This window comes from Ammospiza nelsoni, chromosome 4 (genome assembly GCF_027579445.1).
Source record: "Ammospiza nelsoni isolate bAmmNel1 chromosome 4, bAmmNel1.pri, whole genome shotgun sequence".
NCBI classification, from domain to species: domain Eukaryota; kingdom Metazoa; phylum Chordata; class Aves; order Passeriformes; family Passerellidae; genus Ammospiza; species Ammospiza nelsoni.
Window position 1 is genome coordinate 48,592,294 of NC_080636.1, and position 144,179 is coordinate 48,736,472.

At 40.5% G+C, this 144,179-nt stretch overlaps 2 protein-coding genes, 1 long non-coding RNA gene and 1 other non-coding gene across 4 annotated transcripts; 1 reads left to right on the forward strand and 3 right to left on the reverse strand.

Annotated features, from left to right (window-relative positions):
- Positions 1-7,558: 7,558 nt before the first annotated feature.
- PRSS12 (serine protease 12) lies at positions 7,559-40,759 on the forward strand. Its single transcript, XM_059471231.1, has 13 exons — positions 7,559-7,877; positions 15,564-15,702; positions 17,607-17,785; positions 19,275-19,425; positions 22,099-22,277; positions 22,477-22,618; positions 23,556-23,761; positions 26,703-26,844; positions 30,441-30,646; positions 31,328-31,406; positions 33,306-33,428; positions 36,295-36,575; positions 38,194-40,759. The coding sequence occupies exons 1-13, from the start codon at positions 7,559-7,561 to the stop codon at positions 38,499-38,501; spliced, it is 2,454 nt and encodes an 817-aa protein (XP_059327214.1). The 3' UTR covers positions 38,502-40,759.
- Positions 40,760-41,957: 1,198 nt separating this feature from the next.
- Positions 41,958-43,692, reverse strand: LOC132072739 (uncharacterized). The gene is made up of 2 exons (XR_009418373.1): positions 43,592-43,692; positions 41,958-43,163 (listed from the first exon to the last, which is right to left on the reverse strand). It is a non-coding gene; the product is annotated as an uncharacterized LOC132072739 (long non-coding RNA).
- On the reverse strand, positions 43,309-43,439 carry LOC132072911 (small nucleolar RNA SNORA24). Its single transcript, XR_009418432.1, has one exon. It is a non-coding gene; the product is annotated as a small nucleolar RNA SNORA24 (small nucleolar RNA).
- A 1,914-nt stretch (positions 43,693-45,606) lies between the features above and the next one.
- On the reverse strand, positions 45,607-96,250 carry LOC132072360 (bifunctional heparan sulfate N-deacetylase/N-sulfotransferase 3). The gene is made up of 14 exons (XM_059470622.1): positions 96,115-96,250; positions 88,661-89,778; positions 73,529-73,616; positions 72,797-72,951; positions 69,829-70,014; positions 67,258-67,386; positions 58,169-58,351; positions 56,553-56,649; positions 55,590-55,713; positions 52,552-52,726; positions 52,019-52,189; positions 50,848-50,957; positions 50,290-50,392; positions 45,607-49,133 (listed from the first exon to the last, which is right to left on the reverse strand). Exons 2-14 carry the CDS (start codon positions 89,630-89,632, stop codon positions 49,014-49,016), a joined length of 2,613 nt encoding a protein of 870 aa, XP_059326605.1. The 5' UTR covers positions 89,633-89,778; positions 96,115-96,250; the 3' UTR covers positions 45,607-49,013.
- Between the last annotated feature and the right edge of the window lie 47,929 nt (positions 96,251-144,179).

Sequence of the window (144,179 nt, forward strand, 5' to 3'; positions counted from 1 at the left end):
TTGCTTTGTGCCCTTGTCATCTGTCACCCTTCCCAGCTGCATTCCGTGGGAATGAAGGCAATCTAAGTGCCAGTGTCTGTCACAGGTCTGCACAATGCCAGCGCTCTTCTAACTACAGGAGACATAATTCAATAGGGCAAAGATAACTCCGATCCCACCTGGTACAGAAACTCCTCAAAACTGTACACAGGATCACCACCTTATTTATTTTAAAGTATATGTGTCTGCATTGTAAAATTTCAACTACATTGTTGAAAGGAGGCACAAATATCAAGTATATCTTTGTGCATCACTTTAAAGCAATCAATGTGAAATAATTGCTGCAGCTCTGCATATATTTGTGAAAGGAAGCTAGGAACTACCGGGATCTGTATTTTTTAAAATGGTACCAATATGGGCAACCAAACTAAGACATGTATTCATAATGCACAATATCTTCTCACTAACATGAGAAGATTCACTGGTTTCAATGAAATTATTAACCTATACAGCCAAGAGACCATGATTATGAACACTCATCAATATATTCCCCTCCTTGACAGTTACACTTCTCAAATCATTCAAGTAAAACAAAAGGCAATTTGAAATTAGTCCTCATGCTTTCAATACAAACCAATAAATCTCAGTCTCCCTGAGTCAAGTAAGTATAAACTATTTTTTTGGCCTTCCTTTTAGTAAGTATGAGAATATGTGTTCCTTTGAAAAAATAATAATAATATTCTTATCCAAAACTATTATGAGAGAAGAGAATGAAGAGAGAATGAAGCCTCCGTCTTTCTCAGAAAACAAATTTATATAAAACAGATAGGATTAAATCTGGCTAATGTTGACTAATGGTCATTGCATATATGTAGCTGAGCACTAATAAATTCCTGCATTCCTCTGAAATTCTGCAGAAAAAAATCTTTACAGACTCTGTGTGTTGCTGTTGGAGGTAGTGTAGCAAATAGCAGAAATGACTCATTGCACTACTGTTAATGGGAAGGTGGGACTTGGGTGAGGTGAAAGACAAAAACACAAAACAACCCTGCCTGCCTCACTCACTTTCTGTGGTTTGGGATTTTCACTGCACTTACACTTCACAACAATGAAATGCAGAATTCTGAAACAGGTATTATTAAGAAATGTTTTGAGAAATTTATCTCTGAGCAAAGAGAAGACAGATGCTACCATTCGAGACATAAATCATTGGAGGGAACTACCTGGATTGTTTGTGAGAGAGGAACTAATTTAAACAAGTCCATTTCCAAAGCATTGTTTACCTCAGGGAACCTTCTACACATGAATGTCAGAGGAAATTGTAGAAGGTCATATATCTCAGCTCTGTGAGCCAGTTGTCCTCAATGACAGGGGATGTTTTGTATAAATAAGGCTTAATCTCGCTCTGTGGCAGGCTTACCTAATGTTTGCAAGGCCACCTTCTATATGAAAAAGAGTCCAAAATGTATGCTTTATGAGGAATTTATCAAATTTCTTTTCACATTTTGTGTCCCTTAAAGGACTGACTCACTTACCAGATCCCACACAGACTGAGGGTAGTCAGGTTTGGAACTGAAGTTCCATTTCTTAGCAAAACTCCACTAAGCTTGTTTTTTAGCAAATGTGATTTTCTATACCATTTCTTTAAAACATCCTCCTTAGCATATTCTTGCCTCTTTAAGTATACTTATTTATAGGCTGGCTACACAGCCTCCCCTTTCACCCAGTTAATGGACTGCAACATATGGGATGCTGCCTTTACTTCCCATAGTGAGCTTTAGGAGCTAAAGCAGCACCTTTGTTGTATTTCTGCAGACAGGCTGGGGCTCTCCTGCTCTTACTCCCCACTCCAGTCTCATTCCCCACTCTACCACATGGCACCGCACACTTGGGATCTGCTGAACGCTCCTGCTGTGACAGGAGCATAAGGAGTGCTTGGAGGTTGCTCAGGGAAGCAATATCAAACCAGGCTCAAACTCCACAGAACAGGGAGTGCATGAACAGGCCCATATGCTGTGCCAGTTGCCCGTTCCTGGGTGTTGCTGAAACAGTAGAAACACCACGGACACATCCTGTCTGCAGTGCTCCAAAGTGTTCCACCTGCTTTACACATGCAACAGGAACTGGTCCTCATTTTTAAGCCTTTCTGTTTTAACTGCAATTACTTCATCGTGTCTGTGGAACCCAGTGTTGAGCACATATACACCTATGTATTGAAGTCCTCCAGGAAATCAAGTTTCTTATTGCCTTGTTCCAGGAAAACAAGGTTCCTTATTTCCTTATAATACAAACTTGGCCCCTTGTACAAGAAAGTACTTAACACTTTAAAAAAGCTTTTCCTGTGATCTCATTACTGTGCCCACTGTGTTATGTGTTAATGGAAACCTCATCAATTACCGGCTGTTCAGCTACATCCTGTGCAATGCAGGGTCACCCTATGGAGCTTATATGGAATTATGGACAAAAGGCCTATTCTCTTCCACATAAGCACAAACCCAAATTAATTTTGAGTCAGACTTGGCAGCATTTCAAATTTCTGCTGCCCATGTAGTTAAAAAGAATGACACGAATGAATAAAATTATTTTATAAGAGCGCTGACTTACATACTAAAAATGTTGACTCATTTGGGTGCCCGTTCCATGGCTCATTTTGCACATGGAAGTCTCCTTTGTGAGAAGCCTTGCTTCTTCTCCTAGTCCTGACTTCAGCCTGGTATTTGATCTCACCCAGTGCCCGCTAGGTCATGTGTACAAGTTTTTCCATTTATTCCAGCACTTGATCTATTTGCCCCAGCCTAGTTAATTATATGGAAAAAAAAAAAAACCACAGAATTATTAGCTGGACAGTAAGGAAATAATTTCATTGTTGTGCCTGGCTGTTTGACTACATTTTCTCTGCTTTGTACTTCTTTCCTGGGGGAATTTTTCAAATAGCTCATTGCCTGAAGTCAGCCCTTGGTCTGAGCTGTCCCATCTGTGCTGCTGCTTGATGCTAACATGGGCAGGAGGGAATGCAGGAGAGAATACTTTGGATAGGGCTATCAGTGGCAGTGAGACAGGACTGAGTCAGGCCTTTACTTGTCACCAGTATTTTAACTGAATTCCATCAACAGCTGGAAGTGCTCAGCTTTTATAAAATCTCTGCTGACAGCACACTGCATGAGTGACTCAAAAATAAAGGTAAGCAGCTTTACTGAACACAGGAAGAGGCTAATCAGTGAATTTTCCTATTGATTCAAATGGCAGCAGAATTAGACTGATTCTCCAGCAGAATTTTAAATGCCGGGTATTAAATGTTTTGAAATGCAGGACTACTATTTTTGCACAGTTAACACACACATCAGATATTTTCACCTATTCACATGAACCACTCATTGAAAATTAGTCCTCTAATAACCTGTATCCTCACACGACGCAAAATCAGAGCCAGCCACAGGGAAGAACTATCAAGTGCTTTTAGAAAGCTATTAGGATGAAAGAAGCTCTTGAGTAAGTTTCCTTTAAAGCCTTGCATATTATGAATAACCCACACTGCTCTGGATTATGTGAGTATTTCCATTATTTCCATTTCTTGGGTAACCTAAGGAATCTATGCACAGAAATATGAGGGGAGCAGGGGGTGTTGAAGTGGTCAGATCCATTCATAACTATGAATTATTTATTATTATTTGTTTTATCAACAGTTTGGTGTTGGGGCTATCTAAAATCAGCAGAGAAAAAAGCAGCCAACCCTGTGGAATTGTACAGAAACTAAAACCTATTCTGGCAGATGATTTCCAACTACTGTCTTGGAAGTTGCCAGTGCACAGCACAGATTCCCCAGCTTTGGTCACGAGTGTTGGTCTACAGGACTGCTGTCAAAACAAGCTAAATACCGAGACTGAGTATTGTGTAGTAGATAGGGTCAGGCACTCGGAAAATCTCACGATGTCACGGAAAGCAGCAGGATTCCTCTCCCCGTAACCCCCAGTGATAAGGGATCACCCAAGAATGTAGTCCCCCCTAACACTAGTAACCCTCTACTCCTTACTAACCAATTACAGTAAGGTAAGACCCCCTGACGTAGAGAAAAACCTTCCCGAGAATAAAACCTGACGAGACGGGACAATAAAAGTCTTGAACTGTCCACCATACTAGTGCTAGTGTGTGTTCTTGGCACGAGTGACTCTACAGAGTTTGAGTCGCCTTGCCTTGCATCAGAAAGCAACAGTATTGGAACCATTTTGCAAAATCAGGAATGGGCTTCACCTGGAGCCAGTTCACCCTCTGTAATGTCATCTTAATGCATTATTTTCCCTACCAATCCCAAAAGACCATAACAAGCCTTTGCTTTCCTATATAAATACAGGCTTTGTTAAACACAGATTACTGAGTTGAAATCCCCCAGTGCTGCAGCAGGAGTTTAACTTGCAGTTTCCACAGATTTGTGATTTTTCAGCATTTTTTGCCTTTTTTTCCTAAAAAGCTGGATGCTGTAATTTCAGAATCCAGGCTATATGTAACACCCAGATTGATTTTGAGGTTTCCAAAGTACTACTTGCTTATTTTCCTAACTAAGAAAACATATTTTTGATTTCCTTTTCATTTGCAATTCCTTATTCATTTGCATTTCCTTTTTCAAAAGCAGTTCAATTTGTGAATGAGTTTTCAATAGTTTTGTACAGTAGAGAGAACAATTTTTAAGGTGGCTAAATGCACTAAGAGTATTTAATATCTGGAATCTTTCTAAAGCTATATCAGAGTAATAATCCTCTGTTTCTTGTTTCTAAATATGTGAAGGTAAAGTCCACCTTTAAAGCTTAGTGCAGTTTTTTACCGTTCTTTTAAGTGTGAGAGTCCATTTTAAATCCAAAAGAATCAAGCTTCTCCAGACCACAGTCTATAAATATAACTCTTGCTTTGTCTTTGCTCTTTCCAATAACTTTTGAGTGATTGTGACTGCATGTGACAGAGGTAGAAGTCACAGAGATGAGCTTCCTCTGAGTGTGATAAAAGCAGTCAAGCAGATCAGAGTGATTCTCTGCGTGGCACCTGTAAGTGCCAGAGGCACAGGACAAACTGTGCATGTGCTCAGACTGTTCAGACACCAGAGAAACCATATGGGGGAGACACTCACAAATGCTCAAGCCAAGACAGACGCTGCAAGCAAAGTGCAAAGCATACAGCCTGCAAAAAACCGTCCATCAGCTCCAGGATTCCTTACAAGAGTGCCCCCTCCTCTTTACAGTAAGTTTACTATCAATCTCTTGAATGGACACCAGTCTGAGTCCCTAATTTGTAACAAAAGCTTTATTTTCTGTAGCATTAACAGACCTCATATCATAGGGAAAGCTCATTTATAGTTTCTAAAACAAATGAAGGCTCCTTCTCCTTCTAAGGCCACATCAAAAAGAAGAATCATTATAAAAATTAAAATCTTCAAGAGTCAGTCTGTACATGTGGATCCTTCCATTAAACATGAACCCTGTCTTGGGAGTGAATCATTATGACACTGTTTTTTTGTTCCTTGATGCTTTTTTGGAATTGTAGTTACTTCCAAACCTTTTTCCCTGAGGACCCTACCCTCTTTTCCCCCACCTCCTGCTGAGTACCATTTTGCAAGCTCAAGCATAAATAACTCTACCCAAACAGGTAAAGAAGGTTCACTGCACAGCCCACACACCTTGGGAAGGCGAATGCAATCAGAATACACGAGTTAAGTGCCAGGCTCAGAGCTTTGCCTGAAGCACTTTGCAAGACTCACCATAACCATAGTCATTTGTTTTCTTTCCCCTGTGCTGATCAGGAGAACCCTTTTTCTTCCAGGCTACAGAGGGGTTGGAAAAAGAGCTTAGGTCGGGGAAAATGAGACATTGTTACTTGATGCCAAAGAGTGTTTACTAGGCAATGAAGGAAACCTTAACAAGCTAGGCTGAGCATGCTTTTAACTGGTCCTTCACAAAGGATAAAAGTAAGCAACTTGTCATGACAGAAACAGAATTTGAGACAATTTAAAAATGGTCATAATGAGTTGCTTTCAGGCTAATATCTTGTATATAGTCAAATACTTTGAAAACAAATTAAATTCTTGCCAGTCCTGATGTTTTTTTAACTAATGCATTTCCATATCCCCAGAAGAAATCTCAGCAAGAAAGAACAATCTGTGCATTTCTGTCCACAAAGAAGTGCAACAGACACTGTGATAGCATAGCTTTCACGTTGCTGTAGAAACTCCAGCAGAGTATGCTTTAACTTTGTGAGTGATTAAAATACAAACTGTAACGCTGCCATAAAGAATTAACCACAGATAAGCAGAACTAAGATGAACACGGGCAATCCCAAACACTACGTTACCTGCTTTCCTTAGCATTGGAGCTCTTTTGTTCTTATAAACCAAAGTTTAAACTGATAAAGTTGCATTTTGCACCTTTTGAACAGTTTGGAGGTTGCTAAAGGAAGGGCACAGTTCACTGGATACATGTGGCATTCTGCATGGAAAGCAAAATCACTCTCTTTCTTTTAGACTTTTGTCTCAACAAAAGATAGTGGAAATACTCATGTGCTCACTCAAGAACCAAATTAACACTTTCCAGACAAAAAAATTAGAGACGAAAAAGGACCTTATGGAGAGGTGAATCAACAGACTCACATTACAAATTGCCAAATAAAGCGTACATGCTCCATGAGGTGGAATTGGACCTCAAGAATGAAGGGCATAGATTAAAACCAGCAGTAAAGTAAAACACAGTGACTAACCCAAACTAACAACCAAATGATGTGAGACAAAGAAGCCATCTGACTGACAGCCATCCCAATCGGACAAGGAAATCAGAGATGATCAGGTCATGCAGACCTCTGCAGCGCTCAGAAATAAGCAGATTACTATTCAGAGCACATGAGACTGGGATAATGCTAAACCCTCGAAGACATTTCACGGCATTTGTTTCCAGCCCCTTTGTTCCCCGCTAACACGTCTGGGGATCTCTCCATCCCCTGTGCCCCCAGACGGGCCTGGGGGCCTCTCGCCCCGAAGCTGCGCGCCCCAGGCCAGGCTCCGTCCCGGCTCCTTCTGTTCTTTGTGAGGCTATCGGAGGTCCGGGGAGAGACAGGCACGGGACAGGGCAGAGAAGGTGGCTGCTAGGGGAGCCTCAAAGCGAGGGGTGGGGTGAGCCTGCGGTGAGACCGCGGGCAGAGCAGAACTCGAAGGGACGCCGGCGAGGGTGAGGGATGGTACAGGCGTGGTAGCCCCGAGGCTGGCGGGGGAGCGGGACGGAGTCCCGGGGCCGGGCTCGGGCGACGCACTCCCTGTAAACCCCGCCGGGGCTGCCCGAGGGGCCGTGCCCGTGGCCGGGCCGGCGCTCCGCTCCGCTCCCCGGCGCGCTGGGCAGGCTGCGGCAGGTAGGGAGCCGGCTGCGCCTCCCCGCGCCCGGCTCGCCCTGCCCCCGCGGGCCGAGCAGCCGGGGGGGGGGGGGGGGGGGGGGGGGGGCGGCAGGGGTGTGCGGCGAGGGGGATTAGCGGGACGCTGCGGCCCCGCCTTCCCTCCTCGCATCCTGGGCGCGATGAGAGGGGGAGATGGACCCAAGCCGGCGGGACTGGCACCATGACATTCGCCGCCTTCGTGGTGGCGCTGGTGATAGGGGCGATCCCCGGAGCCCGCGGGCCGGGGCAGGTCTCCGGCAGCCTCCCGGCCGCCCGCGCCCCGCAGCCCCCCGCCGGCTGCCCCGCCGGGGGCTTCCCCGCGGCCCAGCGCCCCTGGGCACCGGCGGCGCCCCCTCTGCCGCGCCGGGGGGCGGCGGGCCGGGCGCCGCGGGGCCGCCGCAGCTCCTGCGCCCTACCCGGCGGCGGCGAGGGGCGACCCGGCTGCGCCGCCGGAGCCGGCCGGGGCGCGGCGGAGCGCGGCCGCGCTGACTGCGAGCGAGGTAAGCGGGGAGGGGGCGAGCCCCAGGCAGGGGTGGTGGCGGAGCGGGAGAGTGCGAGGGGCTGAGGGACGCGGGGGGAGACGGACACTGAGAGAGCCTTGGCCGGGCGGCGGCGTTCTCCCATCCCGGACCGGTTCCCTGCCGCTGGAGGAAACGGGGAACGTGGGGACGGACACCGTCTGCCAGTGACAGCCAAAGCTGTTCGCAGAGGAGAGTTAAACTCGTGCATCAGAGGATGCAGCGGAAAGACGAAGGTCCCGCCTGGGTTTGTTTCTCCGCTATTCTAATACTGGGTAGGTGAACAGCGTTTCAAAGCTGCGCCATAAGCGTTCAGTAGGCTCAGTTTGCCAGGGCTGGCTGGCATTCCTTTTTTGTTACTGGGTTCACTTACTGGGAAAACACTTTGCCTACAGAAGTGAAGTGGCAGAAAGAGAAATAGAAGGATGCCTGGCTCCAAAGATGAGATGTTTACACAGTATGACTTTCTTTGCCCCCTCCCCCCAATCTTAGCATAATGGAGTTCACAAGTTAGTGCTGGTGCTCAACAACATCGTGATCTGAGACAAGAGACTTGTGCTCTCCTCACACACTCCCAGATGAACTCCCACTGACTTCAGTGGAAGTTTTCAATGTGTAAGGACTGAACAGCAATTTCTGCATCCAGCACTTAATCAGCTTTACATTTCATCAGTGTTGGCATTAAATAAATTGATGTACAGTTGGTTTTGAGTGACTTCACATTTTCTCCCACATTACTCTGGTATTATCTTCTACCTAAATAAGAATTGTGTCCTATCTATAGCTATACTAAACATGACCAAGCATAATTGTTGAAATGAAAATTAAAATTCCCTGCTTCATTGTCCTTCCTTTTACATCTTTTGTAATAGCACAAAGTCAGCAAGGAGGTTGATCGTTAATATTACTTTTTTGTTAATTGAGAAAGCTGACTTTGTGTTGTGAGGGTTTTTTAACATTAATTTACTTTCAGATGACTGAAAAGGATTCTTATCCTTCTCTTCCAACACTACCCATAGAAGGGGTGTGAAAAAAGGTAGTTTGAACAATTATATGTATTGGTACAAAAATACCCCATGAAGAGGATATGGAGACACCAAGGTCCCTATTGATCATTTGCACATCAAAAAATGCAGCTTCCTAAGTTGTGTTCCAAGTCAAATCTACTTCTTCAAGAAGACAGAATGATGTTATGCAGTACAGATGTTTCTCTGGGAAGAATACCAGGCAGCTGTTGGCATGGAGAAAACAGATACCTTTTTTTCACAGATGAAAAAAAACCCAGAAGGCTTCATGCCCTTTAACTGATCTCGCTTTCAGAAAGGGTACCACAGTTGCTTCTCTAATTTAGCCCAGCATATTAATAGTTTTCTTAGAATTCTTCAGTCTGGTTCCCAAAATACTTTATGAGGACTTAATATAATATAATAGTGAAGAACACAGTAGTTGATTGCTAAGAACCCAATCTTGCACTTAGTAAGTTTCAGAATCCCCTCCAAGTTCAGCATGAAGGGGATTTAAGCAAAAAAAAACCCACTAAAATACTACCTGATTTGGGTTTAGCTGTGTTTCTCCAGTCTTTTCAGAATGGTGCTTTGTTCCCCCAGAAAAAGGAAATCCAGGTTGGCCCCTGCTAAGAGGGAAGACACAGCTACTGAACAATAGCCAATACTTTGTAATGGACAGATCATCTGTTCCTGTTGGACATGCCACTGGTGGTAAACTCCAGTGGCATCACCAGGGCCAATGTCTGCCCAAAAGCCTCTGTGGGGCAAGATGAAAGAATTAGAGTGTTTGTTAGATGGCTAAAGGTGGAACATGGACACAAATCAAGCCATTTGTCCAGAAATAAAAGACTACTGTAACATTCCCCCTGAAGTATGTTCCTTTCTTATAAGAGGCAAAAAGATGCCAGTGAGGCAATGTCATGATGTGGTTACAGCAAGAGAGAGAGAGACAGACTGCTCAGAGAGAAACTCACTAGACCTCTTGCTTTAGTACCTGGGCTAAGGAAGCCCATACTCAGTGTTAGGCACCTGCCATAACTAAATACAATACCATATTCAAAGGCTTACCTGTAAATCTCTGGGTTTGTCTAGCTTAAATATTATAACTTATCTGCAAAGTTAATTGGCTAAACTTTGTCCTTATGCATATGTTAAATTGTTTTATATTTAAACAGTGACAATGAAATATTTTTAAAGCACCTTTGCAATTATACTGTACAGTACTAGACTAAAATCAGTTTTACTGTTTAAACTAATAGGTTTTGGTCTTTCATTTCCTTCCTTCTAAAAATATCTGGGTAACATTACTTATTCATGCCTTGAAAGCAAGTAAACGAAATACAAATACATATAACTTATCATGATTAACCAAGGATACCAGAGAGGACAATAAATGAATATGAGCATACTCTCTACACAGAGCCCGTATACGTCCACCACAATTTACTATTTTAGTTGCTACTAATAACAACTTACCTGTGGTGTACTCAGGTTCCAAGAACGAGGCCTAGCTCAGTACCTGGGAGCAGGTGCTGCCACACAGTGTTCGTGTGGCAGATGGTTACAGTTTTGTGCATATGTTGTTCATGCTATGTTGTTCCACATCTAATTTAAAGCACTTTGAATCAAGTAGGTTAATTATTTGCTTTTCTATTACGAAGAGGGACCAATACAAAACAGGCTAAGTGCCTTTGTCAGAGGTCAGTGGCAGAACTGGAAATAAAGTACACATCTCCAGGAAGGCCTCACTTTAGACCCTTTCCATTAAAATTGCTTTTACCAAAAGGTGATTCCACTAATGTCGATCACATAAAGGTTCACTAAACTTTTGTGAGAGAAGACTCAAGCCTCAGACTCATAATCTAAACACTAGATTATTCTCCCTACCTGTTATACTATAGTCCAAGCAGTTGATGGAATGACCTTTGGGACTTTGGTTTTTTCCAATAGCTTATGATTAGAAGTGGAACATGAATGCCCATATTTTCGTTCTAAGACGCAGCTCCTCTGGAACCATTCTTACCTGAGCTGCACAGAGTGAGACCCCTCATTTTCTCCAGCTCTGCCCACATAAGACAACTGCAGTCCTTCAGAGCCTGTTACATTGCTCAGTTCCAGTTTAGATTCTCAGAGCTTTAAACCACTGATTGCTGACATGATGGATCTCAGTGCTGCAGAGGAACCAACGCAGCACATTACACACTCAGTGTATACAATATTTATGAAAGTTCTAATATAAGAATCCTTGAGTATGCAATACTGCTACTGATCCTCAAGACAGTTCTTAAAAAGTAGTTCTGCTGGAGGCACCCTTTGTCAAGGTTAAAATGCCTGGAGAAAATAACTGTAATTTTAGTCTAGGAGCAGTGCTCAGGAAAGTGATAGACAATAGCATTCATTGATCACAGTGAGCACCATGCATAATTTTGCTGAAGGTAACAGGATTAATTTATTTGAGTTTAGTCAGGCCTGATCCTGGAAGGGAAGTTTCCATTGATTTGAACCAATGTTAGGTTTTACCTGTGCTACATGCAGTTTTTTACAAGTACCTCATACAAACCAGTGAATTAGTTTTATTCTGAAACTGGGATAGACCCTTTTATATGTATTATGGATCCTCCCCATGTACTTTAAATACTGCAAGTAACAGTGTGATCCCATGGGATACAGAGCATGTATCAGTGGGAAACCCTCACACTTGATGTCAATTTGGACTGACCTAATTGAGTCCAAGACAACTGAGATGAATTGTCAGTGCAGGGCCTTTCTGAAGCACTGTTCCACATTGGAACACCTTGAATATTAGTGCAGAAATAAAAATATTTGTTGTTTTTACAGATTTCCAAAATTGAAATTACTACTTTTGCTTTGGTTTAAATCTGCCATTTCAGAGCATGCTGCACCAGGGTGAAAGGCACAGGCAATTTTTACTTCTGATTCCTATTTTCGCAGCCTACATTTACAGCCAAATTGCAAACCTTTGGACAATGTATACCAAGAAACTATGGCACACCTTTAGCCAACATCATAAACACTACTGCTGCAGCACTAACACATACAGCAGAAGTGGAAGTGATTCCCATCCTATTTGCAATTCAGCCACACAGTAACAATGCTCATTCCCAGTGAAACATAAAAAATAAATCAGAGTTTGAAGTTACCCAGCAACTCTGCACATGAGAATGTATAGGAAAAGAGGCCAAGCGCAACAGTGCAGTTCCTTTGAAGCTCTTCTGTTTTTCTGAGTTAATTAAAAGTTGGCTGGGTGGTTTTCCTCTCCCTGTTTTCCTGAGTGTCTCATCTTCAGCCTATATGGCAGGTGTTCTGCAGCAAGTCTCAGCAGCACCCACTGGATACCCTTACTTCCTTTCAATTGCAAGTATAACTTAATCTCCTTTCAAGTGATAGCAGATAGGAAAGACTCTGACTTGGGCAGATACCAGGACAACTAAAATTACTAGACTGTATGTAAACAACAGGAATTGACCGTCAGTAACCTCAGCTAAAACAAAATTGCAGTAAATCCATACATACTTTCTGAGTATTTATACTCATTTTTATAAATGAAGGCATTTCTGTCAAGACAGCAGATTGTATTTTTTGATAAAGGGCTGAATGAAGTCTGTCCTAAGAGCACAGTATATGTCTAGAGCTGTCTCATAGGCCTGCTTTATGTCCTGTGCCCCTGTTTCTAACTACTGTGGGGTCACGTCACCTCTCCTCATCCTCCCTCTTCCTAACCAGAGCTGAGGAGGGCAGAGCCATGGGCAGGATCCTGGTGCTGCTGTTCCCTGTTGTTCAGCTTTGTGTTGAGGCAGGGTAGGTTTGATAAGCACTTTAAGCAGAGGTCTGACACTATATTGAACTGGTGGAGAGCAGAAAGAGTAGATACTATTGCATTAGTTCTACTCCCAACGGTTTAGAGTTTTGTTCAGCAAGTAAAAGAGCTGAAAAATTATGCTCAAAAATCTGAGATGCTACTGTACCTCTGACTCCAGAAACCTAGAGCCTCCAGTGCATACACTTAAGGCAGACATGCTTTGTAAGAGGGAATGCAGACACTCCTCTGCAGAGTTGTTGTGCTCCAGGGGCAGCACAAAGGAAGCCCCTGAGACACGTGTTTGGATGCTTGAGGTGTTACATTGGAACAGCAGTAGACTTAACCAGTGAAAATAAGAATTAACCTGTATCCTTTCAATCATGCTAAATATTAGCTTTCTTGCTTCCTATGAAGTGAAAAAGTGTTTCCTGGCAATTTTACACTGCAAACACTATCTTGCAGTTAAAATATTAGCACATAAAGAGATAGCTGGTAGTACAGCATAAACACACACCATGGCAGATCATGCTGTTATCCTGCAATTCCCTAGGATCAACTGACACAGGAAACACAGAGCTGTGTTTCATCATGAAGAAAGAGTTTTACATACTGGAAAGAAAAACAAAGCTACTGTAATGAAAGTCTTGATGTTGAGGTTCTGTTTTATGAGGTATCACTACTGTAACTAATGTCTCTCTTGATCTGGTAATATAACTACCAGGTGTCTGAACACCACAACATTTTGAGTAAACAACAGAGAAATAATTTTCTCATTAGTACCTTTGATATGCTTGCTATATAATTATGACTTGGTCATATGACAGAGGTTGATACATACTTCAAAGTACATGTACATTATATTTGGTTGCCTCTATTAAATGGCAGGTTTAATATTACCTACATGTAAAAATAGGCTTTCTTTTTATTTCTTTCTATATTAGTTTATCAGGTGAAAAATCAAGAATATTTAAAATTGGTTACAAAATTACCTTTAGCAATCCTCTTGTGTGTTTTGCTGTGTTTACGTGTTTACTAAGTTCTTCCATCACTGTCATTGGGAAATCTGTAAATACAGAAAGAGGAGTGAGCCAAATTCTGCCATGGAGACTTTAGAAGAAAATTTTATTCTTCAAGTACTCCCTCATTCAAATATTTGAATAGAAACATTGTGTAATGTGTACTCAGGAAGCACTGTATTGATTTCAGTAGGTGTCATGCAACACTGTAAGCAATCATGCACTAAAATATACTTATTTTTGGAGATGACATCTTCAAACTCGCTTTCTGGTATGTCAGGAATCACTTTGCTATGAGTGCAGTTGATGTTTCAAGTGAAAATAATAGTCTATAAAAAAGTCTGGTGAAGAGCAGAAATAAACAGAATTCCAAACTCTGTCTGTCTGTGACATACAGAAAAAACACAAAGATAAAAAAACTAAAGACAGATAAATGATGTGCAAATGTCTACAGTATAGTTATATTTGACTCAAATACTCCTCTTTCAAAATGATAGCTCACTCTGTAACATGAGTCAGATAAATGTTGTTTGTAGTTTACTGCACAGTAAGTTACTGCTGAGAAAGTAAATAGGAGGCAAAAAGGAACACGCCAAGCCAAACATGAGGTTAATTAATTCCTTGAGTTATTTGGCAATTGTTTGGCTTTGTGGTTTTATAAAATACACTGAACTAAACCCAGGACAGAGGCTGAGAAGAAAAAGTGGATCTACCTATTATTATTATTTACACAAAGATGAACACAGACACAATGAAATGAGAGGCACAAACACTGACTGTCTCCATCCCATTGCTAAACACCTGCAGACTGGATGATGGTGTAGCTTCTAAGTAGATCACAGAACAGAAGCAGATGGATTAACTGGAATTTCAGACAATATGAATTGTCTGAATATAGCTGGGCTGTTTTTGATAATTTAACAGAAATGTTTCTTGTTGAATTACTGCTCTGTCATGATTTTTTCTGTTTCTCTGTAGCTATCCCTATAACCAGGTGTTTCCACCTTTGCCAGGGCCACTTGGCTACCTTCAACAGTAGATATATCAGACATCTCAAGTAAAACTACTGTAATACAAAAATGCAAAATCTGCTAATTTTCTTGGATTTCTGTGCTCTGTAGCTCTCAAGAAACACTTTTTTCCCTCCCACTGCTTTCAGACAATTCCTTATGGCTTTTAGCTTGCTTTGTCTGAGAGTTTGGTAAAGACCTCTCATGAATTAATAGAACTACATGCAGTGTTTTTCTGTCTGAGAAAAGTATGAACAAATGCATTCTTTGGCTAAAATGAACTGCTGTCATCTATGACATGCAGAATGTAACTTGGGGCAGAGCAAAAGCTATGCAGTCCATGTGGTTATTTTCTGATTCTCTTAAGGTCAGTGGAATTTTGTGAAAGATAAAAGTACAGCATATTTTATACAAATAGATATATACGTACGCACGCACTGTGTGTGTATATATATATACACACACACATATATATGTTTTGCTCAATTTGGGTAGAGGAAATCACATTTCAGTAATTATATGTCTATAAGTACTTTGTTAGATCTTTAAGTTATACCATCAGAAGGATCAGAAAGACGATGCAGTTTCAGTATGGGGAGAATAAGGCTTTCCTCATGTACAAAAAGGGTTCTCTTAATTTGTGTATCACTACATGAGAATGTTAGGTGTGCCAGAATGTTTCTTGGAAACAGCTCAGTATCCATGAAACAAGAACTCAGGGAAAATGAAGTTCAGAGTCTTGTGTGGGATGCATTAACCAAGCAATAGAGTATCTTGGAGGTGTAATTGTTTTATTTTTAATTTTTGGTAACTAGGGTCAGTGAGACTCCGGGGAGGCAAGAATGAGTTTGAAGGTACAGTGGAGGTTTATTTGAATGGAATCTGGGGAACAATCTGTGGGAGCCATTGGGACAATAATGACGCTACAGTTGTATGTCGACAGCTTGCACTTGGGTAAGTTTCAGTTCAAGTAAAAATCAGTCAACTCATTTTCATGATGTTTCAGTATAAAGGACAATCTGCTTTTTAAATCCTGGGGGCTTTTTGTGTTTGATGATTGCTTTTTTCCGTTTGAATGTATTTGAATGCTGAAGTTGTTCTTCCCAGAATACTTTGCTGGCTTCAGCCGCATAACACGTCAAAGAGGAAATCAATATTTCCTCAGAAAGCTGAAGATAGGATCTGGACAGGAGCAGATTGTGGCAAATGCTTTGCTTTCAAAGTGAAATGTGTGAACAGGGCAGCAAGCTTCAACAAACTGCTCTATTGGACATCTGGGAGATGTCCACATGGACAGAATTACGTGGTCTGATCCTGATCTCACACATCTAAGTGTAAATTAACAGCTCCAGTTAGGTTATTGAATCTATAACAATGTAAATGGAGCCAGGATTAGACTCTACATGGGCTCCTAATCACAGGAAAATTCCTAATTCTCAGGGGCAATGGGTTATCCTAGTAATCACCCATTGTAGTATGCCAAATGACACCTGGAACTCATTCTACGTTTTTGGCAAATGGCAACACTTTAGAGCTACAGCCATACTGGACAGGCTGAAAATCCCTGCACTGTCCTTGCTGACCATTACTTCCCACTGCTGCCAGAATGCAGTTAATCAACAGCACCCTTTAGCATAATGTGTCTGCCTTTATTGACTTTCTAACATTTCTTTCACTCACATACCAAAGCACTGGTTTTGCTTGCTACAAGCAGTAAGGGGCTTTTAAAGCAGACTTGCACTGTGACATTCCTAATGATTAATCCACTTTTTAAGACTGCTAGCCAGAACTAAATCTAAGCTGGTTTATAATGTTCAATACTAATCTGGACATACCATGCCAACTTATAAAAATATAAGGATTAGATGAGATAAAAGTTCAGCCATCTGGAGGCTGTGATTTTGCTTATGACTTCAGCTGTCTACGTGCAGTGGCTCCTTCCCTCATTTTCATGTGAGTCCTATCTGCTCTCTATACCCTGAACATTTCAGCTGAACGAGGCTGCTGTTAGCAAAAGTAGTTCAGCAATACGGGTGAGTGGTTTTGTCTTTTCAACAGAAATTGCTAAAAGCTGAACCCAGGCCAAAAAAGCCCCAAGCAAACAGTAGCTAAAACTTGGAGCTGTCTTGAATGTTTCACAGAAATTTGGATCTCTGTACCACCAGGTGAACTCTCGAGGCATTACTGATGCCTTTCAGGCACTCCATCTATCTGTTCCTTTGATACCACCATATTTGGGCTTTGTTTTAACTTCATTTTGCTTTGCAAGGAAGAGAAGATGGCTCTATAAGTGTTGCTGTAGATTCAGCATGAGAAGGAAAGAGAGCTGTTTATAAAATGTTCTGGGTGGATGGGAATGGCTGAATTGAGAAAAATGGATGGGGGCCTGATCTGATGGACTGTGAGGTGGTGGGACTGCCCCATCATCACAGCCACAATACAAGGCATTTATGGGCAGAGCATGGTATGTCTGCATGGAGTAAAGGACAGAATAAGGGACAAAGACCTGGTGGCATTACCCCTCCTGGAACTGTAACTATAGTGGGCTGGTACTATAGATTCACCTATGGACTGTGGAGTCTGTGTAGTTTTTGTAGTTAAGAACTGGGAGAGCAGGAATGTAGCTGGCTCTGCAACAACACAGTCATTGTACTAAAATATCCCACAACAAAATGGTGAGAACTGGGTCACATCTGTTATTTTTCTTTGTGCAGAAGACAATGGTGAACTGTATGAAAATGTGATGAATTTACACTACTGAAGAAACCCCTTTCTTTTCTACTCCAAGATTTATATATGAGAAAATGTTCCCACTTCCGCCCTCCCACTCTGATATCCTATCCTGATTATTTTTACAGGGAAAAAGGTACAGCAAAACACATACCCTTTTCTGGATTAGGCCTTATTCCTGTTTTCTGGAGTGAAGTGCGTTGTCGTGGTGATGAAGAAAATATACTGTTATGTGAAAAAGACACCTGGCAAGATGGGACATGTCCTCAAAAAATGGCAGCTGCTGTCACATGTAGCTCCTCCCTGGGTAAAAAAAATACATATGTTTTCCTCAAGTCCTTGTTTTGTTTAAGTAGAAGTTGTAATAATTACAATAATTAAATGATTTAAAAAGTGTTAAGATTTCTTGGAACAGATTATACAGATTGAATAACTGCATTATTAACTGCTCCAAATACCTCAAGCAGCACCTAGCTTAACAACTTTTTACCCTTCCTAATCAACAACAAATTGTTTCTTTCAGATGTAGGTTGTGAGAAAGAGTAAGAATCTCTGCCTGAAAATGAAGAGAGTTTCTCCACTTTTTTTAATGTCAAACTTATATTATTAGGAAAACAAGTATCATTAATGTTTTTAAGGTATTTGATATTATTTTAATCAAGATGCTAACTAAATGGGCAGACATACTATCAGATGTAAGATAGTGGTGCTTCAAATGGGGCTAGGCTGACAGTGCTGGGGAGTTGGCAAGGCCAATCTCTTCAGCTGAAACCAAAACATGTGGCTTCTGCCTTTCTTCTCCTACTTAGTTTTTCAGTGGCTTTTAAAAGAAAATTTTGGTCTTAGAAAATTCTTGAGTAGAGGGAAGGGAGAATCTTTTCAAGATAAGAGACAAATTAAAGAATGAAAACAAGAGAGTTTTACCTAAAGAAACTGAAAATTATAAATGCTTTCACATTTTTCAGGTTCTATTGCAAATAGCCTTTAAAATATTTATAAACCTCCCCCCCTCCATCAGTGACACACTAATACGAAATTGGAGAAATGACCTCAGTACTGTTGTTTTGGGTTTTTTTTTTTTAATAACCAAGAATTAAATAGTAGCATTAATTGGCTGGAAAGTTACACAAATATTACTCAAATTTAAATAATTTGGATGTTAGATATGGTGGAACTTTAAAATAACCTGGTTCACATCACAGCAATTATGGGGTTTTATATGGCTTTAAACTATTTCCATTATTATAGATTTATTTAGCAGTGATGCTTTCAAGACAGTTTCTTCGTACACCAGAAGAGAGCTACTGATTTTAAAAGACTGGAAGCAAGCAGGGAACAAAAGTTGCACAATTGAACTGAAACTCCACAGTCAAAGAGATTTCACAGCTCTGACCACATTTTCTAATGGAATGAGAAAACCCAAGGATTAATTTCTCTGTCCATCACATAATTTTTACCTCTTACTTCAGATTTTACCCAATTTTGCTCTTACTTGTAGAAAAGTAGCTCTCCTGACTGATTCAGTATTTGGCCTTACAGCACTAAGTGTATGTGAATGCTGTGACACTTGGGTAATTCAAGATCAATGCTTACTTGTATGTGTAAGCTTTTTCAGCTAGTGAGAGTGGAGCATAAAGGAACTCACTTTACTCTCAGGTCTTCCATCTAGTAGAAAAAAGAAAATGTGGTTCTTGAGTGATGTCAGAGGAACCATTAAGCCATATTTCCTCCCTCTACTATCAGAATGATATTTTAGGACATGAGTGACCTGTTCTATACCCTGTGTTTGCTGCCAGGCCCTGTCTTCACTCCGATCCGGCTGGCTGGTGGGAGCAATGCCCACGAAGGAAGAGTGGAAGTTTACCATGGTGGCCAGTGGGGCACAGTCTGTGATGACCAGTGGGATGATGCAGATGCTGAAGTTGTCTGTCGGCAGCTTGGCCTTGGGTTTGTTTTTCTACACGTTTGTTATTCCAGCAGCAAAGCAGAAGAGTTATCAGACCCTCAGCTGAAGCTAGGAGAAGCACAATTGTAAAAAAAATGCTCCTTTAAAATCATACCTATACTTTGGAGCAGTAACTGAGTTTATTTATAGAAGATTCAGGTGCTGTGTAATTTCAATTCCCTAGAACCAGTTTTCAGTATCATATGAGAGGGCCAATTTTGTCTGTTTGGCCAGACAGATAAAGAATGTCTCAGAATAAATGTTAACTCTCTACTGAAAACTCACTACAATTCCTGTGAAGTTTCTATCCAAACCTGTAGGTGAAGAAAAGAAATTTTTGACTGTTTGAATGCTTACAATTCATTTTACTGCAGAGTCTGACAGCCTCCTGGCTTTGGCACAAGAACTCTGCTTTGTCAGGAAGGATATGTTTTTTGGCATGCTGGTGAGAATCTCTCTAGATTTGTTTAAACCATGCATCTCTGAAGATTTTCAGTTTGCATATACTGAGCTAGAGATCTGTTTGAGGTTTTGACAGTTAAGCTTGTCAATGATTCTGTCTGAACTAAGCATGGTCCGAAATACGGCTACAGCAGCAGAAGAGGATTTTCTTGATTCACTTTCTTAACAGCCAGAGGGGATTTTGATACCCCATGGAAGGTAAGTATTGGTATTTGCATAAAAATGCTGCAGAGGTGGGAGACTAAGAGGAAGACTGCTGGACCAGAGAGGAAGGAGATGAGGACAATTGGGATGGAAGGCCAGTAGGGTTGAAGAGGGAAAGAACTGGGAGCAAGAAGCAGAGAAGATGCTGGGTTGTATCCCATGCAGGAGAAGGGGATTATGTCTGAGACAGACTGGAGGAGAACTAGACAGGTAAATGCAGAGGAGACTGGAACAGAAATTGCCTGTTCAAGCCTGCTGGGACTACAGTGAAGTGAAAGAAGTGGTATTGAAGGTCAAAGTTCTGTGGCATTAATGGGTGATTCCCAGAGTGTACTTCTTTTGTAACTGAGGCCTTGGGCTGCCCATGCCACCCAAATTAGCTCAGAAGGATGAGAACTTTGGACTAGGTAAAACATTGTAGATTCCCTGCTGAGCCAGCATAGGAACCGATATGCTTCTCTGACATCAGGTTTTTTTTCCCCAGCTTATTTTATGTTGTATTAGTATATTCCTGCACATTTTCAATTGGGAATACCCATTGGAAAGTCTTATCTTCTTGCAGGCTTTTCTTGCTTTTGAATTGGGCTGCTATTAATAGGTGTAGGGAGTTACTAAGCCCTGCTTTGCATTTCTGTATACTAATGACAAGTGTAATGCTCTTAGCCTGCCTCCTTCCTGGTGACACTAAAACTTTTTATTACTTATATTTAATCGTCACAAACTGCAGTTTTGTGATGCTTCTAATTTGATTTTTCTGAGCAAATTAATTGTATTAAGATGGTGCTAAACCTGCTTAGTCTTTTTGAAATATGTCTAGAGAGTTACAGAATTTCTCAAGTAAGCAAGATGTCACAACAAACATGCTAATTAATATGAAGTGAAATCAACTTACCAACAGTGGCAGTAGACCACTTCTGAAGTACTAAAAATAATCCAAATTTGCATACTGTTAATCCATCTGGAAACATGCCAGAAACTGTAAAAGTAAAGCTTCTTAGTAAATAGCTTCCCACATCCCTTCAACTTTTCTGTAGCGCTCCTGTAAAACTCCAGAATTTCAATCTGCCATTAATAGGTGAAGAATAATGGCAACGTCTTTTATTATTTGGTTTCCCAAATAATTTTTTGCTTGACACAAATTCCCCTGGTTATAATGATGGGATGTGTTGTCTCTGCCTAACTCCAGAGACTCTTAAGGGAATATGGTATAAATTGTAAAAGCATTCAGAGCACTCCATCATTATCTCTTTGATTTCAGCCAGCGGCTTAATGAATAAGGATTTTTTCCTTAATATTTTCTATACATTTCTGCCAACATTTTTTTCAGATACACTGAAAAACAAGGTGCTTTTTTAGTTAATTTAAGCTAATGCTTTAGATAGGTAAATCATTACAGTCCAAACTTTAGACATTTCAATCTAGAATGAATATAGGAACAGGGAAAATATTGAGTGGAAAGAAATCAAACTATGGCAGACACTTATATATAAAAGACATGATATTTGAAATAGAATTGGGAAAATCCTGATAGATGATAAAGGGTTAAACACTGCATAATTTCTGTAATTCTAAAACAATGTTTTCAATCAACATAGTTTTTTGTGCTCAAAACCTGTTCTGCTGACAGAGAATATACCCCCATACAAGGCTAGTCATTGATCTGCTTCCTGTTCTTACTTCTCTTGCTGATGGGTGATATGACATTTGCCAAGTCACTTAAGATCTCTTTGCTGTGGTTTTCACAGGACTAAATAGGGAACAATCACATTTATCTGGGTATTTGATTAATGTGCTTTGAGGACAACAGGTGAAAGTTGCTGAACTTCAGAAAGAATAGATATTAGATTTTTTTTACTATATATAGATATTAAATGAGTATTACAATTAGAATCCTCATACCCAAGCTGTTCATCTGTAATCTCTCCTAGGAAAGTTAAAAGTCAAAGGCACAGGAAAGGAAAATCTTCAGCTTGCCTCCTTCTGACTGGGTGCTCCTTGCATTTCTACAGGGGTGTTGCCAAGGCGTGGAGCCAGGCTTACTATGGAGAAGGCTCTGGCCCCGTGCTGCTGGATGAAGTACAGTGCACGGGAAATGAACTCTCGATAGAACAGTGCCCAAAAAGCTCCTGGCGAGAACACAACTGTGGCCACAAAGAAGATGCTGGCGTTTCCTGCACACCTCTCACAGGTACTCCAGTCATCAACCATCACAGGAAAAAATGGGACAAAGGCAGAGTTCACAGCTCTGGAAAAAACTTGTAAAGTTTGCAGAGGCACAAATCCAAACTGGATGCAGTACAGGCAATGTTACTGATTTTGCTTTAGAACAACCATGAGGTGTAAGAAACAGTGATCCTTGTTTTTGCTTTCCCCTGTTCTGGGCACAGATGGTGCATTGCGGCTCGCAGGCGGGAAGGGCAGTCACGAGGGCCGCCTGGAGGTCTATCACACAGGCCAGTGGGGCACGGTCTGTGACGACGGCTGGACAGAGCTCAACACGCAGGTGGTTTGCTGGCAGCTGGGATTTAAGTAAGATTACTTGATATTGGATATCTGACTGTCATTTGAGCATGATGACAAACACTTACATGAACCCTACATGGACCCTATTTTAAGAGTCTGCTTTTTAATATTAGCTGAGTGCTTCAAAGAAACAACCAAGTTAAAATCCATTAAAGCCTGCTTTCCTCAGTTTCACAGAGGTATGCAGGCCTTAGGTTAGGTAGAAAAACCTTCAACAAGCATGACTTAGCAGCCTTTATTCACTGAGTTCCTTCCAATTCTCTTTTTGGCTGAGATCAATGCATGTGCTATAGAGAAGATCTGAGTTTGATTTCTATTTTCCCTATAAAAGTTTGCTTCTTCTAAATCTTTGCTTGTTGTACAGTCATTAATGACAGACATTTTCAAGGTGTAAGTACTTCTGCACTACCTCAGAAATTCCCACAGCCTGGCCCTAGAACAGTTATGTATTGAAAAGCATTTTAGAAAAATCCAATTTGTTTCATGCATTCTCTACTTTTCCTACTCATCTCTGGCTACAAAGATACACTCTCAGTAGGTGGCTCTTATCTTGCCTTCAAACTGTGACAGCTGACATTCAGAAAAGGATTTTGTCTCAGAGTGTGACATTTAAATGTACACAGAATACTAAGAACATACTTAAAGCTTCAGAGTCATTGAGCCAGCCATATGCTTGGTTGAAGAGCAGCCTTAATCAAAGGCATTACATTCTTAAGTTTGAACTAATGTAACAGTAATTCCTTAAAAAAAAAAACATTACTGAAGAGGCAGCATATGGTGCTCTCATTGAATTTAATGCTAATTGAACCTGTGTACTGAGAATACTTAAGAAATCTATTTCCTCAGGGATATCACTTTCTTTCCTCATGCTTAAGCATCATGGTCCATCATGATCAGTGTCCTCTGATCACTGGGGACCAAAACATACCTCTGTGTTGTGCAGGTATGGAAAAAATGCAGGTATGGAAAAAGAGAACTACTCAGAAGGAAGCTCCGGGCCCATCTGGCTGGATGATGTGATCTGCTCTGGGAAGGAGACAAACCTCCTGCAGTGCTCCCGGCGGGAGTGGGGGAAGCACGACTGCAACCATCAGGAGGACGTCAGACTCATCTGCCACCCAGAAAACGACAGCCACAAGGGCTTACTTGGTAAGGAAGCTCTTTGCTAAAGTCACAGTATGAGTATTGCTGTGGATACAGATCCAACCAAAGTACAGGATGCTTAAGGATTCTCAAAATCCTAGTATTTGTCAGATAGGTGCAAGGAAAGAACAGGAAGGGAAAAAACCTAACTTTTCTCCTGAAGATCACAGGAAGCAATCAAGTTTTGTTTAGAATGTAAGCATCCAGAACATTAAAGCTCAACCCAGATTTGCAAGCTAACGCAGTCCAGTGATGCAGTTGTCTCAGTCTCCACTAGATTCTGAACCCATTCAGCACCTCATGATATATACACCTGATTTTACTTGGCACTTCTCAACCTCCAAGTAATGCCTGGTGTCAAATGCTCTAGACATACCTGAGCACTGAGGAATAAAATCAATAGTACATCCTCCTATGGCTTTGCATTCAAACAATCCAAAACAAGGGATATGAAGAAGATGGGAAGTTCAGAGACAGCAAGAAGGTAGGGTGAGAAGCATGAAATTATTTCTGTGTTACTACTGCCTATCATTTATATTGTGTCTGGGTGAATAGCTCTAGTCGCTGACCAGGACAGAATGATACCACACACCCAGATAAAAGAGTTACTTTCAATGTCAAAGGCCTACAAACTTGTATGAAAATAAAGAGAAGAAAAAGACTGATAAGAAATGATGGAAAAATACCAATTACACAGTGATAAAAATATAAACACAATAAAATAGAAACAAGTAAATTTCAAAGATTCCTAAATCCACATGCAGATAATTAAACAATAATGCTGGCTGTGAGATATTTGCAGTAGAAACTACAGGGGAACAATGGGTTGCACAGCAATTCTTGCAAAAGTCTCATTTTTACAATTTGCTACAGGAAGTGTGTAGCTTGTCAGTATGTAGCCTTTTAGAAAACTTCTGCCAATGCCATTTAGCTTACCCAAGATTATTTCTGTTGAATTTGAAATTGGTATTATATGCCTGTTTCCTTGAAATCACAGACTGAAGGATTATCCCACAAACTACAACATAGTTTTACTGCACAATGTTGCTACTTCAGCACTTCCACATGTACTTTCTGAGTCTCTCCCTCTTTACAGGCTTATTCTATGTAGCCCTCTCAGCATCCAATAAATGTCTTGTGTTGCAGTACATATATCAAATCCTATTTATTAGAAAGAATTTTCTCAAACCAAAACTAACATGAATTCAGTCCATGACTGCTGTCGTTACAGATGCAAACCATCTGTGTCACTTTGCTCAAATTCCCATAAAATATCTCTACTGAAGGAGTCTGGTTCAGTTAAATATATCCATATGGTAACATTCTCACATCCCCACTACCAGAATGCTATATTAATTTTGTGCTCATAAATAAATATATATATATATGTTTTCTAAACCACAAGAAGATAACAATAAAACGTTACTTAAACAATAAATAAATAACAATAAAACATTAGTACTATTCTGTGCCTCTATTTGGTTTATAGAAGTATAATTCTCACCTAAGTTGTATTCTTCCTGAACATATCAGTTCAATAAGAAAATAGGAGTTTATCTGACATTTCCTAGGAAATTTCTGATCGGAAAGTGGACAAAGTGTTGTTACCATTTACTTCCCAGCATTTGAAAAAGAATTTTTTCCCGTAAGGATAAATTCAGTTGGAAAAAAAGAGAAATTAGTAGATGATAGGACTTAAGGAAACACAGATATTACGGAGCACTGAAAAGGAGATAGGATATACTACAGTAATGACATTTGTTCAGTAAGATCACAACAGCATAAGTAAACAGAATGTTGGTGAGGTTAATCCATGTAACTGTCCATACAGTATGAACTCCAACACAATATACTTTAAATTACATTGCAAGCAAACATACTTGGATGTTTCTTACTTGAATACTTCTGCATCCATTTAATGACTTAGGCCGGATTTAGCTAGCGCTGACCAGATTTGTGTTTGGTATACAGAAGTTATGCATACCCTGAATTAAACAGCAAATGCAGCTATCTCAAAATAATGCTTTAAGAGTGCAATTAAGCAATTCCTCATCCTCACATATTTAGAAAAGACTGGGAACAGGTTAAAAGAATGAGGAAGAGTCTTTTCCATTATTCTAAAAAGCAACTCTCATGAGCATATTAAAGATTACCAAGTATGCTATACAAAAAGATTGAGAAGGTGATCCTCCCTTGAACATGACAAAGAGGCCACTGAGGAATTCATAACTGTTTAAGGGTATTTGCATTGCTTGCAGGCTACAGAGGCATTTTAGAGTAAGTAAGAATTAAGTATGTACTTTGCCTAATGAGTGAAAACTTAACTAGAGGCCAAGCACTGCAGAAACCATGATCAACTAAGTCTGACTAATCCACATAACTGAAATTTCATATTATGAAAGTATCTGATTAAACAATCAATTCAAATTGCTAGAAAAATAATGTAGAATAACATGCTGCAGAAAAATGTGCACAGTGATGAGGAATAGTTCAAGTTCAACACAATGCTGTACTATTTTGCTGAGACAGTGGCTAGGAGGAGCAGCAGCAACCAGTTTGAGAATGGATTTATGGAATGAGATACAGTTACATTCACCCATAAAGTGTCTCTAAGGAAAATCTGTCCAGCTTGTATGGGTATTGTATCAAAGGTATCTCAGGTGTTTTCTACCATTTGTGTAGAACTGTGGTCAATTTTTGAACTATGTCACATATTGACTTGGAATTAAGGAATCAGCTGAAGAGTAAAGTACGGCAGTATTTAGTATTTGTCTTCTAATTTGTACAAACTGCTTCATTTTGCCAGCCAGGGTGAATATGACTACTTTAATCACTGATATTAGGCTTGTTGAATGTAAATATCAGTTGTACTAAATATAATGAAAATAACTAAAAGTACCAGTTCTTGCCTCTGTTGCTGTGAGCTGACAGCAGTAATTTATTCCAGGTCCTCCCATCAGGCTGATGGATGGTGAGAATAAGAAGGAAGGACGTGTGGAGATTTTTATCAATGGCCAGTGGGGCACAATTTGTGATGATGGATGGTCTGATAAGGATGCAGCTGTAGTCTGCCGACAGCTTGGCTACAAGTAAGAAAACTCATTAGGCTGCTTGTCAAGTTATGTTTTCTGTATCTAAAAATCTTAAGTTTCTGCAACCAAATACCACAACAGGTCTAATAAGATAATGTATGTCTTTTAAAACTTGTCAGTTTGGCATTCTTTTAGAAAAATGCATTCCTACTATTTGTATGAAAAGTAGTAAGGCCATGTCTTCAAAAAGAATGTTCATTAAGTAGCATAACTGGGAATGGGAATGTTAGTATTCAGAAGTGTGTCAGTCTGACTGACAACAAAAATGCGCATTAGTGACAGTTATTAAATACTTTTCATTATAAGTTAAACATTCCAAATTATAGAATCTATTAATTAAATACAAAATTTTAGTTGTCATATTAGTTTCAAAAACCGGTCAGTGTCCACTGTCACAAGGCATGGATATGATGACTGCTAATTCAGATGCAGGCACACCAGCTACTGAATTCCTGATTTAATGGAGTTTTTCCTTCCTTTACTGATCTGGCTGGATTTGATGTAGCTTGAAGATCTGATGAAACTGTTACACAAGGGATTATAGCTCCAGTCTGCACAACAGTAATTTCAATAAGCTTCATTTAATACAGCAATAGACCTGACAGAAGAAACCCACCCTCTAATTAAAAGCACTGCAATGTATGTGTGACTTTTGAAAGAAATCACTTAATCAGGCTTACACCAGTCATCAGCATTTTTTTTCTGGACACCCAAGAGCAGCAAAAAGATAACTATAGGGGAGATATATAAATAGCAGTACTAATAAGACTTGAAAAATACCCAGAATAGTGGTGAAATACAACAGGAAATTAGTGAAATGTCATCTCCAAAGTATCTATAAAGAAATTTGAGCTGAAGAAATACAAATCGTATTGTTTGTTGTATCTAACCATGTGAAGTTTGTCCAACCAAATATCACATTATGCCTGAACACAAAATATATACCTTGTAAAAACTGCCTAGTATTCATTTAGTAAAAGCCTGTTTAAAAGCAGTACTACACTGTGGCTTCAAAATGGCAAAACTTGACAAGTCAATATATCACTCTTAAAAGGTACCTAACTTGTTAATTCTAGGATAGGTGTCCATCTATCCTAATCCACTTAATTTTCTCATTAACAATATCATGAAAAATAATAATAGTACTGCATCTGAAAAACTCAGCATTGTTATTCTGCATGGCCCTTGGTTTATGAGAACTGAGAGGAAAAGATCGGAAGCCACTTCTCTCCAGGGACAGATCTGAACTGGCAAAAAGGTTGTTTCTCTGAGGGTCATCAGTGCTGGCTTGGAAAGCAGCAATTAAGGGACACGTGTTTGTTAGGGGTGCACTAAAGCCAGTTGTAAGGGCACATTCCTGCATCTAACAAAAACATAGATGTAGCATTTGTACCTTCAGAGATTTCCCAATTATATGACATAATTTCCTCTCTTAAGCTGCACTCCTTGCTCAAGAACACCACGATTTTTTACAATTGTTTCCTGAGACGTTTTTCAGTGGGGGTTGGTTTGGGTTTTCTATGGTGCTGTTGGTTGGTTGGGTTTGAAAAGCTTTCATTTCCATTATCAGCAAGCTGAGAGATTATTGATGCACAGTAAGAGATAGATTGTTTTCATAGAAAGGTAGGAAGAAGGAGGTAGTGCCCTTTTACTAAGTAACTGATAAGATCTGGAGAGAGAATTCTGCACTAGACTGCAATAAATACTTCTCTGGGGAAGGATAAGAATACTGTGGTTGGTGATTGATAACAAAGTAGTTTTCAATATCCTGAGGAACTTTAAAACAATGCCCTAAAGCAGAAACTTTGTTATTTGACAGAGAAACCAAAACCAGGTAAGAATTTACAATGAGTGCCTGTACTGTGTCACTGTGTTGTAACAGCAAACATGAACACATGAGCTGCCCACAGGTATCAGAGAGCTGGACTTATTTTTTTTGTGGTTATCTGTAATCAGAGTATCCCTCACAAAAGAAAAACATTTGGAGCAAGAGTCACACTATTTGGGACTGACAAATCAAATCATAGTAAACTCCTTAGGCAGAGATTGTCCTATACTGGTTCCAAAGGCAGTTAAGGCTTTGGATTATCTGGCAAATACCTCCTAACCATGGAAATTGAAAATGTGTAAGGACAGTTGACCTTGTGGTATCGTCTCTCACGTAGTGTTTCATGAGCTTCTCTTTCCTGGCTTTTTACAATTTCTGCATTCTAACCAATGTTCCATACTTGGAAATCCTGCCCAGCTACCCTTCAGCACATAGTAAAAAAATCCACGGGCAAAGCTATCCACGTGCAAAAGTTTCCAAAGGGAGGAAGCTCCTGTGTTACGTTCATGTTTCAGTTACATGGATGTGGCAATAGAGAGCTGGTTCACTTTGAGCCAGTCACATTTCTACTGTGAGGAAGCTTTGAAAATGGTTTGACAAATCAGGATTCCTCCCCAGAAGACCAAACCCAGCTCAAGAAGGGATGCAAACTCTCCATGCCATTCTCACCTACCTTCCCCAACACTGCAGGTATTAAAGAGGTACAAAAAGAGCTGTAAAGGGAGAGAAATACTTTCTTGCCTAGTACAGTTTCATAGTCAAATTCTCTTTCTCTGCTCCACCATTTCATCACATCTGCAGTTACAGTTCTGTATGCACAGAAGCAATACTTCACAATATACAATTATAAAATATCCTTTAAAATGGAAACCTGTATTTTAATTATCTGGAATTCCACGTATCCTTATCCCAGTAAAATGTCAGTGAATTGCTCTTAACCAGCAGGTAAACTTGTAGTTCAGGCATGCTTAGAGGTGTCTGTGGCTTCCTGCCCCACTTATCTATATAGCCAATTGGGTGGTCTCTCACTCATATTTCCTTCTGCCTCTTAAACCATATACAACAAAATATCTATTTATAAATTAAGAAGATTACTTTAAGTAATTAACAGTAATACTCTATCACAGGAGTTGCCAAGTGAGATGCTTAAATGCTGCAAAAGCACCAAGTACTGGGTTCCTCCCAAGAACAGGGGGGTGCAGACACTGAACTGGTGTCCAGTCACATGACATTTTTAGACCTCAAATATGGGGTGCCCTGTAAAAAACATGATACTAAAATATTTTAATAACTACTAACAACTGATAGGTCTGTACATCATTGCTCCTACTGCACCGCAAGTATACTGTATTTAACTGGCCCATCTCTCTGAGGGAATCAGACCTGAACAAATTATTTTTAGCTTTCACAGATGCTGAGTTTATACGAGGATTAAAGAGATTATGAAAAAGCAGCTTTCACATATTTTGTTTTATGGCAAAATGTAATGCTGATACAATGTAAAATACTTTGCACACTGCCTTCTAACCAGATACACAAAAGCAGTTTTTAAAAATTAATGAAATGTAGCAATTTTGTCACAGTTTTCTTTTTTCTACATACCAGAATAAGAGAGGTGGTGGAAGGTGCTTGTTAGCAAGTGAAACAGTGACAGGGTTTGGAATGAAACCTCAGTGTCTTTGACTATTCACTTGGAAATTTGAGTAAAATGTAGAATAATGCCTCAAAATGTTTAACAATTAAAAAAAAAATGATCTGTTTGCAGAGGTCCAGCTAGAGCAAGGACAATGGCCTATTTCGGTGAGGGCAAAGGCCCCATCCATGTGGATAACGTCAAGTGTACAGGAAATGAGAGATCCTTGGCAGACTGCATTAAACAGGACATTGGGATGCACAACTGCCGGCACAGCGAGGATGCAGGGGTCATCTGTGACCACCTGAGCAAGAAAGTCCCTGGGAACAGCAATAAAGGTGAGGCCCTGGCACCAGGGGCAGACCAACAGGTCCAGGTGAGCAAGTTCCTGGTAGGAAGAGACAGACTTAGCAATCCCACCTCACAGAGGGAACAGCTTTATCAAAAACAATTCTAGAACAAAAGGGGTGGGAATTCTCTCTGCTGACACTGTGAGCTTATTCTTTGCAGCTGCAGAAAGGAAGCACCAAGACTACTCAATCATTACAGGGTAGTTGTTGCTATGGCTTAGAGCAACCATGTTCATTAAGGCACTTGAGGGACATGATGCAAAAATCTAAGCAGCTCCCTTCAGCTTTTCAAGGTGTAGGTTACTCAGATAAGAACTGAGATCTGTGTGGTTGGCCAAGGTTTGCTTCCACTTACAGGAAATAAGGAAGAGCCCTATAAAATCCTACATGTGAGAAGCAAATGTGTGAATACTCTGACCACAGTCAAAAGAACTCAGATACAAAGCATTTCTAAGTCTTGAAAGAATTCAGTGTATTTTCCCCAGTCAAAAGATCTCAGCTATAAAGAATTCCTAAGTCTGTTTTCCCCAATCAAAATTTGCCGGTTAAAAACTACCATGAAACACAGAATAACTTCAACCTTTAGATTTTTTTCAAGTTACCTCTCATTGAATATTGGCCGCTTTTCATGTTGAGTTTAACACTCTCTACATCTCCTTTCTGGTTTAGATTCTCTCGCTTCTGTTTGTGGGCTGAGGTTACTCCATCGTCGACAAAAGCGAATAATTGGTGGGAAAAATTCTTTACGGTAAATAATTGGTAAAGACAAATAATTTAGAATATAAAGCTTCTAAGACATGTATTTGCCACAAGTGGTTTGCCAAATTTACAATTTTATTGTGGGCTTGTTGTTTTGTTTTTCTTTTGACTTGTCATGATGTAGGAATAGAAATCTACCCAAAACAAATTTGCAGGAAATTAAAAGGTATTAACTGATAAGTACTTGCAGCATTAATTGAAAATCTTGTGGGTAAAGTCTGTGAATGGGTTAAATTTTAGACTTACAAAATAGCTATTTTACTTTTATCAGGATCTATAAAAACAGGGATATGAATGTAGTACAAGGTTTTAAATGCCACCTACACCAAAAAAAGAGGCCTGAATATGATTCACAGCCTAAGACCTTATTTTCTTTCATAAAATAAGCCTTGATGATGACACAACTAAAAATTCAGGAAGCACTGACTTTACTTTTTCAACAGTTGTGACTAAACACACGCAAAAAAATATTTACACAATCTTACAAAAGGCATTGTAAAAAATACACCAACAGCATCATTACAAGCATCGTGCAATCTGTTTCAGAGTACATGTACAGCACTGATCAATTGATTTCTAAGAAGACACTGCCCAAGTGGGAGAGCTTGAAAGAACAGTAACAAAGAGGGAGCCCAGAAAAATATTTTAACACAGCCAGATAAAGTAAAGTAGGATGACTTACCTTTGTAAAGACACAAATGAGATAACAGATAATGCACAGCACAGGAGGAGACTGAGAATTCTTGCCTTAGAATATGAGTTCTAAGGACACTTGCTGAAATGCAACAGTGACAAATAAATGTATTGCACAATTTAGTCAAGAGCAAAGAAGCTGGTCTCATCATAAATCAGTACAGAAATGTTAAATGAAGCAAAAAGGTGATGAAAATCCAACAGTGCATGCAGAAATCCTTCAAATTCAAGAAAGGGAGCATATGTATGTATCAGAAAAGGACTCAATGTCACAAGAAATCATTAAGACAAGGAACTTGAGGAAGTTTGAAAATAACTGCATACTTACATATGTACCAGCAAATCCAAAGCTGTCTAAATCACCTCATTTTATAAAAACATATTAAATCCTACCTTTTAAAATGGAGAAGTATCTAAATTGTTTTATTCTTTATGGGAAGTAAACTCCTCCACCTTACTTTAAAACATTTGGCAAGGGTAACTCTGAGATGCTGGACTAGATGGCCCCTGGCAGCTCTTGTTTTCCAGCACACCCATTCAAGTGGACAGTACTCAGAAAACAGACTACCTGTCACTTACTCTGGGATGCTGACATTGCTTATAGGTGCATCTCTCTCCCTTTCTCTTCTCTGACTCCTCCTATATTAAACCAGCAAAATAGAAATAATCCTGTATTCATAGGTATGCAAATATGGCCAGATCTACTATAAAAAACAGATAATCACAGGCTCAAAAAAGGTGCTCCTCTATACTTGAGACTTTTGCAGTCGCTTTATACTTCTTGTTTTGCCACCTCCCTTTCTCCTGAAGACAGGGATGGATGCTGGGTTCAGCTTTTCAAGAAATTCCCCTTTCCCCTCTGCAGTTGACAGGAAATTTCTGGTTTGTTGACTTGGACGGTATTTGGCAAGCAACCCACAGAATGTATTTTTGGCTCAATGAATGCAATCTGAGAAGAGAAAATTCAAATAGCTGACTGTGGGAGGAAGCACTTAAGAGTGCTGGATGCCCAAATTCTCTGTAATGTGGACCATTGTTAAAAGGAGTTCTGAATGTTGCCAGGATATAAAATATTCACCGTCCTTAATAAAGAGTACATTTTGTAAGTAAGCTGTGTCAGTCAAACAAAGCCAACATTGCAGGTAACCCGAGTTCCCCACAGCTGTACACTGAGCACCGTGTGTCACTCCTGCAGGGGCGGCTGGCCGTGGCAGGTGGCACTGCGCCTGAAATCCTCTCATGGTGACGGGAGACTCCTGTGTGGTGCTACTCTCATCAGCAGCTGCTGGGTCCTCACTGCTGCACACTGCTTTAAAAGGTGGGTCTCTCTCCAATAGGGCACCGTGTTTGAAACCGCTTTGTTCTTCTGGGCATATGCAAAACCATTACAGTTCAAGCCCGTGGAAAACTGTTCCATGGGCTTGAAAGGCCAAGAGTTGGCCTTTGGTTTTAAAAAACCCTACCGCTCAACCTCCTTTCCCTCAAACAAACTAAACACTCTAATGCATTGAAATTATTTGGGTGTTATCATTCATATGATTTATATTCACTTCAGTATTATAGAGATAACACTTCGGCCATTTTAACTTTCTGTTCAAAAAAAATGCAGCTTATGGCTTTTAGATTATAGTGAAGACAAGTGAGCAGACACCAAACATAGGGACTGGAATATTTTAGATTAAATTTGGTAACAACAGACAATGGTAGACATTTTTACTCTATCACAGCAGTAACTAAATGCAGGACTTCACTACTGATGAAGTTACTGAAGTATAAAAGTATCAATTTGCACAATAAGGAAGCTAATCTTGTGATTAGTGACTATTTCATTGGAATGGGCTGGGAAAAAACAGAGGAGCACTACAATTTTGAGGGTATTTGCTAGAGTTCACTCAAGTGAGCTGCAAATGTTTTAAATTTGTATTTTGAGCCTTTAATTTTGCACACTAGTAACAAAAATGAAAAGTCAGATATACTTTTACTCAAATACAGGTGTGCATTACCTATGCTGTACACCAGATGCACATCTTTTCTTGTGTCCTAAAATCACGGAGGACTTTCCTTGGCAACATTTCAAGCTGAAGTAGTCAAAGTAAGCAAAATCACCTGCTATTTCCACTGACGTCCTAGGTGATTCTGCAGAACTATGGAAGCTCTTGAAGTTGCTTTCGTCAAAATTCATAGACTATGGCTTCCTATTTCCCTGTTCATTTTCTCTGTAGTGATTGCCAGGGATGCTGCCTGAGAATCCTGAGAAAGCCTTTGATTACAGGCTTGAAAACTGAATGTGGTGCCAAAGAGTGCCAATTCTGGATACTCTGCAAAGCACCCACAGGATGGGGCAGCAGCATGGCTGGAGCAAAGGACACTGTGGTACTTCCAGATTGGTGCAGCCACTCAAGGGGCTGTCCCAGGCTGCCCTGAAACTGTCACCTGTGGTCTCAGGGACCAAAGTATTGTTTTGTCCCAGAAGTTATGTTTAAACTGCAATTAGACCTAAGGATGCAGCTCCAACACCTGGTGGATGCACTGCTCTTCACTGTAAATGAGGGAAGCCTTTAGCTCTAAGCTGGCTTTGGACAGGCTGGGCTGAACTTCCAAATGATCTCAGAGTGATTTTCAGGGATAGGTTTCCAAGAGCTATCTATAGATCAAGTGCCTTCTTCACATATTTTCCACAGATGGACAACAGAAAGGCCAGTATACCATTTCTCATATCCTGGAAATTGGAACACTGCTTAAGTAACCAATGTGGGCTCATCTACATTAGGAATAAAAATTAAGCTTAATTTAATGCACGATTATTAGAATTATTCACCAGTACTACAGGGGAATTATTGGTTTCTATACTTTGGCAGATACATTATTTAAGATAAAATGTTTGAAGCTATTTTTTGTTTTATAACTCATCCTTGTCTTGAGTTATTCTGACAGCTATAGGGAAATTGGAAGGTTCATACATTTAGAAAAAATAACTGGATAATTAGAAACATGAGGAAACATCGGAAAAAACCCTTAATGTATCCTATACAGACGTTCATCTTTGGATGAAGGGATGTATGTCTGTTCACAGCCTGCAGTTTTCTCCATAAAGCCTAGAAGAGAAATTTTGCTTGTGGAAGACTTCAAGGATTAGACCAAGAAAGCTTTACAACCAGGCAACCAGGAATGCAACCCACAACTAGAAGAAATATTCAGTGGTACAGCTATATATTGTGCAGAAAACTGTAATTTTTCTGCTTTGCCTGCTGCTCCTCAAGCAGGCTTTAACAAGCTATGCAGACCAGAACCTTGCTGGATGGTATAAAAAGAACAGGCATAGGTTGAAAGGCGATGGGCCACTGTGGGTACTATTTTTTCCAAGCACATTAGAAATTTCCTGTTGAAGGCTATTAAGGGAGAAATAAAAGGAAAAATATTTCTGTTAGCTTAGCCATATTTCAAAATAAATACATGTACCCAACAGTACTCTCATGTTTACATTTTGTCTGGGAAGGTGTGTGCATAATACAAAAATCTTCAAAGACATGCACAGAAAATTGTTATTTCAGCCACAGTAGTAATCTCTAATGTATTTACCATTTAGACCACGATGTGAAAGAAACTGGGATTATATCAGATGCAAAACAAGCCTAAGATTTACAGATCTCCTATCAGTTTGACAATAGTTTGTGCTTGTGATGCACAAATACTTTGTCATCCTTATTATAATTTCACTTGATGTAAGAGGTTTTTATTAAGTTACCTACACCTCTAAAGTTCCTCAATCAACCCAAGAAGCAGGCCTGAACACTACTGTCATTCCAGTAATTATTTGGAGAATCCCAGTGATGTCAGTACTCAGGCTGTCATTGCAATTACTGGCAGTTTGTGTTACCCTCCCTAAATAAATTTATAATGCACACCTTGTACATTTGAAGTGCCAGTCACGGCAAATGGCCGTAAGAAAATTGCCCTGTGAAAATATTAAAAAAGAACATGGCACAACCTAAAACCTCAGAAGGTTTTTATATTCTTTAGGACACACTGAAATGTCAGTGTAAACATTTGAGAAAGCATTTTTGCTCTTTAAAAAATCATTTGCTAACATTAGTTATGTGAACAATAAAGAAAGTGATGAACTCAGCATGCTCAGGATGTGACTGTGCCCGAGCCAGCCCTGTTTGTTTTCACCTCCATCTCAGGTATGGCAACAACACTCGCAACTACGTAGTGCGGGTTGGAGACTACCACACGCTGGTGCTGGAGGAGTACGAGGAGGAGATCGGAGTGCAGGAGATTGTGGTGCACAAGGACTACAGGCCTGACAGCAGTGACTACGACATTGCCTTGCTGAGGCTGCAGGGGCCCGAGGAACAGTGTGCGAGGTTCAGCACCCACGTTCTACCTGCCTGCTTGCCACTGAGGAGGGAGCGACCACAGAAAACTGCTCCCAACTGTTTCATCACGGGATGGGGTGACACAGGTAAAATCACTTCCATGTACCAGTCTGCTTATCTGAGGCTGTTTTAGAAAAAACCCTTCAAATAATTAAAGAACAAAATGCTCAAAATGAAAGTATTTTGCTCTTCTTTAACATGGGCAAATATTTTCTCTCCTGATCCTTAACCAGGAATGACAGTATTTTGTTTACTGATTATAGTTTGTATTCGTATCCAAGCAGTGATTAACCATGCCACTCTAAATCACAGACCCTGTCAGTAAAGTGGCCTCATTAACAATGACAAGCAGGAATAAAAAGCTTATTTGTTGCCAGGCACACCCTGCACAGCAGCTTATCACCCCCTGCCTCAGTACATAACAGCTCTAGTAGATGTAAGGCTTCAAAGGTAAGGACTATGAATATTTTAATTTTAAAAAGGTTATTGAAATTATAATACTTCAATAGAAAAATGGATGGAAAATATGCACGATAGAATTTTAAATAACATTTTAGTGTTCCCTGTTACCACTGACATTTTCAACCAGCTTTGATTTAAATAACAGAACATCTAGCCAAAATTTACAAGAGCCTTAATGCAATCTGCACTCCAGGCTTCTACTTGCTTTTTTTTGGTCAATACAAGATTCTTCCTCTTCAAAGGTCTTTGGCCTTTAAATGTTTCACAAATTAATAACCATGTTTTACTTTTATCTTTTTGTGGTGCTGAATACAGTGCAAGACAGCAGCCACAGTTGAGCCTTTGTTCCAGTGACTCACTAGAACTGCCAAGGAGACAAGGCAAGGCCAAGTATCTGCCCCTCCTCTTTGCAAGCACTAATCTGTGTGCACAGATGTCGGGGTCACTGTACTACAATGAATGAGAGAGATGTGTAGGGTGGGTTTTTGATAAAAACAATAGTTAATTCATTGCCTAGCTCTGTCTAGCCTTTTTACATAATTCAAAGTCCTGCAATACTGTTAACTTAGGACATCTATTTCAGGAAACATTAACCACTGCAGTAATTGGCTTCAATTTATAGTAAGAATTTACATCATTGCAGTACCTCAGCTGACATTTCACACTTACTATATGAATCATAATTGCTTCACAAGTTATAAGATTTTACTTAAAAAAAGGTAAAACCAACAGTGGCTTTCATTTCCCATGCTTTCAACTGAAAGAGGTGCAAGATATGGAAAAAAGGTAGAAAGATCTACTTGGAAGCCACCAGAAGATGCAGCACCTGTTCAGGCTGAGCTACACTAGAACTGAACTGATGACACAGAAATAAAGAATTTCTACTGCTTTACTCTCAGCTGCTCAAGACTCCCCAAAATTGCTTCCACAGAGGTATGAAAGAGCATGCTCTTCTGTAGAAGACAAAGTGCTCAGAATAAACCAAACCTCATCCTTGGAAAAATCCAGAGAACACATGAAGAAAAGCTACGTTTTAAAAAAAGCATCTACATTTTACATTTACAATATCTACCATATTTTAATATTGTATGTAATGCAGAGATTTTTTTCAGTAGTCTTGCTTCCGGAAATTTTATGTAATGACAAAGCAGTGTGAAGACTTGAGAGCAAAAATCGGATTAAATCACAACTATGTTTCCAAGACTGACCATTGTAATGAGACAAATTTTATCTCCTTTTTAGGACGGGCTTATTCAAGAACACTGCAACAGGCTGCCATCCCCTTACTTCCCAAGAGGGTGTGTGAGGAGCGCTACAAAAGGAGGTTCACAGGAAGAATGCTCTGTGCTGGAAACGTGCAGGAACAGAAACGAGTGGACAGCTGTCAAGGAGACAGCGGTGGACCACTGATGTGTGAACGCCCAGGGGAAAGCTGGGTTGTGTACGGTGTGACCTCCTGGGGCTACGGCTGTGGGGTCAAAGATTCCCCAGGTGTCTACACAAAAGTTTCATCTTTCGTACCCTGGATTAAAAGTGTGACCAAACTATGAATGCCCATAATGAAAACCAAATTTTGAGGCAGGACAACTTGAACAGCACATGCAGTGCACAGCTGGGGCCCACAGTGGGTGGAAACAGACATTTGCCTGATTCATGTGTTTTTGTTTTCATTAAATCCAAGCTGTATACACTCAAGCCTTCCAGTTAGGGATTACTGTCCTTCCTGTTGCAGAAGTTTAAATATTGCATGAACAAGCTACTGTGTATCTAAGGGGAAAAGTGATAGCCAGCTAGAGTTAATACTGGAGCAGGACAGCTGGAGACTTTGCCCACAAGACTGTTGCTCCAAGCTATTTATGCTCCAAGCTTCTCTACAATTAATTACAGATCTCAATTAATCTTCAGTCTAGTTTATTTAGTCTATTATTCCTATGATTTTACGCTCAGTCCGCTAAATCTGACTCATGTTTCAGTAGCTTCTGAGACCATTCATAGCCTGATTCTTGATAAGTAATTCTGAGTATGTATTAAATGCAGGAAGGAAAATAATGGTCAATTATCACATTCCCAGTTAATTGGCTAAATGTCTTCAGAGTTCAGTGTGCCTAAAGTACATTCCCAAGTAAAACAGGTAGTACAGTGACAGCTTCCCCACAACATCCGGCACAACTGCAAGAGCAACAACTTATTTACTTGACTTAGGTAGCATTTGTCCTATTTCTGAAATTCACAGTTTGGAGTATATACAGCATTTTGAAGATTCACTCTATTTACCACTAGCTGTCAGTACAGTGTCAGACTAACAGACATCCCTATCCTTTCACTGCTGGGCTTTGCTCAAGCAGCGCCAAGAACCTTGGTCAATCCTACCAGACAAAGTTATGCATACAATGGAGTTGCTGAGCCGAAACTTGTCTGAAAAGGTCTATAAAGTCTTAAACTATGTTTTCTATAAAGCAAGATTTAGACAACTCTCCCCTGCTTAGCTGCAACACTGGTTCAGACTGATCTCACAAGAAAGCTTAGTTTTCAGTGGCTTCTAAAGCACTAACACATCTTAATTTCCTTTAATTACGTTTCCAAATACTGTTCCCCATGCCATGAAATCCCTAGCAACTTATTAAAAAAAAGCACTGATAACCAGCTTACTGATCCATTGAGAAAGGGCCACCACACCAAACCTAGAACACAGCAGGTAATCACCTTATTGTAACACTGAAAAGCATCAGTCTGGAAATCACCTGTGAACTGACTCACTGGGGAGGGAGCCACGACACTACAATCCACACAAGTGTGCTCTATGCATCACAGTAACAACCATGCTCGTAAAAACAACTGAAGGCTGTGGACCATGAAACACTCCAGTGTGACAAGTGTGGCAGATGAGTGTCACCACATAGTGATTGTGCAAACTGCGACCACCAGTGACTGTTTCCCAGTTTCCTATTCCCCAAACTGGCTATGACTGTGTTGTGTGGTGTTTTGTGAAAAAGTGGGGTGCTTGCATTCATGCTTTAAGTGGGCAATTATTCATTTTTATATTGTCGTGTGTCTCTCTGGTGTTATAATATCCAAGACTCACTTGCATATGAAGTGGCAATGACATTGCTGAAGCCCATATGATTGAACATTTAGCCCGTAATATCGCCAACCTCAAATTTAAGTTTTCAAGGGTCAGGACTAATTATTGTAACTGGTGCTAAACTAGTACATGAGGTGCTTTAATACATTTTAGTTCTCTGTAATTCCACACTATTTGAAATAGTGTAAAATATTTTAAAACATCATAAATCACTGTACTGTGACCACCTACTGTTAGACCAATGCAAAACACTGTGCCAGTCAACTTCAAAACCATTGCATTTTTACTTCTATATAGCCTTTAATTACAAGGGAAGTCAGTCTGTCAAAAGTATCTGCATGTAACATCCAAGTTTTGCTGTACAAGACCCACTGAGACTTGTGGTGAAGTAGGCTACATAGTGCAATATATACGTGTTATATACAGGGGACATAATCACCTTTTAATAGCTGCACCACAGAAACAGGATACTTCGTGTGTGTGTGTGGGAACTAAACCTGCACACCAAGTGTAGTAAACATTTAGATTTAGTACCGTACTTTGTTATTTTTGCTTTTAATAGAATGCTTTGTTAGATTTTAAAATGTTGCACTGTTTCCATGCCGAGCATGTCTTCTCAGTTTCTAACATAAAATGAAATTGCCTCCATCTTATACCATTCTCATTTTTGTTCAGTGAGCCTGATGGTGTACATGTATACAATAAAAACTGCCACACTGACTGCAACTTCTGTATGTTAATACCACAGATGTACAGGCAGCTGCTGCAGAACATCAGCTGGGTAAAACTCACATAAGCTGTACCTGATTAAGGGGACTCTTGAAATCATCTTCCTCAAAAGAATATAAACCTAAAGGAGCTTTGTCTCATTCCCAGTGCTTTAACTCCAACCAGTTACGTTGTCCTAAATTCATCCTACACTTTTAAAGTTGTCTAGTAACTGTGTTAAGGATGGCACAAACCATGAAAACACTTGCATTTGCCTATTTAAGTTAAGCAAGTAAGTGCCCTTGCAGAGCAGATGTGCTGAGGTTATTACAGAGGTCCAGTGGTTTTGGAGATAAAGAGATTTCAGAGTACACACTCCTGATTGTTGGCCACCAGGCTTGGCAGCCACCACCTTGGAATGCAGAGCAGTAAGCCATATGACAGGGCTGTTAAAAGCAGAGTAACCATGCACCACCAGTTACACATGTGTGCTATCACTTGTTACAGTGCCACACAAGAAAACGCATTCATGTACTTCCACTTGGGCAGAAAAAGTATATGCTTTAAAAACCCCTGCGTTTCCTGACAGCTCTAATCTGCCCACCACACACAACCACCGAAAGTCATTTCCTCAGATCTAGTGCATGCTGTAATTAGAGCCCGCAGTTCTGCTCCCTTCACTTCCAGCAGGAATGCTGACCTCAGCTGCCAAACACCCAGCAGCAAGTACACCGCATGCTGATCATCTCAGCTCTGGCCTCACAGATTTTTTTTCTCAGTCCTTTCAAACCCTCCCTTTCCCTCCAACTTTCCAGTTCTAACTATTTTCAAAAAATACATTATTTGAAAGGTATTCCACAAGAGATTGTGCCAGCACAGCTGGTGTTCACTAAGACAGTACATTAAAGTATCTTATCTGAGTATGCAATGATGCACCATCTACTGGATCTCTATCCATTTTCTCAAGTATGGATCCTCAGCAACTGCAAAAATCAACTCTATTTAAAGTTGTTGTTTCTGCCCTGCAGCACCTACCTCTGATTCAAGCTGTACCACTTCTGGAGCAGTCTCCAGACAATGCATCAGCCACCTGAAACCAGGAATTCTGCCCAAAAGGAACCCCAGAACTGGCAGATTTGGCATGTGTAAGTAATCCTGACAAACATGTGTAAGTCAAGTCTTAGTTACCAGCAGTTTTTCAAGAAAGGAACCACACTTGCAGCCAGTCATGTCTCTTTATTGACTTATTCATACATTCGAAGGCTTTACATTCACACAGACACCAAAATTACAGCTGGACTTTCCACTTTCATTTTCCAGACTTCAAAAACTTACCCGCAGCTTCTGCAGCACAGGTACACTTGTTGAAACACCATTCTAATACGGTGGGAGCAGAGGAGCCATCGCTGAGGGTGCAGTACAGCCACTCCACTACCAAAACCAGTACTGTAATAGCTTAAGGCCCAGTGACAGCCCAAAGAGAGGAGCAGCACACAATGAGATCCTAACTCTATCTGTCTGTATAGCAGTCAAAGCCAATTGTAGGCACAGTAAGCTGGGTTCCAGCCCCTCTTCATCGAGATGAGATGGACTGCAGAAGCTCTCATTAAAGTTCCAAAGTTTAAAAACTGAGATAAAGACCTAGCCTAAAATTAGCTTTTACTAGCTCTGCCTGATAACCAGAAATATTACTGCTCCCAAAAGACATCGATTCCAGATGATTAAACATATCTACCCTACCCTAACTGAAAATGAACAGGTTTAGACACAACTACTCCTAGAACTCATATGTGGAATTTAGCCCCATTTTCTTTCAAGAGAGTTTTTCCCTGTAAAAACAACTTTGAGGCAATTTAATATTGCTACTGGAAACACAAACAGCAATCATCACTAAACAGTAGGATGCTCTCCCAGAAGTTGTAAAGCTGCTCTGAAACAAAACTGTTTGCATTAACTTCTAATCTCCCTTGTCCCCACAACTGCAGACTTCTCTTAGCACTCACATGCTTATAAAAAAAGACACTCCTCTTGCCCAGGATATCCCTGAGAAATCTGTGCATTCAGATACTTCTAGTTTGGCAGGTAAAGTACTGGTAGTGTGTTTTTTATGCTAGGAATAGCAGATTATGTTTTTTTAATGTCTCTACATCCAAACCAAATTCCTCCTGGTCACACTAATGCACTTGATTACACTTTTCTGTCCCAGAAACACATAAAAATGAAACATGCCTTAAAACAAAACACCATGTTACCTAGATTTCAAAGTACAAGTCACAGTAATCGTTAAACATAAATTATTAAATCGGTATTATTCCTGCCCTAAATCTCACCTCTGAAGAGCTTATTAGACACAGCCAGACACATACTTTCTGGGAAGAGGATCTTTAACAACTACGTCTTCACGCTTTCAGCTTCTGTGCTCCTGCGGAATTAAAAAAAGAATAAAAAAGTTTAAGAACTGGGCTGTAATAGTTTACTAAAAGGAAAAAAGGGAGAGAAACCTGAAAAACCAATCAACAAGAAAACACCCAAAAAAGAGGGAGACGGCTAACCCCATAGCAGAATCGGCTTGTTACTTGCCACAGTCAACGACTCATACCCACAAGAGGATAAAAGTTATGCCAATTAGCAAGGCTCTGCTCTTCCATGTCTAGGAAGGGAGTCAGCCACAGACGGCAGCTCCCATGGATTCATGGATCTCTGCTCCCCTCACCACCTCCCTCGTCGCCACGTGGCGGCCGCCATTTTCCCTTCCTCTCTCCCTTCATCATGTGGGCCAAGGCCCGGCCCCGGGCGGTCGGCTCCTACCCGTCCTCCTTGTTACGCATCCCACGCCTTCATGGAGCCTACCTTCTGCCTGTCACGCTCCTCTCCTCTGCCGCCGTGGAGAAGGCACCCGATCCGCCGCCGTCACTGCCACTTCACCTTCACCCTTTTGCTTCGCGTGGCCGCCCCCCTCAGCGCCAACGGCCGCGCCGCGCGCCCCCCTCAGCGCCAACGGCCGCGCCGCGCGCCCCCCTCAGCGCCAACGGCCGCGCCGCGCGCCCCCCTCAGCGCCAACGGCCGCGCCGCGCGCCCCCCTCAGCGCCAACGGCCGCGCCGCGCGCCCCCCTCAGCGCCAACGGCCGCGCCGCGCGCCCGCCCACGCGGAGCCCCATCAGCACGCGCCCCATCCTCACGCGCCGGCGGCGGGAACTGGCCGCTTTCGGGACCCTGGGCTGGGGGCGGGGCTTACGGCGCTGGGCGAGGCCACGGAGCGCACGCGCATTGGCTCGGCCGCAGGGGAAGGCGCGGAGAGAAATGGCATCGATCCCTCTCGCTTTTTGATTCCGGCTCCTTCCCCAATATACCGAACCGCATCCCCGCGGGGGAAGGGGTTAAGGCATTCTCCAAAAGCAAACAGAGACCTTCAGCTGGTTTGAGACAGCGATGCGGCTTGGTCTGTGTAGATACACGTGCGTGTACGCTTGGTCCAGTCACCAGGTGGCCTTAAGTGTTACAATAACACTGCTCGGTACTTGAAAGCCATGGACTAACAGAAAAATCAGAGGTCGTGAAAGATGTGCTAGAAAAATGAAGTCATCCCTCTAGGTGAACACATTACTTTTCCAGTCTATGTAAGCAACTGCACACCGGCCAAATGTCCACACCTCAATTTGGAATTACAACAAGATAGAACAGAATATTCCACTTGGGAGCCAGCTAACAAGGATCATTAGTCCAAATGCCAACCACCTCAGGGCCAACCAGAAGTTAAAGCCTGCTGTTAAAGGCATTTTCCAAATGATTTTTAAACACTGACAAGGCCTGGAGCATCAACTACCGCTCCAGGGAGCCTGTTCCAGTGTGAACACCTTCTCATAAAGAAATGCTTCCTAATGTGGAATCTAAATCTCCCCTAATTACTGTAACTTTCACACCACAGCAGCTTATTGAACTATTACAAGTCATCCTCAGTCCAAGGAAGATGATCACCTTTACTTGGTCTGAATTTCTCCTCCTCCACTCAGGTTTCCCTGGCCCTTGGTTTCAGTGCTGATCACTTCCCTGCTCCTGGGATTTGCTCTTTGCTGTAAAAAAAGAGCATCTTTTGCCTTTGAGCTCTAGGAAGAACTGAAAAGAAGTATTATATGAAAGTAGATAAAGACAGAGGCCAAAAAGCTATAATTATTTGTAGCAAGGATCTTTCCCCTTTTCTTATTACTTGTTACTACTTTACTGGTTTTATAAGAGCTCATAGAGATGGGTATTATACACAAAGCTTAGAACTTCCTAATTTTAAGTTGCATTATTTCTCTGTAACGAATGCAATATTTTGTTAATGCAGATTTCGTATCTCCCACACTCCCCTAAGCAGATTTTACCCAGCTAGATAAGTACAATTTTGTGTTCTGTTCTGAATTTGTTGGTAACAGTGAATTTTCATTTGGACATTCATACCATCTTCTAAGGTTTCTCCAAAGAACGCTTTTCTCATGTCTGTGTAGGCTGATGCATTAGCACAGCTATTGAATCCCCAAGGCAAATGATTTGAATACATTTTCCTTGTTATCTTAAAAAAAGCAAACTCTGGAGATGTTTTTCCAGCGCATTAGCAAGTGCTGGCACAAGAAATAAAAAGTATGCAGGAAGCAAAAGCAGTAAAACAAGCAGCTGCATAAAGCAGCAATATTCATTCACAGCAAGAGTAAGCAGTACTTTTCATTTCTGAAAACATCTCATGCTGCTCCTGTGCTGCTGGACCGTGTTAGAGCTCAGCATCAAGCTGCAATGGCTGCTAACCAACCTGGAAAAGGACAACTTTGTGAACATGAAAGTCACTTCCACACAGCACTACATTTTCTTATCAGAGTTTATTGTTGCACTTCAAATACCATGCCACTATCAGAATAATATCTATTTTTTATTTAAAAAAAAAAAACTCTGAGAAACATGTTTCCAGCAATTTTCATTCAATGTGAATGACAAGAGTATTACGTCTATAAACATTGAAATATCTATTTAATTTCTTCCTGAGGAAGTTTCACATTTTTAAGCAATGAAAAAGGATATTCTGTACAAGATAGTCTGCAAATCATCCAAACTCATTCTTTCTGCACAAGTAGAAATGGGAAAATGTCACAGTATTCTCAGGAATGTTAGCTCAAATAATTAGGTGATTTCTGATCAGGCTCTGTGTTTACACCCCCAAATGGTCAATATCTGCTCAGAACCACACATTGTTTTTTAATGGCACTGATACCCACATAAAGCAAATTTCAGAATCATGTTTATGAAAATGAAGATGAAACTCACAAAATCAAGCAGTTGTTAAAGAAATCATTGCTTGTGCAGTTACCTTCTGGGGGAACAGAAACCACAGCTGTGTTTCCAGCCACAAGGAAACATCTGACTTGGACTAGCAAACAGATTTGTTGTACAAAACTGCTTTTTTAAGAGAATTAATACTGATGGTGTACTTCTGGGAATCAAACACTGATTGCAGGTAAGCAGTGAACAGAAGAGGTTACACTTTGTCAGGTAACTTGTGTGGTGTGACCTGGTTACTCCCCTGTGCTCAGGTGCATCCCCTGACACACACCCAGCTGCTGGCTGCATGCTGTGCTCAGCCTCCTCCTCCACCAAGCTGGCTGCATGTTACAGGTGCTTTTTAAAGGCTCCTGTTAAATGGAAGAACACATTTCCATAGAACAGTTCTGGAATAATACCCCCCATGGCTTCATACCATCCTTTTACAACCAACTAATAATCCAGCCGAGGCCATGCATGTGGAGGATTTATTGTGCCAGTACCTCATGGTGACCACAGATGGGCTGTACAATTCCCCAGGGGACAATGTGACCAATGTCACCACCCTGTCCTTGACTGCCCACTCATTCTCAATCTGTCAGGGCCTTGCTTTCCCAGGGCAAGAAGACAGAGAGGCAATTTGTTAAAACAAAGAATGAACTAGGAATGATGCTGAAGGCCATTCCTCCTGCATGTAGGAGGCACTCAGTCTGTGTTCTCACCCTGAAAACACCAGGCCCTTGACAGTGCCCAAGGTTTTTCCCATTTTCCTCGATTTTATAACACTGTTTCATTGAAGAGCATGGAGAACTGAGGCAGCAATGCACAACAGGAGCTTTGTGCAATCCCTGCATTTTTAAAACATTTGAGTGATGTTACAGCAGGTTGTATCAAGAGTAAAATCAATCATGACAGGATGAAAACCCCAGGTATTTTCTCCAGTTATTCAACTGAACTGTAACAAATCTATGTGGATGCTTGCAGGATGCATGAGCAGTCCATAGCATGCAGAGCTTTTGCTTTTACAGATGTTCAGAATCCAGAATATTTCTTTTATCAAAGAAGAAATACTTTAACACAAGTCAGCTTTTGAGACAAATCCATATGACTTAATATTTAAAGTGAAATGAAATTCTCATTCTAATAAATAATAGAAATATTCATCTTAAAAAATGTCTACTCTAGTAGGTCCTCATCCTTAATCATGCATATTCCCTTAGCAAAAATGTGCTGTGTAAAGAATATTGTTATATACAGCAAATCTGTCTAGGTTTTTTTCTTTACAGGCCTATCAAAACCACTTATTACATAGACAAAAATCAATAAATAATAAAGATTACCAGTTAGAGGTACAGTAAGGATCTCAACATCTGTTTTCTATTTAGGGAATAACAGACTGGTTTCCATTCCATTACCTTGAAAGTTAAATTGCATGATTACATAAATGTTGTAAAACAGCACTGAGACATAGGAAGTTTTTCTACCATCTGATGCACATTTTTAAATATTCACCCTGAAACAAATGATTAAAACATTACAGAGCTCCTGTATAAAGCCTTGCATTTAGTACTGGGGTCCTTTTTGTTTTCACTAACCCTTCATGCCTTTAGAAACACTCAGAGCCAAAATTCTGTGAGCAGCATTAAGGCCACACTTAGCTGAAGTTTCTAATTATCTTTCTCAACTGCTAAGCACTATTGATTAGACTTTATCTCACATCTAAACTGATGCACTGAGAGATGTGTTGTTGAGACCTATCACAAATATCTGCCTGCAAGGGTAGACATTTGTATTTTCCCATGATTTGAGTGTAATTTTTTACCATGACTACACACGGTGTTTATTTTTGTCCACTTTAAAGCTTATTCCTAATATTTAATACCAAACATGTTTAATGTATCTGGGAACAGAACTGGTATTTTCATCTGGAAGTCTGGTAATTTTTGCAGCTGATGCCATCTAAAGGTAGCAGAAAAGATGCTACAATTTTTAAGAGGTTGAGGGGGGGAAAAGCACAGTTTAAGCTTACAAATAAATTAAAGAAAAAATAGTGGTGCAAATTAAGGCAATTAAAGTAAGGATCTGTTGCTGCTTTTTATAAGTTTTTAATTCATTTCAGTGACTCAGAGCCCAGAGTGCAATGCTTGGACCTGGCTGCTCACAGAACCAGGGGTGAAAGCCTCTTCCTTGCACTGCTCCAGTTTGGGTCACAACTGCTGAAGTCTAACACTGCAACGTGTGTGCTTCACATTGCAATCCAATTTCTGCTCAGATAATTCACATCTTGGTCAGTACAAAATCAGACATTTGAACTACAGACAAAGGGCCCTTCCTGCACTGTGAGGGTTTGCTGTTAACAGATATCATCTGGTTTTGGCTTCTTTGTAGTTTTCTTTCTACACCTGTGGATTGCAGATGTTGCTGGGTGCATTTGCTGCCATGCACAGCTCAATGACAGGTGGTAACTGTACTGCTCCCCAGTGTTTGCACACACTTGGGGCATTAGCAAGCTGATTCCCAAGGCAGAAGTACTCTGGGCATTTTGTGCTACATTTCATTATCTTATCCTATGCAACACAATAATCATATCCTAAGAAAAACTGCCAGTGGTCCAACAAAGGGCTAGAAAACCTACATGAGACACAATACTTTAAAACTGATGTATAAAAATGTGAATATTTACTGTGAAATCACACAGGTCATGTATCTCTGATGTTTATACCAGCTGTAAGTAACTCCCACATATGTGCACAGTAGTCCACAAGTCCACAGGCCCAGAAATGTTTATGAGAAAGATCTGGCCCACCAGAGCTCTAAGGAACACATGTATTTTTACAATCCACATGCCAGCATATGGAAATAATTTCTATCCTTTACACTTTTTTGAAGAGGTATATCTTACAAGACCTTCTGGTAGCCACTAGAAAATTCAGGTATGACAGCTGAAGTGTGGAAGGAGATTTCAAAAAGCTCTTTTCCAATGCTATCTCACTTTCTGTAGTTCCTGTCTCAGCCACGATGGCAGGGGCTGTCCCAGTTTGTGGAGGAGTTTTGACAGTTCCACATTGTGATCTCTGTAGTAGCTCGACAGAAAGGCCCTGCACTGAGGGATACAAAAGGAGAGGTTTTATTTAATAGAACACTGTACTGCAGTTGCTGTGAATTTGAGGTTTCAAAGTTGGTTTGACCTGTGTGAAAACTCTACTTCCTTTAAAGCAATTTATATTGTTTTGTGCTATCTACTGCATGCAAGGAGCTGAACTCTGAAAGGGAAACAAAGGTTGTTCAAAATGAACACCCAAGTCAAAGCAGAACTGAATTCTACTCTTAGTCTTGTACATTTGGAATCATACTGAATATGATGGAAATATTTACATTACAGTGTGATTGAAATAACAGCTACTAAAATATCTATGTATGTAGACTTGTATCAGTTAGCAACCTCTATTTTGAGAATCATTTAGAGTTGAAAAAGACAAGAGTTTGCACAAACACAGACTTGTCTTACCTCTGACCAAAATCCTTTTCACCCAATGGTTTTGTATCTGTATGACTCTACTGATGTGAAGTTATTTATAATCTAAGTGCTGTGAGGAAAAAGTCCTGGGTACATTAATTCTTGCTGCTGTTCAAACTGCAGGTTTTATGTGCATTTTAGCCAGGTCAAGTGAAATGGCAATGCAAGACAGAATCAACATGGAAATTAGAGCTAGAATGGGAGACTGAACTGCCCTTGTGTACAGACTGCAGCATTTCATCTGACTGAAATTTCCCCATTTGAGCATTTGTCTGGGGAAGGTATTTTTAAAATTCATAGAAACAGAACTTAACCTCTCTTAAAATTGGATTACAGGAGAGCCTGCATTCTATGTCACAGTCTAACTAGGCTCATAGACAAGGGATCACACAAATATATCTATCTGATGATAGAAACTTGCACTGTGAAACTTCTGCTGCTTAAGTCCATAAGGTAAAAGGGACAGGACTTCAGGAGCAGCACATTTAGTTTTCTAAGGGGTGCCAAGTTTTAGAATTTGTGGGGGGTTTTTGTTGCTATTGTTTTTTAATGACTTCATCTTCATCTCTGAAATAAAGAACTGAATGTCTATGCAGCTCACAGCCATCTAAAACATATCCTTTGTCAGGAAAGGTAGCCAAACAAGTAACTCCTACTTAATTTTGTCTTTTCTCCCTTCTCATGATTTTGCTTGTGTCATGTCCTGAATTCCTGTACAATGCCAATGACCAGCATGCTTTACCTCAGAATCCATAGGAGGGTATTTTCTGCCTTTGCTCTTTCCAAGACACTTGGTTTTTCCTTCTTCCAAGAGCTGACACCAGAATCCTTTATGAGAATCGAACCTGAAACAAACATTGTGCACTGTAAAATTTGTGTGTAATCAAATCTAGGAGTCAGAATCCAAGAGAGTGAATGCTACATTCCTGATTGATATAACTGAATCTGTTTTTCAGCTAATGCCAAAAATAAAGAGAAATTATTCTGTTTGCTTTCTGTTTCTGCATATCAGCATTTCATGTTCCACTTATGGAAGTAAAATTCATTTTGATCCATTGCAAAATTCATATGCAATTCTCACAAAGCAGCACTTTGTCTGTGCTACTCTACTTCCCTAACAGCCAAGTGGCTCAGTGAATGATGCACAGAAAATTTAACCCCAAACTGAGTTCTGAACAATTCACCCTACTGATAGCTCAAGGAACTGTGAAGGGCTTTGTTCTGCAGTGAGATGACTTACAGGCTAGCTGGTATTTTAGGAATGTAGGAACATGTGAACTTGATGAACTGATTAACTCACGTTAGGGCTTCAGAGTAATTATAATGAGGAGAGACTCCCAGAAACTTCTGTACTTCATCCATTACAGTAGATGGGTCAGTTCTCAGCTGCTGTCCATCAATAATCAGCAACTACAACAGACAAAATAAATGGAGGCTTCAATTGAAATTCATTATTTCAGGCTTGCAACTGCAACTTCCACCGCTGTAAAGCTCCACTATTTGAAGAGTACTGCCCCAGGGAACAATAATGGGCCCAGTCTTAATTGTCATCATCATTAATGACCTGGGAGCAGGGTAAATAGCATTTTAATTCAATCTGAAATGATATTGCATTGGAAGCTGTTGTGACAACAGAGAAATAGCAGTGAAGGATCTAGAAAGATAAGAAATACTGTCAGGAAAGTGAGAGAGACTGGCCCAGCAAAGAAAAAATTATATTAATGGCTACTACTTTTCCAGATAAAACATAAGGCCATCAGGGCTGATTCTTCACTATCGCTGTGGGACATAAATCTGGCAAAAATCTGCATGACAATGCATATTATTCAATATTCATGGGTTACTTGTGGAGAAAAGCTAATGAAAACATAATGAGGAGAATTTCATTCAAGAGTCAGGATATTACAGCATTGTGTATCTCATGAAGAGATATACAAGGCAGGCTGAAAAGAGAGTATGTGGGGAAAAACAGCAGCTAGAGTCATCAGAGCTTCCTTGGCACACTCTGGGGAAACAGAAGGTGCAGACTCCAGCCAACTTGTCTCAGCTACAAGAGCCCTGGATAAACAGAAGGTTGGGATTGCAGCCAACCTCCCTCTAGCTGTTGGGTGGGGAGCAGTGCCAGACACGCTGCCAATGTCACAAAATTCCATTCCAGAAATAAATCCCCAAGGAGACAGCAATCATGTGATAGTGTCTGCCTGGTCTGCTGTTATCACATGACACTCAGGGCTTAGGATGTGCATCTTTTGAAGCTTGACCTTACACGGGGCCAGAAGGAGGGTAATGATTTGTAGGATTATCCCCAACATCAGCAGTCAGCAGGCAAGACTTTTACAAAGGTAAACTTTAAGGACAGTGTGTATATATATATATATATGTATGTATGTATATATACACACACATACATATATATATAGAGAGAGAGAGAGAGAGAGAGAGAGGATGAGGATGTCAAGAGTCTTGTTCACCTGGTAAGGTGGGAAGTAAGTGAGCCATCTCTCAATGTGGGTAGCATACCATCCAGGTGCCAGGCATCTCTTCTGCAGAGCTCTGAGCTCAGAGGGGGCTCGAGGGCCAGCTGTGATCACCTGATAGAAGCTGAATTTCAGAGCTGCAGGATCTTCATGGGATCGCTGATGCTGGAAAAGAAGTGACATTGCTGCAACTTTACAGACCACAAAAGCTGGGAAACAAGGCAAAACTCATTGCTCTTACTGACAAAAATTTCTTAGCCTATCCTGTATTTTGAGCATTAACTATATAACTGTGTCTATATAATTATTTTTGTATGTGCTGATTGCATTAATTAATTAAGTAATCATTTTTACATGCTTGCATCATAGATAACTTGAAGAAGTGTTTACTGGTTTAACCCTTAAAATATGCCAGGTATCTCAGCCCATTGGTGATCACAGATGGTCAGTGACTACAGGGATATATCTGAGAGGATTCAGGGTGGATGCCTGGCCTGCAGCCTGCCCACATTCTCCCAAGGGCTCACCTGGTACCAAGAGTAGGCGCGGTCCGATGGGTCAATGAGGATGGTGATGATCTTGGCCTTGGGGATGAGGGAAGCAGCTCTCCTGGGAGCTTCCTCAGAATGGAAATAGTTGGCACTTTTCTCAAAGAGGAAGTCAGTGGTGACATTAGAAGGAGTTGGAAAGAAATCCATGTACCTGGGAAAGCAATATCGTCCTCAGAATTACTTAAAAGTCATACAAAGGCTGATAAATCTGTTAAGCATACTTTATTCTATACTCAATTAAAATAAAAGCCTAAATGCAAAAAAAAAAAAGAAAGCAAACCAAAGCTTACATTGTATCTTTCATCATATTTTACTCAGTACTATCTTCCTCTCACTAAATGTAACTAGACATTACAGCTATTTTTTTAAACTGGATAAAAATGTTACAGTATTTATGTATTTCAAATTCACGAGTTCTCACTTTTCAGTCAGAACAAACTGCTGAAGTCTAAAGTATAAATTGAGTTTTCCAAATTTGGCCTTTTGCTGACACCAACTGGAAATACTGTAAGAAAAAGCTACTTAGTATCAATCAGATGCTTTCAATGAGAAGAGGCTGTTTATATGGGAAGATGATGCACTGAAACAATCCCCCACAGCTTCATCAGGTAAAAGGTTTCTGAGCAGTGACAGAATTCATTTATTTTTCTGTGAGTCACATTTTGGGGGAAATTTGGGTTGTAGTTGTTTTAGGGTTTTTTTGAGTTTTCCTCATCTGTTATGAAGCTATAGTTAAATTCCTGCAATTGCTTTGTCATCTAAGGACTTCTCCATCCCTGGCCCTCAGATCACTTCTTGTTATTGTTGGGGAAAACAATAAATAAAAAATTTTGGCCCTCTTGACTTTTCAGTTAACCTGTACTGAGAAAATAAATGTTTAAATGTTTGAATGTTTAAATGTTTAATGTTTAAATGTTATTTAAACAGCCTCTTCTGAAGACCATGCTCAAGGACAGATTTCCTCCAGTGCTTAGACTTTGCTCTGTTAATACAGATGAGCTACTTCCAATACAAATGATGGGCTCTTGTTGGCTTTGAAATTTTAACCACTGAAGTCAATGGACTTTTATTTCCCAGAAGTGTTAGGGCTGATTTGATGAGAATGATGAAACTGAGAAGGCTTTAGGGAAACTTGTCCAAGAAACCTGTAACAAAGCTTGCATAAAGAAATGCAGGACAGTTTAGACTTCTTGGAAGTCTAGACATAGGAATTTAGACTTCTTAGAACTCCTTAGAAGTTTTTTAAGAACTTCTTAGAAGTTTAGACTTCTGCATTTAAATGACAGCAAGAAGTTGTTATCAGTCAGTTCTTATCTTACTCTTCTGCCATGTCTGTTGGAAGCCTGCAATTTACACCTACACAGCTTTCAAAAGGGCAATACTGAGGTTCTGAGGGCTAAAAGAATCCTCTTCTGCTTCTGTAGTTGGCCCTGCTCTAAATCCAACCCTGGACAAAGACTAAGAGGCAGTTCAGGGACAAAGCCCTATTTCCACAACTAAACCAACTTGAACTGATTGCTATTTTTGATTCTTGCAGGAATCCCAGCTAATTAATGGACTAATGAGGAGAGCCCTTGTATCTAATTACAAAGAAGCTCATTACAAGCTATCATTGAAGCACACTATCAGACTAGGTGGTCTGAGAGATCTGCCTGGCAGTCAGAATACAAATCTAACAATTAGGCAACTACACCAAGAGGGAGTTCTGAGGATCTGAGACTTGGCAGGGGTGGCAGGGCACAGAGTGGGTGCTGTGGTGAGCACCTGCCCAAGGGCTGTGCCTGGTTTAGACAGGCTGCCCACTGTGAGCTTTACTCACAGTGCCACGTTAAGGTGAAGCTAATCTGACGTGTGTGTGGCAGCGACATTGTACCTGCACCTTAAGGAAGATGATAAGGCAGAAGGAAAGGGAGAAGCAGCACAGTAGCTTTCCAGCAACATGAAAACACTGATTTGGTGGAAGAACGGGCCCGCTGTACTTGGGCTGCTCCATCAGCACGGAGCTGCTCTGCCTCGCCTGCACGTCCTCCTCACTGGCTGCCAAAGCCTCAGCAGCCATTTCTCAGTGCCACTCATTGCTTCACCTAGCACCTCTCCACTGGCACAAGAGCTGACTCAGCACCCTTCCCAGTGAGAATGTGCCACAGCAATTACACCTCTGGGAACACGAGCTGTGTGCCAAACAAACTGCATCTGATGTGTCTGCACTGAGAGCACAGAACAGCCTTCACCCTGCTCATTTTATGGATGAATACAGAGTCAAAGGCAATAAAAGTATTCTCCCTTAAACTGGGGGCAAAATAAAGAAACAAGACAAGAAATCAATAATCCTTCCCTGGTGCTCCCCAGCTGCTACAGCATGTCAGCAGCTTTCATGCTGCAGTGCTTTACAGTGCAGCACTTGGGGAAAACAGAGGAATCAGGAGTGACCTTCAGGTGCAGCTGTGCCCAGGGAGCCACAGTGAGTGTGGCAGCAGGGACACAGACTCTGTCTCAGCACCACTCACTGAGCCACACAGACCTGTTCTCCTAATTACCTGATCTTTAAAGAGCATTTTGAGAGGCTTTCCCTGCCCCCATTTTTTATTATTTACATTATTGCTACTGCTATGTTCTGTTTAAAGGAAGAAATGCCTCTTCCTGATAGCATCTTTGTTTTTCTCCTAAGAAATGAGATTTTCAGCAGGAACATAACTTTTGTGTCCATATATCCAACTACCAACCATTACTGTCCCACTTTCAAAGGCATGTGTAACAAGAAATACATTATTTTGTTACTGCTCTGCACATAATATGTAGATATTTACAAGAAAGCCTCACAAAAGTTAGTGCATTTAAGATATTCTGTAGTAAGATCATTATTCACTTGCATTTGCTTCTCATTTCAGAAAGATACTGAAGGTTATTTCTTATCTCACTTTATATATGCACAGTTACCATTACCAACAGTAATGTCATTTTTCTATTGTTCACAATATATAAACTTTTATATTTATACTAATAACCCATCTTACCAATCAATCCCCCTGTGGTAGTTATTTCTATTAAAGAACTGTACCTCCTCAAAGGTTTTTGGGCTGGGGGAGTTACTAATGATGGAAGGATGCATGATCAGGAACAAATACAAGGCTGTAGTACCTGCAAATAGGATAAAAGTCCAAGATTTAAAATAAAAATATACACACACACATTTTTGGGGGGATCATAGCTGCAGACAGGACTAAATCAGCTTTATTCCATTTCAATTCACTTAGGGGATGTTGATTTATGTCACCTAAGATCCTGCACTTCCTGAGCTTTTAGAATTAGGACATTTAAATAACTGTAATTACTTAATACAGACAACTGGGGTACCAGTGTTGAAATCTGTTTTTCCAACTTAAAATAGTAGTGTTTTAAAAAATAATGATTTATGTATATGAGACTGTCACAAAGATAAGTTTTTAAAATCTTGCATTCATTTGCTTTTGGGGATTGGTGAAGATAAAAGGAATTTTGCAATTTCCTGATTACAGAGAAGAAAAATAACCATTGAGTAAATTTATAGACTAGTGCAATCTTGTAATTAAAACTGCCCACTAGGAACTTCTTGACTTGAAAAAAAATGCCAAGAAATAATATTCTATGAACAAGACACACACAAGAACTTGCAATTCAGAATCCAACCCATCTGAAAGATGCCTCTGTCCTGTCCTTTTCCTTCTTCCACTTTGACAAGAGCTTGTCTGTCTTGTTCACCTCTTTATTCAAGTTTACTCATTTAGACATAAAAAACCTGACACACACCTGAACCCTGCATTTTCAATGTGTACTGACTACTGTCATAATTTACATGATTTAAGCTATATTTGCATGGTATCCAAAAATAACAAAATGCTCTTGGATGATCAAGATCTCTACAGAGCAGCCGTGATGAATTGTTTTATGTATTTGAACTTCCACGCAGCCTATCGTGTTGGAATAAAAGAAAATCTCACCAGTTTTCTGGGGTCCTACAACCAAGAATTTTGGTAACCGATCACAGGTTTTTTCCTTAGACCAGATATCTTTGTGCCGTTTGTCATCACAGGGGTTCTGCAACGGAGAAGAAAACTCAGAATTTCATTGGTAATCACATCTGAAAAGGTTCATATATAAATTACCTATTTTTCACCCATGTACAAATATTCTTACCAGGAATTATTATTTTTGCTTATGACTGAAAACCAATGCATTCCAGAACTATTCCAGTGACTCTGGACGGGATTTCCAATGTAACCAGGTGAGAACCTGATTCGCTTAAGAGTCTGGAATTTTTTTTAAGAAGCATGTTGAAGAAATATATCCTACACATATATAGTTGCCCCATTCCTGTAACAGCTGCCACACTATATATGCTGCATTTTAAAACTAAAAGAGTAAGCTGATTATGACTTAAGGCTTTCTATTCACCAATACATATTCTGATCTTCCATTTCAAATCAGTACCTAATATTAATATTTAATCTTTGCTGCTTCAACTGAATCAGTTTAAATTTGTTCTGGAAATGGTACTCACAAACAATTTTTGACACTGTTGTTTGGGAATACTGCACTGAGATGAAGAGAATTATCTTCATGTACCCCTCTGAGGCTTAAGAATATATATCTGTATTCAAAATCACATCAATTATGGACAAAATGCACCACATACAGTAAGTCTTAGTGGCTGTAACTTAAAAATGTCTTTTTTATCATTATAATTCTAAGTAATCATAATTTTCCAAGTAATTTGGCTACAGGGTAATTTCCATTTTAAAAATTATTCTTAGTATTATGTGAAATCCTTGACATTTCCTCCTCTAGTTCAATGTTTTATTCAAAACCAGCATGAATTCCAAGATGCATATTTAAGTACAAATTTGCAAGCTCAGGTCCTAAGTTGGCAATTCAATATTTAACGCTGAAAAACATTTTAGTAAGCAAGCTTAAATACATTTTAATGTTTGATTTAGTAAAGTTTGCTCCTTAGAGTATATCCACCAAGCCACCTTAATAAGATTTTATTTGGGTTAATATTATCACTGTCAGGACTCAGGTATCTACTGCTTCTTGGCAAACTTCTTCCTTGGGCAGCTCCCAGCCTACTGTGAATAACTTCTGATTATCTCATCTACTTCCACCTGGCTAATTAGGGTATCCATGGTCTTAATGCTATTTTCTCTTCTTGGATGCCCTCTTCTCCTTACATACTTGGAGATAAACCCATTTCTTTAACTGCTAGAAGATGCATATAAATCTGCCTGTCAAATGCTTTAATCCTGTTAGTTCCAAAAGGAGAAGAGAAATAACACAACATGGACTTGCCTGCTTTTCCCCACATTTTTAAAGGCAAGTAGTGTCACAAATAAAACGAATTAAAGATAATTTTAATTGCACATCCTAACACATATTAATTACATGGCCTTTAACAAGTGACAGAGACCACAATCACATCCTGAAGCTTCAGTTGCCTTTTTTATGGAACAAACTTAAAAATATACTGTTTTTCTCTACAAGAAACTGAAACAAAGATTTTAAAAAACCCAAAAAAACACCAAGACAATTTTTTTCTGGTCTCTTGCTCAGCCTTCACCTGCCAGAGAGGGTCCTTCTGCTCAGGGAATAGCTCAAAATACTTGTGAGCCAGCTGGACGGGGGGCAGGGTTTGCAGTTTCAGGTTTGTCCAGGTACGCACGAAGTTGGCCAGGTTGACAAAGGTGTACAAGCCCAGGCGGTCGTTGCCGTAATTGGACAGGTGTGTCATGAAGATGCTGATCTGGGGAGACAAAAGGAACAGCACACCTCGAGTCCCGGCATCACTAGATGGCACTGCAGCCCCAGGGAATGGAATTCTCACTGCATTCTGCTCTTTGGGCAGCAAGCCTCGGATCACACTCACACGGCCCTCACTACCCCGGCCCCTCACTGAATCTCATCCCTCTGCTCACATCAATTCCATGCAAGCAGTGAGGAAATCGCTGGAACAGGGGCCATGAGCTCTGGGAGCTGCAGGATGTGCAGTGCTGCCCTGGGCTGGGGCCACACTGCCAGAACAGTGCCTGCTGCTTTACTTTAAGGGGAATATAAATGAAATATTAAAAAAAAAAATTCTGTATATTCTATACTATAATATAATATCTGTTTATAATATACTATATCAGTTTATAACATAATATCTGTATACAATATAACATAGTATCTTTTTATAATATAATTTCTATTTTCATGGAAGAGTAAGGATGCCACAGACCAGGGAAACAGCTGAGTTCTATTGCTGTGACTTTAATATGCAAAACAGATCAAAAAAAAATCTGAAACCTGAGTACTTCCAAATAACTGCATGGAATATTCCCAAACAAAAAACACCAGAAGTTTGAAGGCTGCTGGTGTGTTACTCTCCCAGTATGTTACTATGAAGGTGATACCCAGATACACCCTCCCATTCCAGCCCTTGCTCCAACTGCACTTCTGCACTCCCAAGGGAAGCAATGCTTCCATGGAGGTTTCTCACAGGAAGGGCATTTTTGGATGGACCTAAACTGAGCTGGTGAACAGAGCAGGGATGCACAGACTGCAAGGATGGGCTCTCACGGACTGACAAAGGGCTGCAGACAGAACCTCCTGTTTTCTACAGTGATCCTTTTCCAAGGAAATTTTTCACTGATGTAACAGTCTGCTCTTGCACTGAAATCTGCAAACCAGTGATTTAAGTTTTTTTGAAGTACAACTCCCCCAAGATACACTCTCCAGACTAATTTCCATTAAAAAATTAGAAACATGACTCTTTTTATAAATAAATCTGCTAATGCCATGAATGAGCAATTTCTATTTAAAGTAAAACCTGAAGGAAGCCGCTTCAATAAAATAAAAGCTTATCATGGTCATAATGCTGAAATTAGTTCAGGAACTGAAGTTAATCTTTTGTAAATGAATTCCAGTCCTCAGCTTCAAGAAAGAAAAAGAAAATAATGAAAACTGGTATTTACAGTAAAATCAGAAGATACCCAGTGCTAAATCACTAGGAGATGATCTTTCTTTGTGGGTAGGACTGAGACTGAAAACCCCTTCCCTTTAGGCACCAGATGTGTAACCTTTTCAAGTTTCCTTTTTCATCTCAGTTCTCAACTCAGGAACAGAGCAGCCACAGGACCACGTTGTTCTCACTAAAGTCACAATCAGCAGGTTTCCATAAAAAAGGTTACCCTGCTTTCCTGACAGCCCCTTTCTTTCCTACATGTGGGCTGAACTCTGACATTTTAATGTCAATTCATCTCCTGGCAACTCCTTACCTGCCAACAGCTACTGCACTGCCATGAAAGAAAAAGCAAAACAAGTTGAAAAGATTGCTAGTTCAGGGAAAATATAATTATTATTTCCCTGAAGAGAATATCACTGTAATTTCAAGAATGCCAGAAGAGGCTCAGAAATTGACTGGACATATCATCATAAATAATTTCCAGCATACAAAACTGTGTCAGTGGAGGGGAAAAATTATCCAAGACCTAAGCTCTCATTTTAGTTATATTTTTTAAGTCAAATACTTTATGGTTAATTATTTACAGCACAAAAATGATCAAATGCTGGTTGAAAACTTAAATGGCTGAATCTTGTAAAGAAATCCATACTTAGCCAAGCAGATACATGACTTTACGTTGTAGAAAAAGACTCTTCTAGATGGCATCATAAATATCAGAATCAGCTGAGAGGGATGGTGGATCACTCCCCACTTGCCTGTGCAGAAGGATGGGAACACACACCAATCCCCTTCCATCTGCAGGTGGTGCCATTTCACACCAGGACAAAACACAATGATTATTTTTTCCCTTCCATACTGGGTTTATGATGCTGTAATTTGCTCTATTATACCATGTTCTGAGTAATTCAAACAAGTTCTAATTAACAAAAATCATTATTCTTTCTCTGCAACTAATAGCATGCTAAAGATTTACTCTCTTGCTTCTAAAGATGTACTCTCTTGGAACCACCATCCTTTTAGGATTCCTTTAGGAGCTCTAAAGGGAATCCTTTGTGGCCATGTCCCAAGGCTAGACCTAGTAAATAACACCATTTGTTCAAAAATCTTCCACCTCTGGGAAATGCTGTAAAACACAGAACTTCATATATTTCTTTATTCCTCCTTCAATAGGGAAGCAGCTGCGAATATATTTATATTTACTCTAACAAGCATTTTAACCTCCCTTTCAGATAAAAAGAGCTGATTTGATTTTATTATTTCCAGCACTCTTCTCGAGTAATTTCTTTCAGGCATCTCAGCATTTTCTTTATTTCAGTGCAGAAGGATCACCCTTTTTTAGCTGTTCCTCACAAACCATCATCTTGGTTGCACTTCAATGCACGCTCTCCATGGGATTTAATATCCTTCACAAGGGAACTGAAATGGAATGCAGACAGTTTTTAAAATGATGCTTTGGGACTAAATCTGGCCTCTGGGCAGCAGCTCCTTTGCTGCTCTCACACAATTTCACATCAGAGCTGCAAAGGTGCTCTGCCTTGTCCTTCAGCTTCTCCTCAGGATTTTCTTATTGCCCAGAGTGAAAGGGTCTAAGTTTCATTTGCTCTCCTTCCTGAGTCCTGATCTTATTTGGGATTCTGACTGGTAGTGCAGAAATGTAGGGAAATGAGAACAAGCCGTCAGGAGACAGAGCTTTTATCTTTTTGACTGCTCATTCCATACAGTGTATTTCCTTACTACAACATTTCCCAGTTAGAGGCAATAGCTTTTAGGTCAACAAACCGGAGCTGAGATGGAGAAGGAGCTGCTGCTATTAAATCATGTCTCAGGAAAAGATGAACCAGCATGATCTAATTTATGTATCAAGAGCAGAGAGATGCTTGATAAACAACTTACACAGAAGGAAACAATGCAGCAAGTTACCCAACTTCTAATGATGCATGTCAGCTGGCTGGGTATTTTAAAAAATACTGATCACTACAAAATCAAGATTATTAGGATCCTGCACCTATTGAAAATATACAACAAGAACACTACTCAAAGCAAGCTTCTGGAGTCTTAGTAACAGCTGCTGTTTTCTGATAAAACAGAGGAATGATATTACTCCCAAAGGAATGGTATTAGCATTCCCAAGAGTGACTAGCCCTTCCTAGGGCCCCTGGCTTCTTCAAGGAGTCTCTCTCAAGCTGCCAGGATCAGACCCCAGAGCAGAGAGAAGACTTGTTTTAGATATCAACTGCAGCAGAAAGGGAAGTGGAGGGAAGTCTGAGACTCGCAGGACACTGATGATCTTGACGAGTTGAATTACTCTGGCATTTCAAATCGACAGCTAGAAGAGCTGGTATTAAAAAAAAAAAAAAAGGTAATGAACACTTATTACATACCAGGCACTTATTTTTTACCATATATAGATCTATTGCAGGCAATTCCAACTTGAATAAATTCCTACTAATAAACCAGTCATCAAGGTACTTTAGTCACAGGCACTATGTCACCCTCCCATGTCACCCTCCCATCTGTGCAAGAACATAAGTAGCACTGAGGCCTCCCAACCCAATGAAGTTATGCACGACCCTTCAAATTGTGATTGACAATTAATTTTGTGGTCTCAGCTAGGTACTCACAGCAGATACATTACCAATTTGGAATATTGCTGCTATTTTAGCTACTGAGCACATGTTTACAGGCCATGAGAGTACATCCAACTCTCACAACACCTATATTCCAATCAATTTGGCATTGTGCACACTGTTTGCAGTTCTGCTATTGTTTCCAAGTTACATCAAACAGTTTTGTTTCAGCTATTCAGAGTCAGTAACAGCAGGTTTTGCTCCATTAGACTGCCAAACTGATGGAACAACAAATCAGAGTGGAGTCTACATTGAATAAGTATTTTTAATAGCTGAAAGACAGTCCTTTCAGACCTGGATGCTTGCAGAAAAGCTGTGCTCAATTCCACCACAGAGATTCCAGCCTGCAAGTCCCTTTTTAACCCTGAGGTTGTCCTGCTGCTTTCACAGCTGCCATGGACCTGTCCACTCCATTTACACAGTGGTGTCTCCACCATAAATACAATGGAGCCAGGGAAGAGTTATGAGCTCAAACAAAATAATGTATTTGATGTAGTTCTGACTTGTTGATCTGACAGTCAGGAACCTCAAGTTTATTTTCTGCAGCTGCTCATTCCCCTGCTGACTCAGTAATGGTAGTACTGAGTAGTAGTTCAAAAGACTCGCTTCACTTCAAACCACAGGCACAAAGCTTTCCATTCAAGAATTTTAAGGATCACAGAAGAGTAAAGATTTCTGATTGCCACAGTTTCCATGCATTTCCTGCCCACTGTTACAAGGAATCAGCTCTAAACAGACAGCTATTCTTGTCTGTTCCACAGCCCCTGCACAATGACTGTTCACTTGGGAAGTTTTTTTTCCTTCCTTATTCCACCCACAAAATACCAGACTCTGTCTGGCTTTTATGGGTGGATTTTGAAGAATAGATAGGAAGGCAAAGAATACCTGTGCTTTGCAGTCAGCCAAAATGCTTGGCCAAACTGGTTTCTCTCCCTGCCCCACCTGATGGCAACTATTGTTGGAGTTACAGGCATGAGAGGACAGGGGAGAGATGGAATTGATGCCTTTCTCACCCATGAAATGGGCTAAGCCTGTCAAACTGAACATCTCTCCTGCTTCTCACACTCAGAACAGTTTAATATGAGGTTGTGCCATGCAAGATGGACAGAAAGGGAAGATCTGAGTCTGAGTGTCTTTGATTTTGATTTTCTTCTGAAGTGCCAGTTCAGGGTCACACTAAGACACAGCAAGTTCTGCTGATGCTCATACAAATCCTCTCATTTTCAGTGCTAAAGGAGATAATTCCTCCCTTGCTGCAAGTCAATTAGCTTAATAACAGCTCTACTGACTGCAACTGGGGAGAGGTAAAAATTAGAAGAAAATAATACTTAGAACTGAATGCACACAAAGATGACAATTATTTTAAGATCAGTCAAAGTGCCTAAAGCATTAACAACCTTTCCTCTTCATCAGCACTGCTGTAACCACGTCAAGAGCACACAGCTGGCTACACATTAGTTCCATTGTTGGGCTGTCAACCATTTGAAGGCTTTGACCAAATTGCTCTCCACAGGGCATTTTCCCTTTCCATCTGCAGACACACAGTGCTTTGCAAGGAAGTGCATGTAAGTGCACGTAATGCAATTACTGCATTCTGTTTGTTCTTCTTAGGGGCAGAAAAGGTACAGAAAAATTTCATGAACTGTTGGTTACCCTTCAACATTCATCTCATAGGATAGAAAAGCTCCAGATCTGTATCCTCTGCAGTTCAAAGGATCTGAGAAGCAATGGTACAGTTGACAGCAGTGTCTATACTGACCTCTTCATTATACATAGCTCAAAAGCTAATGGCTCACTTCCTACAAGGGACACATTTAGGAAATTGGTACAATTTTGTTCTAAGAAACACTGAACAGAAATTTGTTTTACTAATCCAAGAACTTCACGGCACATTGCAGAGAGATGAATCTGAAATCACTGCAGATTCTAACTAGTTTATCAGGAAAAATACTTGCTAAAATGTTTTAAAGACAGTACAGTGGTATGAAAAGCAGTAATTATGTGAGACAATAAACTAAAGATGTGTCTGACTGGGTAAGATACTCATCACTACACGCTTCTACAATGCACATTTTCTTTGCAGCTTTGCCCCAGAATTCCCTGGCTAAATCAGTGCAAGTCCCTCAACCTCCCTTGAAGTCAATTATTCAGCTGATAATGTGGGAGAAATAATGCCAGTACACCAACAATACAGGCTGCTAAAGCTTGCTTTTTCTTTTCCTGTGAAACATTTTGTGCAAGATCCTGATACAGCACGATCTTGCCCAAGGGCTGCTGCAGCCAGCAAGACCTTTAACAGGAGATAGACACAAAAATATTACTTGAAGATTGGTAATAGTGCTCTCTTTTTCAGCTTGGTGGCACTTCAGAATTTGGGATGGCATACAGGAAGAGTGGTCAGGATCAGGTCCCAGCCACCAGTGCAGGGGTACCCATGCAAACCACAGGAACACAACCTGCCAGCCATGAGATTTGCTGCTCCTGCACCAGTACAGCTGCTGGTTCCCAGTTCCACAAACAGCATCTGCAGAGCAGCATTTCCTGAGGCCTTTCATACCTGCATAACACCTGCTCTGGGAACAGGGCATCCCCCTGCTTCTCAGGACAAAAACTCACACTGCACACACAGTCCTGTGGCTTTTGTGGTTTATCCTGCACATGGTGGTTGATCAAGCACACTGTAAGCAGGCAGAGACTCTCTTACACCACTGCACAGCCAAAGCACTGAGAAATCCTGGGCTTCATTCTTAGGGGCACTTATTTCAGAGTAGGGTACTCAGCCCCTGAAGTCTCAGCCTGGTAACTTACACTTCAAAAATGATATTCACTTCCAAATTAAATAGAATGAAGAAATTTGTTAAGATTAACATTTAATCCACATTCACATTTTCCAGGTTTGGAAACTAACTATTTATGTACTCATTATTGAGAACATTGTTTAGCTGACATTGTAATGATTCATGGGCGGTGTTTTCTCTTAGTTTTGTATCAGTGAAAAATAACATTTTGAAAATGCCTCATAATGGAATTTTTGCATCCTCTCAACAGCTGTGTTTCACATAAAGAAAACACAGCCATTTTAATGAAAACACAAGAAAGCTTATGAAATCAAAAATGCTACTCCATACTTAGAATCCTGAAATGACTTAGTCTTCATTTTAATGCCTATATTTTTGCCCAACTCTGACTTGCAAACTATGACATACATATATGCAAAACCTAAACTCCACAAATATAAAAATCTAAGTCTTTAAACTGACTATGTGTCAGGTTAATGCTTAGAACCTCAGGAACTCTTTACAGGCAGATATTTGGAAACCAGATGCATTGTCTTTCCAAAGGCATTCCTTAGAGGGGGTCTTGGGCAGATTTTAGCATAATATTCATTTACAGTTATATTTAGAAAACACTGCATTTTAGCTTCTGTTCTTTTAGCCTGTATTGTATTTAGGATATCATAATTTTCAGAAGTAGATGATCCCACAGTCTGCACAGCAATGCATGAATCAAAGACCTAACTGTAATGTGTAAAAAGACATTGCTGTACTCACATTCCAGGATGTCAGGCAGACATGATCAATCCTCCATGATGAATATCAAAAATCAGGGATATTTCACTGCTTGTTTTATCTTCCATTCTCTTCATTATTATTATTTAAAAGGCTTATGCCTCAAGAACACATATTAAATTTTGCTGCTTCCCTACATTGTAAAATAGTTTTTGGCTGTTGTGGCTTTATTTCAAGGCGGAATATATTTTGTCCTGACTCAAAATACTGTTCTGTGCCTTCCTCTAATTTGCTCACCAAGTAACTTCCAGTCAAACCCCACAAATTGCCAAAGGACTGCTATGCCCTCCTCACCCAGTGAATTTTCCAGGTCTCAGCTCTATTAACCTGGGGTTGGAAGCAGATGGACTTGAAGGTCCCTCCCACCCTCCACCATTCCATGACTGATTCTATGCTGTGCCTGGAATGACACACATCATCAAAGCCAGGACTGCAACACTGTCACCCTCTAGAAGGGAAACCACACGTGTGCTATGGAAATAAAGTTCTTATTTCCCAATTCTGCTATGTGAACATGAAAAAGGGGAACAAAACACAGTAACTGCTCTCAAAGAGCCAAAACTATAGCCTGAAAGAATCTGGGGCTTGCAAAATACACCTCCATATAAATTGTTGAAATAGCTTTCAGAAATTGTTTTCCTTTGGACTGCATTACATTGCAGAAGACTAAAAAAGGGCACATAACATTTAGGTTTATTAAAAAATATTTAGGTTATTCCAAAAGATTTGAGTGGAAATATGTTTTGTTCCCTCTGGTGTTCCCAGTGACTACGTTTCTATAAAACAGCAGAACTTTATTTATATGTTTGATTTGGATCCCAAATGAAAACCTCATGTAAAAGCTTGTCTAAGAGGTCAGTTTTGAGGCAGCTGACCTAACCCCAACACCATTCTGAAATACTACACTGCTCTCTTCTGTCAGTGCTCTGTAGTTTCAGCACCTCACTTCTTGTTTATCTCCATTAAAGAGAAATAAAAGTTTAAGCAGATATGGTTCATTTACTCAGATCTTTTCTTTTAACTGTGTGATTCTTTTACTTGGATCTCTTCTTTGAAGCTGCTATGAGAGAGCAACTGAAATTTCTCAAAACTGATTGGAGCCCAAGCATTCCTTACTTGCAGCCTTCTCACCTCAATAAGTGCTCCCAACACTTGGCATCACGACTTTGGCACAGCAGAGAAATGAACTTTACCTGAGATACTCACAGCAGTTCTTCACATTCTAATTCTCTGAAATATTAAATCTCAGGGGTCTTATTTCATGCAAAAAGTAAAGAACAAGACAGGCTGGCACTGCTGCATTACTAACAACACAGATATCAAAAAAAGGTGGAGACTGCTTTGTACAATTAACAGAACACACATCTTAATTTAAATAACTGAAAAAGCAAAAGAACTCACTGTCAGTAACCATTACTGTTTAGGAGACTCAGCTGAACAGCCCTGGAATATTCAGTGACTTTTTCTTCAATAACTTTAAAAAAACGTTTAAAAATTGCACTGTACTTACTGGATTGAGAACCACTGTGAAGAACAACTCTCCTCCTTGAATACTTTTGTCTAATTCCTTTGGACCTCCAGGATACTCTTTATAGAAAATAGTGTGGGTGAATAAGCCACAAGTTTGCCTTGGAAGCACCTGAATTTATGAAAAATACATTAAAAATTCAAGAGTTTATACTTTTAATGAGATGATAAAAGTCAGAGAAGTAACACAGATAATTGCTGGGTATATTTGGCCTCTCAACTTTGCTGGAAATCAATACTGATCTAGATAAATTATTATCACTAAAATCATAGCATCCAAACATTCATCATTTTTTGTTTGAAACTGGAGACTGATCTCTATCACCAAATTACAATTCCAGAGCCTCATCCAACTCATCCTGTCCATAACACCTCATCCTAAATCCAAGTATTTGAAGTCTAGAGATTTAAAATAATGTGAAAGATAATCTAAAATATTATCAGTCTGTATCGTATCAATCAGTTCCACTTTTATCTGAATGATGGCTTTGTTGTAAAATTAAACTGCAATTGGAAAGGCAAATTGGGTTTTCTTTGGCTTAGGCATCACCACCAATAATTCCACTATGACAAATAGGGAAATTTGTCAGTAATGCTCACCTTGTAATAAAGATTTACTTCTCATTCAACTGTGCTATTTTTTTAAGACTGGTTGAAATACGTAGTACAAGCAAAATTATTTTCAAAAACATTCCAAGAACAAATCTTTTGAATATGAAGAACTACTAAATGCAGTTATGTTTTTCATCAGAAACTCAAAATATTTTCTCCTGAATTCAGAAAATAATTTACTGAAGAGTATTCCAATTATGTCTATTCCTTATGGAAAATCAACAGCTGAGTATGGATGTTCATGTATAATGCTTAACTGGGATTGTTATGATAGATTAACTTTTTAAGCATACAAATACCTTCTTTAACACTGGCTGTGGTTTTGTAGTTACTTTTTATTTCCTGCAGTTCAATTTCTCAACATGTTTTTTCTTGTGAATAGAGAATACTGTGATCATGAATTGTAAATTGTGTTGTCAGAAAACGTATGGATTTTGTACATCTGCTATAGACTTGCCTAAGTTTTTAACAAACCTTTGCTTTTCACAGAAGAAATATGAGAACAATTTTTCACAGAGGCAGGGAATGAAGCTGTACTGGATGGGAGGTGCTCTGACAAATCTTACACAGCAATGCTTCTACTGAGTGTGTTCATTACTATTAGCTTGCAGATGTAAAATATTGATGCATTTGCCCTGGAGAACTGAGAGCTTGAGACTCCCTGAACAGGTGGTTTTATATGACTCATTTTGGAAATAGATTTTTGGCTGCAGTGTCCTTGTGTTAAATCTCATTATGTGTCTTCAAATGACATGTTTTTACAAATATTTATGGAAGGGATTTTTGGAGATTCTGAGTCAATCTGTCTTCCCCAAATGCTTTGTGCTCCCTAAGCACATCCACAAACCCATTACTTCACATGCAGTGATTGCTTTGAGGAGTACAAACTGTAGCTCAACTCTATATTGGTGTCAGTTTTGTTCCTAGATTTCTGGAGATCATTTTCATTTGCTTCACCCAAAAATAGATCAAAATGCTAAATTACTACTGCTTAGCTTAGCAAAGTGGTATCCATGGCAACCCAAGAACAAAACCAGAATTCTGTTCTAAGTGTTGTGCCAAGGCTCTCAACCTCCCCAAAGTGCCTGCTCCAGCCAGAGGTACAACAGGACCCCATTTACTGTTCTCCCACATGCTCCAAAAGAAAGTTACTTGGGAAGATGCCACCAAGTATTTTGGAAAGCTGTTTTGAAACACTTCTGAGGTAATACTGATGAGATGTGAACCCAAAATAGCCTCCATCTCAGTGCCCAGATGGAAACAGCACAACCCTTCCATGTCAGTTGGGTACAAAAGCCCTTCCTTTGGCAAACATGGCTGTCAGTGACAGTGCTGAGAGTTAGGAAATTCAGCAAAGCAGTGGGATTTGAGAGCACTTGGGTAGCCTGGAGGTGGTGTGGGGGGGTGTCTTCCTTCCCCACAGCTCCTGAGGCTCTGGGTTAAACCAGGCTGCAAAGCCCAGCCCGTATTTGTGTATGGCAGGAAGCCAAACAAGGGCAACCATGCACAGTTCACAGGGAAGACAAAAATATGTACCCAGCCAGATCCAGATTCTGAGGTGGCATAATCTGGCAATACTCTTTTGCAGTTAATGGTACCATGCAAATTTAAAACCTGATCGAAATCTAACCCAGCATAGTGTGTTAAATGATGCTAAATTGACTTGTTGCTCGAGCTCTCTGAACCAGCATTAACCACAGGACTAGAACAGCTAACAGCCTGTTAACTGCTGTCAGCAGGGTGCCACCTTTATCAGCAGAAACATCACCAGCAACAAGACTGATTTTAATTAACAAGACACTGTGAAATATACCTTGCTACTTATGCACAGCAATGTGTGCTTCTCGCAGTGTGAACTCTCAGGATACCCTGCTTTTCCACTTAAAAGGAAATGGTTCATGAAATGGCAGAGTACAAAATGAACATCAGCAACACAACTCACCATGATGTTTTTGTGGATGAAGCCTCGTCTATACCTTGCAGGTTTCAGATGTGGGTATTCTTCTGTGCTGGTTACTCTGATATTCCAGACCTTTTTCCAGGCATCATAAAGTTGAACATGTACTGGATAGACTCCTGAGTGATGTGGAGCCACTGCATAGCCCAAGTCAGTTGGAATACCATGTTCCTAAGACGTGACAGAACAATGGCTGCACTCAAAAAATTAAACTTGATGTTCTGGTATTTCTCGAATGCTTTGTTTGTGAAAGACCAAGAACAGGTCTGAAATTCAAACAGTAATATCAAAACACGATTATGTGGAAGGAGATGGAGGGCAGCATGGTGAAGGCGAAACACAGGATTTTAAGACAAAACCTTTTTAGAAAATATTTTTGTGAGTAGGCAGGGAAGAAGGATATAAATGCATTTTACATTGGTTTATTCAATCTACATGAAACAGAAAGCTGCACACTTCCAAGTTCTTGCAAGTAATTTGCTCACAAACTCTGATTTCAGAGAGATAATCACTGGCACATACTCAACACAACACGTAGCATTTGGCAGCTACAACTGCAAAACCACAATTTCCACTACACGTCCCTTCACGATTACTTGGATGAGGAGCTGAATTTCAGAGTTACTGCATCTCCCCTCTAGTCCATTCAAAAGACAAATCCATTTTCAAAAAGCAGCTTAACTATTTCAGTGTCATGTTACAAATGGCAGACAGATAACCACTTGTAACAATCTACAGGCAGAGGCTGTACAGCAAACCCTTCCGTAGCACATTGCCTATTTTTGAAGACTGCTGGCATTTATTGTGTGTACATACCTTGGTGCCATTACATTCTCTTCATACCCAATGCATTTTCCTTCAGGTGACTTTTCAAAGGAACAGTTTATAGCAGATATTCCTTTCAGTCTGACCAGAGGAATGCACAGTCCATAAGACATCATTTTGCCATGATTTAGGAAGACTGCCTTTGTACTGCCTTTGAATTGTTAGAGTTTTTAATATGGCTTGAATTGATACAGTCATCTCCACCGTATTTCCTAATCATACTGTGCATGCAAAGCATTGGCTGATACCTGGACCTCTTCCTTTGAATCAACTAGGTACTAAGGAACATGAAAATCTCTAGAAAAATGGGTGTGTGCTGTTAGTAAAACCATTTATTGTGTGTAACAGACACACCTGGTTCAATCACAGTGGAGAACCCTGAGTTCTCTATGTTTAAAGAATGGTGAAATTCTTGTTTGCCTTTAGGAATTTATGGCACACATAAAGGGCACCATGTGTAATCTGCCAAGCAGGAATGAGTAACATCTGCCCTCCTGGCTGTACTGCATGAGAAGATAAAGAGTAGATACTCCATCAGTTACAGTGCTTCACACGATTTAATTCCATCACAGATAATCCAATTCTTCTTCCTTTTATCTTTCCTACTGCCCTTAAGCATGCATAAACATCAGAAAGGAAAATATTCACAGATCATGTTAGAAACTGCATTCTCTGACATTCCACTGCATCTCCTTCATTTATCTATAAACAAAAGTCTGATTTTTAAGGCTTCTCCCCTCGAGTTCCACAATAGGCAGTAATAAGAACATAATCTAAATCTTTCACTCTAATAAGGGGCCTATCATCTTCAATGAATTAGTGTCTCCATTATTCCTCACTGACTGTTATATTCCCCAGTAAAGCATCTCCCACACAATACACACCTTGAGTGAATAAAGCACCAGGCATCAGCAATTCTGGCCTCTTTCAAAAAAGTGGCTACTTCTCTATTTTATTAATTTAAGGGCTCTGAGCAAATGAAACAGTGAGTAGCTTCATGTCTGTATGTCTAAACATGAAAAAAAATTAACAGCAAATATTTGTAAGCTTTAAGAGCATTGAAAGTAGCAAAGAAAATGGCAACTGCTGAAGTTACATAAACCAGGGCTGAAAATGCATTATCCTTAAACCACTCTAACAATTACATCTTGCACATTAATCCCAGAGGATGTCTTAGGCCACACAGAACTACAAGGACCATTTGATTTCCAGTGGAGTTTGCACCAGCACACAGAATCATATTAAAAGGGCAATTCTGGACACAAGATTTTTAAATTTTCAGGAATCTAACACCTACTGCAAAGCTTTCTTGAAAGGAAACATTAAAGCAGAGCTGTCCTGTACTCAGTACAACTACAATTCACAGCAAACTAGGTGAAGTCTTTGTTTGAAAGAAAGCCTATGTCTCACTTAAAAGCCAAGATTTCAAATAAAACCTTTAATTGGCTGATAGTCAGGTCTATCCTTTTCTCCTACACTCACTGACACACGACCATTAAATGCACTCTTTGTTGTTCTGCTATTTCAAATCCCCCTGCTCCTTCCAGGAACAAAGCCATCACCTGCCAGCTAAAGAGCAACCAGTGGAATTCGAAAAGGAAGAAGAAAAATTAGGCTGCTGTAAGAGCAAAAGCAGTTCAGCAAACAAGTTATGTCTGCTGAGATATTTTGATACAATTAGGTCTTAACACCAGACCCTCTCTTCAGACAAATAACATCTTTTATATATGGCAATTTTTGTTTATTGTATGCATTTAACTGTGATCTGTTTCTCCAATACCCTCAGACCTAAAACTGGTTTTGATTTTTTCTTATATTCTCACTGAAACATTTTGATTCAAAGCTTTGTTGTCAATAAATAATTAGTAAAGGCAATGCTTTTCAAAACAAGTTTACATAAAGTTGATGCAAAGGGAATATATAAGATGTTATTGGGTATCACTGCAGAACTGCATCTTTGAAAATGTGGCACACTTACCTAAGCCTAACATCCAGTGGTTTCACAAAGTGAAATACTTTCAATGGAGTATTTATTCTTTCAGAAACTTGGGGGGTTTTTTGCTAGTCTAAACAGAATAATGGTTTCTGAGTACCTAAATTAAATAAAAAATGCAGAAATATAACTCACTAAGGCGAATTTTTTGTTGAGGATCATCTGCTCCACCAGTGAGGACTCATTGTGGAAGAGGTGTGGCTGCATGTGACTCCACATGTGGGGAAACCACCAGAAATCATCCACAGATCTCAGCAGCAGATCATCACCTTCATCCTCCTCCTCCGTCCCTGCAGAGGGAATTAAAAAAAAAAAAAAACCAAAAAACCCAAACATTTCTGAAGTAAACTTTCTACTTTTATTATATTTTTACAAATGTTGGAAACAGTAAGAATTATGTTAACATAATAAACTGCAACCAGTTAAAATACTTCCGGCTGAGGCACTGCTGACAACATGGGACAGTCAGGAGCACTTGGCTGGCCCACATCCTATTTAATATTCTTTCTTTTATCTATCCTATTTCTATATAGCTTTAAAACAAAATTATTTTAAGGGATAATATATACTGATATGTTTCTACAGTAGAGATGAAACAATCACAAGGATGAACTGTGGTAGCTCAAGAGATCCCTCAGTGAAATCAACACAAAATTTCAAGTGATTGGTGGAATTTGCCACTCAAAAGCAGAATGAAAGGAGCTAAATTTTAATAGAAGGGGAGAGGCATTTAATCTGTTCCATACCAGCAACTAATGCAGGAACACAGCGTAGTAAACACTCTACGCTGTGACTGTATCATTCCTACTTGTCCTCACACTACACAGAACACCATCAAAATCAAAGTAATTTTAGTTTGATTCTTACCTGTGTGATAAAATTTTCCTGAAAATCCCAGGTTGAAAGTAAAATTTGTAATCTGGGCTCTCAAAAGATTCTGAGTATCAAGCAGGGCCTGAAAAAGAAGCAAACCAGCATATAAACATACCTGTAGAGAACACAACCTGGCACACAAACTTAATATAACAATATAAATATTTTTACAGTTGTGTGCCTTTTCGATTGGTTTTGCTATTTAAAAACAGCTCTTTATGCATGACAGAGAAGTACAGATATTTTTATTAGCACATAAAGATTAAAGACCGCATGAAAACTCCATCATTTTCCTCATGAAGATAACCAGCTACTAAATGCTGGGTTACTCCCTGAATCATGAGAGAGGAAAACACAGGCACATGGAGAGAAAAGACCTTCCAGAAGTTCCTCAGTAAAGCTGGGCCAGAGCCAGGAATTCATTTCAGATCTCTTGTGCCCCCAGCACTGCTCCATTCACAAGAGTGAAGAGCAACTGTCAGAGTTACATTGCTCTGCATCAGCTCAAGTACATCCACAGCATTTCAGTCATGTTTCAAAATCATGGGCAAGGCAAAAAGAAAAATCTAGAGGGACAGCAAGAAGCTAAATCAACCCTACTCCACATCAAAAAACTGGATTGCAGATTCCTCCAAATTCTGACTAATTTCTCAGACAGTGAGCATACTGACTGTCAGCATCTGCGTACTTGCACTAAAGTACAAACAAAAAAAACCAGCATGTAAGAAGAACAGGGAAGCATTATTCATCAGGTACAGCTTCACTCATTGGTTTCAATATGCTCTTCTTGATTTGTTACTCCTAAAATTTACATATCACATTCAGGAGTTCACTCCCAGACTCTTACACCCTGCTGTTCTCTCTTTCAGCCTTCCAAGTGGAACACAGAAATCCAGTTTTCCAAACTTGGCAAAGCAAAACCAAAACAGACAAGCAAAGGCCAAAGAAAAGTTTTCCAAGTCAACATATAGTATAGCACAATGGTTTTAATAAATTGGTTGAAAACATTTCTATTGTCAGAGAAGCATGACTGTGCTATGAATGGGGAATGTATTTAACTGCACAAAACTGATTAAAATGACTGGAGATTTTCAAAGGTTGAAAGGTCTAGTAGGCACTCTACTCTTGAAATGCAAAGACAACTTAGTGCCTTAAAAATATGATCCAGTAATTTTAATTACTTTCCCTGGACATTTTCATTATATAAGTGATCAGCCTACAATTATATGCCAATGACAAAAAAAAATAGTAGAGAGTCCAATCCAGTAGAAGTATTAAGCATTGTACACTCAACTTAAAATTCCTTAAAATATGACCCATTTTACAGATTGAGGCAATATCCACCTTATTAGAGCACACAAGCTCTTCTTCAGGTCTTTCCCAGGGCTCACCTGGTAAAGATCATCATCTTTCACTGCAAAGCCTGAAAACTGTCCTGTGAACAAGAGACACTCTTAAGGAATGAGCAAAATGAAGCACAGAATGGAGATAATTGAACCCAAGCTCCAGACTTATGAAGCAGAATATTAAGTGAAAAATCTTGCAATGCTGTAACAAGGGCTTTTGCACAGGCTGAGAGTGCAAAGATCTCCAAGGAAGCTTCTTATTCTAATAAAAGGCAGCACATCTGCACAGGACTTCGATGAAAACCAACCCGGGGCTGCTCAGAATCTATTCAATGAAATAACCTCATCTCTGCATGGTTAAAAAGGTAGGAGGCAAATAATTCAGCTACTCCCGTCCTGTGCTGAGGGCACACGTTGTTGAGGGAAGGGATGCTGGGCACAGCCTGACAGCGCGGTGGCACCAAGGGCTGCTCACTTCTTTCCCTCCACATTAAGAGCTGTGAGCATTTTTTGGAGCTGAAGGTTTTATGCTGCACCTTCCTAACAACTTCCCAGCTTGTCACCCCCAATCTGGTCTCCATCCAGCAGCATGGAAAAACCAGAATGACCAACAGGCTTTTAAAAGGGAGGAGGGAGAAAGGTGGCAGAAGGCCCAAGACATTTCTGCAATAATGCAACACAGAACTCACTTCTTCCCCGGGAATTAATTTTGCCAGTGTGGCCCCCACCTTCTTGCCTTGTGTTGGAAATGTATCAGCTAATTCCAAGGGTGTACCTGCTCTGCCTGCAAAGAGGGAGGCCACAGACAAGCTGTGAACTACTCTGGGTACAAACAAGCTGAGCTAACATTTGAGTTGTCGTGCCTATGATTATTTTCTGGGTGACTTGACATTTTACTCATCTTTCAGGTTCTAAAAACAAAATGTTAAAACTCATGAAAAATATATAGTAGCAGATGGCAGGGTGTATTACTGTGAGTTTCCATCAGAAAGACAGAAAGAGAGAAATGTAGGGGGACTAAAAACCTGAAATTTCCTTTTTACATGCTGCTTTATAAGCTGAAGGTAAACTGCTGGTATTTTCTGGATATTTTATAACTATTTACGAACAGCACCTCTGGCTATCTGTATGAGATGTTACATAAATACACCAGTACTGAAGATTGTATTTTAAAACCGGCAAGTCTCCATATGTTTATAAATAATTATTTAGTACATGCTATATTTCTGCTGGTACTATAAGGAAAATAAAACATTAGCTGCATAATCCCTTTCATGTACACAGCTCCAATGGAGTACTTTCTTTTGAACTTTTCCTAAGCTCACAGACTAGGTTTAGGAAACTCCTAGTGCCAGAAATCAAATTTAAATGTTCAATACATGATGAAAGACCCTTTTCTTCACTAACAGTAAAAATCAAAATCTCAGAAAAAGGCCCTCTTACAATTCAAGGGATAGACACAAGTTATCCTGACAGCAAAACTACAGACTTTCTCATCTCTCAAACACGACAGAGGCATGGACAGATGACATGGGCTGTCAAAAGTTTTAGTTCAAGTAAATCAGCTGAAAAGCTAAAGATAAAACTCCTATCTTAAAACCTGCTTCCCACTTGCACAGCCAGGATGCCATCCTGCCTCCTGCCCTCAAATACATCAATGTGATTTCACTTCAGAGTCTGCCACAGAAAAGCTGCAAGTGTCAGCCTGTCTTCAGCAAACAGACAGTTGTAATTTCTTCAGCATCAACACAAATATTCAGACTCAAATGCCTTGACTGATCAAAGGAATAAATCAAGATTGCCTTGTTGAACTCTGGTTCACCAAATAGGAATGATGCCTTCTTTGTGCAGTCACACCAACATATTTATGACTATTTTCCTGCTGAAAAGCTGCTAAAGAACTCAGGCACTTGAAAAGAGAAATAGTTCAATATGCTGGTATTCTACTTGCAATCATGTACATTTCAACTAAATTGGCAAGCAGACAGAGAGAGCCTCACAGTGCTGCAGCATTAACATCTTACACTTCACATCAGTACATGCTTTTATGTCAGCAACAAATGCAAGGGCAGCTTCATCATTTTCCAGAAAGCCTTTTTCCTCCTCCTTCTTTTGGGAAACAGATATCATCTCTCAATGCTTCCTTGCTTAACTGTTTTACTGTCTGAAAATACTATCAAAGGAGCAATTAAATTAGGAACTACTTTGCATTTGAGTAAAATTTCTAATGTTGTGTTGGCTCTTCAATAAAGGCAAGGACCTTCTGAAAAGGAGGGACAAATTAATAGGAAGTGTAATGTGAAGGCACCTGAGCTAAGCAGAGCAAGCCCCTCTAGGGGAGCTCTTATTCAAAAGCAGCTTTTCTTTTTCCATATTCTATTTCTTCTGTAACCCCTGCAAGAGCGGGAAGAACCAGAAGTAAAGCCATTTTCTGAGTGGAGGTCTTGGTGTAGAGAGGTTTAATGAGCTGTAACTGATGCAATGTCCTTTCACTCTGCACTTTTTGGGAGACCCCTTTGCCTTTCCCCGCTCTGGGAGTGCTGCAGCAGAAGCTGCTGCTCAGGTACTGGCACAGCACCTGCCGCCCTCAATGTCCCCCTCCTGCAGAACCTGGGCTGCTGGGAAGCAGCACGACAAGCAGCAACAGAACACAGCCCCAGTGAAGGTCCAGCCCAAGTGTCTGGGAATCAGCATTTTATTGGACTGTTTTGCTTCTGAGGAAAAATGATTCCTTCATGATCAATTATGTATTTTGGAACATCATTAAAATGCAATGATGACTACTCTTTCTGGATTTCCAAGATTAGCAATTTGACACCCAATACCATAAACATTTAATCTGCGTGGGAGAAAGCATAATTGTTTTAGGTATAGGGATGTACCTGAAAAAAAATTTTATCTATCCTTCAGACGAAAGGACAAGAAAGCTTCATTTGTCTTTGTGCACTCTCTTAGCAGAGCTGACACTACAGAGAGAGCAAGAGAAAAAAAACAAAGAAAACCTTCGGTGTTTTCTGCAAAGTGTTTTGCTGGCAGAGAACAGGTAACCCAATTTTCCCTCTAAGTGTCAATAAAATATCAGCCTGGAGCCCAATTATGTGCCCCTTAAAGTTTTTAGTGTCCAATAGAAGAAAAAAATTCAGGAGCCACAACTTCACCTCAGGGTCCAAATTTACGTGTCCAGTGAAGGATCCTTAAAATATAGTCACTTTGGAAAATGTTGCTCAAATGATTTCAACAAAAAGTTTTCTCATCACAATACACTGTTTTAAATGTCACCGGGCCTTCCTTTAGAGTTATTTTTTTACCCCATACAACAATGATCTTGATGATAGTGCAATTATGTATTTTCAAGTAATTAGGCTCTTTCATCTAGGTAAATCATTTGAACAACCAAGAGATTTAAGAAACACTTCTAACTTCCTTCACCAACTTCTCACTTCTTGGAGGCTGAGGTACCAGCTAAAGAGAACTGAGCTAATTACTGCAAGGTAACTTGAAGGTTATAAATACTTGGTGCCAATAGCATTTAATAAAGGCAAGTAATTAGCATGCTGTTTTCAGGGTTCTCTCTGAACTTTGGCTTTATTAGCTGTTAATTACACTGTACTTAGATGAAAGAGGTTACTGTTACTAAACAGCTACACAATCTCGTTATTTTGCAGTTAGTGGAAATAAAATCCTGCATTTCTTTTAATTAAAGGCCAAAAAAACCCCTAGCTCAGTTGAAACAGGACTAACAAAACACCCTGCTGCTACCTGTTTTCCCGTGGATTTTGGTCAGATAGCTTTCAATAGAAACCATGCTGGCTGCGTTTTCACCTAATACTTGACATGCTCATGTGACACCAAGTATTAAGAACTGAGTTTTCAGAGTATAAAAGAACTCAGAGCAAAACCCAGGTGTCTCTAAAATGCATTTAGAATCTCTTGGTATTTTTAAGTTCTTGTACTGGCAACGTTGTAGAGAGGCAATGTGAGGTTTGTTAGGCCAGTAGAAGCACTCTGATAGCTGAGCTGCAGTCACACGCAGCCCCAGAGCTGCCTCAGCCCCGAGCATCACAGGCCATCCCTCAGATGCTGCTCCAGGTCACTTCTGGGCCACCTGCTTAGTCTGCCTTGTCTCCATTGCATCCCACCAGCAGCAGCTAAATTCTAAGGGTTTTTCATTGATTTGTGCTGACACTTGCCTGACTCCCAGGAAACATTAGGCGTTATACCTCTGCACCCCTCATTAGCCAGCCCATGCTTCTGCAGCTTCACATCCTGTCTGCTCGGGTGCACAGCGTTCTGTCACAGATAAAATACTGCCATGGGCTGTTCCGTCCAACTGGGCATGTGCTTTAGGTATTCTATGCATTTTATGGTCAGCCAGCTCAGAAGGGACACAGCTTGTGATCTGAGCTCCCAGCTCCACATTCATTATTAACAGCACATTTGCTCCTTATTTAATGCTCCCTCACAGGCCAGCTCCAGCTGTAGCTCTCACTGCAGGCAGCAGGCCCAGCAGCACATCTGGCTGCAGGACAGGGAGGGCTGCAGCACATCCCAGTCCCTGAACGGGCCCTCACCCTGCCACTGGCAGTGAGTGGCTGCAAACACCTGCAAGGCTCAGCTCTGGAAGAAGATCAAGGCCTAATCTGAGCAGTAGAGCTCGGTCTCAGCTGATGCACAGGCAGCTGCAGCTGGGGCACTGCACCAGCTCTGCTCTGACAAGTTTGTCAGTGGCCACCTCACTCTGCCCAAAGGACTGACATCTCTAAGAGGTGCAGCTTCAGGCCTACCTACGCACCATGCCTGGGGTACAAAAGGTGATGTTCTGTAAAACACAGCTTATCACAAATTTGATTCCAAAACTGCTCTTTCCAAGGTGCAATAGCCTACAGCTCCTTTCATGCCGCTGCCTAGGACCTGCTCTCCACGTCAGGTCTCCAAGGCACCTCCTTCCCTTCCCCACACATCCTACCCAGATAAGAAAGGAACAGTAACCTCACTCCAACCCCCTGCCAAGGGCAGGGACACCTTCCACTAGACCAGGTTGCTCCAAGCCCCGTCCAACCTGACCTTGGACACTTCAGGGGGTGGGGACACCACAGCTTCTCTGGCCAACCTGTGCCAAGGCCTCACCACCCTCACTGTAAAAATCTCTCCTTCCTGATGTCCAATATAAATCTACCTGTTGTCATCATATTGCAAAAATCCTGTACCTTCTTGGTGACTTCTCATGGACAGCTCCTTGCAGCACTGACTCCTTCTTCTTGACAACACAACCAACAAACCCCAACTCTCCCCTCACCCAGCTCTCCCATCCTTTTGTAGCACTCGTCTTCTCATTGGGCACAGCTGTGGCCTGTTAAGGGCAGGGCTGTTCCTGATCTTTGGTGATCAGTACAGCTGCAACTCCTCAGGGGTGAGACTACCTTCTGCACTATCTTCATTTTCTTACATTCTGTCCCTCCACTTCTATCCTCTTTAAATTTAATTCCTGGACTGTCAGAGGCGGACTGTGAAATAAAAAAATTAAAATTCATTTTTTTAGGTAATGAAAGTAAAAATGTAGTGTCAGTGTTATATGTATCAAATCCAAGAGAATATGAATATGGCCTTCTGGAAAAACCTCAGCCTTACTTTTATCTTCAGTGCCAATATTCTCTGGACCTCAAAGCCTGAGCCTGGACAAACTAGGACTCACTTATCCCCAAGAGGCCTACAGGCTGTGCTTCCTGCTCAGCACAATATAAAATAAATAAGATTTCAAAGTCTGGTCTACATAATTATGTAAACAATCAGAACTCAAGAGTGAGTGAAATTTATATATTTTTCCAATGAACATAGAATTCAAATCATTTAAATTTCTATACTTTTTTTTCCCCACAGAGTAACAATGGCCACATCAACAATATAAATCTGTTACATGATTACAGAAAAACTCAACTCCACATACCAAGGTATAGCAAGCTGCTATTTAGGTACCTTGGAAGAAGTATTGCAGACTGCAAGCTATATCTAAAATGCTGACACCAAGCAAAAAGAAACACCTTGGGGTTTGCTCACCTCTCAGCTGATACTTTTTCCCCCCAGGTAAGACTAAAGCACAGCATTGGAGTTACTGCTGAGTTCTACAGACTAGAGAACAAAGAGTGCAAATGCACGAAGACTCAAACCCTGTAATCTAGACAACAACCAAAATGAACTGGTGGCTCTCCCTGCTTAGCAAAGCACAAGAAAAATTACCACATTACTGGCATATTAAATAAAGATCATTCCACATGCTGGGCAATGCATTGATGTCACAGTTCATTCCCAAATGCTTCTCAGATGTTCCTTTTTTTTCCTAATAGAGCCAAAAAGATTCCTCTGCTTCTAATACTCTTTGTGAATAAAAATAGCTATCTACCTCTGTCCCTATGTTTCAGATGAGCTAAGAAAAACCAAAAGCTCTTTTCCTGTTTCATCTTTACTGACAGAATAAAAAAATCCTTAACAAAAAAATTTTCATTTTCTCACTCTGTCTGAAGTGCCAGGTAAGATACAGATGGGAATTCAATGTTCAGCTTGCTCACCAGTCAAGGGTCACAATTTATGGTTTTCTCCTTCTCTTTATGAGTGGTTCTAAAGCTGCTGAATGAAATTCCCCAGCTACATCAGCACTGGTATGAAAAAAAAAACCCAAGAGAAAGTTTCCACAAAACAACAAATACATCTCTTTTCTCAAGCCATACTTTCATGACTATATGGAGCCAACACGGAAATAACATAAAAACTTATTTCAAGTTAATAAGAACTTTGACAATTTCATTGGCTTCCACATAGAACCAAGTCTAAAGGATGTAACTGCAGAAAATACCAAGACTTCTGTGAAAAAAGGGGGGGAATGATTTTGTTAGAAGTGTTAATGCACACCTTACCTGTTTTCATGAGTCCTTGCATTCTTAAAAATCAAGATTACAAAGGCTAGATATGCCTAGATAAAAATCCCAGCTGGCAAAGTCTACACTTGCAGCCTCAAACCAACACACAGGAATCCAACTGAGCTCTGCATTTGATTTACTGCATGAGATTGAGAACATATCTTAATACAAATCCCTGCCAATATTATATTCCTTGCAATAGCATATTTCATACTCTTTTGCCAAATCTAATTTTTAAAGACTTACATAATCCCTCAACTTCCTTTTGGATATTAGCCTCTGTTCTGCTGCTTTTATTGGCTATTCAGCCTACAGTTAAATATCTCTGTGCCTTACATTAAATATTTTTATCCATCCTCACTGTTTGTACCCTGCAGTCATCTGCAGCCTATTGCTTTCTGCTTTGGTCATCGTTACTTACTGCATTCTTTAGCCTTTATTTTTTCATTTTTTTGCTCAGATGTTTCCTGACTATTCTGGTCTCTAAGCACTCTCCAAATATTTCTAATCCAGTAGTGAAGAACTGAGCACAATCTTGCTAGCAATCTCCTCAGTCAGTAAGATGCAGTACTTCACTACTGATGTAAAATATTTTTCTTAGTCTGTTTGAATTTAAATTCAGCTTACATTACAAACTTAGATACATTTTAGTGTTCATCTTGTTTTAGGAGAGTCTCAGGATTACCATTTTCAACATTTCTATTACCTTTAACAATGGCAGTGAGAAAGGACAAGGGATAAGAGGAACATCTTGCAGCATAGAATAACGTTTTTTTTACAGAAATGCAGAATTGATTTTCAGCCTCCTTTTGAGTGCCATTAGCACTCTACTGAAGACAACTCTGAGGTATCTTTAGTCCAAGTCCACTTTAAAATGGAGAAGAGACACTTGGCTTATTCCTAGGATTACTAACACTAAAAGGCAAATAACGGGAACTTCAGGAAGAGCTGTGGCTTATCAGTTCCACAAAAATGCAACCAATGTTTCTAAACCAAATCAAACCTGTCTCCTCTGGAGAGCCTTTGTCATGTGGATTTACTGACCTGTGTTGGAATGGATTTGAGGAGCATTCTTCTGCACAGTCACAGGCTTTTTTATTTCTCCTCACCACTATTTCTATTTTCAAATGGATTGCAGTATAATTTCTGCAATATAAAGTGGTTTTAAATTTAATTTATTACTTATCTCAGATATGAAGCTACACTTTAAGGAGCAACAGTAATTCATCTCCAGGACTGCGAAGTGAAAGAAGGAATCTCCTAAAGAATAACTACTTCTAAAAATTGGTCATAAGGTTTTTATGGTCTGTGCACAGAAAATAAACTGGAATTGAAAATAGATAGGGAATTGTTATTCCATGAGGGGCTACACATAAACTGCCAACCAACTGCTTTTCCTTCACGTGGTTTTGTAAGCATGGTCACCTAGAATCAGTCACGTCATTGCACTGCCCCTCCAGACTGAACAGGAGAAGCAAGGCCACTTCCCATGCTGCTGTACTGTGAAGGAAACAAATGAATTAGCAGTCCCACTGGATTAGGACTTCCACTCTCATTTTTGTCTCCTCGCCAGACTGTGCCCCCTGATGTGACTGAAGAGCAGGATGCAGGAAGGCTCACTTTTGCTATCATGTTTTACAGTTAATGGCTTTGATTTCTAGATCTGTCTGCAGTTTGGTTTTTATTTGTTGGCTGTGAAAGTTTTATTCTGTTCTGTTAGCAGCAGGAAGTGGATGGCTAACTTGTCACTGAAAAAGCCCAGAATAAATCTTGCAGCAGCCACTCGTACACTGCTGCTGAATCAGGGCAGCTCTGCAGGAAGCTGTAATGCATTATTATTGTTTGTATTATTGAGGTGCTCACTGAACAAGAAGAGCCTCTGACCAACAGAACTCACAATCCAAGGAAAGAGAGGGACTGACAGGACAGCAGCTCGTGTTTCCATGGCCAGATGGATCAACCCAACCACTGCAGAGTTTACGTTATGCTGACAACACTCAAAGTCTGCAGAATCACATGCATTTTTATATTTTTCACATGCCCATGAAAATACTCACCTGCATTCCTAAAGTGTGTATTTTTCAGTATACAGAGGAAGAGAGACTTTGCTAACCATGTGGCTGTGAAGCAAGAATTACCTCAGTGCAGGCTGGCACACAGGGTGGACAAAAGCCTTTCTTATGGATTTCTTTGCACAGGAAGCCTTATGCTCAAGAGTAAATATATCTCTACATAATATATCAAGTCAAGGGAAAAACCAGAAACAGCATTACAAGTATTCAGTTAGATCACTTGATCTCGGGTGAGTGTCATTCCTTAAGTTGCATTTAAAAGAGCTCTTGAATCTGAAAACTCCATTGAGAACAGGAAAACACCATTGTCACATTAAGCCTATGGATAGCAAAGTGTTCACCACCACAGAGAAATATGGGGAGTTTAGAAATCAAAACAAATTACTCTGATTTTCTGGAAAGATGCAAATGACCGAGCCCACATTGCACACCATCTTACTTGGGAAAGCACCAGCAGATCTACAGAAGCCACGATTTCCTTTGGTTCTATCCTGAAGAAACCAAGGAGTGTATAACCAATAGTCAGATCAGGTGCTGGAGTACAAAAGCTTGAAGCAAATCAGCCTCTTTGCCCTCAAAGACCTCATGGGATTTACTATGACAAGAAACACTTTCTGCAGTCTCTCTGACAATAAAAAACTGCAACTCAAATGCATTTTTCTCTTAGCTACCTGCCACTGAATTTATAACAGCAGGAGATGGTGCAATCCTTGACACATTGCTGTCTCAAGACTCAGGTCTGCATTAAACATTTTTAGGTTTTCAGGTACAGTGTCAGAGCATTACAATTAAAAACCAAACTAAACAAAAAAACTCCATCAGATTCAGTTACTCCAGTACTGCAAAACTAAACAGAGGGGAAAAAAATACAGAAATTCATTTTTCAAAGAAAACCAAACACAAAATACCTGATGAAACAAACAAGAATTTCATCAAAAGCAGAACTAATGGAAACCACTGAATTTACAGGAATGAGGGCTGCAATCCCAAAACTGCATGCATGGTTTTTGTCATAATCCACCATGGATAAACTGCTAAATTAAACTCAGCACCAAGCTTATTCCATGGATTTGGAGGTGTCCAGCTCACACAGGTGCAGAACAGGAGGAAGAGGCCCACGAGGAATTACCAGCATTGCTCTGGCAGCCGTAGAAGTGTCACAGTCAAAGCAGAACCAGCTCACCTGCACCCCTGTGGCCCCTCTGCAGTCCTCTTGCTCTGGGAGAGGATTTTTATCATGCTTTTAACTTCAAACATCAGTATGATTTTAACAGAAAGAGCTGGGCTCTATTGAGCAGCAGTTGTATTCATCTTACTAGACTAAAATTCACAGAGGCTGGCACATAAACCAAACTGCTTTTAGAAGTTAGATGTTATGGAGACTGACTGGTAGAACGTACTATATGCTGGTAGCAGCCCATAAAATATGTAAGAAAATTTTTATAACTTTTTTTTAAAGTTGTATTTTAGTTCTGAAATCTAATTCTATCTCTCTACTGTCTCACAGTGTGCAATATTCCACACTACTACAGCTGACACAATATGCTCAAGTAAACCAGTCTTGCTAGGGCATCAGACAGCCACAGAGATACCCCAGTCAGGCATTTTCCTTCTCCTTGGCACTTCTGAAGAACTGAATGCACTTTTTACCTGCTATTTCCAACAAGTGAGTAAGAAATAGCTTAGGAGCTTCAGGTCAAATTAAGGAAGAACGTATGCACACACACAGCAGACACATTCCACAATGGTATACAGGTATTACAGCTAACCAACTGGGAACCCAGAATGATTTAGCCCAACAGAAGTTCATCATCATTAATTTCTCATGTAATTTAAAGATGTGATTAAAAAGATTTTTTAACATCCCCAAAGCAAAGATTTATGGCTCAGTGGTTCTGCAGCTGACACATGTGATGACACATCTGTCATTTCTTTCCGATAACCTTCTACGTGATCCTACAGATAAAGAAGCAATTAACTTAGAGAATTAGACTTCCTCCTGTGACAGGGACCATCCTTTGCCTTGACAATTCAGGCTTTCTGCCTGAACCTTTTAGTCCTTCTGTCTTAACACAATATATAGAGAAAATTCTGTTCCAAGGAAAATATTTAGGTCATTCTTGTGCACGAAAAGCTGAACAGCCAAATGACTGCATTTGTAAAATTTATAGCCAAGTGGTCTGCTTTGCCTTGGGATGTTCTGGTTCCTTTCCATGCATGCTGCAGAGGGTGAAAAGATACTTAATGGGTTTTAAATAACTGCAATAATTTAAGCAGTGCTGAGTAATGTGGATGAATTTAATACAGGGAATATACAATTAGCTCTTAGTGGGGAAATCTATTATTAAACAGAACTATATTAAACAAAAGGTTAGGCCACCAATGTGACTAAGAAAGCAACAAAGAAGTGACAGCACTGGCTATGGAAAATGGAAGAGGACTGATCCAACCAAATAGAAATGTTTATATTTGATGGCAGGCACTCTGGAAACAATTTATGAACAAGGCCACATACTTTTAAGGTGCAATTCACTTAACCAGGGCCTCCCTGAAGATCAGCTGTTTTTCTGTGTTTATGTCTACTGGGGGAATTTACAGGAGTAGCTCCATTAGAGGTGTCTGCCTTATAAACCTCAACATCCAGGCGAGATGAGAGACTGGGTGGAGACTGAAGGGCTAGGAACTGATTCCTTTTGGCTGAACCCTCTCCATTAGCAGAACAATGTTTATCACAGCTCTTTTCTCCAGTGTTAGTGCTGGGAGACTGCAGCCTGAGCCTTGTACTGCCCACTGCCATGCACACATACACTAACAGATGCACTGCTCTCCTCCAGCTCACAGCCCTAGCAGCTGTTGAGTATACCCAGAAAATATTATCAAGGAGATATGTCAAACAAAATTAAATCACAAAAGACAATCCTCCTTAATTCTGTACTGCCAGTAGTTAAAATGTAAGCTTGGTGGAAATGAGCTAATCTTGAGTACTGAAAGGATACAAAGCCTACATTTAGAACCTCTTTTCACACTAGTAGCACCCAATTCTCTGTCACAGTCACTGCAGCAGAACTCAGTAAAACTCCTGTTTAATGAGATGTCATTTATCTGCAAATACACTTTACAATAATGTATTTCTAACTACTGCAAATTGATTTTGTTTCATTCCTTCCACATGTCATTGTGCCACCGAGGATAACTCCTTTGATATTAATAGTAATGAAGATGCATCGCATCTGACAGCCCTAACAACATGTTTAATACAACATTTTAACTACACGTAGATGAAGAATCAGAAGGGAACACTTTTTTTAGGTTCCATTGTTTCAGAACACAGTCCTGTATAAAAGAAATTATCCTACTTAAAAGTTATTTCCACTTTGATATTACTTCTATTTAATTTGACAGTTTTATTTTGGGAAGATTGCTTTCTGACATACTGCAAATTATTTTCCCAAACAATATGGTTTATCCTTCTGTATCTGCTGTAATCAAATTTGTCTCAATAGTCTCCTGTTTCTGGTATATAACTCTGGCAATTTAATACCCTAACTTATTTTAAAATGACAATCCTAAGGTGTCACTTACAAAGAGAAACAATACAAAACATGCTGTCTCCGACTGCTGTTGCACAACACAGTGATGGATTTATTCAGGCTTTGTTTCACTCACTTTGTTACCAGAAAGTGGTGCTGCTGGAGAACAACACACGTTCTGCCAGAGATGTTTGTCAGATCTGACCCTTTTCCTGCCACCTGAGTTGCCATTTAGGAGACTCTCCAAGCATGCTCCCTTATCTAATTCAAACACTGCCATTGTACTCTCCACAGGAAAACCATTTAGGAAGCTTCACCTTGATTTCTGTTCTCTCCCACCTGATTTGTTTGCCTAAGGAAAGCACCCACTTAACAAGGAGGCAAATCTCATTTACAATTGCGTGTACAGAGGATGTTTCGGAAAAGAGCATATGCTGCAATTTTAAAGAAAATTAAAAGTTGAACTGCAGGGTCAAGCCTTTTGTTTAAGGAAGCACTGTATGCAGAGCTGCTGTAGCTTGACATATATATTAACACTGAAAAAAACAAAAAACATGGTTAAAAATGAAGCAAAAATAACCCACTGCACGCGGTGCTGTCCTCGTCTTTCCTTCTTGCAGTTCCTCATTCCACTAACCAAGTTCTAAGAAAACATTCTCCCTTATTTTTAGCACAATTAGGGCAACAATCAGTATGATACAGATTATTAGCTTCTAGACCAAGCTGAGAAAGGTGACCACCTACTACCTGATTTGGGACAACACTCCTCACAAAAAGCACAGAAGAAATACTTACAGGAAGAAATAATGTTAAGATTAGTTAGCGCTACTGACCAACAACTATCACCTCACTTGAACAGCACAAGAGAGTGGAAAAGGACCTTCAGGAATGCACAACTCTAAACATAAAAATGGAAATTGTCAAGTCATTTAGTGACAGAATGAGCTTTTAAGACCATGAATAACACAAACCCTCCTTGCAAGCAAGTGCCATAAATTAGAGATGAGAGAGGTGAAATGCTGCAAGCAACTCCTGACATCCCAAACTATTTCAAACAGCCAGTAACCCTGTCCACTCTTCAAAGTTTATGCTGACATTTATTGTTGCTCACTGCATTTACCTCCTGCTTGTAAAACTCTCAACACGTGCATTAAATATGAACAGCTCCAGGGTGGAGCCCTGAAGTTCCAAGTATGAACAGCTACCCACTTTCAGATTACAAAAATCACGTTGCTGTAATGACCATTATTTTGTGCACATACTTTACCTGCACATCGTTGGTGTTCATCCTTGTTCCATCCTTGCCAACGAAGATATCATCTATGTCAACCAGAATGTACCTATCCAAGGACAGTGTGAGCTTCTTTCCAGAGAGGAAAGAGATGGCATCTATGAAAATCAGCTTGTGCAGCCAAAAATTCAAGTTATTGCCGAAAAGGACTCGTTGAATCCCATCGTGAAGCCCCAAGTCATGAATTACTGTGGCATAGAGAGCAGCAGGTGGAGAAAGGCTTTCTGACGTCTTTACTTTTGCAAATATCACTGGTTGATAAGTTGTGTGATTAATCTGGAAAACAGCCCAGTCATTTCCAAGCAAGGGCCCCTTCTCAAGCTTAGAAGGTTTAGTCACATGGAGCAGTGGGGAATGAGGGTTAATGCAACAGTCCTTAATACCCAGATTGCTGTGGACATGGAAAGGAAAACCCTTCCACTGAAAGCTCTGCAAGCTGTTCTCATTGCCTTTGTGAAATCCGATCACACCCACACCATATTCTATGCAGTACTTATCTAGAAGGCCTCTGTTCCACGAGTCCATGTTCACGTACTTAAGAATGTTCTCATACACTATGAGAGCGTACTTGCCTTTGTTCTTGTCTATAAGCACCGGGAGGTCACCTTTCCCAGATGCAATCTCAATGTGAAACTGAAACCTGCTAGATTCCAGAATGGTTATGATATCTTGGCCTAATGCTGAGTACTGGCTTTCCACAAACACCAGCACTACAAGGTCTGTCCTCAGGGGATCAACAGGCTTCATGGTCTTCACCTCCATCAGCTTGTAAGGCAACAGTTGAGCATCACCACATTCCACTTCTGAAGAGGTTTCAGGGAGTTCATTTTCCTGTTTGTAGCCATTATACAAGTAGTAGGCAGAAATAACTATGCTCACCATACAAAAAGTGGCCAGCAAAATTACTGTTCTTTGAAAATGTCTGTGAAGTTTCAGGATAAAACTCATGGTGTTTACTTGCCTTAGACAGCTCTCAACAGCAGCATGAAAAACAAACACAGATTCTCAACAACTTGTTCCAGTCCTCTGAAATATTTATGTCACCATTGCAGCACACACATCTATCTTCCACAGAGCTTTACTGAAGGTACAGTCTAGAAGAAAAGAAAATCAGAGATTTAAATGAGACACCACCTTGTGAAGAATCATCTGCTTAAACTAATGGGGAGCAAAGAAATCACTGCCAGCCAGACGTTTGGAGACCAACAGCTCAACATTTTGCAATAACATATTTTTTTCTGCTCCCACTACTTGCCATGTGCATTTGAAGGTCTCTAAATCTGACAGGTTCCTCAACTCAGAGGATTAAATAAAGCAGGCAGAGGCACTGAAAAGCAAGACATAAAAGGAAAGTATTTACAGTGTTTTAGAAATTCTTTTAACCTAAAGAAAAAAGTTAACTCCAAGTAGACAACTGCTAACAACCAAAGAATTGAAGAAAATTTATAACTGTAAAAAGCTGGGGCAACATGATGAAACAAATTCTATCTTGTATTAGTTTTTCAAAGAAGCAAGAACATGCACATCTTAACTGCTGTACAAACATGTACTGATACACTCTATATTACATCTATTAGAGGAATTTTTTTAAGCAAAACTTGCTTCCTGCAACATTAGAGGAAAACAAAGCATTTTTCTGGACTGTGGATTTGTAAGCTGTTAGAAGCATTTCTTTGCATTAAAAAAACCCATAGAACAATCAAGCTCTTACATTTGAAAAGAGAAAGTAATAAATCAAAAGTTGAACCTAACATGCAGATCACCTAAGGATATACTTATGTTCTACCTTGTACTTAAGGAAAGAGTAATTTTTCAAACCAGCAGTACAACTGCTGTCAAAACTCCCTAGTAAAACAACTGGCTGGTGTGACAAGCATAAAATAATGATCATAAGTCATAAACAAAGATTCAAAGCAGATTTTGAAAAATATTTAGTGTGTCAAGATCTAGAACATGCCACTGTAACTTCAGTGTAGTTTGCACCCAGGCCCATTTGGAAATGGGATTAGGATAAGGTGTGGCATTAATGTGGTCATTTCCATACTGAGAGGTTAATCCTTCCATTCCTGGTTGGGTTTTTTTTAATCCTACATTGTAAGCAAACTGGTCTTTCACTCCAGATTTTCAAAAAGGGTAAAAAAAGTTATATACTTAACAATACCTATGTCATGTCCAGAAATTTAATTAAACCCTGAAGACAGATCTTCCTAGTGTCATGATGAGCATAAAGTAATAATAAATGAGAAAAATCAGATGAAGGGAGAAAAACTCCAAGTCATTCTATTCATCAAAACTGCAAAATTCAGCATGACCAGCAAGTGCTGAGAGCTGTCTCATTCATAGTTAAGATTCAGAGCAAGATTCCTTCTGTCTGGATAGATTCTGCTTTAGATGGATTTTAGTCTCCTCACCTTCTTATTCACAGATAACTGTTTATCAACCCCTCCTCTTCTGGGAAATCTTAAATTCAGCCTTGAACCTTAGCTGCAGCAGCACAAACTCAAAGCTTTTGGGCAGGAGACCTGCCTTTCACCCAGGCTCACTAATTAGTGTTAGACCAAAATAACATAACTCCAACTTCCTGGGTTTTATCTTATGTATAAAGACCAAGCAACAATATGAAGGTACCTTCAGAAGAACTCAACATTCTTAATAACTGCAACGTCCAATCCTTGCCACACTAGCTTCAAGAATATCAGTCTGGATGGCATAACAGAGCTATTTAACATGGTAACAAGTCAGGTGACAAAGAGAAGCTTTATCCTGAATGAGTTAACACCAGAGAGAGGTTTCCAGACAGATGATTTTTCATTACACACACGAAGGGTTCTCTTCATTTTGCATTTCCAATTCAGCTGCCTGAATGCCAAGAAACACATAATTTTAGTGCCTAAATTTAACACTGACTGCATTCTGTAGAAAAGCTGTACACACACCTATTTCTCTTTGATAACCACAGATCTGGCTGGTCTGTATACAGAAAAAATGAGAATTGACACTGACCTAAGCTCATAGCAAGGAAGGGCTGATGAGACAGAGCTGTTTGAACAGGATATTTCACAAGGGTTGCAAGCCAAGAAACATTTGCAGCAAGGACACGGTTCCTAATCCCATTCCTTAGAGAGGAAAATCTGGAGCCAGCCCAGACACCCGTGTTTTCTTCAAGAAAAGCCCTGTCATTGTATCCTGGCTCCTAATTGCAGGTGCCCCCTGGGGCTACAGAGTGCAGCTGTATGGAGGAGTGGCTGGACCTGCCAAGACAGAGGTGAGGTTCGACTGTGAGGAATGAGGAATTCTCTGAGGCACAGGACACAGCCAGACTTGGCACACTCCCCGCTGAAGGCAGTCAGGAATTGGGATGCAACAGAGCAAGGCACGAGGTTTAAATGCACACTCTCACACTCTCTAGTATCAGCTTGAGGCTTAGGTAATTTTCACTTGCTTAAGGACTGGTTTGCATGGCAGGAGTTCCAAAGAACACAGAAAGAAGAAAACAAAAATGTCAAAGAGAACATGCATTTTACAATATCAACAGTCTCAAAGCCTTGATAAGGTACAGTTGCTTTCCTTGAGGGACAGCAGCATTTTCTCCTGAGCAATAGTCCTTGCTGGATACTCTAGTGCTGTATTAGAGCAGCATGCTAAAACAACTCACAATGCACCGCCTTGACAGTGACATCCTTGGGATTCACCACACCACACACTGAGGGACCTATGGAGATCATGACAGTGACCTTTATCACATCTCTAGAAGTGGCTTCAGGGAAGATGCTCCCTGCTTGCTATCATTTCCTACAGTATAACCAGACAAAAAGTGCAATTCTCAATGTATCTACAGTGAGTAAGCTGTGAGAAGCAGCATTTCAGAAGAGGAGTGCTTGAGGAGTCTTCCTTTCATGACCAAAGAATGCAATATTTACCAAAGAAAGGAGAAGTCGTGATAACATCAACATCAATAAAAAATATCTAAGTATAAGAAAAAGGCTTAAATTTAAAAAAAAGTCTAGAAAGTCTTCACAAGAGTTCAAGCTTTTTAGCATTGTTTCAGTGAAAAAACATGAAAAACACCCATAGATAGAGCTGACCATAGATAGAGCTGCCTGCATCAGCAGTCTCAGCTCTTTTTGATTTCTACAGCCATGTGGAATTCAGTGACAGAGGAATATGGTCCCACCTGTACCCCAAATCACTTCAAATCACCTGAAAACAGGAATCCGATATTAATAAATCCAGAGTTCTGTAATGCTGATGTTGCAATAAATTTTACCTATAAAATAACTTGTGTGGTATTTTTCCATGGTTTGAAGCAATAAAATTTGCCTCTTTGTTTTTCTATCTAGAACTTTATTTCTTTAGAAGAACCTGCATTTCATCTCCTATTTTACATTTTCATGCCACTGTGTTAAAATTCAGACCAGGACCTTTTACCTCTACTGCTCAAAGCAGGAGGTATCAAAATGCTCTCTTAAGGTGAAAATTAGCATCTTTGAATATTCAGAATTTGGTTTTTAACTTACAGACTCTCTATGGAGAAGATCTTGCTGAGAGAAAGCTGAGTCATGGAAGCAAGTTTTGCATTTTGTTATGAACACAGACAGCAAGGCTCAATGCTCTTGTCATCTGCTGCAGAAATTGTTTCTGCAGCCCAGAACCTGCTCATGTGAAAATCTTCCTGGTACAGGAAAGAAATACCACCTTATTAAGCAGTAGATTTACCATTCTGAACATACTGCTGGGCAGTCACAATTACAGGCATCTGCAGGCAGCCAGCATGAAACAGATGCATTTGAATAGACATCTTCAATTTGGATTGGTTTGGGGGGTTTATAACTTGTTCTGCTCGCTGTTTCAGGGTTTTTAAATTCACTACCAAAGTAGCACTGATCATAGAACAAATACTGTGAGGAATCCCAAAGACCCAAAGGACACCGTAAGTGAGTTCCTACCACTTGCAGCTTTCTTTAGTTTGTTGTTTCATTGCTAAGCATAAATGACCAAATTCTTGGCTTCTGTATATCATTTCCCCCTGATAACCCTCATGGAAACTCTTCCACAAGACAATACAGGCTGGAAATGCAGCCTACTAAATTCTTAACAGAGGTTCTCAATCCAGAAACTGCAAAGTGCACATAATCTTAAAAAATGTCTGATAAAGTTGAATCATGAGTATCAACACAATTTTTAAAATGACAAGCAACTTTTTTCTGCTGTCCTAATATCAAGATTAAAGCAATAGGCTCAACTAAAATATCCATAAATAAGCAAGAAATTGTTCTCAGTTTATCAGATCAAATTTATCAAAGCCCAGTAAGAAAACTCTGGTTTAGTCTTACCTCAGGCCTGTGCTAAGGCAACTGTTTGCTGCGGCCCTTGATTAGAAACAATAAAGTTGGGTCATACTTAAAGGTAAAAAACATACTCTTAAAGGGTAACAAAAACCCTTTTCATCAAGAACTACTAAAAAGTTCTGGACTGAGTAGTCATCAATATTATTGAGGTATACTACATTTATCTAGAGACATATTTTTAATAACTTTCTTCTAATAATCCCCATCACTATAGTCCCATTCTGTTCTTTACCAGCCTGGACACTACCACAGTGCTGGTGACATGCTGGGGATGCATTACATGAAAAATGAGTTTTAAATGCTTTAAACAAAGAGCAGAAAAAAAGGAGGCATATTGTTAAGCATTTTACTACAGACATTTAAATCTCTACTGATTAGAATGCTGCTTAACTGCTCTGAACATAAAGGTCTGCTCTGGCCACTCACTATGAAATACAACTTCACAGGAAATATTCTGAAGTCATTTTAGTGTTACTAAATTGGAAATCTTTGGATATACAAAGGATGTGGTAGGAAGCAGCAAAGCACAACCGAACACAACCAAACCTGGGGTGAACAGCAAGGCTCAGACTTTTAAATCAGTTATGAAAACACCAAAATAACCTCTGAGTACCCCTACTTACAGCATTACTCTACTGACTAAAATATTCAAGCATTAACAGCCCAAATGAGTAAATCCAGGTTGAGAATGAGACCTCGCAACTGCATATTAAAAAGACATTTTCAACTCGTAAAAAGGTGATATGAGACATGAGTTGTCAAGGGAAGCCTTTGAAACCCTTTAGTATCAACAACAAACCCTGGAATGTGTGATTATTGAAAGGTTTACATTCCCTCACAGCTGTTAGAAAAAAAGGAAATGGTTCAGGCAGCACAGCAATTCTGATGGATAGAAATTCTTTTTCAAGTCCTTCAGGTAAGCAGTTTGTAGTTTCTACTGTACCTGCGGTATCCTAACCTCCATGCTGCATTGCTTAATGCAGCACTAGATACCCTTATAGGATAGGGATTCAAGCATTACAGTTTGTCAAGGAAAAATATTTCTAAATATTAAATATACAACGTTTAAAATCGTTTAAAAGAAGGTTGTAAAGACTTCAACAGAACACAAAAGTTTAGTTTAGTCTTCAAATTACTCTTTGCCTTCATACAACACTTTGTACAGAAATATCTTAAAGCTCTTGACATCACACAATTTTTCTGAGATAAACGCTGTTACTTTTCAGCAATTGCAAAAACATCACTATCTAAAGAGCAAATGCTTTGCTCAAGGTGTCTGAGATAAATGTCCAGCACACTGTCTGGTCCATGACCATACCATTACTTCCCCTCTCCTTTCTCCCACAACTGCCAAGTGTGAAGAGTTAATAATAAGGCAGAGTTCAGAACCAGTTCTTCCATGACACCTGACTGGGGATGCTGACAGTGAGAGAAACCCTTTCTTTCACTTACCATTCCATTAGGAAGAGAAAACCCCACCACACCAAAACCTGAAGCAATTATCCAGCATATCAGGCATCGAATTGAGTAATATACAAGTTTTCTGCCATTTCCCGAGGGCTGCACATGACAGCTGAACCGAGCAGCAGCATACATCAATTTCTGACAGGATTTGGGGAATCCAAGCAGCTACAACCACCCGAAGTTATGAATAATTACTGCACTAGGCTGACTAATTGTGTGCCCCAACAGAGCCATAACCAATTCCCGCAGACACTAGAGGGCAACAGCATCCCGCTGAACAGCTCCGCGAGGAGAGCGAACGGGAAAAGCCCAGCCCCTGAAGGGCTGCTGCGGGGACCGCGCCAGGCAGATGCTCAGTGCGCCGGGAAACAAGAAAAACCAACCAAAACCCCAAGAAAGCCCACAGAACAACCCCGCAAACGCTGCCTCGGCAGCGGGAGCCTCAGTGCCGGCACCCGCCCCGTCCCGCCGCGCTCCCGGCCCGGGCGGTGCCTGCATTGGAGCGGGAGCCTGCGGGCGGCTCGGGCACAACTTTGCCGGGGGCACGGAGCCGGCGGGCGCGGAGCTGAGCGGCTTCGCCGCGCCGGGCCCGCGGACACCGCCGGCCCCGCTCGTTACCTCCGGGCGCGCTCCGCCAGCATGTCCCCGCGAGGTGCCTCAGATCCCGCCGCCGTCTGTGCCCTCCGCAGAGACTGCTCCGGGAAAGGCGCCGGGGCACGGAGCCACCCGGGGCGCGGAGGTGCGGCGGGGCTGCCGCCGGGGGTGCAGCACCGCCCGGCAGCCTCGCCGCGCCCTCCCGGAGGAGGAGCCGCGCTCGCCGGCGAGGGGCGGGCGGGGGCTCCGCCGCACCGCCTCCCACATCGCCCGCCCTCCTCCGGGGCTCGGCCGGGCCGGGGGCGGCTGCGGCCCCGCGCCCTCAGGCTGCGCCCGCACGCAGCGGCCCGAGGCGCCCGCCCCTCACGGCACCTGCGGCGCCCCCCTCCCACACGGGGGCCGCCGCCGCCTCACTTGTGGGATTCTTAGTCCGTGTCTTAAATAAAGTATGATTTAAAAAAAAAAAAAATCTTTTTTTCTCCTCCAAAACCAATTTAGGAAGCCCCTGCTGCAGTCGCGCTGAGGCGAAGTTTAACTCACACCCTCCCGCCAAATCTCTCGCTGTCGGTGCAGCTTTAGGTATGGCCGATTTCTGAGCCGGTCTAAAGGTAGCACACAAGGGTGGAAATTCCGTGAGGTCAATTACATTTTGTCAAGACAACGTAGGGTTAAAAACTTGAGAGAATGCCAGTTAATGTGTTTGCAGCCTCGCTGCTTTTCTTTATTGAATTTTCTAACCCTATGTTAAACACAGTTAGTCCCACTGTATTTTTCACTGACACCCTGCATCCCTCGCTCTGAAGATGGAACTGCTCCATTACTACAGGTGAAGGAGTTACGATTCCCTGTGTGAACTAAATTGGCTTTCACAAATGGGAAATAAAATGAATAAATTTTACAAGTGCCCTCTTGATCTAGCTAATTTACCTCACAATTGCCCAGTGATTGTTAGCTCACCTAATGGCTCACAGTTCAATACATCGGATTAACTCCATCACTGACTGCTTGTCTGTCCAAACCTTCCTCTCTGTGACTAACTCAAGGCAAAAACTTAAAGGAGAAAAGCTACAGCCACCTGAATGTTGCTTTTCCAAACATCAGGAGAATTTACAGCTCTTAATTCAGGAATACTGTTATTTACTTGCTCCTCTTTTACTCCCTTTTATTCTCATGACACACTAAATACCCCAAATTTTACTGTCTTCTAGACTACAAAACAGTGCAAGGTCCATAAGCTAGACTTAGAGTAGAAAAGAGAACTTGTCACAAGGGCTTACTATGTGTGAGGTTATTAATCCCTGGAATAGAGAGTCATCTGAAATCCTGTTGCCCTCTCAGTATTCTCCAGAAAGGGACTTCCTCTCCGATTAAGCTTCTCAACTAGGTGAATATCCTGACATAGTCTTGTTTTGGGGACTCTCTATTATGACAGACTTTTCCTACAACAGGCTAGGAAGCATGGGGTGGAAGTCAGTCACAAGTGCCTGAAATTCTCAGCTGTGAGTTCAAAGCCACATTTTCCCTCCTACCCTTCTCTCTGAGCAGCTGTTTTTAGGTTATCACTGGCCAGCCTGGTCAGACACCTGGAGAGCACCTGTCCTCAGAAGCACTTGGTTGCTCACAGAGATGTGCCAGACACCTCACAGCTGAGGGCTGCAGCACTGCACATCAGCAGCTGCAGCACTGAGCCCTCCTGGCAGGAATATTAACAACTTTCATCTTTCTTGGTGCTACTTTTCAGGTTTTTTGGTCTTGAGCTGTCAGTGCAGCCTGAACTGGGAGTGATGTCTTAGCCATTCTTAGAGAAATACATCTTAAGGCACCGCTGACTGCACTTTTGGCCAAGATTTCTGCCTGGCACACAGCACTTCTCAAAAAAATAGGAAAATGAGTAGTAAATCCAGACAAGAAATTAGGGAAGAGGAAAACCTACTGAACTGCAGGCAAACAGAGACACATCTAGACAACTGCTACTCTCCACCATGAACTAAGGACTCAGCTTTCTGCATTTGTTAACGCTGGCCTCTACACATGAATGCTCCCTTTCCCTTTCATGTTTTTCTTCCAACTCAAGTCTTCACCTGAACGATGTCCTTGTGCATCATCAGCAACCTCTCCTCCTCAAATGAACTGAATCCCACCTTGTCTCAGGGTCTCACTAATTTCAGGCAATTACTGCAGGAAACTGTTCTAACCATCGCATGGTTCTACATCTGCAAATGAACTCTTGGTCCCACTCAAACCTGTGCAAAATTTGGTTATTTTTTTGTATGGTGATCATTACTACAACTCCCAGCACAAACTGCTCATAGAATGGACAGACTGATTATACTGCACATCAGAAAGGTCATGGTTTGGAGTGTTACTTGTAATAGCAACACTTTTCCATTAATAAAGAAATACTTTATCCAGTCTTGCCATTTCCAAGTTTAGAGATGTCTTTTAACCAAACACTCATTTTTATTTGTATTATTTTTATTAGAATTTTCTTGCAGGAAGCAATTAAATTGAGATAGGTATTTGAAAGCAAGGAGCATCAAGGCAATTGCCTGTTATTAGTAATTTCATGATTACTTTTTTAAAGCTATTATAAATGCTACTAGTCAAAAGGCAAACTTACTGTAGATTTAAAATGCCCTTTGGATTAATCAGAAACTTGTTCAACTGGGAAAGGTTTTCTTTACACATTTCATCAATATAATGAGGAGAAAAACGTGGCCTAAGATTTAAGAAATGCTCGTGGTCAAAAATGTAATCGGCTAAGAGGCTATGTCAGAGAAGAAAAAAACCCCAACACTGTTCAAGTTTGAAGTGTGTAAGGACTATTCTCTAGCAAACAACACAGGAAGCCAGCCACACTTTATATGGATTTTTCCCTATAAAGCCACTATCTTTCAGATGGAAAACCCACTTACTGTTTCTTTTCACAACTTTCTATTTAATTTTCAATACCTTAGCCTAAAAAAATCCCACTATCTGCATACATTGCAGTAATACCTTTCAAACCAGTGGAAGGAAGTTGCTAATTACATGCCGTGGGCGCTGACTGCTTGGCAGCAGCAAGGCGCTTTTATCTCCAGGCTTAGAATAAACTATTGTTATAAATATGTTTTGTTCCATGTTAATCAGGGTATCGAGACAATTGTCATCTTGTACAATGATCAAATGGGCAGCTCAGGAATTCATTAGGTGTGTCTGTTGCAAGCTGCAAACCCACCCATTACTGCTCAAGTCATGCCATGTGAAGTCTAAGACGGATCCATTAATGAGGAGGACTGAGCATTTTCTGTTGCAATTTACCAGGAAATTTGCTTATGAAAAGAGTGAAAAGACTCTTCCTTCCCATTATATCAGGTTCAGAGGTTCCAAGTTAATAAATATACAAAAAAAAAAAAAAAAAGCAGCAGTGACTCAGAATGTATTAATTTTAGTGAGTTGTTTTGAATGTATGTCAATTTGAGTGAAAGCTCCTTAGCAATATTGAAATTTGTTACAGGAAAAGGATAATGGGGATGAAAGAAAATTAAAAAGAAACAGTCGCTATAAGCACAGTTAACAGTCTGCAGCATCTTTGCCCTTTTAAAGGAAGTAATATGCAATTAAAACTTCTGTTAAAAATTGATTTTAGAATATATAATAAAATAGGGCTAAGAAGAATTTGTATTATTACCCTAAAATCAATTCATTTTCCACATGAATAACAAAGGAAAAGTTCTAAAATAGTATTGTTATTTGCAGAGAGGGAAAACATTCAACTGCTATACCCAGCTCTTCAGTAGAGCAATAATCCAAACACTTGCCAAAGCAGAATGCCATTCACAGTCAGCTGGAAAAATTGTCATAGTTTCATCTTTCCTTTCCCTTAGTAGAAGTAACTCTGGAGAAAATGAGTAATTTAGCTGACTTTTCTTGCAAAAAGCAGCATGCTTTAGCACTGCCTTCAACTTCCTCATACCCTTTCCTTCCTTCTATATAAAAAAAATCCCTCCTGCCCTCTATGCTCCTGAGCACCCAAAGCACATCCCCGCTTCCCTGTAGCAACAAAGAGCAAGAACCAGAGAAGTTTGCACAGGAATGGGAAGTTACTCAGCATGCAAGGTAACACTGCAGGATCAATGACATGACTGTCTGCTCCAGACTGAGAGCTCATCAGCTGAGAATCACTGAGGTGAGAAAGGACGTGGGGACCAGTCAAAGTTAGGGAGTGTCTCTGTCAGCTGCCAAAGAGATGTGTCTGGAAAACACCGCAGGCAGTGCTCAGAGAGGAAAAGGAGAGGTGGATATGTGCAAGTATTGATGCTACTTCATATGGCTGAGGTACACCCTCCCTTGGAAGGCTGGTTAAAGTTCAGGGAAAGTGATTCCAAGTGGCAGAGGTGCAGAGAAGATCAGGTGAATACACAGCCTGTCCCACGATTGTCGAGGTGAAGGTTGAGAGGTGATATAGCTGCAGCACTCGAGGGGGAGACATCAATATGCAGTGGTAGCTCACAAGTATTTAAGGAAAAGAGATTTTTGGCATAATAATGATTGGGTAAAACTGGTGCAGAAAGTTAGGATGGAAATTAGAAGAAGCTCTTAAATCACCAGAGTGAAGCAGACCTGTTCTGAGTAGTGAGGGCAAAAAGAGTGGTTAACTTTGAGATGGAGCTTGAGTGACAATCAGACATTGTTCATCACAGTGCTAGACTGGCCTTGATGGCTTAAGAGCATCTATCAATCAGTGACCCCAGAGTTTTTATGGTGCTGGGAGATCAAATTCAGCAAGAACACAAATAAATCCTCATCACTGATGTTGAAATTGCTATCAGCTGTTTCAGCTGTGGTGGTTTGTTTGTCACACTGGTTGTTTCAGGCTGTCTGTAGGCACTAGAGAAGATGAGCATCTGCACTCTGTTCACATGAATATGAACACCTCCTCACAAGTCATCATTTTTTAATGAAAGCCTGTATTCTGGAACATAAGATGTTAGCCTCCAGGGAAACATATCAGCTTGTCATCTGTCCCACAAGTCAACAGGTAAAGAAAAAAAGGTGATATTGTTTTCTTTCCTGCTAGAATTCATTTGAATACCAGATCTTTCTGCTTATTAATATTTCAGTTCTCCCCAAACATGAAATGGATTGCAATATCAGATAAGCTGGTAGAACTCTTATGTTTGATATATATTATTTTGATTTAATCATAAGAAATTACGTCAATAGATTGCCCCTATATAATTATGCATCATGCGCAGAGATCTTAATTACCCTGTTCATCAATATTCATGATAGCCCATATTATCCAGGGTATTATCCTATATTGTTATATGTGATGCCACATGAATACCATATGGGAGAGGGATTTAAAAAAGGTTACAGGCTAATGAGTGTATTTTATTCCACTCAGAAAACTCAAGAGAAACAGTTCTTTTCAAAGATCCAGAGACTGTAATTACATGCAAAATGTTAAGTCACCTTAAAGGCAAATACTAACCCAGATGGACTAAAGATTAAAATTAAAAGCTAAACCTTCCTATTGTTATTAGTGCCCCACTGCACTAGATATTGTGCAAATATATGAAAAAGGTGATTCTCATCATAATTCTACCTTTCAGCTTGGTTGTTATAGAGCAGAAATTGTAGTAGGTTTAAGCTAGCAGCTGGTAGCCATATAATAGCAGTGAATTATAATGATTTATAATGCCAGAAATTTTGTATGTAACTCCCTGTGAAGTTTCCTAGGAGCTGTGCCTACAAAATACTGCTTTGGCACGTCAGCCTTACCACTTAATTTGATTTACGCATTGTGTGCCACAGCTCTTGCACATCGTGCCTACTCCTGGACCACAAACTCAACAGGGCACAGAGGCAGCTGGACAACTCAGGGGACTCACATGAAATCAGGCTGCAGCTCCCTGCCCACTACCTGCTTCTCAAGTGTCACTGGCCTCTGTGATTCTAAGGACGTGTGAACAGGAGGGATGCTCCTGCCATCCTTCAGTGCAGCAGGGGGAGCACAGCCAATATCTCTGGCACACCAGCACGACTGATGCTGTAACAACTCCCTGCGCCTTACAACATGATTTATAACTATCTCGATAGTGTTTGAAGTCTTGATTCTGCAAACAACTCAGGTGCCACTGTACACATAGGAGATCAGAGGGCTGCACCCAGGAGGCTCTGGGAAGGCTGAGCCACACTGAGTTCAGAGAGGAGGCCCAAGTTCATCATGAGTGAGCACCACAGCCAGCAAAGAACTGAGGAGTCGGGATTCTGCTGAGGAGCTCCTCCCCCAGTCCACTTTTGAGGCTGGTATTTTTCACTGAGGGGCACAATCAGAACTTCTCAATTCAAACAGAACATTGTTAGTTAATTCTTTTCTAGAATTAGTATTTTGCTCTTCCAAACACTATTTGCTGTTTGAAGCAGACTGCAGACTGATGGAGGTGCATGTTTTGCCTGTAGCAAAGCAGCATTCTCCTTCTTTATCTTAACACTGCAATGTTTCTCCTCTTTGACATAAACAGTGTCCAAAGCACTCTAATCCCATCCATGCCCAGTACAAACAGCGCAAACAAGGAATGATTTATGCATGCTTGACTCCACTCTGTATCTTATTCGATGAAGATGAATTACTGTGCTGGACAGGGACACATTCTCCTGAAAAATCCATCTTTGTAGATTCTGGTGCTCAATCTCATGCCTTGTGCAAATGTATTTTAGTACGCTCTTGCCACTTTCCACTTGCTAACGCCACACACAGCAGAGTGGCCCTGGCAGAGCACTGAGGGAGGTTCCCTTGCTGGCTCCAAGATACAGTTCCAGTTTATCACTTCCAAATGACTCTGCTCTTGTGTTCCAGGACAGGTGTCATTTCCCAAATTCTGCCACATGCTGATAACGTTATTTAAGCAAAAGACCGAATCCTCTCCCTCTTTCCTTCCAACATCTCATTGTATGCTCTGCACTCTCTGCCTTTGTAGCCACTTAGGAGACAAGTCTGTCCATTTATACATTTAGCAAGAATTTAACTTTGTTGATACTGGACAGAAAGTCAAGGGTCTCCATCTTGTGACAAGTTTTATGCATGGCTGTGGTATGGAATTGATGCTTCCTTCTAGGGAAAAAATGTTTTAAAACCCATGAATTGTTGATACAGGTTCAGCTCCTATCAGAATTACCCCAATACAGTTTGTCCTTAAGTAACTGGACAGGTACATTACCCATTGCTCAAACCAACAAAGCAGCAAATTAACAACAAATAAGCTAATTTTCCCCATTCTCCTTCCATTTTCTCTAGCTTTCAGTATGAACTGATCAAACTCAAATTTAATTTGTCTCCTCCCATAGTATCTTACACTCTAGCCATATAAACACTGAATAAAATCCATGTTCAAGCTCCTTCTTCCGAAGGTAACACAGTGACAGCACTCATGTGAGACAAACTGCATTGCAGTTTTTAATAAATCAGTCTTTACAAAAGCATTTCTACAACTCCTCTTCAAGAACTGGCAGTGTAATGAAGAATGTCCCTACCTCTTATTCTCAGACCAGAATATTAAAATACCTTTCAGCAGTTTAATTTCTCTCTGAAATTTTTAATTACAGTCTCCACTCTTATTTTACTCAGTACAGCTTTGCTTACAAGAGACAATATTCTGTGATTTCAGGGCCACAGATACCAGGTACCTGCTCAGTTCCTGTATCCCAGCTAAGATAGCAGACAAACCCCCTGTGGTGCTGCCACGTGCTTTCCTTCCTGCAGGCATCCACTGGGCTCTCAGCTGAGAACACTCACTTCACAAAATCCATTGAACAGCAATCAGGAAAGGTTCATTATGAATACCCCCCGCATACAAAGCTACACTGACCTCAGAGAATTTTTTTGTATTATAGGACCAGGGATCAGACAGTGTGATTTCCAGCTGGTGCAGACAGGAGCTAGCTTCAAACATCAGCTCTAGAAGCAAAAAGCTCTATGAGGGTAATGATGCCCTTAAGACATACAGCTGAATAGGTTTTTCCTTTAAAAACAATCAATCACATCCCTTTTCCCAGCCTTCAAATAAAAAGAACAATACTTTTCTATATAATTGTAAGGCTTCACTCCCAACATGATCTAACAAGAGTGATGCCAACTCCTGTATGCTTCGAAGAACTATTGCACAGAAAATGTCCCCCTGTGTTCTGCAGTAGACATTCCCTAGTGCAATGTTTAGTCTTTCAGCCTTAATTTAATTTTGTAGCATTTGCTTGTACATGCTGTTGTTACCCACATAAGCTTTTCATTTCTCTCTCTCTTTTTTTAATTAGAGGTGCCACTTACAATTCGCCTTCTACCAGGTCAAAGAAGAGAACAGAAATACAACTTTACATAACAACTGGCAATTCAAATTGTTAAATCAAGCCAAGAGTCAGTATAATGCAATGTTAATTTTCATAGGGTAGACAGAATATGAAATATTTTTATATCCCTAGACATTTACAGAGTACATTAGGTTTATGTTTTGAAATCAGATTGTTACCAAGAGCTTTCTGTTTAAAAATATTCCATGACGCAAAGAAAGGAAAAATCTGAGACTTACTGGGGAGCAGGGAAATTGTCACCATGTTGAATGCTCTGTTATTCCTGCCCTGAATTGGCAGCTTGGGCAATATTCTTATAGGAGAACTGGGAGAAGCTAAATCACATGAACCCTCCTATCATCTCATGCTCAGATGGCTACGGGCAAAATGGGTATTTAAATTATAGTGCCTGTTTAGTTAAACTCATTTCTTCCACCACTGACCAGGAGCAGTAGGACTTCAGGAGTTAGCTCTCCTCTTGTGCTACTTGTAATTATCCATTTTCTGAACTGCCATTTGCACTTTACTGTGCACAAGAGGGAGAAGATCTTTTTTAGCTGGAGGTCTGGGTATACTCAAACCTTTTGTGGCATCTCCAGTGGGTGTCCAGAGATCATTCAGTGCTGGGTGGCAGTACTGGAACCCAGATTTATTCTCTTCCCTTTTCCAGCTGTGCTGGTAGGCACAGTCTCACATGTGTAGACATGATAGAAAATGTAAAGCACAAGAAAAAGAACACAAATCAGAAAGGCCTCTACACTTGCAATGACAAGCTTTTTAAGTCACAGCATCTGATACTATTTTGTCCTTCCCAAACTGAAACTACTGGCAAGAGCCTTAAAAACTCTTGTTGAGCTAAGAACAAATTGCACATACAACCAACCCTATGGCAACCTGCATGCATGTGTTCATTGCTAACCTTCAGTTATGTAATCTGCTCTTCAGGAACTGGTCCTATTTTCTGGAGAACATCCTTGGATCCTTCCTCATCATGAGTCTCTGTGGCTCATCAATTAGCCTCTAAGGAATGAGATGAAGGACTTCTACTCTTTGTCAAAAACCACAACCCTTTCTTTGATCCTATTACAAGACAGCAGCATTACTGGGAGCGTCTTTGTTCAAAAATGTTCATAATGTGCATTTCTCCGACGTTCATCAGAGTTACTGGCATCTTTCTTAATCAAAGTGAATAAAAACATCAGTATCATGTTTTCCACAAAGTTTGCACTTTGCAGTCACCCACACTTCCTGACAAATAATGAGCTCCCCCAACCTCATATTCCCAGGACTTTTTTTTTTTTCTGGGTTTTTTTTTTTTTTTTCCATACAAAGTAGGGCACAAAAAAAAGGACAACCTGGTCTGTCAAGTGGCTGAAAAACATCTACTAAGCCTTATCCAAATATTCCTGCATAATGAAACCGCTCCTGTCAGTCCATGAGACTGAAGTTCAAGTCTTAAAGGCTCATTTTCAATATCTCCTCACATAGTAGAAATCCAGGAAGAGATTTCTTTTGAGAATAAGCACAGCCTATGTCCATGTTGCTGCTGAATTTCATTTACCTCTATGAGAAATAACTGTCTTTCTTCCTGGGAATTGCAAATAGTAGAATATATTCGTTTTCTATTTTTCTATTCCTATTTTAAATGAAGGCAATAAGACTGAAAAGATGAAGCTTGGACACAGGTGGAAAAGGACACAAACTGACAAGAGTAAGCAAAGTCCAGAATAGCAGGGAACCAGTGACACTGGATCTGTTCTGTGAAACTGGGTGGTGCTGCTGGGACAGCCTGAGTGAAGGGATTGAAGTGGGAGAATCCATAATGAGTCTTGTGAGCTGTAAGAAGATTGATAAAAAACGTGCTGGATGGAAATTGTTGCTATGGCTCTCTTGTAGTCTGTCACACCAGCTGGGCACTTGAATCTTTGCTGCCTCCTCCAGTTCTGTGATGCACAAATGACCTCATCTGAGACACCCCTGTACATAAACAGAGTCCAAGGGAGCAGAGGCAATGGGCACCCATTTTTCACTGTGGGGGAACCACTGGCACAGATAAGACTGTGGAGTCTCTATCCCTGGAGCTGTTGCTGTGGCTGACACAGCTGGAGCAGGGGGGCTGGATGAGATGACCCCCAGAGGGCCCTTCCAGCCTCAGCCATTCAGTGATTCTGTGACACCAAAGGATTTCACTCTACACTTGCTGCTGCTGTGTGGGTGTTGTGTCACAAATGCCTTAAACTCAACTTCTGTACATTCTCAAAAATCACTGGTGAGATAATTGTTTGACTTGCTTGACTTCCTTGAGGACAAATTAGATTCTCCTCATATATGCTTTACCTTTCCTTACATTATTATCTTGCTCCTGTAGACCTTGTTCAATGCAGCAAAACCCCTGTGATTTTAATGACAATATTGCCATAGTTACTGCAGGACTGTGCCCTAGAAAATCATCAAACTTTTCTCTTCTTTTTTTCTAATTTCCATTTTAGAGGCAAATTACCTGTGGTGCTTCCTGCAGGTTATTTATGCTTCAGAGTGCAGCTCTTTGGCTGCAAAGCTCTTCACCTGCTGATAGCTGATATGATTGAAACCCAAGCCCTGATGTTCCTAACTCAATCTTGAATTTAGCCTGGTGCCTTGTGAGCAGCCATCCAGTCTCTCTGCTCTCAGGTACAACTGGAGGGGCCTCTGCTGTGCCAACCTGACAGCTTTAGCCAACCTTGGCAGCCTCTGAGTTTTACAGGCTGCTTTGCTTTAAAAGCGGGCTGTGATGCTGGGACCAGAGTAAGTACAAAATATGTTACCATCAGATATACAAACAAATCTCTGAGGCACAGGAGATGTTCTTACAAGAATGTTCTGCTCTGCTTGGTTCAGTCTCCTTGGTCTGAAACTTTTGAACTATACCAGAATTGGAGATAATTCAAAAGCTGGAAAAATAAACCCCTTCTCGTAGACACTTGATGTCATTTTCAATGAAAACTTAATTAGTTTTCTTTGCCTGTGACCAAAAAGCATGTCTTTTCTACTGTCAGACCTGGAACAATTATGAAACTTAAGCACAAGTACATGTCATGATGCTAATGAAGCTTTGTCTTCATTTCAATCTACTCTATGCAGAAGCAATCAGACTAAACCACACTCAGTAAAAATAACCCACACCCAAAAAACCTAAACCAGCCCAAAATCCTATTTTCTCCTATCTTTGAGGAATTTAAGGCAAGAGTAAATAATGAAGAGGAATTCTACTGTCTCTTGACCTCTAAAACACATAAAAATAAATACATAAATAATATTTAGCTTAAAGCTGATCACTCTCTTTTTCTGTTTGATATTTGACTTATGCTCAACAAGAGTAGCCAGAAGAAAAGTTCACTGCAGGAAAGGAAATTACTACAACATTTTTTTTCCCCCCCCTTGAATACTTAAGAGAGTCTTTGTTCATGTTCATGAACTATGTATCTCCTTAAAAATAATTTATTTAATGTCATGGTTTTTGGGGAATATCTGTGGAAACACTACAAATAGGGATGCAGCTGTGAAATAACTCCTGCTTTTTCTAAGCGAGTTGGAGATAATTAGGTGGAGAAATAGCTATTTCCATTGTTTTTATTTTTAATATAGAAAGAGGGATGCACGTGATCAAGGTATGAACCAGAGGACAGGTTAACTCTGAGATAGATAACTCAGAGTTAAGGTCAGTATAGAAAGTTGTAGGAAATAACATCTTTGTATGTCCATGTACTTTCATGCCATGCATAGAATTTAAATAATTTCCTATATTCATATGGTAAATATGTGCATGGTGATATTTCCTTTATTGCACAGAATTTTACCTTTCCAGCTTGACAGAATGTTGGGATGGCTTCCCTCTAAGAGCAAGTGGGGATGGTGTCTAAATTGCTCTGAATGGGTACGGAGGTAAAAGGAGAGGAATAACATCTCCAAACTTGATTATGATGACGGATGTGGAAGGCTGGTGATTTATGCAAATAGTCAAGGCTGCCTCTAAGGTAGGCTTCCCTCCTGCAGGCTGCAAGAACAAGGCAGAGGCACTTAGCAGGAAACAGAAGAACAGAACATGTGACCACTGAAATTAAGCTGTACATGAACGCCCTAATTGTTTTGTCTTACCCCTACTGAATATGACGGCAAACCCTCTACAAGTAACAAGCTGATGAAATGTTCGTGTTTAAACTCAAAACAAGGTTGGAGTGAAGAAAATATCTTGGTGTAGAAGTGTTTGAACATTTTATCCTAATATTTATTGCCAAAATTATTGCCTGTAAGCCCTTGACATTGAACCTCTTCACTTTGTTAACTGCTTAACAAACAGAGAACAAAACTGATTGTCTCTGCTGAAGAATGCAAATATCAGAGAAGACATAAATACAGACACGCCAAGGGCAGGAAAAGAAACCTGCCTGAAGTCATGTTAATGTTCCCAGGCAGTGCAGGCAAAATTAGGAACAAAATAACTGAACGGGATGAAATAGGAGGATCAGAAAAGCTGGAGGACTCTGGGTTAAGGAAGTTAAGGTGAAGATCAGGGGGCTTCTGAAGAGCAGTGAGAAGCCAGACAGAATTTATGAATATGGAAGGGATCTCAGTAATGCCCTCCTCGCTCACTAAACCAGCCAGAAATTAAGATGATCTGACATATACTGACATTTATCTCCTTCCACTGTTCTGATTAAAATTGGTCCACAGTTACTTGTAGCTTTGCAATGTGTTGAAATGAAGAAGGAAAAAAGTACTTTTGAGAGCAGTTAATTTGGAATTAAATTAGTTTCTTCACAGATCAGAAGATATGTACATAGCAGAACCTCATTGATTTATACCAGAATGTAAGAAAGAGCAAAGGACAGTGAGACATTACACCTCATAGAATTGTAAAGCTATATACCAATCAAAAGCAATCAAACCAAGAGGAAAAAAAAGCATAGAAAATAATTGTGCTCTGAAGGATCTTTTTTAAAAGATTTTTTTTAAAGGAAGGTAGAAATAAAACAGTTTGGGGTTCCAGAAAGTAATTTTCAACACAGAATTCATTCAGGGAAGTTGGCATTTTTCCACTGACTTCAGCAAGGCCCTTTCAAACCTAGAAGGTACCACAGCTCACCTGGAGTAAGCCAGCTGTGCCTTGAGGGTGATGCAGAAGGTTGGATAAAACACTGGACTAGGCACAGGCTGTTGCCTGAGGTACAGGGATCTTGACCCTGCCAAGCATGAGAGAAGAAAAAAGCATTCCAACCAACACACACATCCATATGTAGTTCTGAGGGCTTCACTTTCCAAAGCAGAAGAAAATATGAGAGAGATGGAATGGGAAGAAAAGTCATACAGAAAAACATAGTTATAACTTGTTTAAAATCAAAGGTTAAAGCCATCCTGTGAAAAAGGAAGAGAACTCCAGGCAACTTTTGGTTCGGTAAAGAAATAAAGGCAACAATAAAAACAAAGCCTACTTGTAAATCTAGGGATGGAATAAATGAGACAGACACCAGCAGAAATGACAGGTTACAGTACAGGAAGTTCATATGGCTTGCTAAAGACATAAAGACTCAAATCAATGATGACCAGAGGTACATACCTACAGCTGTTAACAGAGATAGAGAAGGGTTGGAACTACTTCATAAATATTCATGAAACGGAAAAAACCAGGACAGTGCACCTGTATCCTGTGAAAACAGGTGTTCTCCAGCCTATCAGTTGTAAAGAGGATCCTAAACTACAACCATGGGGGATGCATGCCTTTAGTCAGGCAATCTAGATTATTTCTACCCAGAAGCCTAAAATTTTGGGTCAGCAATTTTTACTGAGTTAAATTTTTTAATACATCTTGGAATACTAGGGCATTGATAGAACAATTAGGTACTAAAATCTTGTGCCAATATTTAAAACCTTCTGTATGATACGCTTTGGAAATGGAGTAAATTCATAAGGAAAGCACAATTAGGGAAAAATCAAAGCAATTGTGATTCAGCGTGGGAAAAAGGAGAGAGGTAAATGTATGCTTCTGGCCTGACATATGTTTTGGCTCAGCTCTGTGAAAGGAAAAAGATACAGCCTGTAAAGAAATGTCACAAAGAACAAGTGATAAATAATGAATAAAGATACTGCTTTGTTTGTTTATAGAATATCAAGAGCATCCTGCTAGGTACATTTTCAATTATCATTCATTCTGCACAGCCCTACTGTGATTGCTTTAACCTTGATTTTAAGACAGCAGTAACAGTAATGTGCAAACATATTGGTACAGCCACAGTAGCAAGGCAAGAATGGTGAAAAGTGTATTTATAAAGCAGTAAAATCACATTAAAACTGCTATGCAATAAAAACTACATTGCAGCAGCATCTGGGGAAAGGGTATTCACAAACCAATAATATCCTTATTAAAACTAATGTGCAATAAAAGCAGATTGCAGCAGAATTTCTAACAGCCTTCAGACAGGGCTCTGGAAATGGGTTTTTGACCTTTCCCAGTACTGCTGGCTTCAACTCAGCTCTTGGGGCACTGCTCAAGAAGCACCCAGGACACACCTTGAGTTAAGTTACCAGGTTTTTTTCCCCCCTCCCCATTAATCAAACTCACAGATGTGGTGAGTTAACCAATTGGGCAGCAAGTAACATTCTTTAAAAGGACACCTGAATCTAATTAAACTATTCTGACAAAGAAAAGAATGAAAATATGTGTCTGATTCAAACAAAATGTTTTCAAATAACACATGGCTGTATTTCCACAGATGTTATGCTCCTGCATCCAAACTGCAGTGAAAATAACTGCATTTGAGAATAAATAGCATCCCTGATTTTTCCCTATGGGAGCTGAATCTAAAATCCACCCAAGTTCATTGGAGCTTTTGCATGTCAGTGAGCAAATGTCAAACTCCCCACTGCTCAGATCCTCTTACACTAAGGGAACCTGATACAGAAAAGCAAGAAAAATTAAAAGTAAACACTGGAAAGTGAAATTAATGTTTGTCAGGGCTGTGGTGGCTTAAATTCAGAGGCTACTCTGCAACTGTAAACAAACCTTGATCAAGGTAAGCAGCACACACAAAGCCATCAGGGAACAACAAAGCTCCAGAAATGTGCTCAGGAGACAAAATACCAGCAAGAAAAAAGTGATGCAAGTGTGATTCTGTGGTGACATGCAGATATAGTGGAAGATGCTGGGAGACCAAGTGGATACCGGATGAATTACTCCATTAGGGACGACATTCCCTGTTATCCACTCTCCTGTGTTTCCTGGGGGTGCTGATGAACACCCTGCAGGACATGGGACAGATGTGGGGCTGAGAACCATCCCTGCTGCAGGGTGTGACTGTGTGTTCCTGCCTCTGAGGGGACAGGGACAGGGCTCCTCACCTCCTGCATCCCACAGAAACAGACCCATGTCCCGTGCTCTGCAGAACAGGGGTACCTTTCTCTGCAAGGTTCCCAGAATCTCAGGTAACAAATTATTTTCCTCTTCACCTAAGGAGACTTCTGCCAGATTTTTCTGAGTGAAATTTAGCACTGCTACTAGAGACACATCATGCTCTTAGTTCCAATGGAATTAATAATTACTGGGGACTATTCACCCTCAGTTAATGTCTTAGCCCAAACCAAAGCCTGGAAATCCACACATACACAGTACACCATTATAAGATTGTTAATTCTTTACCAGAAACTCATCTCATGTACATCACATATATAAATGTGCTGGCCTCATGTTTTAAACATCTGAAAAAGCCAATTAGGCTTGTCACTGATCCCATTGTTTCTTTCTTTTACATTAAGGCTTCTTTATAGTTGAGACCCCTACATGGGATATGTCTCCAACAAAAATAACATAAAAACAAGGAGCTGAATTTTATTCCTCTTGTATAATGAGCTTCTAGTATGGTGCTTACAAAGACTCTGTTCTCATGTAAAGTAAGCAGGAGGGATTAAAAGAGCAAGGGCTGTATTTTACATTCACTTATCAGCTGTGGTTCAGCTCTTCCATGAACTGCATTATCTCATTAAAAATCCACTGACTGTCATGTTGCTCAGTCAGGATATACAGGGGGCTGCTGTTCTCTCCTCTGACAGGCATCACAAGAAATGTGGTAGGCTGAATGACATGAGTGGCTGGGGAGAATAAATCCATAACAGCACAATGCAGTGGAAAAATATTCTTCCAGTGTGATTCCATTTATTTTGGCAGAGATATAGATCAAAGTCCTTGGGACCAAAATTTGGTTTGGTTTCATTTTTTTCCCCAGTGCAAAAAACAACAAACAAAAAAAAGCATAAACTGGAGATGCAGATAGCTCTTTTTTCACTGCAGGATAAGAACTGAGCACAAGATAGAGGGAAGGACACACACCCCTTCAAAGCCTGAGCACTGAACTTGGACTTCCTGAGGACTAACATCTCTGCCAAGCTTAGCAGAACAGACTCCCTGGAATAATTTGGGCTGTAGCAGCCCCAGGTACAGAAACAAACAAACCAACAAAAATTAAGTGCTTACATATTCATTTATTCTGGACTTTGTAAACTTAAGAAACCACAAGTCAAGGATGAAATTTAAATGGCTTCCTTTATCCGCAAGAGACTGCTGATATCTAAGCAAACCGGTTCTTTGAGGAGAAGAAGCACATTTTGGGTGTTTGGGGGTGGCAGTGTTTACTTGGGCAGGCTGCTGATGTCTGCTCTTACCTGGATGTGAAGGTGCTTCCCAGTGAAGCCACAGGTGACCACTCCATGAAGGAGCCCTCAATGCATCACCCCAGAGTCCAACATGAGGCACGTGCACAAGTGCCCCCTGAACTGATGTATTTCAACAGCTTTGGCTCAGGACACACTTCCCAGTTATAAGAGAAGTTGCAAATAAACAGCTGGGATGACATTTGAGTGTTTCTTTAACTCAATTTGTGACCTGATTTTTCCCACCAGGGACCAGGGAGTTTATTGCTATGAAAGGCTGGATCTGGGATTTGCACATTCAGCCCTTTCTACTGGATGAGTGCATGTCTGCCTCAGTCTTACAGGAGAATGCTGGTGATTGCAATCCTTTACTATTGAGATGACTTACGCTTTATAACAAGAGAAGTTTTTTACTACAAAATGTGAAGTGGAGAGGAAGAAGGAAGTTTTCCATCAAAAGACAAAGAGAAATGATTGCTCTCCTCACAGATTGAAGTACTAAGTGGATACATTTAAAGCAATGTAGTTCGGGTCTCGGCTTGTTCTAATTATTCCCCTTCTCATAGGAAAATCACAATGATTTGATTGAAAATAGTAATTAGGAAAGTTGCTGTTGTGTTTCACATCATCAGCAATTAATCTCTATTTTCCTCACCCAGCAGGAGTGAGGAAACTCAGGACTGCAGAAAGCCAGAGTATGCATTTCCAGGCAACAACAGAGAAAGCCAACATCAACCTGCTGCTGCCATCAGTGAGCTGCAATACCTCAACCCTGCATCAGCTCCCTGGCCAGGGAATGACTGTATTTGGAGCACATTGTATCCTAAAATTCCCTCTTTCTACATCCACATCATACTGCTGCTGCTAATTTTTTGACTAGCCTCACCTCAGGGCCTCTTTAATCACTACCATTTCCAATTTTCTCTTGCTCATTGAGCCTGTGTGCTCAGGAATAATTTTCCCAGGGGAGATCTCTCTGCATTTTTTTTTTCAGGTTGATTCTCATTTTGCATTTCCAGTGCAATATACTTTTCTCACTAGGCACTATTTTGTTCTTTTATGTCTCTATTCCTGTGGTGTTTCTAGTACCTGTCACCTCAGTACCACCTACAAATTTTATTAATGTTCTTTTTACCCTTCTCCAAAATACAGCTTTTTTCAGTATTTATGATGAAGCATCTTGCCCTACCAATCCTTGCCTACAGAATACCAAGATCTCTTAAAACAATGACTTAAAGAAGTAATTTTGTTTAATTGTCAAACAATTGGGAAATGAGAAAGATCTCATTTATTTATTTTACAGAGTCATTTAAGCTTGTCTGGTTCATAAATTTGAAAAGTTTACAAGTGAAAAACAGCACTATAATTCAATACTGTGAAGTCTGGAAAACAGGATCTGGTGCACATTTGTACCCTGTGGATAAAATATGTTCAATTTTCCCTGGCAAGGCTCAGACACCCATGTCAATGGCAATGTAAAACCTAAATTTGACTGCTTTTCCCTAACCATGGCTAGCTGACCTGTGCAGCCTACTGATACATTCCCACTTTTGACAGTGCCTGACCCATACCTGTGTTTTTTCATTACGAGATTACAAGAAACATTTTTCCTACAATCCTCCTGAAAACATTCACACTGAACAATAGCACAGACTAATCACTTAAATCTATGCTAGGAGAATCGAGAGGCTTTATTTTCCTCTTGACTCTTGAAGAAATTGCTAAGGTTTGGCAAGCTGCTCCTTATGTAAATGCTTTCTTTTCTCATCACCAATACAATGTCACAGTTATTTAAGGGTTTGCTTCAATGCCACAAAAAAAGCATATTTTGGTCGCACTTCAGAGACTGACAAGGATTATTTTTAAATTGGTAAACAATGCAGTAGAGTGGCGGCAGAGTAAAGACCCAGAAAGGAGGAGACAAAAATCAGGTCTTTAGGGAGGTCCAGCTGGGACTATGGGGAGATGCCCTGAAATTTTTCCCTCCAGTGATTTCAAAACAGACAGAACCACCTGGAAGAAAATCACTTTTTCAACATCCCTGCAGCAACAGGGAGCTGGTTGCTACAGAAAGGACACTGGAAACCTGAGAAATATGGAAAGTACCAAAACAAAAAGAGCTTTTAGGGAGGTGCTGCAGAAAGGTGGCCCTGCAATGTAATATTGCTTCTCTGTTACAGGTTTTAAAAATTAACAGTCCAAGTTACAGCCTACCAGACAATCTGTAGGCAGACAGCATCCTACAGTATCCCATAAAGATCAATTTATTCCAAGGAATAAATGTACTGATAAATGCTATTCTAGAGCACAGAGACCCCTATGGAAGTCAAACTAAATCAGAATTACAGTAATCAAGCTTGGGAAGGAGTGATTTTTTAAGGTCACTGCAGATAAATGCAGAGAATAGCTTAGAAATGTTCTGCAGCTGTGGGAAAAGCATTGCTACACTCCATCAGCCATAGATTCCTACAGAGATGGCACAGTTGAAAAGACACCAGCCTTGTGTGGAAGCTGGCTAAGTGCTTTTCCATGTGCTTCCCAAATAAAAGCTGACAAAGAAAGCAATGAGAGTTGCAGAACTAACTGATCTCCTGTAACAAAATTCTGCCTGATAGAGACAGAACAAACCATCTCTGGGTCCCCAGGAAACATTATTAGTTAGGTGTAGGAGCTGCTGCCAGCAACATCCCCAAGTTCCCAGTGGGAGAAACTTTTCAGTTGTATCACAGGCCATGACAACAGAAGGAGTTAAGGGCGCCTCACCTCCCTGGACATGAATGGGAACTTGGCACACCCCCAAATGAAAATTAAATTTTATTCTTCCTCTCTGGCCAGTCTTTTTCAAAAGTAAAGCAAGGAGGTTGTAAAGTAACAGCAGGTTCTATTGGAACAGAAGCTTAAAGTAGAAGTCTTGTGTACAGCCAGCAAACAGAGCAGTGCAGTACAAACCCACCAAATCCTGCACAGGTACAATGAGCAGTGCCTATCAGCCCATGGAGGTCATGGAAGTGCAGATGAGCTCCAAGTGCCTTTCCACTAGCTTTGCTCTCACAGGAGCCTCACCATCTGTCTTCCCATGACAGGTGTGAATATATGAAGTCAGCTTGCAAAATTCTGATGAAACTAATGGGCTGTTTTATTCTGCTTCACGTGATGCAGAGTAATGTGTCTCCATGTACTGAATTGTAACTGTGACCATGAAAGTTAGAGAGAATATTTCATTGTCTGAAACTTCTTTATTGCAACAGATCTACTGGTTTACAACCATGGCTTTATACTCACAATTATTCACTTCTCCTGTCCTACACGACTTGATTCTCCTGGAATAACAAGGACTCTTAATCTTTCTGTTGCTGGAGTTAAATGAGGAATCTCTTATCCCATGAAGATAAGCTGGAACCCAATTATCTACCACTTGCCTCTGTCAGTGGGTAACAGGATAACACCAGAGCCCTCTGAAAATATTCAGGTAACACTTTAACAGGACTTTCCACAGGCGAAGCAGTGTGGAGAGAAGCAATCCCGTTACCACCTCTGTAAGCAGAGGATGTATCACTACTCCAACTTTACTAAAGAAAAACTGAGGCTGAGAGAGCAAACTTTTCAAAAAACCAGATGGCTAAAATTCAGGATTAAATTCAGAATTAAGTGATCAACAGTCACCTGATGATCACATTTCAGTATTTTCTAACCCAGTCTGCTTGTTTAGGTATCTGATGGTTTCTGATTGGATTTTGTCAGTTAGTTTGACGGCTTGTATTGTGGTTTTCCATTAAAATTGAATTACTCCTCGAACAAACAGTCACATTTCCAAACTCAAAATTGGTTTTCAGCCATTTAGACAAATGCTTATAGATCATGTTTGCCAACTGTGTGCACATTAGGCTTAGTAAAGTCATTCATTACACAGTATGAAGAACAGAAACAAAAGAATGCAAACACAGAAGACAGAATTTGTAACCCTCAAGTAAAACATCACTGCAGTGCTATTCCATATGTACACCCAATACTGGACCTCACATGTCTTCAAAATATTCATGTCCCACCTTAAACACCGGTAAAAACTTATCTGTGTGTTTACTAAAAATATAACTGTGTATTTATTTCCCTGTCCCTGGCCTCTTCCATGGGCATAAACTCCAAAGGGGTTACCCATTGTAGCTCTAGTAATTTCAGCAGTGATTTGTCCCTCAGCTTGTAAGAATAATAAAAATATTCCTTAAAAAGTTCTCAGTGTAAAATGTATTAAGTTTGGATTAAGCTATCGGTTTATACTACAACGATAAATTCATTTCAGTTTAAACTTCAGAGACAAATTCGAACTAATTTTATTTTATGAAAGGAAAAGCTCTAACACCTTTTCAAATCCAGACTTCATTTGCTTTTGATATATTAAACACAGATCATGTTCACATTTTAATCTGGACTGTGCTAACTTGATGAAATTATATTAGATGCAATGGGGAAAATGTTCTTCTGAGTGTGAATTATTGTAATGGTATTTGCTAAAAATGAAAGAAAAAGAATCAATCACAAAGCACTACCCTGATTTATGGATACCCCGACAATTCAGTAGCCCATTAAATCTTACGGAAATCAAGAGCGAGGTTTCTTGGCCAAGAAGGCACTACTGATCTCCCTCTGCTTTGGAGAACTTTATTTTCTGCATTTGAATGCTGTCCCACAATCCTAATGCACATTTACATTTCTGAGAACAAATCTATGAGCACTGAAATGAGTTTCTCATGAAAACTATTGCTTTAAAAGGAAAATGTGCTATCTCATGTTTTCTGGTAAATGGGGTCTCCAGCCCACACACCCTCTCTCCTTTCTCTGGCCATAATCCTTTGGGATCATATTTTTCCTCTTCCCACATTTTCTGCACTGAAACTGGTGACACCATTCCTGATTCACTGCCAGGGAAGCCTAAAGTTTTTTGTCTTTTCAATCTGTCATGGCTCTTGGCTAAGACTAAGTGGTCTGCAGGATGCTAATCACCTGGAATATGGTCCTACTATTGGCAATAACTAGGTGTTTAAAAAAAACTGTCTTAGATCTGTTTCCTGCTTTTTCGGAGTATACTGGTATGTGTGATGTTTATCCTGGAAAAAGATTCCAGTTGGGTTGCTGTCCTGAATGACGCCCTACGAGAAATGAGTACATCAACATCAGAGGATGCAGGCTGAGCACGGAATCCATTGCTGGGCCTTTGACTGGTGCAGCTGGGCCACAGCAAGAGTCTGAGCCAGGCAAGATGCTTGGCTGAGGGTATTCAGAGAGAAAAGAAAAGGTGGTGACGGTGAGGCTGTCTTCAAATTACTGCACAAATTCACCTCAGTAACACTCATCCCTGGGCTGTGGAAGTGATGCTACAGAATTCACTTAGGAATCCTAAATTTGTTTGATATGTGGGGAGTGATAGGACAAGGATATAATTTTTCCATCTAGTTCAGACAAGGCAATTGGGTCAATGACGTTTTCCCCCATCTGCCTCTCCTTGCCTTAGTGCCAATAGTCCCTCTGCCAAATCTGCCCTGGGTTACAATCTGTGCAATCAACCTGGAAATCAAGATGGGACTGCTGGCTGCAAATAATCCCAACAGGATGAGGAGGGCTGGATAAATGTTGTTGAGGACTGCCAGTTACTGCACAGGGTGGAGCTTGGCAGGGTGGTACAAGAGCTGCTGGTCAGACAGTCCATGTCCTGCCTCTGGACTGGCAATGAGTGCCCAGCAAGTCCCTGAGTAATTACCTGGCTCATTATCTGCCAGGTATGGCTTTTCCTTCATGCTGCTGCACAGAGTGTTAGCTGAGGCTGGCAACACTATGCTAATGGGGGCTAATATTTTATGTGAGCTGCAGAAAATACAAGCATGGAGATAACCTGGAGTTCATCCCCCTGCTCTCTGTGTGCCTGGCAGTTAGGAAGCAGCAGTCACTCACCTGTAGGCCATTAAATGTAACACAAGACTGGCTTCTCCAAGTACCTGAACAATTACTTCTATCAATCAAAGATTTCAAAGATTCTGAAGTTACTTCCTTGAGGTAAATAAAGCCATTAGATTGAAAACTTTTAGAAGTGATAGAGAAAATAACTGAACTGAGCTCTCAGTTGATGACTTACTTGACAGAGAGGGGGCTTTGCTTATGTGTGGAGCACTGTAACAGCCATAATTGCTAGTATCCTGTTGTCCTAACATAAAAGGCCATGGATTTTACAGAGACAGCAAAGCACAAGACAAAAAGCACAGAAATAAAACAAATGGTCTATGAGAATCATCTGTTGTCTCTGAGTAAATGGCTGGCAGCAATTCCATTTGCTTACAATCTTGACAAGCATCTCCCCCTCTGACAGAGTAACTAACATGGCTTAGCAGTAGATGCAGAAGCAGCCCAAAGTGATTAAATCTCACTCTTTTGTGCAGGAAACTGCCTGTGAGTCTTGTCTCACAGCTACATTATGTCTCATTATAAGTTCTGTCTTCTATATAGATTGGACTTCAGTGTAAGAATCCCACAGAGCATCTGCTGTTTAAAGTTTCCTACCAATATGTTGCAGATACAGGAATATATTATATATACATTACTGGAAATCTGAACAGCTTTAATCACGTCTCAAGAACAGTTGCTCTGTAATTGGAAATGTCTTTGTTTTTATTTCCATGTTTTCTTTACTGGAACCAGAGATGCTGAGAGCTTCTTTTTGTCACTTTGCTCTTGAAGGTGGAGGCATTTTATTAATTCAGCAAAGGTAAACACCTCCAACTAAAGACAGGCAAAGAAATCCTCATTTTTTTAAAGACAAAATTAAAAGGAGATTCAAATTTAAAATGTCTGGTTAGTGTGTATCAAATTTTCTAAGGTGACACAGGGTCCATAACTCCTCAAACAAGTTATAACTCTTACATAGACTGAAATAATGAGCTTCTCTAAATTCTAAGAATGTGTAAAATTAAAAAAAAAACCCACAAAACTATTTTTTTCAATGAGGCACATCGCAAAATACTAGAAGTAAAATATACAGACAACTTTAAAGTAGAAACTGCTTGGAAAAATATTTTAAAAATTTTTCCATATTTTACCACAGCTTTTATCGCCTTTTTTAAATCTTAACCTTTTAATCACAAGCTGTCTAAGCTGTCTTTCAGTGCTGGGCTGAAAAAGAGGTTCCACCTTTCCAAAAGCCTTCTAGACAGGCTGGAAATCTGATTCTGGACCAGACTGCATGGGATGAAAGAGGAAGAAAGATTCCTGTCGGACCAGGTCTCATTAGCTCACCCTCTCCAACAGCCACCACACAGTACTGAAGCTAAAAGAATGCTGCTACTACCCTAGAAGAGATTTGGGAATTCAGGCTGGTCCTTAAGTGTACTTGGCAGGGCCACTTCTGCCTTGTGGTGTCAGCAACTAAGAGGGAAAGCAACTCCAAGGGGCCCAAACCTGTCGTTGTGCCATGGGCATGCTGTAAAGGAGCTGCAGCAACAGCCCTGAAATGGCCTTTTATATGGTAATGGCACATTTCTGCACCATAGAAAAGGCAGGAACTTGAACTCCTCCCAGCAGCACTTTGCATTCCTGAACAGCCACCACAGCCAAAGGAGGCTGTACCTGCTGGAGAGCTCTGTGATGCTCTTCTCCTAAAATTCATCGCTTGGGAATTGTGAGGAATTACTGTATGTAAATTGACACTACAGAAACGAGGGTTTGGAGCAGACTCCTACAGTAGTAAGAACTACCTCAGATACTGAAAGGTTCAGTAATCAGAGGTAAACTTGATCATTACAGTACATTACTAAATGTAACTGTTCATTACTGTTAGCTATTTTCTATACTTGGAGTGTACAGTAGAAGATACCTAAAGTCTTCTCTTAGGAGACATGAAATCTCAAGGTTTAACATTTCTCCCTAAGGAAGCCCTCTGTAGAAAATGTCACCTGTTCTGGGGAACAGTAACTGCTGCATCCATTCCCTTCAGCAACACGTATTTACCTTTGAAAACCAGTTTATCCAAAATGACCATGCTCACTCAGGTGAAATGTACTACAGATGTTAATAGGGATGAACACAACTGGATTTCACTTACAGAGAAGTCCTTTAACCCTATATCGTGCCTTGATCATAATGAAAATTAAGTAATCAAAAGGAAGAAATCAAAAGGCACACCAGAAACCAGAGAGAAGAGGGCAGCATGGTGCAAACTCTATTCTTTCTGCTGCCCACATGCAGGAGGTGCTGAACTCTATTACTGTACCTGCTTGGCACAGCCATTCCTACACAACTCCCTTTTCTGCAAGGATGTTTTGAGTTACAGCAGCTTCTACAGATCCCTCATGACAACTTCATTCCAAGTCCTGGGCAAGCACAGGAGAAACAGCCCGGCCCGAGAGGACTGGCAACATGAAGAGATCAATGACAAGGCAGAAAGATATTGTATCCTACCTGAGTGTGGCACAAGGCAAACAGGAAAGCTTCAGCTGAAAACTCCCATTCCCTTAGCAGCCTTACCACAGCTCCATGCCCAGGAGCAATCCATAGTACACTCCACAGAATATTCAGTATTCACTACTCTATCATGTATTTCAGCAGGAAAACAACTGGCAGCCCCCACTGCTCCATCAGGAGTCCCTGCTACTCCCTATACAAGCCAGCTCTTGGGTAATTCTGGTCACAGCTCTCCCCCTAGGCCCAGCCAAGGACAGGATCTTTCTAAGTAAAGTGGAGCAGAGAAAACCCAGAAAAAGCGACAAGGAAATGGAAATAAAATGCTTTTTGGAACTTCTCAAAGCTAGTCTTTGTATGAGCAATAAAAACATAGTGAAATAAACAGCACTTGGTGACAGACCTGTGCAACATCTCTGCCCACCTCCATTTCAATGAGATGACATTCTCATCCCTGTACTTCTGACAGAGCACAGCTGTACTGCCAAGGGAAAGCTGCTGCTGCCTTGGAACAGACATGGTGTAGGTGGACAAAAATAACCACCCTCCTGCTCTGCTGTCAATAAGCCTTTCCTAAAGAGCCTCAGAAGAACAGTGTGCAGCACCAACACACACATTTAACATTTATTGACTGAGCTGTACAAAGCCGTGCTTGCACGTTCTGGGGTACTTTACGTGGAGGAAATATGGCCCTACCTTAGCTACCCCCTACAGCTACAGCATCCCAAAAAATCCCTGTAAGATTCCTGCCCCCCCTTCATTCGTCTCTCTGCTATATTCTGTCAAGGCACCAAAATCAATAGTGGCACACTGATAGAACCCAAGTTGGTTGGAAAATCCAGTACATGGTATCCAGTCAGTCAAGTGTGATGCATTTAATTCATGCAGCACTTATTATTCCCAAGCTTTGCTTGTCAACAGGGAAAAAAAGGATAGACCTGAAAAGCAATCAGGCAGTTTTCAGAAAGACAGATCTTGCAGTGGTTCTGTTTGCTCCCCTACCTCCATCAGTTTATATTTTTTCTTCACTCTCATTTCTGTACTTTTAATCTCTCTAACACTGGGATCATAATAAAGGGCAGCTGTTGTGAACTGAAGTCTGTTAAATTTTCTGGCAATTTCTGTAGCATATGCACAAAGGTTTTACCTAGAGCATGATGGCACCATTCTCTAATGGGCAAACTGTCAACCCAATAGGAGGAAGCACATTTAAAATACTAAGGATACTACATGCTAACACACAGACCCCCTGTTTGAGAGTTTGGGGCTACAGTTTCAGGTGGCTTTCCTTTCTCACATGTTTTGCAAGACCTGTATTTTGCTTTATATTTTCACAGTTAATGGCCTAATTTTGCAGGAAGAGCCCTGCATCTAAACAGAAGTTTTTGGTAAGAGCAGTAAGGGCACTGTGAATCCTGAAGTTTGAATGGGACTCCAGGGGAGACTTGAGAAGTCCATGGAAACCCTTACATATTACTAACCACAAAGAAACCATATCATTTTAGTGCATTTTGGAGGCACACATCAGGTGAGGGCTGAAACACGGGTAAGAAATTGTCCTGGTTTTACTCTTCCCAAACATGTGCCTATGTCCAGTGATGGAAAGGGAATACCAAGATGTATGGAGCCCTGAAGAAGGCCAATTTCTACTTCTGATCAGCATGTTAGCGTGGCTTAGCCTGCTCTCTTTTTCCTTGAACCTGGCTTTCTAGAAGCTTGTCCTGAGCCATGAACAAGGAATTCCTCATGTGCTGACCAACACACAACAGTAGAAGAACACTGGGAGATTCCCACTCCTGACATCAAGCACCAGTCATAAGAGCCAGCTGAGTTGGAGACTGTCTGGCTGGGGAATTTATGTGAGAATCATTTCACCATGATTTAAGCCCCGTGCTTACTGCCTGTTCAGCAATCACATTTTGCAGAGCCTCAATATTAACTGGGGGTTCCAGGGCCACTACAGTGTGAAGGCAGCTATTGGACCCAGGGGCTTTCTAACATCCCTGAAAAGGTGACTTGGTGCAGCTTTTGATTTTAAGCCATTTTTAGCAGGTATTTTCCTTAAGTTCTCTAATGTACATGGCATTGCACAATAAAAGTTTAAGATGAATCCCATGCACCAGACACACACCTTCACCAAGGTTTCAGGAGTCGTCCCTCATTTTCTCATTACTTCATCACTTAGGTTGTTCAAGTGTTGGATGAGGATATTAATTCCTGGTTTTGTCTGGTGCTAACAACAGGGTAATAAGCCTCATCTTGGAAATATTAATCTGTGTTCGTATGTCAGCTTTAGTTTCCTTCTGGTAATCTGACTCCCTGCTCCACATTCCGCCACGGCTGAAGGCCAAGGCTGCAAAAGTAACATATGGCTACACCTGCACTGCCATCTGCTGCACAGCAAAGCCCTTCCAAGATCACAGCGGTGGGGTAGGAAGACAAGGAGAAAAACAACACTTTCGTACTGAAAATGAGAATTGCATACCTCAATTTATATAAACACGATTTAGCATATATGCAGTCTGAGATATACCTTCATCTACTGACAGGAAAAAAGGAAGTCTCTGACTTCAAAATCTTGGAAGTTACGGTCACCAACACTCTCCTACTTCGTGTGTCTCTCTTGGAAGGGCTACAATCTCTCCACGACAAGGCTGATGCCCCAGCAGAATGTACTTCACATGGATTTCACTAGCATGGCACACATGACATACAGAGCTTGATTTTAATTTATGTGTAAAGACACAGGAAGGCTTGAGCAAAAAAAAAAATCTCTTTGTATTTTCTTTGAGTTTATATTCTGATCTACTTTATTTCAGAATAAGTTTATACTAGGATGAAAATGAAATTAAGATATTATTCAGTGAGTCATGAAAACAGATTTTTTGGATTGGACAAGCATTAAAAGGCATGACTATTTGCACTGCACTGGGAGATGATGATTACTTTAGATTTAGATGGCAAATAAAATACCAGAATCAATCATTCAGTTATCCTTCCAAGCAGGATGAATTAATTTCTTTTTTTCAGAAAGAAACTATTAGTAAATAGGTAAAGACCTAGTCCCAAACCTCCAGTATACCCAAAATATCCACTCTGAGAGAGGTTTCAGAGATGTCAAGGAAAGGCTATCATTATACATATAAGTTTTTAATTACTATGGTGGTGCATACTTGCAAAAAATCTTAAAACCAAGTCTTCCCAACAAATTAGAAGAGGTTTCTGAGTTGTTTTTAACATGACTCCTAGGCGTAAGAGTGGAGGTTTCATGAATCAGGGTCATAAATAATTTCTGACTGTACATAAAGGTAGACAGGCTACTGCTGTCATTAAGCCAGACTTCTCATCAGATGTCTGAAACTCTGCATCTTCATGGAAACCCAGGCTAAAGGGCCCCAGTCCTTCCCACTGTTTCATGACAGAAAGGTTATATTCAGCACTTTTCTTCAGCCAAGTACACCCACGACACTCCTGTTCTAAATCAAGTAACTGGTTACATCAATGCTCCCACCTCACAGATTTCAGCAAATGAAAACTTTCATGCTCTTCAATGAACATCACTGATACCATGTTCTAATCTTCCTGATGATTTGCTGTAGGCACTGAACTTCCACACCTTCCTCCCTCTTGCACAGGATGCTTCCTGAAGCATTTGTTTCAAGGGCTGGATGGTCTGGAGATAACAGAGCTTGTGACTGGATGTGATAGCAATCACCTCAGGCTGTACACCAGGCAGTACAGGCCTCCAAACACTGATTTGGTTTTGTACCCAAATAATCCAAACCCCATGACCACGCACCTCTCTGTACCACCCAGCACCATTGCCACATGCACCAGGAACACGGAAATGATTCCCAAGAGGGAATAAAAAAATCCCGTAATTCAAAACCACTGGGGGAACTTCAGTCTGCATTAAGAACAGGCATCCTGAAAATCTGCATCCTATTAGTTCTATTAATAACTCAGTGTTCAAGTCAGTACTGACCTATTGATTATGTGTCAATAATTCATATGGAAGCATGCTCAGCTCCCTAAATGCAAGGTGAGATCAGAAATGGCTTTCAAAACCACACACACTTATTTTCCACAGCCAGAGGGAGAAAATAAACTCTCAGGCCAAAATCAGGATCCAAAGCTGAACATTTACTACTGCTTCAATTTCGTCTTTGCTCTCCAGAACAAACTTAGTGATCAAACGGAGCTTACAGGTACCTAGTCCATGACAGCGCTAGTTACAAAAATTCCCTTTTCTTTTTGCAACTCCTGCCTAGTTTCTGTCAAAGGCTGCGCTTGCGCTCCGGCCCGGCTGAGCCCGCAGCCAGACAGGCTGAGACAATGGCTCCAAAGGAGGTGTGAGTGCCCGCCCACCGCCGAGCTGCTCACTTCGGAGCCCGGGTGTGTTCATTTACATGCTAACGCTATTAACGAGTACGCGAAACACAAATGGAGTTGGTTTTTTAAGGCAGCTGCGCCTGTTTGGGGATTTTGACAGTGAAGACACACAAGACAAAACAAAACCCAGCATACAAAACAAAACCAACCCAGATGTCCTGTGGCAGCTTAGAGGAATTAAGGAAAGGGAAGGAAAAAAAAAAAGAAAAAAAAAGTGTTTTCTAAACTGCCGCTTCGGAGCTTTTATCTAGATTTAAGGGATACATTAATTCAATTGATGTGCAGTTTAACCAGCCGACAACACATGAATACCTTCCACAAATGGTAGGATTTGCCTTCTTTCCCCCTGCAGAGACATTACCACAGATGTGAGCTTTTCCCTTCTGCTCTTTTCCTTCCCCCATCCCTCTCTTTGTAGTATTTTAGCAAATAATGAAATGTACCACGTCTCCCAACATACACGCACACACGGGCACAGTGAATTGAGCTGCTCCCCGCTGCAGTTTCTTCCTTTAACTGCCTCAGTCTCTTAATGCAATTTTATTGGCTTTTTAAATTTTTGATGGACAAATATTGATATGCTAATGACTTTCAAACCAGTATCCAAGAATAAATTGTCTTACTTAAAAGAAAAAAAACCCAAACAGACTTTTATACCTGGGATTGGCATGATGTCCAAGGACAGGCATAAAAAGAAGCAAAACTGGGTGTTGGGAAAACAGGGACATGGTTAGAGAAATTCTTATAAAAGGGGGGAAAAAGGAGAAAGAATAATGGAATGAATGCAAAAATACAGCAAAGGAAATGAAAAAAAACAGTACTGGAAGGGAAATCTGACATTTAAACCTCGGCTCCTGGCTGGTGCCCATGGCAACTCCTCTGACAAGTTGGTAAAAAACTATTCTCTCCTTTGACTGCTTTCAAGGATAATCCTTGCTTCTCTTTCCTGGGAACCATGACAGATTTTCTCTCTTTGGGGACGGTGCTGGAGTTTCTTTTATAATGGCTCTAATAAATAATGGAGTGTTAATGTCTTTTAGGATGACTAGCTGTGAAGTTGGGCCTGTTTAGGACACATTTTCACACTTGTATCCAAGTGAGGCATTATGCGGTAAGGAATACAGGTACCTTCAAATGCTTTGCATCCCATGTTTGTGCTGTTTTAAAAATTCTAAATGGAATCCAGCATTTAAAAAAAAATCATTTAAAGGAAAACAACTTGAATTGCTCCATTGAGCTCAGCATGTGGTATTCACGGTTTCTAAATTTAAATAAGGTTTCCATCTGCTCTGTTGTTCAGGAATCTTAGGGAAAACTATTAGAGAGCAGGAGGAGGGGGGGAGAGCAAGCATGCACATATTGAGGCAAGGTTATGCTGTCTGTGTGGGATACAGGTCTGTATCTGTGCTGGGTGTTTCTCTGACAGACAGAGCCCCACAGCCCCAATCCAGCAGCTAGGGCTGTACCTGGGAACACCACAGGGCCATGGAATTTCCCTAATGTCTGCCCAGCATATCCTACTGTTCATCCAGGGCTTTTAGGTGTGCTGGCAGCTGCCTGAGGACAGGCAGTGTCTTCACTGCAGTTTGTGAGGCATAGCCTAACATCCTGAGCGCCTTCCCAAATATCAGACACTGTCTCCTCAGGTGTAAGGGAAACTGGGCTCCTTTGGAGCAAGAATGGATGGATCAGCTGCAAGAATGAAGGTTTTCACACATGGGCCTATTGCTCTTATTTCTTCACTGAAATACGAGCAAAAAATTTACCATTTCCAGTAACTTTCACCACAGTAAGAAGAAAGAAGAGTGCCAGAAACTGTACAGCCTTGTATTAATGAGTCAAAGTCAGCAGGATAAAATGCACTCAGAAATCCCTGGCAGCATGAACAAGATGCATAGCTATAGCCCAGAAGAGAAAAAACACAGTGTAAATAAGCCATAAACCATGTATGTTTAAAGAGAGTCATAGGGTTTTATCCTGGCCTTAGAATAAAGCTTTTAATATATTTAACAGCCATCTGGAAAACAGGCAGGACACAAATGTGGTGATACCATAAAATGTAGAAAACAAACATGTCTAGGAGGAGACAGAGAAAGCCCAAGAAAGCTTGGGGCAGAAGGGAAGCATGAGAGCAGATGGAATTAGTTGAGAGTAAAAGCAAAGTAAAATATAACCAATAATCTTAACTTCAAACTTTGCACTTTCTGTGCATTTAAATGAGTTAATCACCCAAGGAAGAGAAGAGAATGTCACTAAGGGACAGTGCCATTAAAACCTCCTGTGTCTGTGCTACAGAGCTTCTAAAAGCAATTTCTCACAGTGAGGTTGGTAGTAGCATGTCAGTGTTGCAGGACTTTAAATTCTTTTCAAACCCTCTGAGAATGGTGAAGAAATGGGGTAGGAACACAGCTCTGCAGTTTTGTTATGCAAATCCACAGTGCACTTGCCCAAAACATTTTGTTCATTTCTCATCACTGGTAACAGACACACACAAAGTTTTTGGGGAAATGGGACAGCAAATTCTAAAAGGATCGATTTAAATGATTAAAGGAATGAGGACATTTCCATATGAAGGACGATTTACAAGTTCTGGGGCTGGTCTCTGTGTTCTGCTTGCGCAGTGCTCACTATAATGCACTGCCAGCCACAACAGTAATGAGAAGCAGGACAAGGAGATCAGTGCTGCCCTGATTAAAGAGGATACATCTTAGGGAAGCTGAGATACCAGGCTACAAAGCTCTGCATTTTATAGGCCTTCTTAAAACACAAGATCAAGCAGGATGTTTGAAAACCAGAAACGTAAAACGGACACGAAGTGCTGCATAATGAACCCATCACCACAATCACCAAAGGCAAGGGCTCAATGAGGTTTGAAAAGATTGCTGTTTTTAAAGCTATGAAATCCACACGTCTCCCTGAAAACAATTAAAAAAAAAACAATTAAAAACTTTCCTAAGAACACAACCATAAAATACTACAGGATAGGATGAAGGAGGAGCACCTCATTTTCCAAGCACTGATTCAAGAACATAGTCAAGGATTAACCTCATTTTCACTTGTAGAGCATGATGGGAACTCACACACTCAAAATTAGGAAGAAGTTTAAGCAGCCTGTGCAAATTGATGACTGACTGATGAAAGTGCAAGAGACACTCTTCCAGTGTGGATGTATCATGCTGTAACCCTAATTCACAGTAAGATTTTCTTCCCTCAGAAGCCACAGCTGGTCCAGCAACAGAGTACTTGACAAGGTCGAGGCTGGATTAATTTTTCCAGAACATGCTTAAAAAGTAATTTAGTGAGTGGTAACAGGTTTGAGAAAATGTGCTTGCTTTTAAAGCAGAAAGAGGTTAGACAAGGATGGAATAAATAGCCTGGAAAAAGCAGATGGTATGGTAGTTGTGATGGACCATCAGGAATGTCTCACTGCAATGGGAATGCAAACTAAATGTGCCTCAGCAGTCCTACCTTTTAATAGAGACTGATCCAACAGTTATGCCAAAAATATGGGCTTGCTTTCCCTACAGGGCCGGGTTCTTTTTCAGCAATGCAGCCATGGCAAATGACCACACAGTCATGAATTAGCTGAAAAATTTCAGCAATAATTAGTGATTAGTATTTACAGATTTTAAAAATATTTAAATATGAAAAGAAGGAATACAAACATTCTGGTCTTCAAAACCAACTAATAGAAGAGTTTTCAAGCAATGACAAAATGCTTACCAGTTTTGTTTTTAAAGAATGTTGAGGCTCTTTTTTCAGCTGCCTGAGTACAGAAACTGACACTCAAAGAAAAATGTAAGATACTGCAGCAATCACAAATTACATAAAATGTAATCAGAGGGCTTGGCATCACTGTGCTAGAACGTTAAAATACGCCCAAAATACATCCTGTTCTAGTGGGGAGAGCATTCGGCTGAGAAGGATGAGGCAGGATCTATTTGTGGCTTTCAGCAGTGGCTTTTGGGACAATTACAAAAATCACCTGTAGAGCTGCTTCCCACTTTTATTTTGAGACACAGCATTGCATTGACAAATCTGTACAGTGCTTAGTAAAAATGGTTCTCAGTTTCAACTGGGGCTCTATGTGTAACTTCACTATAAATAACGGCAAGAAAGATACTCCAAAGCCCTGTATTTAAATCCTTGTGAGAACAGCAACTCACAGGTAATCTTAGCTATGCTTCCACACAGGCAGAGAGCAAGGGTTCAGTAATCTCAGCAGCAGCTGCTTCTTCCTCCTGTGAATAGACAATGCATGGTGGTCCTAATGCACTCTTTCCCTGCATTCTCTGCTCCTTGGGATTGAGTGTAAACATAATAATAACACACGAATACAGACATCACAGCCTAAAGCTACTCTTTTTATCCCCAAAGCTTCATATTGCAGGTGTTATTTACACTGTTTGTTCCGTAAGGAAATCTCTGGAAAGCAAAATGAGGAGTTTCCAGCCTTCTGAAAGATAAACAGCTTGCTGTGTGAAGGGGAGGAAGCACTAATAGCTTGCATGCACATAACTTGAGCACATTATTCTTTGATATATTACAGTAATTTCCATGACATGCTAACATTGTTCCTCTAGGTACTGCTTCGGGAAGAGAGTATTTCTGGTAAAATCCTTGGAGAGCAGTAAAACCCCCAGCTGACTGCCCTCAAGACATGCTAAGTCATGATTTGAGTATTGGAAGGCATCAGTGATTCACATCTGAGGTACCTGAGAGTTATTCAGGAGCTCCCCATTATCCAGGCATCACATTTGGACCGTAAAATAACCCACAGCTTGTTTCTGCTGGACTCAGCTTTCAAAAGAGTAACACAGCTGCTTTAGGACACACCAGTTACAGACTCACACACTGTGAGATGGGTGACACTTGCACACACAGATCATCAGCCTTCCTAAACTAGGGCCCTGAGAATCACTTCTTGGTAGCCCATACCTAAGCACAGCTGGTGGCAGAGGTGCAGAAAGGGGATCAGACACACAGGGACAGGGCAGCAGACTCTGGAAAGTGGGAAACTGGAGTTTGAAAGAGAAATGGGAAAAAGAGGACATTTTACCTCACTCTTTCTGACTGTAAATATGTATAATTTATAATCCCTTTTGATGAGTTAGTCAAACATTTGTAATTTATGGGTAATCTGAGTTACAGTCACAGAATTAGGAGAAGTCAGATGTGACAAGAAACCAAAACAACTGGGCATTACAATACAAGCTGCTTCTATTCTGCATTTGGATTAGACATCACTTTTACAAACCAAGAAGAAGGTTCTAAGTTTGTAAATGGAAACCCCAAAGCAGCAGGAGCTGAAAGGAAGTCCTAAAGTTACCAAACTCATGCTATGAAAGGTCTTGTCTTTGCAGAAAAGAGAAACCTGAATGGAGTGCATGACCATGGCTACTCCCACTCCTGTGAGCCCCAAGCATCCAAACTCACAGCTATGTGGGAGGTCCCAGCAATGAAATTACCATCCTGGAGCCTGAGGCCCTCCAGATACTACAGCTGATTAACTCCCTCAAACTGCAGGCTCCATGACCCCTGAAAAGCATAAAAGCAGCAGGAAGGAGTGGCTTCCTTGGCAGTGTGTGTGGCACATGCATGAGCCAGGTGATGTCACTCCCAGCCAGAACAGGCCTCCCACACTTCCTTCACCAGTTCCCCCTGAAAAGGCCCTTCTGGCCTCTGAAACAGCAAACAGGGGTTTCAGCCCCCAACAGTGCTGTGCTGTCAGAACTGTATTGTCATCTCCCCAGCAACTCCTTTCTCTGTGCCTCTGGCACACCATGGCCAGCCAGTCTGCATTTCTTTCTCCTCATGTGACTCTTTCTAGGGATCTCTCAGCTGCTCCATTGTCATCATGCTGGCACAGCTCCCTAGCTCCAGCTCCCCTTTTGGATCACACATCAGCTCCCTTCCAAATGCTGTACCAGGACAAAGTCACGTCTGTGTGTGACAGGTAAGGAAGCTCTTTATCTGCTCAGTTACTTAAAATCTTCAAAAATGTCTGCCACCAACCAAAGTGAAACCAATGCTTTTTAAAGTGAAGCTTTAAAACAAATATCTTTAGTGTACTTCAGAGTATCCCACAGGAAGCAAGACTAGATTTCACTGAACCTACCACCCCCACACATGAATACTGTGAGAGATGGAGCCTTCCCAAAGCATCACTGACATAACAGCAAGGTGTGCTCAGGGCAGCAGATCCCTCTTGTCCCATGGACAAAGCTGCCAGAAGACTCTAGATGAAAGTCACTGACAAACTGGGAGCAATAGCTGGACTCTGTTTATGCTAGGGAAGTACAGTGGGATGAAAAATGAAAAAGAACTCCATGCACTCTCAGTGCCCTCCAGCTGAGCTCAGAAGATGTCATGAGTCTTGTGCTGGTATGCTGCTCTTGCATAACACCATCACATACTGCTCTTCTAGTCATGCCTAATGATCTGGAGAATAGTTTTATTTATTGATATAGAAACAACTGAGAAAGTAAATTTTTCCCCCTCAAGACAGACAGTGAAACATCTGTGTACGGATCAGGGTTACCACATCTGCCCCACGCACGATCATCAATTGCCTCTACCACAGCCAGAATAGAAATAAGCAGCTTGAGCTAAAGGCTTTAACTCAACAAGTGAGGTAAGAAATGAGGAAAAAAACTACACATTCCCCAGGAAACTGTAAGTAGGCAGAAATCAAGCCCCCAGTTCAGCAGAACCCTTTATGCTTGAGTGTTTTGAAGACACTTGAAGAAGACAAACCCCCCAACATCATTCCATGGCCTGCCCCAGTGGCTCCAGCTGCAGTCCCAGTCCAGGTGATCCTGGTCAGGCAAAGCAGCAGACAGGGCACCAAGCAGACAGACAAACTGAAACCAGGACAAAGAAACAGCACGAAGCTTTGGCTTTACCTTTCCAGCAGGAACACCATGCACAGGGACTGCAGAACAATATCTCAGTAAAAAATAAAACCCCAAATTAAAAAGGGAACCAGTAACATGCTTGGTGCCTAACATTTCTATACTGTATATAAATAAATGTTAGCTCAAAATATCTTGCTGCTGGCAACATATTATCCTATCAGTGCCTGATTTGACATATGTTTTCCTTTAACCACCAGAGAGGCAATAAGCAGAATCTATGGAGCTTCTCTCAGCTTGAATTCCTGTGAAACTCAGAGGGATACTGCAAGTGCAATTCACCACACATATGGAGTCATAAAATACTCATCACTGATTCTCAGGAGCAGGATCCATTATTTTGGTAGATTGGCACTTCAGCTCCTTGACAAAGCTTACTAGCACCTAATTTTACAAATCTTAAGAACAAACGAGAGAGAGATCACAATGTTTCTGCCTTTGACAGGCCACAAGAGTGATGACACCCTTCCAAAACCTCAACTAAGTTTAAGGTTATAGATACAACATTTAATCTTGTTCTGCTTATTGCACATCTGTATTACTGGTTTATACAGCAGTTCTGTAAAGATTCCTGGTAGACTTCAAAAAATTTTTGTTTCAAAACTGATTTACAAACTGAGAGTCATGTTCAGTTCTTATGGTATTCTTATCCCTGAAAATGAAAAGCTCAGAGTGATAGGTATCTCCTGTTAACAGGACTTTAGGACTACTTGTTTTCCATTTTCATTTCCCTGCACAGTCATGAATTGGTGTCAGATTGATTCAATGAGCCAGATACTACTTCCACAACATGGTGATTTTTATCTCCTGATCAAAATGGTTGCAATACAGGAAGGATCTTTATGTCTTTTTCTATCAAGTTGCTATGCCAGTTATTTGCAACATAGATGCTAAAATGGCCACGTCACAAGAAAGTTATTATTTTTATTGCAAACAGAACAAAATTAGTCACAGCTGCAGACTAAAATTTTATTCCTCAGACTTTTTATTAAATTAGCTCACTTTGTCATCTGGTGTCTAATTATCCCTCAGACAGACAAACTGCATATTTCACACAGAAGATAAAAGTAGACTGAACATCTCCCTCACTGGAACAGCGTTTCCCTTTTGGTCCCTCCTGGTAAGATTAAGGTAAAAACAGCCATGCACACTCCTCTGTCCTACACAGGAAGCTTCCCATCTGTCCACAAAGAAGGGCTCATTTTTATTGCTTTGGACATTTCCTAGGGAACAGAAAGTACCACTGCCAATTTCTGTCCCAGGAAGTACAATGTTTGATTTTAATTATATTTCCAGAGTTTTTTAGGACTACAGCATTTCTAATTACTAGTGCAAACTGAAGGTATCAGGATGGGATGCCCTCCTGAGGGCAGCAAAACAGCTGAGCTGATCACATAATTCCCCATCTCAGGGTATGGATCAATGTCAAAGGAAGGATAAGAGACTATAGAAACCTCTCAGGGACACTGGGAAAAAGCACCTGAGGAGATGCTTTACTCTGATGAGGTCCCATCAGAGTATTCTGCTACAGGAGAGAAACAAATTCTGAATGGTGACACCACTGAAGTCCTGCAGAAACCTGGTGAAAGCCCTCTGGAATACCTGAATCCCATATTTCTGCATGGAAATAATTCCTGAAACGCTGGACAGTGAATACACTGCTGAGACTGACTACGTACTTCTCTTGTATGTTAACAAAGCGGGTGAGAATGGGAAGAAACTATTCCTATAGTTACCTATTTACTCACTGCTCACCCTCACTTACCCAAAAACCAATTGGGGAGACTGCTGAAGTAATACAGCAAGGATTAATTCTAAGAATTACTGCCAACTACAAAAAAGGAAAGGCTTTTACATCTTCTTTTTTCAGTTACAAAGCCAAGAAAAGTTTTAACTGAAAATAATTACAGTTCCCTAAACCTTGGAAAGCATTGGATTTAGTTAATATGCAAAACTCTCTTTGGTGCTATGCAAATAATTGGGTTATGGAGATGCATGAGAGAAGGGCTTGTATCATGAATCAAGGCAAGAGAATTTCACCACAAAAGAACAGATATTCCAGGGACTGACTTCTGAAAACAAAGTTATGTAAAAAAAAAAAAAAGTCAAAAAATGCTCCTTGGCAATATTCAATATTAAGGACAGCCACAACTTCCTACTCTTGCATTGCTTCTCTGATGCTAGAACTCAGCTGTACCCAGACACAGATGGTTTTGTTCAGGTGATTCTGCTGACTAGATCTGGGAGCCATGTTTTGGAATTCCAGCTAAACACATCATTACATCCAAGAGTTACACAAATGCTACACACAAGCAGTGCACCAACCTTCATTTGAAGCCTCCCATGGGGATAGCACCCCCAAAACAGCACAAATTACTCGCTTTGTGTTTGCTGAAACACAATCCTCCTCGAGAGTGACAGTGCCTGTGTCCATGAGAGGCCTGTGAATAGACTCAGCCACCAGAAGCCAGTTAAAAACCCAGTTATTTTTCTATCCACTGCGACCCAGAGCTATTATTACAGCTCTTCTCTCCGGAAACCAATCTAAATAAAACATCACTACCCTGTAACGTGACTTTCTCAGCCTGCTGTCTGCCTTAAGCAACACGAAGTCACAGGTCCCTGAGGCCTCACAGAGAGGTCACACCAAACCCTTTTGCTTGGTAAAGTCTTTCTCAGCCCTGCTCTTCTCTCGTAGGTCTGAAATTCCCTCTCCCAAGACCTTATGCACACTCTGGCCATAATCTGACTTCACCTCAGGATCCAGGAGCAGTGTCCTCTCCCAAGGCTTGAAAAGATCACTCTGCAAGTGAGACAGTACTGCTGCAGACGCTGCCCAGGCTGAGGACACCGCAGGCTCCCCCTGCACACACAGTCAGACCTTTTCTCATGAGTTACCTTCTCCAGCACATTTAATTCACACTATTTGCAGTAACTGGTCTTCCAAAGTCACTGAGCAAGTGCAAGTGTGGTACTTCTGATGGCACATAGATGTTGTCAAGTACATTCCAGAGCCCTGCTGGAATCAAAGAGCCAGTTTTCCTATGGAACCTTAATTACATTGTTCTGTGATTACATTGTTACAGCAAACACAGGATTGCTGGAATTCACAAAGAACTTCCTCCATAAATAGATTTTTCTCCTAATTTCAGTTGTTTGTTCACCAAACTAATTATTCATAGAGCATCCAGTGCATTGCCATCCTTGAGCACTGTAAATTATCTAGATACAGTAATAAATACCACCTCAGAGTTTAAACTTGGCTTATTTGGTTATTTGCTCTGAAACACTGTCTTAGACCATGATGCTGAAATCTTTCTCAGTGACTGGGCAATGTAAGAGTGCTTGAGATGCCTGTTATTCCAGATGTTCAGTATGCGCCAGAGACCCAGACAGATATATTCCCAGGCCCCTACACCTACTCTGTCACTACCTCCAGTATCATAAATGCATGTATGAACTACAGAGATGCACTTCAAATAATGCACTGCAGGCACACAATAAATTCACAATGAGCTCTTCATTAGAGAAGGTATTCACAGACAGAACTGGCACTGTCCTCCTCTGGAATTTGCAGCAAGACTTTTTTCAGGTATTTTCTTGATTGTACATTTTGTTCTGATTTTTCTCTTGCACTTAATTTTTGGTTTCTTTCTGCTTCCTGGCCAATGCCTTGTACCCCAGCTTGCTTGAAGAGTTGTGGCTCCAGGCGTGTTCCCCACTGTGCTGTGTTGGAGCCCTGCTCTGGAAGGGAGAGGATCTGAGCCCTTGGATTACAATTGCTGACCTGGGACTGCAAAATGTCTTGCACCTCCACACAAATACATATGTGTCGCTAATTCTACTTGGTAAATAATTATTGGCCCACAACTCAGATGGCAATCTCAGGTAGTTCATTTCTGAAGGATGTAAGTTAATGCTTGAGAAACTGAATTAAAACAATAAAAATACTATGGTAGTTCACTGTTCAGATATGTGTAGCTAAAAACACAAAAAAAAAGAAGAAGGAATTGGAATCTGCACCTCTTACTGCTTTGAATTAATCTACTTGACAGATATGTACTATACTTTTATATCAACAAAGATAATTTAATTTTATAGGAAGAAAACTAGAAATACAAGTTACATTGTACCTGTAACAGAACGGATTTATAATTAAGATTGAGAACCTTGTTGCTGCATTCCTCATGTTTTGTTGGTGTAATGATACAACCATAAGAAGCATTTTTCCTTTGAAAGCACTTACATAAATATGCCATCCACTCAGAAGACCTGTTATACTTGAGCATTCTGACATGCCTTTGCAATTTTAATGATTAAAATAGGTCCTCTGTGCTTTTTATTGCTGATGCCATCAGAAAGTCAGAGCATGAGTAGGTCAATCCTCCTTATTATGATCCACAGAGTAATTTACTAAATTAAGTAAGCTCTTCCATCTCAAGAAATTTAATGCAATTAAACACACACCTCACATGTATTTTTGCAAAACAATGAAAAAGGATTTAGAAACTAGATAGGCATATCTTTGTTAGCCAATAAGAATTTCCAAGAATTTGGAGGAAATTGATGTTTTATGCCAGTAATTGAAATGAATTTTAAAGGAGGTCAATATATCAGCAGGAAGACAGCTGCTGGATATCACTGAGTACATCCTCCTGTGAAGCAGGGCTCTGAGAAAAGAGGCATGAGCAAAGATTTCTGGCTTTGCCTCAACGACAGTAGCAAAGAGCAGGCAGGCAAGGAACATCAGGAGTCCAGATAGGAGAGAGACAGAATGGCCATCCAGGCATGGGACTCCTAATTGACAGGGCAATCAGCTGGGTAATTGGGGACCTAGCTGTGCAAATCCTTATTCAGGTTTTAGCAGATAAATCTCTGCCTTAACACATATGTAACCTGGTCTCCCTTGAACCTTGAAATCAATTCTAAATCAGAAGTTAACCTCTTCCACTTAAAAACTGGTGTAAAAAGTAAGTAAATTCCTCTTTTTGTCTTTGTTTATCAGTCTAGGGAGATGAACTCACGATGGTCTGCTATTAGTTGACACAAATATTCAGAGACTACTGGCATGCCAATTATTTGCAGAGTTGATAAGAAAACAATTAGAATGTGACATGGAAAAATACGAATGACATAAAATTCAGCTCTCATTATCTGGGAAAGTTTTTGATTTGTGAAAAGAAAACACTAATGAATGCTTGCTGAGAACCAGTGATTTTTACTACAGCCTTGATTTTGCTGGTGCCATCAATTTTTCACATCCCTTCAACTCAAGCTAAACCATCAGGGGATTCTGTTTCTGACTGGGGAGAAGACAGCAATCAACAGATGACAGACACATCACAGTGAAGCCAGAGTGCTCCTTCAGGTGGACACCATGACAAAGTGAATTGGACATGAACTTGTAATTATGCTCCAAAAGCCAGAGTCTCCACTCCCTGCTCCCTCCCAGCTGTCTGAGGCAGCCTAAGTTATCTTAAGCAAGGGACTGGCTGCATGTCTCAGCAACACAAGATAATGAGGGCTTGGTGAACCAAATGTCACAAAAACGAGAAGCTGCAAGAGCAGTAGAGTGAACAAGCACATCTATCACACACACTTTCTTCCCCTACAACTCACCACAAATTCTATGGCTGGAGGAGGCCCACAGGTTTAATACAGGGCCTGAGATAAATGACACGCCCCAACTTGTCATTCCAAAAGGAAAGTAGGTGCAGTCCTCTCCAACAAAAATTAACTGTACCACTGTGACATCCCATCCTTAAGGAGAAGGGAACACCACAGACTTCATCAGCCCCATGAGAGGAGCAGCACTTGACTAGAGCTCCACAGCTGATGGAGCTTCTCCCTGCAGCTCTGAGCTGTGCCAGGAATGTCTGTGGCCATGGGAACCAGGGCTCCTTTTGATGCCCTTGCATGAAGCCAGGTGAGCACTGTGAGCAGTGGTAAACATCCCAAATGAACCTTGGTACAGGCACAATTTACAAATACTCCTCACTCAGCACTGACATCACAAGTAAGAATCTTAGACCAGGATATACCACAACACTGTGAACAAAAAAAAGAGTCTTTCTAGTTATTCAGTGGATCAGGGTTTTCATCACCCTCTTTTTTATTTCCTGTTTTAATACATTAGGATGGCTGTAGGCTTTGCCTTAAGCTTTGACCGACATTTTGGCAGGCTTTCTCCACAGAATAAATCTATAGAGATCAACAAAACAGTCTGATAAACTTTTTCCTTAGCAAACATAAAACAAAAGCTTGCAACTTATTGTGCTCACAGATATACTTTGTAAAAGCTTACCATGTCTCTTCTGAGAAAAAAAAGAAGAAAAACAGAGAAAAAAAAAGAAAAAGAAAGAATAGAGAGAAAAAATAAAAAGGTTAATGGCCTAGATATCACTTTTATTTTCAAAGATTATTTTACTTCACTGACAAAAAATAACTACTTTCCCCAAATGAATCTTTTTGCTGGGGTTGTACATAATCTAGACAGTGGAGTTCACCAAAATCAGTTCACAGAAACAGAAAGTGGAAAGCTCACATCAGTGGTGAAGGACAGCTTTACATTGCTGACTTTACTGAATGAACTAAGGATGAGAGAAGCACTAATAAAATTGGAGTTTATCCTAAAATGAAAGTCAGCAGCATCATTTCCACTCAAGTGCTCAGCAATTTAGTGCCACACTCTGACATGGGACATGTGATGTGGGAACCCTGAGGAAGTACAGAGGGACTGGGGGCTGCTAAAAAAGTACCAGATTATTTTAGAGTTCAGCATACTAAAATCTATGCTAGTAAGACCTCACCTGGGTTTTAAAATATTTTTTTTCACCTAAATTAAATAAACATTTCAGTCATCGACTAGCTATTTATTCAGCCTTCCTATGTTTCAAAGTCCTCAGCCTACTCAATCATCATCTCATTGAAGCAGTTTGATATTTTGTTGTTTAAATAAATTATATCACTGAGGACACTTGCAGTGCCTATTGCTTGTTAGTGCCTCATCCTTATGCTCCAGAGGACGCATAGCTGAGAGCCAGCTGCAGGAAAAGGTAAGCTCCATGGAAAAGCTCACATAAAACCCCAGACTGTCATCACTTCAAAATCTCTGCTTTAGAAAAGAAATAACAAGAAAAAGTATTTTCAGATGCAAGACTGGCAAAAAGAAATCCAGCTTCTCAATCCTTATCAGTCTAGTCCAACAGCCCTTACTTGAGACACTCTGTGTGAACTTGTAACAGGCTTCCAAAAGGGTGCAAGGAAATCATCACACACAAGACTCCGTGTAGACAAAAGGCAATTCCCTCAAACTCTGACCCAGAGCTTAGAAATTTCTCTCTTCCTAGTGCAAGCCTGAAGCAGCTTCAAATCAGATCTGCTCATTAGAGACCAGTTTCTTAAGAACTCAAGGAAACCAACTCAAAAAAGAGCTACTGTCAGCTCAAGTATCTCCTTGGTGTCCAGAAAAGTTTTTCCCACAGAGGATGATTTTTTAGAAGACAGAATCCAGAGATTGAGTGCATGCCTTTCTAAAAGCAGTGTATCTATCAAAATCACAAAGTTAATCAAAGGAAAAGTGGCTAATTATTGTTATTCATACAACAGCAATGGCAAGATAAATTCAATCTGTTGGCTTCACTGCGTTAGAAATCCCACACAATGTGTCTCACCACACCTTCCCAGATTTACAGCACTGCAGAAGACAGCACTAAAAACCTTTTGCTTAATTTTTTTTCTTTTTCTGGGAAAATACCACACATTCCAAGTGATCAACCATGGCAGCTACAGTTCACAGCACGAAACAGCAACAGCATCTTTCATTTTGGCAGTCTTTCTGCACAGAATAAATCTATAGAGATCAACAAAACAGTCTGACTAACTTCTTCCTGATATTTCTGATCAATTACAGAGAGCATGATGAAAAGGAGTTACCTTTAAACTTGTTCCCATGAATTCATACCTACATCATGTGCTTTGTGCTCAACAAATGGAGAGCAGTTTTGGAAAAACACAGATAATAACATGATGTTGCAGAAAATCAGATTTTTAAAATTGTATGTTAAAGTCTTTATTAATAATGTTACAGGGGGGTTGTGCAAAACAAGGGTAGCAAACCCTGACCTTGTGTAAAGCAAAAAAGTACCTACAAAAGAGGGAACTTAAGTACTAGAATTGCAGCATGCAAAAAACCATTCACTTACAGACACACATATTTATGCACATTAAAGACTCATTCTCAGCGCATCACTGTTGGAGAGTTTATTGTAAAAGTGTGTTCAAGAAGAAGCAGAAATTAAGAGCAAGCAGCTGGTACACAGAACAGATGTTCCACACCTGAGCACATCAGAGTGTGGTGACAGACATGGCACTCACTGAAAATAGGGGAGGCAAAGAACAGAAACTAAAGATGAAAGCTAGCACCACGTCCAAGGAGTTCAAGCTCAAAAACCAAAGTAAAAGGTTTGGAATTCAGAAGCGACTTGTTTGTCATGGGGCAGATTGGTTTTCTCTCTTTTATGTCCCTGTATAAATGGGAACCTGTCAGTCAGAATCAATTCAGGAGTGCACAACCTATCATTGCAGGTGTTCTGCACTAATTAACATAAACTCTCTTTGATATCAGTAGTTTGAGATTCTTCTGATATCAGAGGATCTTTTAATAGTGGATTTCCATTGTCCCACACACATTTGTGATCTCTAAATCCTTTCTTCGTTTGATTCTCCCCCGCCCCCCTGCAAAGTGTGTTATGCCCCACGTACTTTTATTTATCACAGCAAGGGTGATTTGTCTAGAAGGAATAATTACAGAACAACATGGCCACAGGGTGTTCAGGTGTTTCTTTCAACTTAGGCAAAGGCTTCCTACCTCAATGTTACGGGAACAGCCTGTCCTTTTATGTGACACTTGGCTCATGTCACAAGTATGTATGAAATGCCTACTTCAGGAATGGTTTTGAGAACTCAGTCAAAGACAAAAGGTCAGACAGCTAAAACATCTAAGTTCTTATTTTCATTTTCTTTGAAGTTTTAATTCAACAGCAAAAATCTGTCAAATAGGAGTACAAGCTTTCTTTTCCTATTTTTCCTGGCTTGACTTTCCAGTGCATCAACATGTCAGAAAAACAAAGTAAACAGGGAAGACAAAAAGAGGCTGCCTACAATTTCTTCAAAGTGTAGTTGGTGTCCACAGCTCTTTGTGCCATGATTTCCCTTGGAGAATTTTGGGCAGGAGGCATTGAAAGGATTTTATGAACATCAGTCCATTTAAATGCAGCCCTAGGGAGATGGGGAGGCACTGTCCTCCCTCAGCAGATGGAGATCACTGAAAAAGAGGCCAAATGGTTTGTCCAAGATATTCAAGCTAGCATGCTGAAAGTCTGGGGATGTTTAGAAAGCAGGACATGAAATAAACATACCAGAGAGAAAAAAATAAGAAGTGGTAAGAGGCTAATTTCCAGGAAAAAAAAAATTGGCAGATGAATTTTATCTCCAGGATAAATAGAGAAAACTCATTAATGGAAAACTTGACCAAAATTGAGTAAAATGCAGAGATAATCTAGTATTTCTGATCAATTATGCTGCAACTGATTTGCTAAGAGGAATTTCAAATGAACATGGAATGTTCTTCCATGTTCTAAAATGCTTTCCCATCATCTATTATAGAATTAATATAAGATTTATTCACTGCTAAAATATGAAGGAAGTCCTTAAAGAAAAAAAAAAAAGAACAGAGAAAGCCTGGGAATTCTTCAGAAGTATGTTTATCTTTGTACCATATCATCACCACTTTTAAACTATCAATGTTAAATGAGTCCTACATATGGCAGGCTGGAATCCTTCTCAAACTGAGCCATCAGAGTTTTTGGTGTGTTTTTTTATGTCCTTTTCATACTGGGAAATATTTTCCTGCTATCCTTTCTGGTTTTGGATTACAGTGCTCCCTTTTGTTTCAACCAGATGGAGATGCAGGGACTTGCTGTGATCCAAGCACAAAGCAAAAGCACTTTGCCTTGAGAAGGAAGATTGAGCCCAGCCCGCAGTGAAGGAATTCTGTTACCTCTCCCCTTACCTGTACAGGAACTTGCAAGACACTGTGGAAACTTGCACATCAAAATAAACACAATGTGACAGATTTAAAAATCAGCAGTTTTTAAATAAAAAAGGCAAAACAATAGGAAATACTTGTCTTACTCTGCATCTCCTAAGGGATCTTTATTCATTTTGTTTTTAAAAGCAGCACCAGCAGAGATTTGTAGAAAAATATAGAGCTGCCTATCACCTACAAGCTTCCACCTCAATATGAGTAAAATAAGTTCTCCAGACTAAAAGCAAAGCTTGGTGTGTTTGTGCCACAGCTCTGTAAGAGGTATTATCGTCATCAAAACAAAGAGAATGATTACATCTTACTACAAGTGGTTCTTCCAGTTACTTCAGCTAGGAAGGACTCAGCTTAAACAGGAATTTGTGAGAGAAAAAGAATAATTTACTCCAACTCAATATTTGTAGAAGCACATCTGGAGGAAGAAAGGGTCATTCCTGTTGTGGGAGGAAGCTACATCCAGTTTTATGCTCACTGTTCTATTTCCAATACTGGAGGGCTGCTACTTCTGCCAAAGCACACAGTATTCCAAGCCAGCAACTGGTAGGAAAACACATGGTGGTGAATCAAGGCCACTGACTGTGCAACTTGGGAATATACTTTCCTGAGTGGAAGAGAGTCAGCTATGGCCTAGAAATAGATCTTAAAACCCTCAACACATCCATGTGATATAACAAAATATAACCAAAACAATTTTCTGCGTCTGCAGTTTAATAATTTTAGATTTTCATCATTGTTTTGAGTTTTGAAAAGAAAGAAGGAAGACCTCATGCTAAATTTAGTATTTCTATTGTCTCACGGATTCTAGGAAAGCCTCAGTTCTCAGTGCATTCCCTGGAACATCTGTCCTGAAGATGTAAGCACTGGAGCAGTAAAAATGGCACAATAAATATATAGCGATGTAGTGAAGATGACAAGGACAATCCTCATCAAGAAGATTCCAACTGCAAAGAGGAACAAAACATTTCTGGAAGTTTCTGATCCTTTCAAATCAATCTACATTGTGAACCCTTAGCAGATTCTAGATTAAGAAATGGTTGGGCAGATTTTGGGGTAAAGATAGTAGAACTAATGATTAGACTTGATTGGCAGGAAAGGCTGATGTGTTCCTCAGTATTTGCTAAAAGGTCAAGGATAATCCAGAAGACCAAATTACTGATTTGATACTACACTTCTTGCTAAATGACTGGCCAAGGTTTAAGTGAATAGCAGTTTAACGTCTCTCATTTCCATCAGAC

Excerpts from the sequence above, each read along its gene's own strand:
- LOC132072360 (XM_059470622.1), bottom strand. The coding sequence starts at position 89,632 with ATGAGTTTTATCCTGAAACTTCACAGACATTTTCAAAGAACAGTAATT. Across the intron at positions 50,958-52,018 it reads CTTACTTCCCACCTTACCAG|TTGCTGATTATTGATGGACA; the intron begins GTGAACAAGACT and ends TGTCTGTTGTAG. Across the intron at positions 49,134-50,289 it reads ACCCTCCTATGGATTCTGAG|TGCAGGGCCTTTCTGTCGAG; the intron begins GTAAAGCATGCT and ends TGTATCCCTCAG.
- PRSS12 (XM_059471231.1), top strand. The coding sequence starts at position 7,559 with ATGACATTCGCCGCCTTCGTGGTGGCGCTGGTGATAGGGGCGATCCCC. Across the intron at positions 17,786-19,274 it reads CACATGTAGCTCCTCCCTGG|GCCCTGTCTTCACTCCGATC; the intron begins GTAAAAAAAATA and ends GTTTGCTGCCAG. Across the intron at positions 22,278-22,476 it reads TTCCTGCACACCTCTCACAG|ATGGTGCATTGCGGCTCGCA; the intron begins GTACTCCAGTCA and ends TTCTGGGCACAG.